Source organism: Cyprinus carpio, chromosome A23 (assembly GCF_018340385.1).
Source record: "Cyprinus carpio isolate SPL01 chromosome A23, ASM1834038v1, whole genome shotgun sequence".
Classification (NCBI taxonomy): domain Eukaryota; kingdom Metazoa; phylum Chordata; class Actinopteri; order Cypriniformes; family Cyprinidae; genus Cyprinus; species Cyprinus carpio.
This window is the reverse complement of record NC_056594.1, coordinates 16,478,849-16,593,138: the sequence shown is the minus strand read 5'-3', so window position 1 is coordinate 16,593,138 and position 114,290 is coordinate 16,478,849. Positions and strand designations below refer to the sequence as shown.

Sequence of the window (114,290 nt, the reverse complement as noted above, 5' to 3'; positions counted from 1 at the left end):
GGAAAATGGGATAATCATGATATTACAAATATAATCTCCTGAAAATTAAGCTAAACTTTCTTAACCAGCAAAAAAAAAATCTATAAAATACTCTAGAGATGAGGTCAATACCAGGCTCTCAAAAACCTGGATCCAGACTAAAAACAGATACTAACATTACAAAAAAAATACATCCTTAAAACAACAAGATTTGTCTTTCACCAATTGTCTTAATAAATTAATTAAGTTTTTATTGTATTTTTTTATTACTTCAAATAAAATTTTTACAAATAGTTTTAGCATAACTTTTTGGTATAAATTATAAAATATTTGTATAAAATTTCCACAGGCTATTCTGTGTCAGCCACACTGCACGGATGCGGTTTTCGTTCAAATCAAAGCGTAAATACACATAGAAAATGTATCCTTGTGTCACGGCTGACACAGAATAGTGTACGCAGTTTGCATTCAGCGGATATTCTCCAAAATGGCACTACGGTAATGAGGAGAGACACAAAGGAGACAATTATTGAATAAAGTCAATATTTTGTTTTCTTTGCATACAAAAAGTATTCTCGTCGCTTCATAACGTTACAGCTGAACCACTGATGGCAGATGGACTATTCTGACGATGTCTTTCATACTTTTCTTGACCTTGACAGTGTAATTTACTTGGAAGTCTATGGGACAGTCACAAGCCTCCCGGTTTTCATCGAAAATATCTTAAATTGTGTTCCGAAGACGAACAAAGCTTTTATGGGTTTGGAACGAAATGGGGGTAAGTGATTAATGACAAAATTTTCATTTTGGGGTGGAGTAACCCTTTAAAGCAACAGAAAAAAAACTGCAGGGTAAAAAAAAATGCTTCAAGACATTCACTGAAAACAAGATTCTCCAATTCCAGTCCTCACAACCCCTCGTTACACATTTTGTACGTATCTCTAATTACTTCAGATGTTTGTTCCAGTTCGAAGGGAGTGTATATGTTCCATTCAAAGGGCAATAAAGCGTGCAATATGTGAATATAAATTGTATTTATTTAAAGAGGTATATTATGTCACATTTGACACATCTCTAGTATAAGTTTTGTCTGTGTGTGAAGATGTCACAGGCCGTCTATGAATGAATGAATGTTCTGAAGTTCAGGGAACAGGGAGCAAGGAAGACTGTGTAGGGACCCTGTCAATCGGAACACAGTTCATGCATGAGGCTCTCTTCTAACCAGCTGGTTATCTGAATCAGGTGTGTTAAATAAGAGAGACCATTTGTTCAACACATAAAAATGCAAGTGTGATGCAAAATAAAGGGTTTACAGACAGGAATCTCTAAGTGTAACTAGACTACAATAAAGCAATGTTTATGTAAGTGACAGGGCTTCAAAAATATGACTCCTACTTTACAAATGACACCATTAACCAAACGATATCAGATGAAAATGCCATGGGTTGTTATACAAATACACTGAATGTTCATCTGTCCATATTCATGTACGACAATATTTCTTCCAAGAATAACATAGCTGACCAAACAAATGGTAATACAATGGGGTTTTTTGTTGACCAGACAGCCATATCGCCTTGCAGCCCAAGACTGGTTGCCCACTGAAGCTAAGCAGGGTTGAGCCTGGTCAGTACCTGGATGGGAGACCTCCAGGGAAAACTAGGTTGTTGTTGGAAGAGGTGTTAGTGAGGCCAGCTGTGGTCTGTGTGGGTCCTAACGCCCCAGTATAGTGATGGGGACACTATACTGCCAAAAAGCACCATCTTTCGGATGAGACGTTAAACCGAGGTCCTGACTCTCTCTGGTCATTAAAAATCCCATGGCACTTCTCGTAAAAGAGTAGGGGTGTAACACCGGTGACCTGGCCAAATTGCCCACCAGGCCTTTGTCAATCATGGCCTCCTAATAATTCCCAACCACTTGATTGGCTCTACGACTCTCTCTCCTCTCCACCTGTAGCTGCTGTGTGGTGAGCGCACTGGCGCCGTTGTCTTGTGGCTGCGGTCGCATCATCCATGTGGATGTCGCACACTGGTGGTGGTTGAGGAGAGACCCCCCACATGATGTAAAGTGCTTTGGGTGTACAACAAAACACAATAAAGCTGCCCCTCTAGAGGTCTGTGCACGCCACTGCCTGGGCTTATCTGTTTTTCTAGTAGAATTTGTTTTTTTTTCTGTGTGTGAGAGTGTGTGACACAAGGAGTCAGAGATTAAACACACACACATCCACACTCCCTCCCAAGTCAGCAGGGTGTTTTCTTTTGTCACCTATGTGAAGGCGTGTGTTGTCGCAGCTGTGAGTTTCGTTGAGTTTTCCCTAGCCTCACTCTGATGGTTAGATAGCCTTGCTGAGGGATGGAGTCGGAGAAGTACAAGAATGTTATGTTTCAACGTTCAAGCAATATCAGCCAAGAGAGGGGAGGTTGGAGTATCCCAGGAGAGTTTATTGTTGTCACAAAGAGAGAAAGGCGAATGAAGGGTGAGAAAGATAGAGGGCGGATGAAGGGTGAAAAGTGCACTTTTGCCTCATTATATTTAAGCTAGAACACTTGAAATGAACATAAATATCACACAGGGGATCCCTGGTTCATGTAAAGCTTCCTGTACTGATTGAAGACCACCTTGCATTTTCACTCTAGCTCTTTAATTGGATTGGTTATGATTTAATATGAGTAATGTTGATAAATAATAATTTAATCAATGTTATTGATAAAAGCTCCCTAATGGATATAATTGTTCTGTAGAGTTGCGGGAATGCTAGAGTCTATCTATTTGAATTATTTATAAATCATTATTTATATGTTTAATATTTTTATGATTGTATTAATTTACACTTATCATATAAATAATAGTAATCATTCATTTTTATATATATTTATACATAATATATAAAATATAAAAGTAACTGTATGCCAGTTTAATGAATAGTGTTTTAATTGTCACTCCTATTTTAATTATTTTTATATTAAATCGTTTTATAAATTGTTTTGGTTATAATATATACTGTACAAACATTGAATTTAATTTAGGGCTGTCGAATCAATTAATCGAGATTAATTGCATTCAAAATAAACGTTTACATGTTTACAAAAAAAAACATTCCATGATTAATGATCCATTAATTTCACTCATCTAAAAAAAGCGTTTGCAGGTAAAGTAGAAGCTGCTGCATTCTAATGAAAGTAAACATGGCTAAATGCCCTGCGTGATCACATGCTTTTATCTACAGAAAGCCATTTCATGTGACCACTATGTCCCCATTATAGAAGATGAACCCTCAGGAGGTTTCTATTAGGAAGAAGTGAGCTTAAGAATGTTTACCAACTTCCTACTTCTTGCAAACATTTCGGCTGCAGTATGGTGACATGGTCCTTATCTCTCAGGAAAGGAAAACATCTGGTCCCCCTTGGTAAATATGATCAAAAAAGGTTCATCTGCATTGTTAATCCTTTTGGTCTTTTATTTAAAAAAATCACACAAATGTATCCTTTCATTGGATAATAAGAATTTAAAATGGGGGGAAATATCATTATGAAATAAATGTTTTTCTCTAATACATATTGGCCATAATTAATAGCCCCCTTTTATTCAATACTTTTTAAAAAACTCCATTTGCCAGTTTAACAGGTCTAAATTTTCTCCTAATAATGCCTGATGATGTTAGAGAACACCTGACAAGAGATCAGAGACCATTCCTTCATCCAGAATCACTCCAGACCCTTTAGATTTCCAGCTCCATGCTGGTGCTTCTCCTCTTCAGTTCACTCCTCTCATTTTTTATAGGGTTCAGGTCAGAGGACTGGAATGGCTATAGCAGAAGCTTGGTTTGAGCTCAGTGACCCATTTCTGTGTTGTTTTTGAGGTTTGTGTTTGGGTTATTGTACGGTTGGAAGATCCAAACATGGTTCATTATAAGATTTCTAACAGTGTCAGACTTACTGACTGACTTACTGAAACACCATCTTGAGTGTTTGCTGCTAAAAAGCTCATTTTTTAGTTTCATCTGATCATAGAAGCCATTCCCATTTAAAGTTCCAGTCATGGCTGAAAACTGAATATGCTTTAGATTGTTTTTGAATGAGCTAGGAGAATTTTTCTTGTAACCCTCCCAAACAACATGTGTTGATGTAGGTTCTGTTTGACAATTTTTTTAGAGATTTTTTTTTAAAGATTTTGTGATTTTTATGCTGTTATTTTTCTGCAATTCTTGGAGAGTCTTTAGCTACTCAAACTCTTCAACTATTTACTGCATTTGTACGGTTTTGACAAAGTTTTGTAACATTTTCTGTTGGTTGGAAATTCTTAATTATTGCCCTGATGGTGGAAATGGTAATTATCACTGCTCTAGCTCTTTTCTTAAAACCACTTCACCAATTTGTGAAGCTCAATTATCTTTTGCTGCACATCAGAAATATATTCTTTGGTTTTTCCCCTCCGTTTTAAATTCTTATTATCCAAGCCAGAAACAGATATTCCAATCAATTTCACCTAAAACACGATTCAGACTCTCAGTGGTTAAATTTTGCCACTAGCAATGTCCAACAGGGAATAAACATGCACCACGCGAGAATTCTGACATTTTTGTCAATAATCTTTTAAGATCATTTCCACCACAGTGTCATTAATAAATCTGAATATTTTTTCTTGTGTTTGATAGCAGTCTGTAGTGGTAATGGGTGTTAAATATGAACATTTCTTGTTGTTTTAAGTAGCATACACAATTAAATAATATGCACACTTTTAATTTGGCATAATTTGATAAAATTACAGTGCGATCGGAAATTACACAAATAAATTATATTTATTTTTATTATTCTTTGTTTTCTTTACACATCACATGTCTCATACAACAAGATATATACCCAAAATATAATTCATAATATTTTTCAAGGGCAAGAAAACATGTTTAAATGCTTTTAAAAATTCATTTTTATTTGTAAAAATATATTGGTAGAATATTTATATATTGACAGCATGAATATGAATTAAAACATACTGTATTTATGTATGACTGTATTCTTTTATTTATTTGTTTGTTTGTTTGGGAGCCAAGTAGAAATTCGTTCATCACAAATGCTGTCAGTTGATCTTAACTTGGACTAAACTCAAAATATTCATTTAAACCATGAAAGAGCAACCTCTGAGCAATAAAATGTTCATTTATGTAAGAACAAACATGACATAAACATACACAAAGACAAAGTGGTGCAAAGGATATCGTCGCTTACGCATGTAAGGCGTGTGCACGTTTCCATCTTTGCGTGAGTTTGACACAGCCATGCTGCTCCTAAGTCTGACCTAAAGGGAGTGTCTATATTACATTTTAAACTACAGACACATAAGCACATACCAAGCCGTCCAAGCCAGAGTGATCTCTCAACAGACATACCCTCTATGACACCTGGTAGCCGCGCCTGGGGGTTTTAATTTCATCATGTGTAAAGTATGATCCTGCTAAGTTTTATTAGCGACACTAACACATGCATGCATATACAAAAACAACACAAACACACTTTGGACAGCCATAGTGTCGAGTTGCCAATGCTGGAAGCCACACTAACACAAGCATTCATTTATTTCTAAGTATACAATCAGCAGCTATAAGTGCCTCGTGAAGTTCCCCCCACCATGCCTGATTGAGATCAGTTCAAGAAGCCTGTGACGAGGGGTTTTTGTGAGCCTGGGTGTGAACAGGCCTGTATAGCCCAGCTATATGACAGTATGACAGTCCTCTGGTTTAAGAATATTACTGGATCATAACATTTTACTGCAGCTCTGAGGGTCAAGCATGCTATCACATTTTCCCACATGTGCAAAGTCTGCACCTGTTGTTTGGAACATGCATGACAGTTCAACACAGCATAATTACATAAGCATATCTATCAAAAGAACTAAATGAGAATGCTTCTGTATTTATGGAACAGCTCAGTATTGATGTACTTATTAAAGTTGATGTTTGTAATAAAAAAAGGTTTCATACATATATTTCAATTTATTAGTCATTTTATTATGTCATTATGTCACAAACTTAATAATCATTTTAAACAAATTATTTAAAAAAAATATGAAACATGCAAAAAAGTAAAAAATTATTTTTCATTTTGGGATGGAGTAACACTTTAACATACTTTCTCTTATTAACATCAAATTAAATGAATTTTATGTTAAGTTTCTGGGTAAAATAATATGCCCCCAAGATACTATCATACTGAATACAAAACATAATCAAAAACATAAAAGGTAAAAAATGTCATCATTGCATATAAAAGTACTGGTTTCATAAGAGGGATTAGGACAGCAGATGAAAATTCAATCAATATGATTATTGTTCTCCGTGGGATGTGTTTACTCTCTTTACAGGACAATCTTCCTTGTCTTTTCAAGGCCACAGTGTCTGATGAAGACCATGCAGAATCGGGAAAACATGTATTTTTCTTTCCAGCATGATGCAATGCACACTTAAGTGATTTCATTTCCTGTTCTCCTAAATGCTCCCAAGTCAAGCGTCATCTCAGCTCAGCTCACAACATTCCAGTCTATTGTAATCATACAACTGTTTGTTTCTCTATGCTGAAACTGGATTCAGTATTAAATGTGTATGGTGTGTCTGTGTATTTATAATGAAGTAGCCTAAACATAATTTAGCTATGGAATTTTTGATAAACTAGCTTGGTCTTAACAACAACTCTGGAGTCATACTAGGCATACAAATGTAATAAAACTGAAATACAGTAAGAGCAACCTATACAAAATAGGTATAGTCTAAAGCTCTTCTCAAGTTGTGTACTAGGTCCAGAATGAAGTTCAAGCCAGCATAGTGTAAACCATCATAACACTTGCAGTTGCATCATGGATTAAGAACGTTAACTCATCCATGTGAGCTTCTTGGATGTTTTTCTTGGAGAAATGTCGCCCTCTGCTGTAATAACAATCACTGTACGCTGTACCTATATTTTGACGTTCTTTTACTAATGTATATTTTAAAAAAAAATCAGCTGGAAAGACAGCGAAGCGTTCGTCTTTTATTTTATTTTATTATTTTATTTTATTTCACATTAAAAGTGTACATGTTCTGTATTTTTATGATAAATTATATTGTCATAGTCCTACGACCCTATTTCTTTCTATCTTAATATTAATCGAAAAATTATAAATGTCAGTGTAGGGATGTTCAGCGCATTGTAGTCATACATTCACTCACATACTATTACGGCTATTTCTTTATCTGACTTAATATCAATAGAACATTTAGAAATGTTAATGTTAAGATGATCAGCCCATGCCTTTAAATAAAAAGGTTAAAATATAAATAAATAAATACACAGACAGTTTTAACACATAGTCATGATGGTCTAAAGGGGCACTCTCTGTTTTGTATTATTTCTGTCAGATGAGAAAAACAATATCAAAATGACCTTTAAATCTGAAAATAAAACGTGTTCACCACGTTTACGCCCAGTGAGACTTTCACCAACAGAGTGGAAACGCCTTTTTCTTGCAGGAAGTATAGTGTGGTCACAATCGATGACAGGACACTTAGATTTGTCGTACGGTTTTTAACGGCACATCTCACACCAAAATGTATCGCAAAGGCATATGCCTCTGCTAACAATCCTAATTGCCCGGCAGTCGCGAAACATGTTAAAACGGCTCTGCGACATGTGATTCGCTCGAGTGTTTGTAAACATGCGTCAAAAGCATGTGATTCTGCTGACGACACACTGCGCTCAAGACAGACAGCCAATCAGAACACGGGGGTGTGTGAGCGGGGCGGGGCCTCGCAGTGGCGCTGTGGAAAATTCGATGCGCTCGGCAACAAGACGCGTTATAATTGAAAAATGAAGTTCAAGCCGGTTGCATCCGTCGTCTGACGTCGCCAGCAGACAGAATAACTCAACGACAAGTTTGTTCAGGTTAGTAGGAGTGTTTTTATATCTAGTAAAGTTTTGAAGTCCTTCACATTGGGCGTTGCATTATTCTAAATAATCCACTGTCAGGAAAAACAGGCTGTTTTATGTGTGATGAACTTTTTATCTCACTGTGTTTGCATTCTAATAAGAGACTGGTGTATTTATACATATTTCCTGTCATGTGTGTTGGTATTGAACCCATTAAGTCAGTCTGTCCTAATGCCCATTTGCTGCATTATAAGGATGCTGTCAGTCATGTTCATTGAGATGCTCTAGAAATGCCTAGACTAGTTTCCCTAAAAATATCATCCTTTGTTAAATATACAGGTGATTCTGAGAAAGGTAAAAAAAAAAAAAAAAATCCGTGAGGATTGCAGGGAGGAGGAGGGTTTTCTGCTGCGACACAGGTGTGCGTGCGCGCGTGAGTGGTTGGCCGAGACTACTCGGCGTGGCAAAGAAAGGATGTTACGCAGTTCTTATTTACAACCTAGTGTGCTTTGCGCTGACCCGTGAAGTTATCTCGATCAGACAGTCAGAATACCATCTAACAGGTGAGCTGCTGAAAGCATATGAAGTTTCCTCACAGACATCGTCAACCAGAGTTGCTGTCCTGAGCATACATATAATCTCTGATTTGCATGAAAGGCTTGTTCAGTCTTAACTGATAATGCCTATTCATTATATTATATGACTGGGTTTATGTAACCTATTGATTCTGTGGACCTTATTTTCATTTCTGAATGTTCCGTGAGGCAAACATGAAGCTTACACCCCGCTATCAGCCTCTTATTTATCAGCTAATGGTATTTTTAGTCAAGTGCGCACCTTTTATTTCTGATGTAAACAAAGCTGACAAGTGTTTTCCTCTGCCATTGGGCGGCACTGTTTTGCGACTGATTGACGAGACTACGTTGCTTCAACCAGTTGTTGTATTGAGTGGAATTTATGTATTATTAAAAAAAAAGTAATAGTTGTATTTATTTTTAATAGAAAACGTTGTTTATTTTAACATTTATTAATTTATTTTAATTCATGTTTATTTAAAATAACAAGATATATTTATTTGTAAACAATTTGATATTTATTTAATTTAAAATGTATTACATTTATTTAGTAATTCACTTACTAGAAAAGCTTGGACTGGTAACTGAATGGTTGCATGTTCAAATCCCACGACATGATTCATTAACTATCACTACCGCGCCACTGAATAAAGGCACTTATCCTCAGATTACTTTATATAGGGAACAAATATATATAACAAATATATAAAATTGGATGATGAATTATATTTATTCGTCAGACAAACTCAAACTTGTCTCAGGAATGCTTGAACTCGCCATTGTTTAAAATGTGCTGTACTGTACAGTCCTGGTGGATATCTGTGAAATGTCTACAATGCAATTAATAAAAGTTTCTCTTATATTTATTTTTGTTTTTCAGTTGAGTCCGGGATGACGAGTGACATCAACACTGCAAAGGTCTGTGTATACATATTAGCATGCATCCTGAGATAATTTTTATATAGGTTATGACAAAGAACGTGCATTCACTTCTTGGGTGTGGCACTATTGTGGCGTTCACAGTGGGAATTTGCGGTTTCATCCATCCAGAGCAAAGTTAGTTGTATTGCCGTTTCCCTTAACCAGATGCAAATTATGGGAATTCACTCTCACCATGTATTACAACCATATACACTTCTTGATGGCATGAGAATCAGCTGCCTTTACTAGCATATATGCCAAGATCTTCATCTCATTTCTCTGTTTTGTCAAGGTTTTATCTGAGCGAACACTTTGGCAGCTATTCACTTTGGCAGTGCGTCATTTAGGGTCATTGTGTAGTCAGTCGGCCAGGCTCCCTTACTGTTAGAGATTAAGCCTACAGGAACAGCTCTACTATGTAGAGATGATGCTGCTAAAATTAACCCACCTGCTGCTTGCTGCTAATATCGACTGCATTAATAGACAGACCGACCAGAAGGATGCTAATTAGCATGCACTGTTGCTTTATATCCTGTGTGAAATGATAGAGACAAAAATGGGTGCTATAGCAGACGTTAAAGGTCGGAAAGATTTCATGTTGAATCGATGAAGAGATAATGTTCTGTCTCGTGTCCAAAGCTTCTTATTAAAAAAGGTCCTTCATTTGATGTGGGTGGCCAATTCTGTCTGAGATTAAACTACATTGTTATACTTCATTGGTTGGACCTTGGGGTAAAATGAAGTTAGAAGAGTTTAAAGAGATGAAAGTAAGTTAAGTAATAAACCTCAAAGGTGATTGGATTGATTATTTTACATTTAAGTCAAAAAAACAGATTGCAAATCTGCAAAATCATCTTCCAAATGCTTAAAATTTTTTATGTCAAATGTTTGTTGCAGTCACGGCCAGTTATAACTTATAACATTATAATTTCATAATGTAACAAAGTTCGTAGATCGGGAAGAAGGAGGTGGGAACCGGTGAACATTTAAACTCAAAACTGTAATAAACAAATGAACTAAAACAAAACGAAAGTTAAAGCGGCAGCCCCTCACGGACAACTGGCGCTTAAAACATAATAAAACAACAACATAAAATCCAGACCTGGTCCTCTCTCGTCCTTTACTGTCGTTACTCCTCCTTTTATCCTTCCGGAGCTCCTCCATGGGACTCAAGACCGGTGAGTGGCGCAGGTGTCGCTCATTTTCATTCACTCCACCGGCCTCACTCCATTCCCATGGCTCTCGGACCAGCCCCACTCGTCACGTATATAATTTATAAATTTAGTATATTTTTTTTTTATTTTATTTTTTGTGTGATGTCGCCATTGGATCCTTGGTATATGACTTCATTTTATAAATACTGCAAACTTCTATTTTCTTCAATGACATATTTATCTCATAATGTCATTTGTAATGTAGGCCTAGTAGGCAAAGTTGTTCTTTTGAGTCGGTTTTCCAAAATACTAACAGGTTCATTTAATGTTTTTATCAGGATTTAGTAATTTATTAATAGGTTTGTCCTCCTGTTATTTTATTTTATTTTATTTTTCATTTTACTTCTATTTTTTCGTAATATATCGTGTGTAATGTTGAATCAGATTTGAAAAGCTATAATTTCTTTTATTGATTCTGACACATTGAAATCTCCCATTTCTGATATTATTTACTGCCTGAACTAAGGCATCTCTGCATTTATTGCATTTATTACATCAGATTGATAAATGTTGAAAAAGTCGTACCAGCCATCAGCTCAACAGATGCCCTCATAAATGTAATGTTACATAATAGCTGTCCTGATAAACCCAGACACAAATAGATTGAAACACAGCTTGGATAAAATTCACCATGCATTTTAATTTGCGTTCAGAAAAGCAATCCAGCATATAGACAGATAAACTTTTATTTCTGTCTCAAATAAGTATTTGTTTCTAGTTCATTATGGAGTCCTTTTTCCATAGGTCTGTATCTTCTTGCATACTTAGCATGCCTTAATCAATACACAGTTGACATTGTTCCGATACCAAATTGTAATGCAATGAGAGTTGGTTCAAAAAGCAATAAGGGAGACAAAGCAACTCCTCCTTAGGAGTTATTAAGGTTTTATCAGAGTAACATCATGCCTCATAGTGTAGCGTGTAGCATTTCATGCTGTGTTCATCTCTCAATCTAACATATAAACTGGAGCAGAGAGGAGGATTATCATTGGCTGGTGGTGTATCATTACACTGCGGGCTGCCGCGCACCCTGCAAGCTGACCTAGCTCACTTCCACACTTAGATTGAGATGTCACACGGAGGAGCATGCTGGGAATTGTGGTCTGTGTTAAAGTGTGTCAGCCTACTCTGAGCATAGAGCGATTTTAGCCATGTCTTGTTATATGTTATCGTTACAATAAGTGTATGCAATGTATGATCGAATTTTTAGAGAGGCAGTACTTCTGTGTCCAGTTTTCCGAAAGAGATTAATTTAATATTTTATTACGATTTAGAAAGTGATGAATCACTTTGACCTCCTGTCTGCTTTATTTTATTTTATTTTAGCTATAAATAAATACATTCATTTATTTATAATATGTATTATTGTATTTTTATTTTTATTTGCTTCGCTTTAATTTATTACATTTTATTTTCTTCTATTTTAATAATGCATTTAATCATTAATTTAATAATTTATTTTTTATTTCGATAATGAAATTATTTTTTTATTTTTTTCAAATGTGATGATCAATGTTTACCCTCCCTTTTTCCTCATCCATCACTTCAGTTTTGAATATGGTGACATAATCCATGTTGTTCTGCTGTCTGTCTCCATGGTTACAGATCTGTAGTCTCAAAACAGGAAGAGGAAGTCTATGAGCTACTGATGTGCCTTCCCATGATTCTACAGTCCCTCTTGTTTTCTTTTAATCATAAAGTCCTTTATCATATCTTACCCTGCTCTAATCTGTCCCAGCGTTGGAATGACGTTACCTTATTAGTCAGTTGTGATGTTCATAGATTCAAGATTCTTTCCTTTCCTGCCCATATTATCTGATTTAGGTGTCCCTCATCAGCCTGGATATTTTAAACAGCCCGAGCAAATAGGCAGAGATTAAAAACACGAGAAACAAAACAGCCCAGTTGTTACATAACTGAAACGGAGCTCTGCGATGTTCCTTTAAAAGCTGCAGGCTGTCAGGTGATCACAGGGGCACCGTCATCTCAGTTCACCGAGACACCAGCGAGTCTCTCAGAGAGGCAGATGAGATGCTGAAGATATAAAAAGGGGGGGGGGGGTCTGATGGGTAGAGAAACAGTTATAGGAGGACAGAGGGGAGAGGAGGACACCAGATAGACAGGAAAAGAAAGAAGCCTACTGTAATCAAAGTGTCTGTGCCTCTCTCACTTTCCCACTCGTTATGTGGATTTTTCGAGACGCTGCATTTGTGTGGTCATAACACAGAGCGAAAAAGACCCAAGAATTAAGTGCTGCGTCACAATGTGCAAGAGATACTAACTGAGGGAGAAGGAGACAGAGGGATTGTGGGAGCGTTTGCGGCAACTATCTGTCTGGGTGATCACAATGAGCATGTTTGTATGCGTCTATTAGCAATCTATTTATGTAGACATGTGTTTGCCTGAAAAAACAGCAGCGATTCTGCTGTTGCAACAAGATGAAAATAGAGCGAGCAGGAGAGGGTGGAGGTCTGGTAGAGAGAGGGAGGGAGGAAGCGAGAGAGAGAGAGAGGGAGAAAGAGATTTTGTATTAGTTGCTACGTCACTTTTTCACGTCGAGAGGAAAACAGCAGCTAGGAGGAGAGGATTCGGACATGTGTGCTTTTCTCCTACCTGTGAGTGTATCCCAGCCCTTTCGTCTGCTCATCCGCCTTTCATCCTCCTCTTCTCCATCTCTTTTTCTCTCCCACTTCCACTCACTCTGATTTCACGTTTTAGTCCGTTTCTCCACAATCGCAGCTCCAACATGGATGCTGAGAACGTGATAGAGTTTCTCGGATCGTGTGCGCAGAGGTTCGGTGTGTGTCGACGTTTGCTGGGCGTGTGACAGCGTCGCGAGGTGGTAAAAAAAAAACGTAACCAAAAAACGATAACAAAACAAATGCTGCTTTCGAAGGTTCTTGTCAGATATCTGAATAGTTCATATAAATACAATTTTTGCCTGTTATTCGAACCACATCAGATACCGCAAGGGTCCGTACCGTAATCGCAATACGCATAATTACGGTTGATACTGATACCGATATACGTTACAACACATCTTTTCTGCCTCCTCTTAACAGGTAAGTCATATACAACTGGCTATTCACTGTCAGTCTGACCTAAGATCAGTCTCTGGATTCTTAAGATATCAGGACAGGCAACTTAGATATTACTTTAAGGCATTAATTATGTCCCATATATTAGGGAGGATGAGTAGAAGAGCAGGTGCCTCAGCTAAATTTGTGATCTTTTGGAAGGGACAAGGGCAGACGTCACACTTTCATCAACAGCATTTGTTTCTGCAGTGTTTCTAGAAACACAAGCAGTGGCGCAGTCATATTTGCTGCACTTTCTTTTTGGTGTGTGACTATTTTCACCTCTCTTTCTGCGTCTTACCTTCAATACAGGAGTTAAATTGCATCCTGAAGGAGGGTTACATTGATGAAAAGGGTCTAAATGTCATGGGAGGGAACCAGAGAAAGGACTAGAATGTGAGGGAGAGAGAGAGAGAGAGAAATTGTTTACCTTGCTCTCTTGGTGACTGTGCACTGGCAGACGTCCAGTTCACATGCGCTAGACTTCCTAATGCAGCCGCATCAGAGAGATGAGTGACAGAGCTCTGCTCCTATCAGGCAGCAGTTGGTGCTTCCGACTTTTTCCCAGCTCCAAAATCCCATTGGATTAGCCCTGGAAAGCAGCTGGAGGGATTAATCCGATTGGCTGCAAGGTAATGTTATCATTTGTGAGTACACTGTTACGGTAGAGTGTTTTAGTGTTGTTTTAGAGAGATTTGGTAGAACCTCACAATGGAAAAATGTGCGAAAGCGTGTTATTTAAAGGGATAATCCACCCAAAAATGAACAATCATTTATCGTTTATTCACTCGCATGTCGTTCCGAACCTCTGTGCCTTTTTTCTTCTGTGGAATGCAAAAGGAGATATTTTGTAGAATGTCTCTGTTGTCCATACACTGAAAGTCAGTGGGGACCAATGTTTTTTGTTCCCCAGTGGTGTTCAAAATATCTTACGACATGAGGGTAAGTAAATGATTTTAATGCAGTTTAAAGGAATAGTTCACATAAAAAAATATATAGTTCCAAAAAGTTTAATTTCCAGTGACTTTCAGTGGTACTTGCTGTTTTGTCATATCAAATGATTATACAATTAGAATTGTCTTCTTCTTCTTTTATTATTTTTTTATTATTATTTTGATTTTAAATTTTTTTTATTTCCCTTCTGATTTGATCAGCTGATCAGATGACTTCTTCCTCTGCTAACTGACAACAAAGCTTCTTGTTTAGATAGACAGTGTCAAAACAGCATCTCTCAAGTTTATGTGCATGCGATTTGTTCTGTTAGTGAGACAGTTCTGTCCTGAAACCTGTTGCGTGTCAAGCGGTGCTGGCCCCAGGTTAGGTCCAAGTGTGTGTCTGTGTGTGTGAGGCAGAGGCCTGCACTGCAGCTGTTAATGCTGCATTAGACGCCACAGACCAGAGCTCTGGCAAACGTTGGTGGCACCAGAGGGCCGGAGGGGATTGCATCCACTTCTACCTCATCCTCCCTATCACGTGGGAGGGGTGTTTTTTATGGTTGAAACTCGCCACGTGATGGAGTTAACCTATGGGTGTCTGGGCCGTGGATCGGGCTGTGACGCAGATTCTAACTTTTGCTATTTTTCACTGATATTCAGCTTGGTATTGTTGCTCCCCATGATACCAATGTCAGTGTAGGCCTTTTCCTTTCAGGAACTTATCCTGATTTTATATACATTAATTAATTTTTGCTGTTATTGTCATGGAGTAAAACAAACCTGGTGAAATATATTTTCAAGTTAATACATAACAGACTGGCCACTAAATTGTAATTGAGCTTTATGTTTTGAAAGCTGTTCTTGTCCTGTTCCAATAGTTTACTTATAAATTGCATATTGAAAGTATACCTGTCTTTTTGTGAGTTTTCTAGGCAATGTATAGAATTGTAAGTATAGAATTCGACATTTTTTTGGGAACACTATTCATTTATTTATTTATGCAATTAAACTAATCATTTTGACATGTACTTTAACTGTCTTCATATTTTGGGGACATATGAGTTTTCTAGGAAAAACATATTTTTTATTAATAATGCTTATTTTATTATTATATATATATAATTTTTTTTTTTATGAACTAATTTGTCTCTTATTTCGATTTTTTTTTTTCATTGTTTATTTGCTTGTTTCCTTTCTCTCTCTATTTATTTTTTTCATCAGAAAAACAAAGCTGCCTCCTTTAAGTCTTTTATAAATATTACACAACAGGCCGAAGGCAAACAAACAGCCAGAAGAAAGTGAGAGGGGCAACTGGATACCTCTAAACAGCAACTGTCGCCATGCTGCTCTCCTCTCGGCTGGGAAACTCCCACGAGTTCTTTCCTATCAGTCAGATAAGTGTTACCGAGCTCCTGGGGCATGTTTCAGCTCTGCAATACGGCTCAAAACAAACACGCAATGCAGTCGTTGAGCAAACTAAAAAAGGCAGAAAAATATTTTCTGCATTTAAAAAGGTAGATAGGATTTACACACACACAAAAAAAAGATTTAGGAGGAAGGTGTAATAAATTGAGGGCTATGTGTCCAGTGAGTGGGATGTTTGTCTGCCAAAGACGCTCTGAGAACACTGATATGTAAAGAACAAAAAGCCTTGGCAAAACGTCAGTCTACAGGGCAGTACCTGCCGCCACACCCTCACAGAGTACTGGCATCAGGAATCTCCCGTCCAGATTTCTCCATTTCCTGCGCACACTTCATTTTGAGAGACTGCGGCGGTGGAGGCAGCAAAACAGAGCAACAACCTAAATGAAACTCTCCTCTTTAGAGACGCTCAACTTTATATGCCGCAGGTCTAGTGAGTAGTTGTTATTGAAATTTGAAAAAAATATATATTTAATTCAATTTTATTTGATATGATTTCTTTCTAGTAGTTGTAAAAGCCAAACGAATGGCATTTTGATATGCTTGGTTGAATGTGCCGAGCTTTGCTCATATATTCTGACCTGGTTTTGCTCTTAAATCCTTCCTGGTTTGCCTGCGTAGGTGCTGCTTCACATTCCCTGCCACTGAGCGACAGATGAAACTGCTCTCAGCATACAGGGTGTTCTCTAGAGCTCTGGTGCTCGACTGGTTTCGCAGCAGGACTTAAGAGTTAGCGTTTACAACCTGTTCATATGAAAGTAAACATATATATATATATATACAGTAGATAGACAGATAGATAGATAGATAGATAGATCTAATAATATGCCAAATTATGACGACTAAATAGGAAAAATCTTTCCTAAGGTTTCTAAAAGTCTCTTGAATTTTTGATTGTATAATATTGATAACTTTAATAATAACGAGTGAAGCAGTTTTTGATGTGGTATGTAGTATTGAGTAGTTTTGTTTATGGCTTGTCATCTGCCTAATTTGACTAGCTTCTACAAGATGGATTTGCACTGAAGTAAAATTAGATTTGACACCCAGTCGTTGTCAGCAACAAAATAATTAATAAATAAATAGCCTGTTTATTATATGAATGTATAGCTTTGTTTTTTTCTATACTTAAGAATTACTGTACTAGAGCATTGAAAGAGAGCTATTTGTAAATGTCATATATTGATATTCAAGTTAGTATTCTCATTTGCTTGGAGGAGTTATAGATTAACACAAGAAATACAGTATGTTTCAGTTTGTAAAGTGGCTGTAGCTATGGAGACGGAGGCGAGGATTGATTTCCTTTGGGTTTGAAACTATACATTATTTCTCTATGCTCGCAGTTTTCCATTTAAAGACCACAAACAGAGGCTGTTCACAGTTTTTTATCCATGCCAAATTTGCTTAGTCAGATTGCAAATCAGCATTGTCTCATGTATAATTATTCACTGGGATTATGCCACTGCATTTGCTTGTTATGGGTGCCGTATCAAGTGCTTACGAAACCACATTATCTTTTATCCTCAAATCAATATTTCTTTAAATTATATTGCTTAACGTTAAACAATGTTTCCTTCTGCACATTTAAAGTTTAAAGTGAGCGACCAAGTGGAAGATGATGTACAAGATGAAAGTAGCCTGTTTGTGCTCTTCTTTGTGTTTAGTAGATTAATAATCTTGCTTATACTCTGTGCAAGATCTCTAGCCGTGTTGGGTTTCCTACCAGAATTGGAGGTGTGGGCTTTCTTGTCTTTTGTTTTCTTTGTGGTCTGAGGTGTGAATCTGTCTGTAAGGATATAGTTTTGAGTTGCTGCTCTTTAATAAAAGTGCAGAATAGATGGAGATTAGCTGGTTAGCATAGGCATTTACTGTAGCTCCTGCTGGTATAGGCTTTAAGAGTGACTACACAGTTCCTTTGGCAGCCATTGAGAAGTAGCTGTAAATTCCAAGGCAAATTGGAAATATTGAATTATATTTTTTTTATATTGTTTTACTATGTATTATAGTTTAATTATAGTATTTTTTTATATTGTGGTGTGTGTTTTAAGGGTTATATATATTTTTTTAAATCTAATCATATTTATTATAAATAGCATTCAAATATTATTACATATTAATGTATTGTTTTGTTAATTATCATTATATCTTTAATAAATGTTGTAAATATTGGAATATAATTTGACATTAAGATACTGTTTTATTAATCATCATTGTATGTTTAATAAATGCATACTGTTAATAATTTAGTCCACAATCCATGTTTAGCTTGTTGTTGCAAGTGAACCTGTAGTTTCGTATGGTTTTGTTTATGGTTTGGCATCTAAATACTATAAATATATTTTAAATATTATTAAAAAATTTATTGCAGCCAGTATTTTATTTGATTAAACATTACATTTATTATAAACATTATTCATATCGTTAATAATATTAATATTTTATTTGGTTAAATATTATTACACTTATTATTATTAATATTATTCATATTTTATTAAATAGTGTTCGGTTTATATATATATATATATATATATATATATATATATATATATATATATATATATATATATATATATAATTAGTGAATATTACTATTTTGGGGGGTTCTTAAACCCCCCAAAATAATGCCTGATGAAGGTCACATGACCAAAACATTGTATAAGAATATGATTCCCAAGCTAAATCAGAGTGCCGGATTCATCTATTCTTGTTTAGCTACTTGCTTTTTATTCTTGTGCACATGCTTATACGATTTACAAGCAGTTAAAGTTCTTAAAACCAAAATATATATATATATTGCCTTGCTTGCTGCCGTTGAGAACACAGCTCGTGTAAGAGCAGGATAGTCAGTAGTGAAGGGCTTGTTCTTGCGGTCCCATCAGTCAGTCAGCGTTGTCAGGATGTTATTTTCGTCCAGCTTCAGAGGGATTCGTCACATAGCATTTAAAGCTCAGAAACCTTAGCATTTTGTTGTTTTGGTTTCCAGGCACATGATCCAATGACAGCTCTACTAAATCCCAAAGCTGTGTTATATTAATGGAAAAGTGGAAGACGTTTCTCTCAACATTGATTTCTGCTGTAAGGTCAAAATGATGAAATGTATATATGTGACTTAATGTTTTGTTTTCTGTCTTTTTGTCTGAAGCCCTGCCATCTGAGGAGTGATGCTAAGTTATGTTTTAGCAGCTGACGTGGAGACTGACCGTGTCTCCTCCTGGAAGCTGGTTTCAAGTGGTGTCTTAGAGTGCTGATGAAATGAATCTAGCACCATTTGAAATCAGTGTTCTTGGGGTGGGAAATGCAGCACTGTCTAACTGGACAACTGACAACAATCATGCTTTATACAGTGTAAACACATCTTCTATTCCACTTCAAGACATGTCCTCTAACCAAGGTTGACCGATTTCTTTTGGTGTTCAGAGTCTTTTGGGGTTTCTAGCACCATTTGAAATCGGTTACAATGAAGGACAAATGACGACGCTGGAGCACTGAAGTCATTTCAGCATCTCTAATACATGTAACAGAAAGTTGAATGAATATAATAATTAAAAACGAATCAAGATTACAATACAAAAAAAACGTTGATTTTATTATACTTGTGCAATTATATATAACACGTGATAAATAAAGTTATCTAACATAAACTTTACAGGTAAACACAAAAAGCTGAGTTGAACATAGCCTCCTTCCCATGTGAAATATATTTTTGTTTAAACACCTGCTGTTTACACTTCATTTTCAAATATGTCACATTCTCATTGCAAGTCAATGAAATATATCAATAAAATAAACTGACTTTAAAAAAAAAAAAATTCTGAGATGCTTCACAAAAACATTTTATAAGATGGTTACTTATATACTTTCCACTAATTCCTTTTGCAAATATTGTAATAATTCAGTGTGAATTATGTATGAACAACGAAAAAATTAAGTTTCTTCAATTCTTTACTTCAGCACAGTTTTAAGGTAGTTTGCCATTTTGCAGCATATTATTATGGTTTACAACAAATCACAGGGGAGCGAATGAATATTCTCAGACCAAAAATAAGATTAGTTGCATCTCTTTAAAAAAAAGGTTCCTAAAGTGGGTTTTCACAGAAATGCCCAAATGTGTGTCTTTCAAGACAGTGTTGTAGTCAGTTGATAGTTCTTTTGGCTTCCCTCATCACTCCCTGACTGTGTCCAGTTGTGTCTTGTCAGCTTGTTACCCCTTGTGACAAAATACTGGACTCTAAAGAAAATGGTGTGTCCTTTAAATTTGTTTTATTTCAGTTTGTCAGTGTATTTGTAGTTTTTTTTTTTTCATGGACCATTGTACCGTTCACCCTCTGTGCCTTGAGCAGGGAGATCGCTCCATTTCTGGGGAGGGTCCTCGAGTGATGTTCACCCCTCTGTTTCACCTCATCACTGGTTGGGCTCCATCTTGGGCCTGCTGGAAGTCCTCGCCTCTTGGACCTGAGGAGCCCGTGGCTCTGCCTCTGGCCTTGCATGGCTCTGTTCCACCTTGTCCTGCCATCCAAACACCTGCGACTGTGCTCCTCCCACCCTCAATTCCAGCGTGGACCATCGGCCATTCGGCCTCACAGGGCTCCCTTGGTCAGTAGGCAAGGTCTGCCCCCGCTCTGCCCTCCCTCTCCCTCCACATTACCGTAGCGACATTTTGGAGAACATCCGCTGAACGCAAACTGTGTACGCTATTCTGTGTCAGTCACGCTGCACGGATATGCTGTTTTCGTTAAAATCAAAGTGTAAATACACGTAGAAAACATATCCCTGTGTCTCAGCTGACACAGAAGAGTGTACACTACTTGCATTCAGCGGATGTTCTCCAAAATGGCTCTACTGTGATGCAGAGAGACACAGAGGAGACGAATTGTTGAATAAAGTTGTTATTTTTGTTTTCTTCCTGTGCAAAAACTATTCATGTCACTTCAAAATATTAAGGTTGAACCACTGATGGCAGGGGGACTATTCTGACGATGTCTTTCATACTTTTCTGGACGTTGACAGTGTAATTTACTTGGCAGTTAATGGGACAGTCACAAGCCTCCCCGCTCTCATCCAAAATATCTCAAATTGTGTTCCGAAGACAAACAAAGCTTTTACGGGTTTGGAACCACATGGGGGTAAGTGATTAATGACAAAATTTTCATTTTGGGGTGGAGTATCCATTTAAAGCTTTAAAAGACATGTTTTCCCATTTCCATTTCATAACACGTCCTATATTAGACATGTTCCAGGCATATTACTTAAATTTTAACTAATGCAGTAGTAAGTAAAGTAACAGGATACGGGACACACCTTCATAATGGAGATTTTACATTATACCCACGTTCTGGTTTAATTTTCAACTTGTTCTTTTGAAATCATGCCTTAAACAATGGAAGACATTTATTACCATCATTCACAAATAAGTAACAAATACATACAAATCAAAAGAGAATGTCACATTTCTGATGTGTTGTTAAGAACTGTAAAAACTAAACAATATTTTAAGGGAAGGCTTATCAAAACAAACTACCAAAAATCAACTGTGTAACTTGACTTTAGGGAAGTCACCTGTTTGAATTCCATCTAATATTTTTCAGATGTACAGAACAGATTCTAGAAGAATCAAATGTAAGTAACATGATGGACTACTGCGTGTTTCCAAATTGCAATTGTTGAAGACTCTGGTTCTTCATATGTTCATATGTAACTTCAAGGGGCACAGTGTGACCAGCTGATGTTGAAGTAGCAGAGTCCATATATCAGTTTTCATTTTTTTCTTCTCACTTTGGGCTTTTTGACTGGCCGAAGATATGGGTTGTCAATCATGTTTTCCTCATTGGCCTTCCCTGTAGGCACAACACCACCAGGCGGCAGCACTACATTCTCCTTATCTGCACTTTGGTCATCCTAGAAATTAAAAAAAAAAAAAAATCATTAAATTAGTAATTACTAAAATAAAATAATAAACAAACAAAAATAAATAGTTGTGTGTGTGTGTGTGTATATATATATATATATATATATATATATATATATATATATATACACACACACACCGATCAGGCATTACATTATGACCACCTTCCTAATATTGTGTTGAACCTCTTTTTGCTGCCAAAACAGTCCATCAAGGCATGGACTCCACTAGACCCCTGAAGGTGTGCTGTAGTATCTGGCACTAAGATGTTTGCAGCAGATCCTTCAAGTCCTGTAAGTTGCGATGTGGGACCTCCATGGATCTGACTTGTTTGTTCAGCACGTCCCACAGATGCTCGATTGGATTGAGATCTGGGGAATTTGGAGGCCAACTCAACACCTCAAATTTGTTGTGCTCCTCAAAACATTCCTGAACCATTTTTGCCTTGTCGCAGGGTGCATTATCCTGCTGAAAGAAGCCACAGGCACCAGAAAACAATACAGTTTCCATGAAAGGGTGCACATGGTCTGCAACAATGCTTATGTATGTGGTGCGTGTCAAAGTAACATCCACATGGATGGCAGGACCCAAGGTTTGCCAGCAGAACATTGCCCAAAGCATCAAACTGCCTCCGTCGGCTTGCCTTCTTCCCACAGTGCATCCTGGTGCCATGTGTTCCCCAGGTAAGCGACGTACATGCACACGGCCATCCACGTGATGTAAAATAAAATTATTCATCAGACCACGCCACCTTTTTCCATTGCTCCGTGGTCCAGTTCTGATGGTCACATGCCCGCTGTTGGTGCTTTGGGTGGTGGACAGGGGTCAGCATGGGCACCCTAACTGGTCTGCGGCTATGAACCCTTATAAGCATCAAGCTGCAAGGCACTGTGTATTCTGACACCTTTCCATCAGAACCAGCATTTACTTCTTGAGCAGTCTGAGCTACAGTAGCTATTCTGTTGGATCATACCACACGGGCCAACCTTTGCTCCTCACAGGCATCACTGAGCCTTGGCCGCCCATGACCCTGTTGACGGTTCACCACTGTTCCTTTCCTGGAGCACTTTTGATAGATACTGACCACTGCAGACCGGGAACCCCCCACAAGAGACCCATTCATCTAGCCATCACAATTTGGCCCTTGTCAAACTCGCTCAAATCCTTACACTTGCCCATTTTTCCTGATTCTAATACATCAGATTTGAGGACAAAATGCTTACATGCTGCCTAATATATCCCACCCACTAACAGATGCAGTGATGAAGAGATAACCAGTGTTATTCACTTCACCTGTAAGTGGTCACAATGTAATGCCTGATCGATGTATGTATATATACGTAACTTTAGGATATATATAATACTTCACAAACTTAAAAAAAAAATAAAAAGAGAGAAAAAATAACAGACAAGCAGGTATGTTCTTCCATAAAAGTTTTGAAAAGAAAAAATGCTTCATGCTTGCCTGAATAATGTGACTGGGGTTGTTCTCTGTGTCTGTCTGGTCATCCTGCTCAGATGAATCCGTCTCCTCCAATGACTGAAGCTCTAGTTCAGAGGGCAGCAGGGCGCTGAGGTAAGGGATGGCGCTCGGCTTTGCTGAGATTACTTATTACACACAGACAGATAAATAAACACTAGAAAGTCAAAAGGGCAGTCAAAGTATAATAAGACACTGGCAGTATTTGGGACAGAAAAACTCACAAGGGAATGCACTGATGTCATCCTTAAAAAGGCTTTGCGTCTCTCCTGTTTTGGCCATGAAGCGTGTGAGCGCGCGCTCCACATCTCTCCTTTGTGATGCCGCCTTCTCTCTCACCACCTGGTAATCTGACACAGGCTCTCGAAAGGTCTAAAACACAGAAATGTGAGATGTTTTAAAGCAGAATGTATGTTCTCAATGTTATTGGTTGTTAGGTTGAAAGTCACACAATAGCAAGGCATCAGGTGAGCAACATGACTCACAGGTGTTTTGATGTATGTGTGAGGATCTGGGAATTCAGGGAAGTGGCCGGGGATGTATGATGGATGAGTGCGCTTCTGTCCGGCCATGAGGGCTTTTGGGACGACTGGAGCATTTGTTACTGGAGCTGTTAAATACAGAAGAGCACATTTAGACAGGAACGATTATAACCGATAATATAAGATAAATAGATATATTAGTGAAATATGGTAAACCTACGTGCAGTTATGACCATCCTTTGAGATCTTTTGGCGTACACTGGAAGAGTATCCACATTAAAACCTGCGATTGTGGAAAAAGTAAACCTCAGCATTAGTTAAAATCTTATTAACATATGAACATGATTCAACCACATTGAGAAGTGGACTCTTTTATACTTCCTAAGATTAAATAAACTGATCAAAGTGCAACCAACCCATTTCGACCAGCGTGACGACCACATCAGAGAGCGTAGGGGTGCTTCTAGCTGTGTGCTCACAGGTCGCTTTCGCACAACGTCCAACCTCAGTTATATCTATCAAAATATAATGACACTCTTAATATTAAAATGCACATACAATAAACTCGTGTTCATTCTAAAATTGAAACAAAACAATTACATAAACCATTATTAAACACATTTATATATAATAAATATTGTGTATTTTTCTGGACAAGCCTCACAGGTGTCTTGCATGAGATAAGAGAAGGACTCACAGCTCTGCATCATCTCGGTGAGTGTCTCCACCGCCACTTTCTCAGCGCTCTCGAAGCCACACTCTGTCAGCAGAGAGCTGACCACCACCTGCAGCGTGCGTCTCCGAGCCAGCTGATAGTTCTCTGTAGGACTCGTGCTGGTCTTACTGCTCCCCGAGCGCTGCAATTATTAATCAAAAGAACAGAGTTTTAAAGATCAGGATGTCCAATTGCAAATGTTTAACTCTCTTAAAACCAAGTGTTGGTTGCTGCTACTTATGGTTCTAATCGAAAAGTTTAAACTAGTATAAGATGTTTTGCTGGTCTTTCAGATTAGGAGACCAGTTTAAATCAGCTAAGACCTTTTCAGAAATAGTGGTGGCTGCCGACTTAGCATTTTTGGCCTTCATAAGTGTGTTTCAACAGCATGTCTGGCCATATGATAGAGTTCAGGTAGGGAAGACCATTCGGTTTGAGACTTTATGCTGACAGACACTGAACTATTACTAGACAGCAGCCTCACTACATTTATTGTAAGGGCTATTTTATATTTACGCATAACATAATAAAAAAGACCGGTGTGTTTGCATATAAAACAACATCTGCTTTTAAATATATGACAGTTCTTCCCTTAAATGTGCCTTATATTTAAACAAACCCATAAAGTAAGTGTTGTTTGGCAAAGCTAGCAGACTGTAGGCAATAACAATGAAAGGAGATATTTACGCTTCCGGAGTTAAAAGATCCGCTGCCCATCACTACAGAGTCTGCCATTTTTCACTTTAGTGTTTTTTCCTCTGGTGTTTAGCACTCGCAAATAAAATAAAACTCATCGTGCGTTCTGCATTCCCTAATAACTGTACTGGCCGTTTATATATTTGGTGAAAATGGCAACCCTATCAAAATTTCCAACAGGGCCACCGGAAGGTTGTTGTGTTCGGCGCGTTTCCAAAATAAAAGTCAAAAAACCTCGCAGACCTATGGAGTGGGGAAAAAAACATTGAAATATAAAGATTAGAATTTGACGTCGTTTATGGGACATGTTGCACTCATGAAAACTGGGGGGGGAACACATTTTTGCAGATATAAACTGCTTCAAAATATTGCATAAATTGTTGTCTGGATGCATAGCCTTTGACTTGAACCACAACATGTGGGAAGCGTTTTTTCTCCATTCATGTTTAAAAAGCCTGATAACTGTTTATGTGAAATATTCTAAAACGTCTTACAGTAATTGAGAAAGATTTGCTAATTTATTTTATTGGTTTGAACAGAAGAGGGCGTTATACACATGAACTACGTTACGAAAAAGCAACCCAAACCAAACCAGACACTTCCTTACAGAAGGATTCTCGTCCTGTTGGATCAGAAAGGAAAACAATAAAACCACCCTTAAGTAGAGAACATCTACTGTATAAACTCTTAGACTTTTACATGCATTAATTATTAAATATAATTTTGTTTAGTTATTAGTTTTTTTGCGGTGGTATATTTTATTACATGCTAGATTTCATTTTTATGTATTTTTCAGCCATAGTTTTAAACACAGTAAATATTTTCCAGATAGTATACAGTATAATATCAAGCTGGTATTCACACACATTATAAATGTAGCTCTGTTCATGAAATATATAACTAACTTTATATTTAATATACTTTATATATCATAAGGGGCTACCTTGCTAGCGGAGAACGCATTTGGGTCCCCTACTCCCCTTACAGTTTGAAAACCCATCTTTCAGTGCAAGGTTTAGTACACGGGCTTTTATTCTGAAAGTTGGTGCAGCAGGCGGCCATCACGCTGGTGTCGCTATTTTCAACTGCCTCACCAGCTAAAGACACACTCATTACGTCTATAATCGCAACGCTAGATTCTTGTCTTGGTTTCCCAGCCTCGATTCCTTACTGATGAGGGACTTTCGGCCCGACTGACACAGGGAGATGGGGGTACACAATATTTCAGACCAGGTGAGAGATATTAAAAAACCCACGAGTGGCGTAAATCACGCAGTTTTGCTGTTCGCTCTCTGCGCTTGTATGCACAGCCTGAAATGTTAGCTAACTTAGCTCCCTGACGATGGATTTTCCCGTTTCCCCCATAGTTCTCGCATCAGAACTTGGGTTTTTGTCATGCATTTAGCTGTAAACCTCACGCTTTTACTGCATAATACGGGTAGTGCTACCAAAGAGGAGTTAAAATTGAAAAATAACCCTTTTAGCACGCCCAGACGTTAGCCAGCCTGCTAGCCTAATGAGCTGGGTGTCAGCCAGCCGCATAGCAAAACATCTATTGTGTGTTTATGTTTTTAAAACGCACACGTTTATTAACCTATTTAACAAATACTCATGCTTTTGTTAAATAATGCCTTTATATAACAACACTGTATGCAAATTTATCCTACCTACGTAGATACAACTGCAGTGTGTCTTGTTGCAGCTGTCTTATGATACTCAACGATCATCGTATTTGATTATAATCATACCTCATAATCGACACTTAAAGTTATACACTGTAATCAGAAGCTGCTCGCGCAAAAGGGTTGAATTTGTTGTCATGTTTCATAGCAGTATCATAACATCCACCCTTTTTTTTCTTCCTCCTCTAGCCGCCTCTGGTCCAGGCCATATTTAATCGAAATGCGGATGAAGTGAAGTTATTTTTGCACAAGAAAGATGAAGTCAATGCACTGGTATGTTCTGAATGGTGTATTTTAGTGTGCGCATGAATTATGTGTCTCATCTGCATATGTGATGTCATAACTATGGACAGATTGTCAGAGTGACTGTACAAATGAGCTGTGTGGGAAATAAAAAATCTGGTAACCTTTTTTTTTTTTCTTTTTTCTACTTTCTTGTGTCAGGACCAAGAGCGCCGCACACCTCTTCATGCTGCTGCCTGGCTGGGGGACGTTCATATAATGGAGCTTCTCATCAGCGCAGGTTTGAAGTTAAACAGCAGTGCTGCCAACACATGCAGTTGTGTTTTTATCTATAAAATAGATAATTCCGGTATCAAAATCTGATTGGTCAATACAGCATTAAAGCCTTGTTAAAATGCACAAAATTGTAACATTAATGGCATGTCACACTGTTTATATCAGGGTTTCCCAAATGGGGGTCCAAGAGTAAATGAAAAGCTCATAATTAACTAAATCAAATGTAACATTAAAATAAGTAAGCAGGCAGCATTATTTAAAGTAAAACTTATATAATGGTCTTATTACATCACAATTATCAAATCAAAGGCTCAATTTCAATGAAACCGGTTACATAGTGTGTTTAAGAGAAGAATGGCACTAAGATCATTTACACACACACACATATGCAGCTAATAATACTATTGTTTCAGCGTGGCCCAATTCAGAGGAAATGCTGCTTCACACAAACTCCATCTCTGCACTAATGTGCAATTAGGAATTGTTTATTAGTATTTGCATAATTTTCAACATTTTTGTGGGCAGATGTTTACAGCATTTTACTAATATAAAATAAATGGTTTTGACATTTTAAAAGCTTTCTGATATGACCGTTTGAAAGTGAAGAATTTAAGACGTTAATGATTGTATTGTAACTTTCCGTTAGCAGTAGAGTCTTTATTCTTTGTGTCTGGATGTCTTGGCAGTAGCAATAGAAGACATTTTCATATGCAGTGAGTCATAGTTCAGATTGCAATAAATGACAGAATAATCACAATTATATATATTTTTTGGCAGATTCGTGCAGCCCAATTTTAAAATAAAACAGTCAAAACATTTATATTTGTTTACTTGTCATATGCCCATTAACTGACATTAGAGAACTGTGAATGTTTTAATGTGTCAGAGCTATTGAAATATTAACTTTTGTATTTATTTATTTTTTACATTTATTTTAGGCAGTACTTCAAGTGAATGTTTAATGTCTAATAGATCTGGTTGACCAAAACAGTAAAGGTTTAGGCACCACTGGTCAATATAACACAGCCGCTGCCAACTGTGTACAAAACCTAAAAATGTGTCCTTTCTGCCCGATCCACTGGAAAATCTCATCTAATGAACCAAATCCAATTCGGTTTAGTTTTAGAGTTTAAGCAAGCAAATATGTAGTGACTACAGTGCTAAGTTCTCAGTAGAATGTCTGCTGGGGAAAAAAAAAGAACATTTAAGAATTACATTTTTACTTAAAATTAAATTCAACCAAGGGTGCGAATTTGACCTGTTTGATAATAATCATTATTTATACAATTTGCTGACGCTAATGATGCAGAAATTACACACTTTACCCCAGATTAATTTAGTAAATGTTTTATTATTTATTACCTGTCATATAAGCGTTATGGTGTGAGAGGCTCTGCTTTATGGTGTATAGTTATGCAGCAGAGTATTGCTTAAGTATTAGTCATTTATTAACTTTAAATTTGTCTTTCTTCCCTTTTGTTATTTTTTGGTTCACCTAACTGCATAGGTGCGAATGTCAATGCAAAGGACCATGTGTGGCTTACTCCATTGCACAGAGCAGCTGCTTCCAGAAATGAGGTAAGCAGCCTGTGTGATTTATATGCCTGAGTGGAGGCTCTGTCTAAGTAACAGCTTACTCATGCCATTGTTTAGCATTTTTAGCAATTTAATATGATTCATGCATTTTGTTGTTTTTGTTTTGTTTTTACCCAGAGGGCTGTGGGGCTGCTGCTAAGGAAGGGAGCTGACGTTACCGTGCGGGATAAATTCTGGCAGACACCACTGCACATTGCGGCGGCCAACCGAGCCATGCGTTGCGTCGAGGCCCTGCTGCCCCATGTGAGCAGCCTGAATATGGCCGACCGCACAGGCAGAGCGCCCCTGCATCACGCTGCTCAGAGTGGGTACCAGGAGGTAGGGTGGAATTACTCATCTAACGCACTCAGGTGAATTAAAAGACAGAGTGGGCCTCTTCAGCTCTCAACATCTTTGTTTTAGCTCCCCACAAGATTGCGAAGGTGCAAAATGCTGAAGAGCCCCGAATACAGATACTTCCATTTTGATGTAGTTTTTTATGTAAACTTCGGTGCATTTAGTCTTTATTTGGAACTGTTTGTATAGTTATCACAATATCAGATGTCAGTAGTAGATGCCAGTACTTTATAATTATAATCTTAAAATGTAGTAATTTAAATATTTTATTATATCTCTATATTTTTAATATTTAATATAAAAAAATGGAGATAACCACACATTTTGTGCAATCACAATCATTTAAATATTTCACAATATTTCTATTTTTTAATATATTAAATATTTGAGAAATCCACAAATTTATTGCACAGTAATTAAAATGTTATAATATTTCTATATTTTTATTTTTCAATATAAAATTGAGACAACAAATGTTTTTGTGCAGAGTCACTAACTTAAATATTTTAAATGTTTTAAATATTGTCAAGATTTGAATATGAATAAATTATTTGTATTAAACTTTCACTGTAGATAAAACTGTTATTAGCAATAATTTTTGTGACGTAAGTATATGTATTCTTTACATATGCTTTAGTACTTGATATGTACTTGATAAATTAAAAAAAAAAAAAATCTGTATTATTACTAGGGATGCACCAATACCACTTTTTTCAGAACAAGACTGATTCTTTTATTTTTGGTTCTTATCGATACAGAGTACCAATACCTGTATTTTCATGCCATTTGTAATTTTTAAAAATACTGGGTACAGAAACCAAAAGAATATGAATAATGTTAGTTGGCTTCGTAAATTTGGCAAATAGATAGAAGTGTGCATGTTCTCTCTCTCTCTCTCTCGCTCTCGCTCTCGCTCTCCTTACCATTAAGTAACTTGTGCATTGTTTAACTTAAGCCCCTTTCACACTGCGATTCCGGAAAATACACGGGTAATGTGTTCCGGTAGTTGTTCCCGGGTCGCTAGATTTTGCCCCTTTCTCACTGCCAGTGATTTCCCGAAAAATGTGCGTGCGTTCACACACAACCCGTAAAGGTCCTGTAAAGACATGTGACATCAGGGTGTGATGTGTAATGTACGAGTCGAAAACGCTAGGCACGTTAACTTTCACTTAAGCTGGCGAACGATCTCAGCTTCAGCGCGGAAAGTGTGGAACTACCTGATCTCTGTTTCATTACAGTTTGCACATATTTGTTTCGTCGCGAACGTTGATCTGCCTTCAAAACACGCTAAAAGAGTCGCGTGATAACGTGCGTCATCACTACGACACGGCATTAGTTCTGGCTTTTGTTCACACAGCGCTTGTTCCGGGACTGAACCCGGCAAGGTTACTAGGTCCCGGACCCGGGATCAATCCCGGGACGTGTTTGCGTTCACACAGAAGGCGCCCCGGAAATGTTCCGGCAATTTTCTGGGTCCAATGTGCAGTGTGAAAGGGGCTATACTTGCTTTTGATATATCCTACCAAACAACAAACTTTCCAGTGATGTCTATGAGAAAGGGATATTTGCTCAAATCTTGCTCAAATGCTCTTCCTGTCAGCTCGCGCACATCAGCTATACAGGAGTGAATATTGAATGTTTAAAATTTATATTAATGACATGCATGTACTTTATAGATATCCTTAATCTCTAAGAATCCATTCTGCTCTCTTTTCTTCTGTTGTCAGTGTTTCTTTCTCTGGGCACAACATTGTTCACATGCTGTGTAACTTGGTACTGAAATACCAGTACTTTTAACTATTTTTTACATCTCAGCCTGTTATGTTAAAACTGTGATGTAAACTGTGCTTTTTAAGTTCTCATGGGCACCTCCAATGCACAGGTGGTTTTAAAAAAAACATACAATGTGACTTTTTGTTTTCACTGCCAACTAGATGGTTAAATTGCTGCTGAACAAGGGAGCCAATCTGAGTGCCAGTGACAAGAAGGACAGGCAGCCCATTCATTGGGCAGCTTACCTTGGTAAGTATATACTAATTTTTTTCTGAAGTGTTGTTGGTGTTTTTTCCTTGTATAAGATTGGTTTCATCATCTTTAGCTACTTAGCTGTGATACCTGGAAGTTGTAGTAAAACCAAAGACTAAAGAATACCCAAGATGTGTCACTCTGAAAAATGCAATGCTCAGTATGGCTGCTCTATTGAACGAAGCCCTGCCTTCTGAGTAAAAGAGCCAATCGTTAATCTGTAAAGTCCTCGTGTCACTGCAGCTGCCGTAAGAAGTCCCAGTTGCTATAGAAACAGGGTTCGGAGACGTGCGCTTAGGACTGCACATGTGCACTTCCTGCTCTAGCCTGAAAAATAGTATTTTTTTTTTTTTAACATTTATGAGACAGTTGTTGTCAGATTTCATTGGTGATTTCAAATATAAAATTTAATCATAAGCTTGGCGAACAGTTTTGGAGAATTTGATGTTTCCCCTTTCAAAGAGATAGGAGCTGTACTTGCATGCTCGAGAGGCGCTTCAAAGATGGCCGCCGAGTGACATGACTTGCCTCAAAGGGACTTTGGTAATACTAACCTGTTTGTTTCTCTCAGGACATCTGGAGGTGGTTAAGCTGCTGGTGTCTCAGGGCTCGGATAAGATCTGTAAGGATAAGCGGGGATACACCCCTCTCCACGCTGCTGCTGCCAGTGGCCACGTCGATGTGGTCAAGTACCTGTTACGCAATGGAGCCGAGGTCAGTGCCAGGCCTTGACATTAAGCTTTTTCCACTTGTCTTTTGGACAAGTAAAAGTATAAGGTGTCTGGTTCCCAAATCATTTTAACAATACATCTTTGTTAGATTAGAAATACTACCAATATGGGATAAGGCATCAGGAATATGAAGTCAACTGTATTCAAACATTATGTGTTTGGACAGCATGACCTTTTTTAACCCAAATAAATTTCCCTAGTGGCTATTCGTCCATAGGACCTGGGTCAAAAATGATTGTAATGGAGAGTGTTTTTACACAAGAATAATTTTTAAAAGAACAAATCTTAGGCCAAAAAGTGAATCAGATGTCCCTGGATTTGGTCTCCTTTAGTCATGATAGTTCATTCACACTGTTGGTTTCTGGAATCCATCTAAAAAAAAAAAAAAATATATATATATATATATATATATATATATATATATATATATATATATATATATATATATATATATATATATATATATATATATATATAAAATAATAATTATTATTATTATTGTCATAATATAATTTTAATGTTTTGGCAGGTATGTGAACAACAGATGGTGGTTAAAAATGTGTAGTGCAGAATGAGTCCTCAATATTTTTGGTCTATTTTCCTGGAAAAGAAAGAATGTTGAGCCTTGGTTTACAGGATATTTTATTTCATGCTGTCTGTTTCTCAGATTGATGAGCCTAATGCCTTTGGAAACACTGCTCTCCATGTGGCCTGCTACACGGGACAGGAGGCCGTAGCCAACGAGCTGGTCAACCGTGGGGCCAATGTCAACCAGCCCAACCACCGTGGCTACACGCCCCTGCACCTGGCTGCCGTGTCCACTAACGGGGCTCTCTGCCTGGAGCTGCTGGTCAACAACGGTGCTGATGTCAACATGCAGGTCTGGATACTAAGACATTGCTCTGATTGAATGATCCAAATATTTGTGTACTTTCTTAATGTTTTTAAGTGTTTGGAAAGACTTTTCTTAGATTATTTTTTCTTCTCCACAGAGTAAAGAAGGGAAAAGCCCTTTGCACATGGCAGCCATTCATGGACGTTTCACTCGCTCTCAGATCCTCATTCAAAACGGTTGGTTACTTTCCTTTTTCACTCAATTTCCAATTCCTTTTGTAGTATTTAACACCTCTTGTTGTCTCCTCAGGTGGGGAGATAGATTGTGTGGACAGATATGGCAATACTCCACTTCATGTTGCTGCAAAGTACGGCCACGAGCTGCTTATCAGCACCTTAATGACAAATGGTGCTGACACAGCCAGGTAAAGAACCATGTGTTTGTTGAGTGAGGCTTAGTTTCTTTTTTGTTTGTTTGTTTTTTTTGTTTTGTAGTGAGTGGAGTAAGGTCATCTCTTAAAATATACCAATTGCATAATGTTTCTATCATACAATCTTAAGCAAATTTTGTGGCAGTGAAGCAGTGTTATTTTAGTATTAATTATATACAATTATTGTATATTCTATTAGTGTTATATCAATTTATCTTTTTTATTTTCAGTTTTCATTTTAATTTTGGTTAAGTGTTTTTTATTTTTTTTTCTATATAGATTATGCAGATTTAATTTTTTCTTCATTTTTAGTAATATTAGTATTGCTACTTGTGCAGCTAGTTGACAAGACAACTCCTAATTTAACATTTATATTGTATTTTAGCTTTGTTTCAATTATCAAAAATGTTTTTTCATATGTTTTAGATAACATTAACACTGGGATAAAGTGTGCAACTGGCTCAGTAAATAGTGATAGCAATAATTACTTTTACAAATAAACTTGTTACAAATTAAAATATTGTTTATTTTGTAATGAATTTGAATTACTCTTTTTCCTTGCTTGTTTATAAGATTGTGAATAATATGCAGTTTACCTATGTACACGAGACCAGGATTTGCATTTACAAGGAAACTGATTCTAATCTCCTCTCAGTTTGCATGTTATCTGGTTGTGGCATGTGTAATGAAATAATTTGCTTATTTGTCCTTTTTGTACAGACAAGGGATTCATGGGATGTTTCCTCTACACTTAGCTGTGCTCTACGGGTCCTCTGACTGTTGTCGTAAACTACTTTCCTCAGGTACACACCCTTTCTCCATAAAAAGTGACCAATTACAGCAAGCGCCAAAGGAAAATGGTTTTGTCTCTAGACTATATTGTATATGTCCTTGTCCCTTAGGGAAGTGCTATGATTGTAATATGTGATACTAAATAGTTTGTCATATTTATCTACGTTACTTCAAAAAAATGTTATGATAATCCCATGGTACTTTATTAGTGATAGATTGAAGTCTTAAAGCAGTCCATTAACTGCTTTTCATATGACTGATTTGCTTTCAGCCAAAGTCACAGTGTATTCCTCTAACTAACATTGACTTTTGCAGGTCAGCTCTACAGCATTGTGTTGTCAATGAGTAAAGAACACGTGCTCTCGGCCGGATTTGACATCAACACCCCAGACAACTTTGGGAGGACCTGTCTACACGCTGCTGCCTCTGGAGGGTGAGACTGCAGCTCTACTTAGAATGGGTTATTTAAAAAGCCACTGGCCCACTTTATATCAAGTGTCCCCAATAACATAAGTGTTATATGTGCACAAATGCCAAGAAGGTCGTTTTGCTGAACTGACTCAACAGCCAGCATCTAAATGTAATTGAAGAAGATGTTTAAAATATTTATGCATATCCTTTATTCTCTTCATTCAGGAATGTTGATTGTCTCAACCTGCTCTTAAGCAGTAGAGCTGACTTGAATAAGAAGGACAAGTTTGGAAGGTACAAATCTTCTTTGATAAAAATGGGATGCCCTCAGTTTCTGTCATGATCATATCTGAAGTGTGCATGATGAAAATATTCCTTATACCGAGTAGTGATGCTCCGCAGTCATTTTTTTAATCGCATTTAATCAACATTTAAATAATTTTTTTTTATTTTTTATTTGAGTTGCATATATAAACATTTACACTGTACAGTACATAAGGCAGTTTTTATATCAACTTTTTAATTATATAATTATTTTTTGGAAAATTTCTTTTGGCTGAATGTTTTTGGTTGCTGAAATTTCAGTGCATTCGGTGCAACTACTTAATTTTTAATATTGGATTTTGGAATTAAATATTATGGACATTTTTATGAGATTTACCAGTATGTTGAGTGTTTAAATTTCTGTATCTCTCCACCAGGACTCCTTTGCACTATGCGGCTGCTAATGGGAGGTATCAGTGTGCGGTGGTTCTGGTAGGAGCGGGGGCGGAGGTCAATGAGCGTGACCGCTCTGGCTGTACACCTCTACACTACTCGGCTGCATCGACTGCGTTCTGCAGGTGAAATGCACTGACACATGCCCACACATATTCTTGCATCAAATAAATATTATAGTGCATGGTGTACAAAGCATTACTGATGTCTGGTGTCTTTCTCAGAACGGACCGACCCCATGCCAGCACCCATCAGAACCAAGAGGATGGGGAGAAGGAATCCTTCCTGTAAGTCTACAACAAATATTTGTTTCTTAAAATAATTTGATGCCTGCTTCGTTTTGTATAATTACAGTTTTGTACCTCATGCTAGTAGCTTGTAATTATTTGAAATATGTTTGTGTGTGTGTGTATGTATGTATATATATTGTTTTTTATTTAGATTATCTATGCTCACGCTGTTATGTTACATATGTGTCCAGTGACTGTCTGGAGTAGAATCATAAGTATGATTCCACTCCAGATGTTAATGATGATAATGTCAGTAGTTCCGATGAATCTTGTTTAGTTCTAGTGCTAGGTTCATTAAGGTATTGCATGATGTTTCAAACTAAGGTCTGGGAGAAAAGATTTGACAGTATTACAAGATATTAGTAAAAATGAAAAATAATAATAATATTAAGCAGCACAACTGTTTTCAATATTGATAATAAATATAATTTTTTTTTTTTCTTGAGCAGCAAATAGGCATATTAGAATGATTTCTGAAGGATCGTGTGACACTGAAGACTGGAGTAATAATAAATTTTATATTAAAATAGAAAACAGTTATTTTAAATTATATTTCAGATTACTGTTTTTAAATGCTGACTAGGTGAGCATAAGAGTAAAGTTTTTTTTTTTTTTTTTTACATTTAAAAAAATCTTACAGACCCCAAACTTTTGAATCTTATGCCGCTTTTCCACTGCGTGGTACAACTCGGCTCGGTTTACGTTTCCACTGCAGTTCAGTACTGCTTTAGAGTGGGTGGGATTATTCACATTTCGTTATAGTTGCCCCGCCTCTACTGCTGTGACTTCTGAAAAAGTTTTTTTAATCTGCGTCGCCCCATCAAGCTCTCGCTGGATCCGCTCCTCTGCTATCAATGAGAGGAACGTCTGTACTTCCTCAACAGACAACAAAACAGGCACTTTTTGGTTGTTAAAAAAAAAGTGTGCTCATTCAAAACAGTTGCGTTCGATCCTTCACTGGCTGTGCTGATTTAAATCTAGCGGTTCTATTGTGTTTCTGTCGCAAGTTCAGTGACGCAGGTAGTGACGATTCTCTCGGACCAACCCGTGATAGGCAGAGTTTACACGTCACATTTTGGTAACGGTACCATGCCATACCATGCAGTGGAAAAGCGCCATTAGGGAAACTGTGAAGAAAGATGTTTTGATTTTATTACAGCTTATCATTTCAGTCTTTGAATCCCATGTGTTTTGATACTTTCAGGTGTGTGGAGCATTTGTTGGATAATGGTGCTGATCCATCTCTGTGCAACACTAAAGGATACAGTGCTGTGCATTATGCTGCGGCTCATGGCAACAAACAAAACCTGGAGCTGGTGAGATTGACCTTTCACTCTAACATCATCCACTGTGATGTTTAACCTCATTCTATTACAGTAAAACACTTGATGCATGCTTCATATACATATTTTGTTCTTGATTCTGTAGCTTTTAGAGATGTGCTTCAACACACTAGGAGATAAGGAGAACAACGGGTCCATCAGCCCACTACACTTGGCAGTATGTACAAAACGTCAAAAAATCAAACATCAGCAGATATTCTGTAATTCTACATAGATAATGAGCTAATATTAATGGAAATGACTTTTGCTGTCAGGTGGAGTCTGGTCACTGGGAATGTGTCGCCGTGTTAATTGAGTCTGGAGGGTATGTGGATGCCTGTGACCCGGTGGGGCGCTCTGTGCTGTACGTAGCCTCTCAAAGAGGACATGCCCGCTGCGTAGAGCTGCTGCTCTGCCAATCAGCATCTTGCCTGCTCACAGAGCATCGCAGCAAATGGGGCCCTCTTCATGTTGCAGGTACATAGAGCATGGTTGTGCAAATTGGCTTGTGAATCTGAACTTTCTGTGGGAGTTTGACAAGTTGCTGTGTGTTCTTTGTTGACAGCTGCCAACAGCCACTCAGAATGTCTGCGGATGCTGCTCTGTAGCGAGGGGGGAGACGATCTCGTTAATGTTACAGACGCGGAGGGACAGTATGTATGAGCTGATGGCTCTTCTACTTTCTTTTTTGATGCATATGAAATATTATTTTGATACAATTGTATTTTTATATTTATATTGATATAGATATAATATTAAAAATATAACTATTAAATTTTTTGGATTTTCATCTCACAGTTGTTGATCTCATTCTCACTGTTTCTCTCTCTCTTGATAGAACTCCACTAATGCTGGCAGTGCTGGGGGGACACACTGACTGTGTGCATCTGCTGCTGGAAAGAGGAGCTTGCCCTGATATGAGAGACAGGAGAGGAAGAACAGCCTTACACAGAGGGGTGAGATTCTGAAATCATTAGTAATGTTTTTACTGTAAACCCCTATTAATGGGAGGTTTCTAACCAGGTCTGTCTTTGTAGGCGGTGATGGGTCGGGAGGACTGTATAACCGCCCTGCTGTCCCACAACGTTTCAGTCCTCAGCAAAGATTTTCAGGGGCGAACTGCGGTCCATCTGGCTGCCTCTTGCGGCCATGCTGACATTCTCTCCAATCTACTTTCTGCTGCTGACCACTCCCACCCCCACGACCCAATCACAGACCGCCACGGCTTCACACCCACACACTGGGCAGCCTATCACGGTAAGAGCTCAGACCTTTTGACCCTCAATGGCTTGTTCACATTGATAAAACTGTCATAAGTTAAATAGGTAACTTGCGCTTTTTTGAAACAGGTCATGAAGACTGTTTGGAAGTTTTACTTGAACTTAAACCATGTAGTATCCAGGAGGGAAACCCCTTCACCCCACTGCACTGTGCTCTGTGAGTGTTGGTTTTGTTTTCTTTTTAGATTCAAGGGTGATGTAATTATGTTTGTTGAAATAATTCCTGAGAAAGTAGCAACTGAACTGAAGAAGTCAGAAAAATTAATAAAATGTCAAAGTCATGGAAATTTCTCTTATAAATAACTCTAGTTATTATCCACACTTATTTTTTGGTCATTATATACTTAAGATTAGGGATGTAACAGTTAACCCCCGAGACGGTCGAAAATTTATTAAAATATGTGATGATTCAAATCGGTTGAGATGCCAAACAAATCACGATATAGTTGGTGTAGGAGTTTATATGAATGTATCTCTGAGGAGAACTGAGAAAAGTTTGTGGTATTTTCTTTTCATCTTGCCTCTGAACAATGCATATTAAAGTAGTGTTCATAAGTGCAGCTCTGCTTTGTTTAAAGCGGTAACCCAGGAAACACTGTTTCATTGCTGTTCATAAGCGCCATCTGCTGTCAGAGAGTGAATCTGTGTCTCATTCAGCCCATCTGTTCTTTCGTTCAGATGTTTTATTTAGTATAGTTTCACAATCTAAAGTCAGACCATTCTGTTTTTGCTTCAAATTTCGAAATTATACAGTTTAATTTAGATTTGCTCTTGCTACATGTATGCTGCATCTTTTTTTGTATCATGATTAAAATCCAGTGGTTGCCTCTAATTTTAAATGGAAAGAGCACAGACAAAGCCTTAGTTTGTTCGTATTAAGAGATTTCTTTTGTGTAACTTGTTTGATTTGGGGTTTGTTTTAAACTTTCAGTTTAGTTTTGTTATTTCAATTTCAAAGAAACATGCAGCAATAGCCTAATAAAACAACACCTTTTCATTTTGTTAAAAAAAAATTGTGAGAAAATAGAATCGTGAAATCAAAATTGTGAATTGAATTGAATCATGAGTTGAGTGAATCTTTACATCCCTACTTAAGATTGAAATCAGTAATAGCAATAATGGTGTAAAAAATGCTCACTTTTTTTTAAATCAGTTCTACCCCAATGTGCACAATCAAGTGTGGGGACAGTAAGAAAAAAACAAACAAAAAAAAAACAGGTAATACTTGTATGTGGTAAGGATGCATTAAAATTGACAACAAAGGTTTTTACATTGTTAAAAAAAATATATATAAAAGAAAAATGCGGTTCTTTTGAACTTCCTGTTTATCAAAAGAATCCCGAAAAAAGTATTTCTGTTTCCACAAAAATATTACCCAGCACTGTTTTCAACATTGATAATAATAAATGTTTCTTGAGCATCAAAGCAGTATATTAGAATTAGCAGTTTAAAATATATTAGCATTTTATTATGATTTTATTAATTTTATTATATTAATATTTTTAAATAATAAAATAAAAATAAAAAATGTACTTTTTTTTTTTTTTTACATCAAAAAAATGCACCCTTGGTGACTATTTTCAAAAACCATTTAAAAATCTTACCAACCCCATACTTTTGAACAGTAGTGTACTTGGATACTTGTTGGAATAAATGTATTTTTACAGCCACCAAAGTTAGCCATTGCATCATATTGTATCTTTTCTGCATAGTAAACACGTGAAGTTTTTGTTATGTGAAAGGTATTTAAATAAAACTATATTGAATAGTTCATGGCATATGTTTCCTAATCGCCATGCTGCATGTTTTTGACATCCCATTGCAGCATTAATGGCCATAGTGGTTCTGCAGAGCTGCTGTTGGAATCCAGTGTTTGTAATTCGCTGGTAAACATCAGGGATGCCAAAGGAAGGTTGGTGCAAGTAGTTATTAAAATACAATTGCTGTGTATTAGCTGTAAAATGGTTACAAATTGAAAAGCAGTACATCATTTATCTACTAACTAGATGACTTTGTTCTGATATCTTGCACTCAGGACCCCACTTCACGCGGCCGCAGTTGCCGAGGACGTGGCTGGGCTGCAGCTGGTTCTGCGGCATGGAGCTGACATCAACGCCGTGGACCACTCAGGGCGTTCTGCACTGATGGTGGCCGCCGACAATGGCCAAAGTGGTGCTGTGGGTAAGAGTTGCACCATGTGTGATATGAGTGATCTGAGACTGAAACCCTCAGACATTGTAAAATGTGACTCTATAGAGTGTTTAATAGTAATTTTAGATTTTTTGTTATTGTTGTATGCAGCCCTGCTGCTGCACAGAGCCAAAGCTGACCTGTCCCTCCTGGATGTGAACAAGAACACTGCCCTGCACCTGGCCTGCAGCAAGGTAACAGACAGCGCTTTATTTAAACTTAATTCCGATTACCTCTAGATCAGAATTATCAAATGTTGTGCATATTGCTTACTGTGTTTGTCTGTGTTTGAAGCTAATGAAATGTGTGCCATGCTGATCTTAAAGGAGATCCACAACCCTATCCTCATAAATGCAACCAACAGTATGCTTCAGATGTGAGTTTCTTTGTCCTAGTTTGCACATACCACTATAAATAAGCCATTATTCATGGCTCTGCAGCAATATCATAACATTGCTCTTTTTTGAGCATCCTGACTAGCTTGAAACGTGCTTGATTCATCTTTGTGGCACAGAAGCTACACACTCTAATCAGAATAAACTTAACAAACATTTTAAAATCATTCTCGACTTCTTTTTCTTCATATTTCAGGCCCCTCCACATTGCCGCCAGAAATGGTTTGGCCACCGTGGTTCAGGCCTTGCTGAACCGTGGAGCCACAGTGCTGGCAGTGGATGAGGAAGGTAAGACAGGCGTTGATGCAGTTTTTCCTAAGAGAATTTGCAATACAATACAGACAAATACATGTTTTGCATTTTTGGGCAAAGTTGGTTTTGAGTTGCTCACAACAGAAATGACAACATGGATGGGTACAAGGACTGATATTAGGGGTTAAAAGTGAACTGTGCAATTTTTTCCATGGAATAATTATTGGAAATGCTATATTAATACTGATGAAGTTAGAATACTAGTAACAAACTTTACACATGAAATTTACTGTTCTGAACATGGCAAATCTGTCGATTATTGCCAGTTTAGATTGGCCAGATTAGCCTGGTAGTGATAATATATATACCGTATTTTCCATAAATATTTTCTGCACCTGTTTGACTGGGTGAAAATTGCATTGAGACAAAAAAAAAATCATATCAGTTGTTTTGGCGTATAAATTACATTTTATTATTACATTAAGAAATAATGGTTAAAAAAGGGGGTAAATAAAACGAATACAAAACAAACAAAATATAAACACTACAGTTGTATTTTAGTTCCCTTTACACCACAGTACGGTAAACAGAACAACAACAAAAAATTTAAGTTATGATGGCATTCATTATAAACAACATTTATTATAATCACCAAGCCTAAACCTATTTAAAATGAAACTGAATTAACAGCATGTGGGAAATAAACTTGATGTGCTTACCTATCAAGTACAAATGATGTTAAAGTTGAAACCTGGGAAAGAAAAAAACCCAAGAGGTAAAACATTTATAATTCGGCAACAACTGACAACAATTTACCCTCATTTACTGCGAGAAAGGCACTGGGTGAGACGTGTGAGGCTTGGTTGACTGCATTTTAGTTTGATGAGTAGGCAGTGATGTCAAGTTAGCCGTGTGAGAACTGATATGTTGTGTGTGCTTTGTGTACTTGATGTTATTTGCATGAAATAAATCACTTTGGAATGTGAATCGTAGCATGTTTCAGATGTTACAAAAAAAAAAGGAACTTCTATTCGGGAAGATACAGTACATTAGCATAGTGTCCCATCTTAACACCTGCTCCATAAATCATGTACCTGATGTATGTGAATGTTTCTCCCTGGCTAAGATGTCTCAGTTGTGTTTTTGTCATGTCACAGGTCATACGCCAGCCCTGGCTTGCGCATCCAATAAAGCTGTTGCCGACTGCCTAGCTCTCATTCTGTCAACCATGAAGCCTTCCTCCTCCACGCCCTCTTCGTCTTCACCATCTTCTCCCGCTTCAACCTGCTCAAGCACTGTGGCATCACCGCCGCCTGTCCCCCCCTGCCCAATGGAGGCCTTCGCCATGGTTACGGCAAAGATCGCCATGGTGCTACTATCGGCTTGGATGGCTACTTGACCGAGTGAGGCGTTCTTACTCGCTAAAAAAAAAAAAAATGCGTGGTCACTTGGTTTGGTCCTCTCTACACATCTAGATAAACCTATATGCAATTACAGCCACACATCCCTCCTGTGCCAGTATCAAAGCTTTTCTTCACATTTCAGTAGAGAGCGAACACAAGAGGACGAATTTAGCTATTTATTTCTATTTATTTTCCCCCACTTTCCTTTTCCTCCCACCCACTGACTCCCATTTTAGATGCTGTCCATTCAGTATGAGTCTAAAATCTAAGCCATCTATTCGAACCAGTATGAATCACTGGCGAGTCAGTCCTTTATTTCTTCTCCATTTGCAGTCGATTCGACTCGGTTCATGTTAGAATTATGCAGCTGTGTGTCTCCATGGTAACAGTGATAATGGATGGGTTTCCATATCATGCCTCCTATTTGCGTGACGCTGTGGCCTTGCATAGGAATTTACAGCCTGCCCTGAGGAACAATTTAAACGGGTTACACTAGATTTGCATGAATTTGCGGGACCATGTATTTGATAGTGGTCTTGTGTGTGTGTGTGTTTGTGTGCGTGCGTGCGTGCGTGCACGTGTATGTGTGACATCCACTTTTGCTCAAAGTTTTTTTCATCCCATACTTGATTATTACGTTTTGAGGTTTTTATGTGAGGTGCAATCTGATTTAGCACAGATCAGGAAAATAAACAAACAACCTAACAGAATCATATTGACAGAAGGGAAACCATACTACCTTAAGCCAAGAGACCAATGTCCTCCTGATAGAGGGGTCTGATATGTAATGCTTGTTTACTTGTTAGAGAGAAAAGGTATAGTGTTTGGATGGGTGGGTTTTGAGGTTGAAAATTCATATTAGGTTTACAATGGTGGTATTAGGTAGTCCAGATCACTGTTTGTAGGTGGACAAGTTAAAAGTGTCATGATTTTGGCCGTTTAAACAACATTATGAAGATGCTACACTAAGGAAGTATAGAAAGCACAAACGTCATACATAGTACTTGCTCCTTGGGACCTTTGGGTTTTTTTTATTTTTATTTTGGTTGGTTTTATTTTTTGTTTTTGGGCCTCATAAAATATCTTCAATTAAATCTACTGCTTTGCTATAATATTTAGTGTGGAGTTGCTTTCACAGTGCCTACTGAATTTAGTTTTGTCTACCTACTATCCAATCAGTTAACCACCATATACACTCCCTTAAAGTCATTGTGAAACAAGGGTTAAGTATTTCACTAAATCCGTCATGAATTGACCTGAATTGTTGAACGTATGATTCATATAGACTTTGGGGAGTGTATATGTGAAGTTTGCAAAACTGAAGTGTTCAGGCTGATTGGAGCTTTTTTACATATGTTTATGGTGTTTATGGGGAGCAGTCATGGGTATGACCAAAGCTGAGCGATTTCTGAATACCATTTTAATAGGAACCAATAGATATCCAAAAAAATCCTTTCAATTGAAGTACTGAAATAACATTCACCCCTGCTCTTTTTAAAATGCTTCCTTATTGCCAAAGGTAGATTAATTAACAAAGTTAAGATTGTGCTTCCATTAGGTTTTTAGCACCTAAACACAAAATAAGAACATTGTGAATGAGTGTTTGAAACATCCCTTGGTTTGTTTGTGCACCACAAACAGGCAATATATGAGACAATCAGTTGAAAGGGCTTTTAATTTTGCCATAGATTTCGTCAACACATTTTTCCCAATTAGGAAGAGCTATATAAATCTATATCCCTTAATTAATACATACTTCAGGCGTGAAATATGGATTTGTTCTCAATTATACCAATACTGTTGCTTTCAATACTGTATATCAGGATTTTAGTGATGTAGATAGAGCAGCTTTGAAGTGTTGTAACATTAACTGATATTTTATTGGTGAATGACGGTGTGTGTAGACAAATGAAACGGTAACATTAGATGTTTAAAGGCTGTGTGGAGATCATATTTATACTGATTTATGAAATGACCTCTTTGTCTTTTGTAATGACAAGTTTTGGCTGCTTAAACAAGTTTCTCCACTCCACGCAGACCTGATATAAAGCACTTGCTTGTTCAGTAACAAAAAAAGGATGAAAAATATGCTTTTGCATCTATCATAAGCTGTAAATGGGCAAATATCTGACCTCTACTTGCAGGAGTGCAAATGTGCATGTGTGCAAATCAGTTTAGTCAAGTTATATCGTAGTGTTTTGCCTTGGGAAAAATTCTAAATGGGCTACATGACTAAGAGGAAGTCCCTCGTGGGAGTTTAATTCAAGCTTATTTACCTGTACTTGAGATTGACTTTATTACGTATGATAACTTTTGCTGCGGTTTGGTGGAGGGAATTGGCGAGTGTCTAGACAGCACAGGGTACGATAATAAAGTGCAAGTTGATGAGCTTGAAGTTATTTGCACTGCCAGTTATACTGCTTGTAGTTGTACAAAAAAAAATATTTATACATTTTGTCTAGCTAGTCATACCACAAGTAGTTCGAAAAACAACTGCCCGTGGAGCCTGTGATTAGTAATACATTTCATTATGGTGCAAGAAAAAGTGCTGCTTTCGATTGTATCTTGGAGCTAATTTTTTAGAGGAGATCTTTGTCTATTTATTAGCAAAAATAATTCTTATCCAGCCAAAACAAACTAAAAAGTTTTTGTTTTAATTCCTCAAATTTCTAATTGTCTTATTGGCGTTGCACTAAAATTGTTGGATTGTTTTGTCGAATGTATGCCACGATGGTAGCAGCTTGCTTCGATGTTGGTGAAAATCTTGAATGCAGTAGTTAGCGATTAAATGATTAGTTTGGCAAGAGGAACTGAACCCTTTCAGAACTTTTAATAGACTGAATTTGTGCATTAGGTGTTCTGTGTACGAACAATAAGGGAACCGGTCACAAACTGGCTTTTTTTTTTTTTTTTTTTTATATATAGAGTAGAATACAACTGGTAAGGGGAGTTTTCTCCCTAAAATCATTTAGTGCCATAACTTTTTTTATTTTCTTTTTCCTTTCTCATTTTGATATGTTTGTAAAAATGTGAATGAATGATTCCTTGGGTTCAGTTTTTGAGTGTGCGTCAAGACCATTACCAAAAAAAAGACGAACGAAGTTTAAGCTAACATAAGCTACTGTGCCCATTATATTTTTTGGAGATCCACATAGTGTGTTAATTATTGTAAAATGCCAGTACTTTCACAATCAGACTGTCTAAAAATGCCAGTATATTCGTAACTAAGCTACTGATGGGCTGTTTAGCCCATGGTGGAGCTCACTTCCATCTGAAAGCTTTCATGGCTAAGCCATAACTTAGCATTTACCATTATAAATTGAGTAGCAGGATTTGAGTCATTCAGTCAACGCCTCCTTCAGAAACAATATTTTGTAAATCTTCCATTGTAATCAATAGTTCCCACAAACCACTGATAATTTGAGGTTTATTTCAAAGCAATGGAATTATGAAACGCCTTAATTTCATCATTAACCGAAGGGCAAATTTGACATTTACCAAAATGACACATTTACATAACTTTTATTGTTTTATTCTGGATCAGCAATTTGTGCAGTTTAAAGAGCTCGTTTTTGTTTGTTTTTATGTAATTTTGCTATGAAGGGCCAGCTTTTATTGCCTGTTGACCAAGCTATAATGGTTGCAGTTACATGCAGGCAGTTGGAAACTAGAGTTGTCTAATAATTGTAACCATTTTGTTGGAAAGCAGACTAATTGTAGCTAACTCAGTGTCCTTATTGTATGTCCATCCTTGCATTTTTGTATCGTTTTTTTTTTTTTTTTTCTCGCAAAGGTATTAATGGCTGATAGAATGTCTGATTTACCTCAGTGGACCTCAGCGTCCTTACTACTTGAAGACACATACATTTAAGGCAATACTCAAAACACCCGTTTCGTTTAACCTATGTCTATCTCCCAACTTTTTGCCTTAAGAGGAAACGGTATAGTTCAGCAATCGCAGCACTTGAGAGATTTTGTCGTTAACCTGGGATCTCCTTCCAATGAGATGCATAAGAAGCACACTGTTCTATAGGTTGTTTTGCTGAAAGATGTACCATAATGGCTTCTGGCCTCAATTTATTAGGAGTTTTGCACTAGAAAAATAATTGTGTCTTTTTGTTTAATACATATGTGTCAAATATTTAGCTGTAAAATTTATTTGGAATCACTAATATTTGACCAACTTTACTCATTCTCCTAAATAAAACATCAAAAGTACTGGTTTTCACTATTGAATATGACTTATAAAAACATCAATTTGCAGAATAAAAAAAATCAGTATGGGTAGGAAATGGTAAAAGATTTGGGAATACATCTAAGAAAAAAGTATGTATTATCCAATTATAAATTCTTTTATACAAGGCAGAGTAGATACATTTTCTCAGCATTTTTCGACGTCTTCGTTAAAGCATTTAGGTAGTAAATACTTGTGTGATGTTATAAATGCAAATATTTCTAACAACGTAAATAACAAGAGCACAAGATGATGTGCTGTACATAATTCTTCAAGAAGTGTGGTCAGAATTGCCTTGACGTGGCAATCTTACCTCATAAACTAGCTATCTCGTGCTATATGTACTGGTACATGAAATTTGGGTGGGCTTTTAGCTACGCATGCTCCGTGCAACTGGAATCCTAAGGTCACGGTCCGAGGCCTTGAAATGGAAAACATTGGAGTTTTCAAGGGGTGCTCTTGAACTTAATGATGTCCTTCACCCTGGCTTAGTGTTACTTCATGTTTCTACTCAGTGAGCGCTAATAGTTCAAATTGTAAATCTGCAAGCGAATGATCTAATCAAAAATAGCTGCTTTTTGTTGTTCTTGCCAGCAGCTTGTTTTCATAAGGCTAATTAGAAGACCACCGGAGCCTGACTGAATGGCTGATCTGACAAGGCACGTAGGGATCCCTTTAAAAAGCATTTTCATATTTATAAAAAAAAACAAACAAAAACAAAAAAAGCTATGCAGGAATACTTTCTTTTGTCTCGCAGAGTTGCATAGTGCCACCATAGATATCCCAAGAGCTTCATTGACTGATCACGGACCTTCAGAAGTTCATCTGTAAATCTAACACTGACCTTACTTGCTTGTTGGCTTTGGTTGAGAAAATGACTGCTTAGCGTGGCATGCTGCTATTTCTTTGGAGTCTGTAAGCATCTTCATCTCTTTAAAGTACTACACTTTGTGACGAGTATGTGAGATTGTGCCTTTTGTTATCAAGTACATGCCACAGGGTATGGTCTTCCATTAACACCTTTAGTGAGCCTTATGAATGAACAACTGTTGTAAGTTTCAAAAATTACCACCATCCATGTGGTTGCGTTTTGAGCCGTCAAAAATCGCGATCAAATTTCTCACAACACCGCAGATGAATAAATAACCTTTGTAAATTGAATTTAACCATAACGGCGAAAATTTTGATCGGTTCTAGCTAGTGACCTGTTCAAACTCTGTATGGAAAAAAACGTGTTTAGTTTTACAACGTGTGAACTCTTTAGTGAAGTAGATGTGTGCCGTGTCGTTTTTTGTGTGGTAATGCATTGGAGATTAGTTGTAACCCAGTGTCTTGTAGAATGTTGGCATGACTCCTTTTCTCTATGTTGTATTGACGTCAACGTATCCACCTGAAATGGACTGAAGTGCAATAACTTTTTTTGTGCGCCATAGTATCCTTAATGGAGGAAAATGCCCTCTTACATCATCCATCGTGTTTTTTTTTTTGTTGTTGTTGTTTTTTTTATGCAGGGTATTTTATTTCAATTATTTTATTTGCCTCCATAAGTGGCACTTTCTTGTGGAATGTACAATGGACTTGGTGGAAACTGTGATGGGTGTCAAAGCCTTATCAATACTTATTGCTTACTGGAAAGATGGCATTTCTGTTTGCTCATCGGTTGATTGGTCAGAGAGTGCTGTTTTTCATGTTACTTCTCCAGTGCCACGTAAAGTCAGTGTCTGCTTTCGTGGCATGTTAAGCATTTGTGTGTGTGTGTGTGTGTTGGGGGGTGTTTAGACCTGTTCATTTACCTCTAATCAATTGATTTAATACCAAAAGCGAAGTGCATTACCAAGAATTATTTTTTTTTGTTTTGTTTTTTTGCATTAGAGACGTGATAGTTCTATTTGGGGATGGTAACTTGAATGTTGTTGTTGTTGTCACCAGGGAAATATGCAGGGTTTGCTTTCTCCCCTCACAACATTTGAACTTTGGGCCATATGTTATGCGGTACCAAAGAATGTTTCAATGATTATTAGATAATTTCTTTTTTCTTTTTTCTTTTTTGGTCTGACATCAAGATCCCAAAATTTGTCATTTAATGTCTTCATAAGTTTTAGAAAATAAAATAAAAAATGGAACCTGTACCATAAAGAAACATTCCTTTGAATTTCATTGTACAAAACAGAAGTACAGTTGACAACCAATACCAGAAGTCATATAATAATCTTCAGAATACCTTAAGTTGTAACTTACTTCAAGGTCCTTTTGGCTTCAAGCAATCAATGATTTCATATTTGATATCACAGGGAGCACACTGAGTAAACTAATCTAGTGTTTCACAACATAGGACCAATGTATGTCTCTGTAGAGATGGCCACTTGATTTCATTCAAGAACAAGCAATACAAGTATCAAGAGACAATTGTATATTTCTAAAGATTTGTTGGCTCTGGCTGCTTTTGGCCTGGCTATGTAATCTGTGGCACCTTAGGTTAACACCCTCTTCTTGTAACTGAATCCAACATAAGAGATTTCAGTGCTGAGAGAGCCTTATTTCAGTCAAACTGAATGTGAATTGGATGTGTGCAGGATTTGGCCATTTTGAAGCGACTGGCTTTAATCAAGTGGACCTCCTGCGTCCCGTGTTTGAATCCAGTTTCACTAGGACCCGCCGTCTTTAAGACTTTCCAAAAGATTGCTGTTACAAAAAAAGCAAAAATACTACACAGTGGCTATGTTTCCATCGCCAAAACGCTGAAATACAGGGTTACTGTCACTGCTTCCAAGCTCTGCTTGAACATGCCAAGTATTTGAAATGCATTACAATGTGAAAGAAATGTGACCCTGACTTTAAAAAAAAGCCACAAAACTGCACTGTTTACTTGAGTATTGAACTCCAAGCCGTTCTCTGCTAATTGTTTTGACAATGGAAACATAGTGACTGATCGTGTAGGGCAGCACCCAGTGTGTATGTGTTGTATGTGCGAGTGCGACGAACAGGGGTCATATCAACCCTGTGTATACCTCATCAACATATCTGCAAATATTCTTATCCTGTCTTTAAGTTGAACGTGTAAGAGATACCATCACCAGCAGAAGCCTGAGACCATTGCAGGGTCTACGACATCACACCAATTCCGTATCGACCAATAAGATCACCACTTGCTTGCGTAAAAAACCTACCGCTCCGCTTCAAGCCTGACCCATCGCTGACACAATGGTTTAGATTTAGCGAAACGTGAGGCATTTTAAGTAGCATTATCCTACCTCTGTGTTACAGCATGTTGCATCGAAAACTCCACCAATTGTTGACAAATGGAAATATATATGTATATGGAACAGATATATAACTTATAACCAACAATCGGGTGATATAAGACAACAGTTAGCGTACTTGACTGTGTGTCTGTCTGTGTGTAACATGATATTTGTTAGTGTATACACAACAAAGTACCACTGGAATGTGAAGCCAGACTGTATTATGATTTTCTTTTTTCTATTTTATTCAAATCCAACTTTCTCCCCATTATATTTCAAATGATGTCATATGTGTCTTGCCTCTATCGCTTCTTTAATTTTTTTATTTTTTATTTTGCTTAATTTTGAAAAAACAGGGGAAAATATCAGCCTATACTTGCTGGCGTTTACATTCGTGCTCGTTTTTTCCTCCGTTTCTTTGTCTGTTTCACTTTCTCTCACTTCTAAATGTTCACTGTGAGCGCTCTGAACTCAAGTTTACAGCTCTTCGTGGTATGTCCGTGTATCTGGTCGAGTTCAGTAGAGTGCGTGGATGGTTGTATGACTTTGGTACTGAAGCAACAACTCAATTTTCTACTGGTGGTGGGGGTTTGAAAGGGGGTTGGTTGGTTTGAGTTATGCACATTCATTCTGTACTAAAATATGGGGTATGTAGAGTTCCCTAGCCTTACGCCCTTCCAAAAACACTACGCCGGTCACTGGCTAATTTGCGTTAGCTATCCACCACCCTGCCAACTTTGTACCTTTGTACATATCCATTTTGGACCTGGGGCACGGGGCGAATTCGGTGGATTCTGCCTGAATCTGTCAGGATGGTCACGTGACCCCTCCTAAACCTGAGGAAGGAGAACCCTCACCCTTTCAACCCCACAAAAAGACCTCAAGCCATTCATTTCCTTATGTGACAATGCAATCCTGAAAGCACTTTGCCTTGTTAATTCATAGTATGAGCTTGTGAATGGTTACTTGTTACTAACAGATGTGAAACTCTGTACGTGTATTTAAGTAAGAAAGAACATAATCATTTTTAATTTGAGCTCATTAAAAATGAATTGGTCTCTCTGACTTTAAAGACAAAAAAAAATCCCATATGTTTTTGTTAGTCAGGTTCATGAACTGCTGCAGCCAGTAGGTCTTGTCATTCAGTATCGTGGCTTAGAATTGGTAATGTTGAAATAAAATGCTATTGCTACATATAAGTTGTTGTTGTGTGTCTTTTGTTGCACTGAACACTACAGAATGTCAGCATGTTGTAACAGACTAAATATTACATGATATCACATCATATAGGAATTTTAACTTCTTTTTTTTTTTACCGCTCTGGTGGCAGAAATAAGTATCCATATATGACTGTCAGGAAGAGATACATTTTTCATTTAACATTAGTTTTTTTATTTAGAACAATTAGATTAAAAAAAATGAAATTATAACTAATATAACATTACAGTCAACAGCCATAATGTCACGGTGGCTATAAATTCATAGCCACCTTTTTGCTAGAAACAATGAAAAATAAATTATTTTTATTGTAAAGATTTTTTTTATTTTTTTTTTATCATTTTAACAACAGCCATGTTTAATACATCATTAAAAAGCAAGTTGCGAAACAGAAACATTTATATGATACATGAAAGGCATACTGGCAACACGGCATTCAACTCAAAAGGGCAGGAATGCTTTCATCAGACCATTCTTATAGCTGAGCCCTGGAATTTTCTATAGATGTCATCATCTTTTTTTTATATATATATATAAAATTCAGAAATTCAGCTTAGGTTCTTCAGAATATCCACACAGTGTCTACACAGTAGTTCATTATGGGATGAGATATGTACATAATACTGCTTGGATAGAAATTCTGGTGTGGCATCCTGAGGATCTCATTTGGATAGTTTTCATTTCCTTAGACTTCTCCCAGGCTAAAAGCAATTTGGTCCTCAAAGAGGGCGATGCAAAGCATGATTGCCCCCCCTATCAGCAGGCCCAGACTCTGCAGGAGGAAGCGCTTCAGAAGGCTCAGAGATCCAGCATCTCCATGAAGCATTTCAGGCATCTATAGAAACAGAATCACAACTTTAACTTATATAAAGGCATTGTATTCAATAAGACTGTTTTGGATTATATTAGTTTTTCAAGATAAAAATGAAGTCATAGATTAACATGTATTAACTGTATTTTGCCAAACAAAATTATTACCATGTCAGCAAGAGCAACATAAAGGAAGACCCCAGCGGTGATGGTGAAAAGTTTTTCAAGATAACCACTGGTTTAGTGCAGTTTGTTAAAACACCAACAAAGCCCAGCAGAGCAGAGATGACGCTAAACACAGTCAGTCTGCGTACAGGCCAGCCTGCAGCCAACAGCACCGCCAAATCACCTGCAGACACAAGCAAAGAAATATATATAAATCAAATGAAGACAAGAGGAGAGGAGTATATAGGTAAAATATTTAAAAGAGCGTTAATCTGAGTCCTGCCACGCACCACAAGCAACTGGTTTCCCATTTTATTTTACAGTCTCGTGGAACAAATAAAACACAGGAAGCAATAGCCCAGGAGAGATAAGGCCCAAAATAATAAACAAAAATATAATCTAACTGGAGTAGTTTTTACCTCTAACTAAACTAACAAAGAACAGTCAGAAAATAACAGGATTGTACCCTAACTCCCTTCCTGGCCCCCAAAACAGGAGAAAACAGTAAACAAAAATGGCACCCACCTCCCTACAGCTTCCAAAATAGAACAGCAAAAACCAAATAGGCAAACCTTAAAGTAGCTGCTAAGAGGGACATTAATCACCTGCAAGACAAACTAACAAGTACAGAAGATATAAATCTCTATAACTAAAACAACAGAAGTAAGGGTTGGAAATATCACAATAAACAAATAAACGAAAATACTACAATACCAAAGTAGAACACTAAACAGCTCAACCACCACCAGTTGTAACTGCAGCAACAAGCTGGGCAGGACAAAGACCAACGCTCTGGAGAAAGCTCTTGGGGAACGTTTTTCTCCCAGTCTGGTAGCTGGAGCTCTGCTTTTATGCTGGCTCACTCTTAATTGGTAAGCAGTTACAGCTGGGAGCAATCAACTACCTGCCAGGCAGATTGAGTAGGAGGAGTCAAGAAGAAACAAGGAAAGAAAAAAAAAAAAACACATTAAAGAAAGTATAAATCAATAAAGACTTCGTCTCTGGACGTATATATTTAAAATATATATATATATAATGAACATAAATAACAGAAATGACTCGAAATAAATATAGTGTTGGTGCTCATGACATATATTTAAATCGAACACACCTAACTCATGGTGAGGCTCTTGGAAGATGAAACTGGTGGAGAACGAGAAAATGTTTAAGTTAAATTTATTAAGATTAAAAAAAAAGCTTTTATTTCTAAATGAAACTTTAATCAGTAATAACGTTTAAGTACCAATGGCTAGTCCATCTGTGAGGTTATGTATCCCATCTCCCATGACCACCATCCATGCCATGCTTCTGATGTCCATCTTCCCTGGTCCAGGCTGCCCATGAGAATGGCCATGCCCTGCACTCTCATTCTGATTGGCTGTTGAGGTACCTATGACAGAGTCCAGATTAATTTATACGTTCCATAATCATTAATGATTTTCTTTCTGGTTTGCTCTTCCTCATGTCTGAAAATAAACATACCCTGCAGTGTGTCCAGCTCCCTTCCAGACTCTGCATCATGTTTCCTTTTCTTTTAATTATGTTTGAAGAAGGGGCCAAATAGGAAAATGAATCCATAAATGGGAAAACCTCTCCACATCTCTTTTACTTAAGTCAGCAAGTCATGATTAAAGTCCCACTGGATGAAACTTACCTTGAAATGTTGTTTAAGTCCCAGAAGGCTCTCAAAGGCAAATAGAAGGTAAAGTCCTCCCAACACGCTCAGACCCTTGAAAACAGCATCCTGATGTTGAATGTGTTGACTGAAGATGGCCTGAAATCACAAACAATATTCATCTATAGAACTTGAATTATTACAGAATAATACTTTCTTGAAATTATGCTTTATATTGTATCACTTACATGGGGCAGGAGGTGCAGGAGGGCATCTCCACATAATGTGCCCACTGCCATGCCAGCCATCGGGCACAGGAATATTTGAAGGATGGAAGGTTGAAGCAGAGGTGCCAGTCCCAGGGCAAACAGGGACGGCAAACTGATAACAAAGAGTGCCAAGGAGGCCCATCCTAGTGCTGAGACACAATGAATATGTTTAACCTGCACTATCATGAAAACAAAATTGATTCTGATATCACACTTTACACACACACCTCTCAGGAAACTCTCACTGGTTTTGCTTCCCTGCAACTGCACCTCTGTGTGCCGCAGACACACTCCACTGTCAATCTGGAACAGGAGGGCAGGGCACAGGAAGGTGAAATGGGCAGGAGTGATATGGGATGCTTGGCCCAGGCCGAAGTTCCACAGGAGCTGGGTCACATTTAGACACTGCAGTAAGGGAGTAAGAAATATGAGGTCTCTGAAATACTCCATTATGATCGGTCATTCAAAGCTTGCGCTGCTTCAATGTCTCTCGTATCACACTGCAGACTCACTTTCTCTTGTTTTCTATGAACACAACTGATGCCATGTTGTGTATCAGTTATCAGCTGTAGTGAAAATGACCTCAGAGGACTTTAAGTGATAATATTACTGTAACGTTGCAATGGTAATGTCACTATAGGCCCATGGTTTTGTGCATTGTAATGGACTTTTTACTTCCTTATTGAGCATTTTAGGATAAAACACAGGCAAAAATAGGTTTTTTTTTTTTTATTTATTTTTTTTGCTATAATGAAGCCTGACAAAAAACTGAAATTATGGTGTAAAAAGTTTAAATTATGGTATACATAATTATTTGATTAAATGATGACTTTTATCTTATCATTTTGAGTTTTGTCATAATTATGACTTTTCATTTCATGGTTTCAAACTTGTTAATTGTTTTTCTCATAATTTCGACTTTTTGTCACAATTCCAGATACTTATGTAATATTTCTGACTTTTAACTTTTGACATTTCATAGCATTACTTTTTTTGGGGTTTTTTTGTCATAATTGTGACTTTATATTAATAATAATATAATAATTACTACATTTTAGCTCATAATTTAGATTTTATCTCATAACTGTGTTATGTAATAAACACAATGTCACAATTATTAGATATTTATTTTGTATTTTTTATTTTTTTTTTTTTTTGAAGTAGTATTCTTTAATTATTTATTTTTTTTTTTATTGTTGATATTGTTGTGTTGTTGCTAATCCACAGTTGGTGATATTGGTGTGCTGGTAGTCCAGGAAGTCTTCCCCGGTAGTTAGACCAGCAAGATCTGATCAACCAGCATCACCAGAAGATTCATGATGGACAATCAGCTTTGTGAGCTTTTTGCCAGAGTTTTTTTGCTTTTTGTCATATTATGGCTCATCTGCGGTATTATATAATATTCTGTAACAAGCTTAAACCAGTCTTCTCAGCAGAGACCTCTTATATGATTATAATCTCTCTCCAAAATAGTTTGTGTACCTCACACAGAATAGGAAAAGACAATAGATTGAATTTTACTGTCTAAAGATATCAACAGACCTTTGGTCATGTGATAGTGAAGAGAATTCAGTGGTAGACTTTGTCCATTCGTAACACTCTAACAGGAAGTTTAGGAGTAAATACTCACATTCCCATGAAGGTGTTTCTCTGTCGGATGGTCTGACAGTGGTGACACACTTTCTTCCAGTTTGTGTCTTAGACCAGGGTGTGGAAAATAGTCAGAGTGACCCCGTTCTGCAGGAGATCCACTGATCACTGATTTAATGTGAGGTCTAGGACTGAATATTTTAATGATAAGTCCTGCGCAAACAATAACCAGATCATCAAATACAGTGAAATTGATCTCTGGTTTTGTGGGGATAATAAAAGGTTACATATTAAAAAGTTAACTTTATAGGCACAAACCACAGTCAGTGTAAAGAAGATTGTAGAATGAAAGTGTAGGGAAGATTACAACGTGTTAGCCATCTTACCTTTCTTTGAGTGGAGGTGAGTTTGTGGTTCTTTGAGGATGATGATGGTCTTCATGTGAGTGGGAATGGGATTGGGGTTGAGAAGAATGCTTCACTTCACCTAGTCGGATCTCCAGGACATTGACCTCCCCGAGACCTAAACTGCCAAGCAACTTCTGCAGACCCTCATAGCTCAAAGTCCCATTGTCCCCATACTGAAGGAACAGGCGTTGCAAGTAGTAGCCCTTTAGAGAAGATCAAATCTGAATGACTTTTTACCGACAGACATCATTTTCAAGGTCCACAAATGTCAGTGTCTTTATGATAGTGCTTTCAACATATGTACTGAAACTACAACTCTAACCTAGTTAAATTTGATTGATTGCATCAGAGTCACTGTTGATCAGAGTTTTGCACTCAGTGTAAACCTCAAGCAAAAAGCACTTGATCTCTTTATGTTCTGAAGAACACCTTTAAGGAATGTGGTAGATCTACTTTACCAGACATGTAGGGACGAGTAAACTGTTGATTCTCAAAGACAAGCAACAAAAACAATCACTGGTTACTTAAACGTTATGTTTTGACACAATCATCCAAATGTACCTGCTCTTCAAAAGCTTCCTCTAAGTGTTCCTGTGTAGATTTGACTTGTGTGCTCTCTTTCTTGTTGACCTGGACATGCATTGCCAGTACGAGGATGGCTGGTATCATCACAGAAATCATACAGTGGTAGAGCAGAAGCTTGAAGCTCAGAGTTGTCCTTAAAATGCCAATAAATATGAATAATTTTTGCATGTGGGCCTCAGCATTCAATGTTACACAATTTTAATTAAACAAGCATAATTCAATAGGCATTTCTAAATCAATCCCAAATACAGTCGGTAAAAACAAATTAGGATCCGTACTGTAAAAATCATGAGTGAGAGCCCTGGAATACCTCACATGTTCCTTCTAGATGGAATGAGGTTTAAGGGAGACAAAACTGAGACTTGCTTAAGTTTGCTTCTGCTTCTCAGATGATTCCTCTGAGAAAATAATCCTAATACTCTCAAGTGTTTCCCCCCACAGTTTAGAAGAAATCTTACCAATGTCTCAAATTTCCCAAGATACTTTATTGTTTTTAGAAAATAATTTTAGTAGTATTATTTGTTTTTTCCCACATTTGCATTGATAAGTAAGTTTTATCTAATTACATTATTTCCTAGAAACATACGAAACATTCAGAGCTATGAAAGAGCAACATCTGCAAAGTATTTAAAGATGCCAAGATTGTATTTTAGGCCATGATTTTTGCAGTCTCTTAAGCCCGTTACATGATCTCCAGTATCCTCTCTGTATCCTAGTGTTTAAGCATGAAGCATGGCTCATTGTTTTATGAAAAGGAGGTTAATGTTTCACCAGCAGACAGGTTAAGCCTATCGGAGATCACATGACTGAAGAGGCATTGATCAACTTGGTTTACCTCAAGTTTGATGTAAATTCAACACATTCTCACTCTCATCCTGTCAAATATATTGAAGTACTGGCCCACTGCAACCCTACTTTGGCATGTCCAAGTAACTTTAATGCATCTGTATGTAAAGATGACAGACAGACAGACAGACAGACAGACAGATAGACAGATACTGTAGATAGATAGATAGATAGATAGATAGATAGATAGATAGATAGATAGATAGATAGATAGATAGATAGATCCTGCATAGGTCACATAAATATACGCTCTTAGATTAGTATGCATGTAATATGTTTAAGAGTACATCAGGTAGGCTATTGCTCCTCCACACACACTCTGTCCTGTAGGCGCAGCAGCAGATTCAGTCAGACTTCATCCGCTCGGCTCAGGAAGAGCAATCAGCCATCTAACAGATTACTGCAAATATCACGCGCTCGAAATCCAGGAATCACATTAAGCTTTGGAGGAATACCGCGATCTACGGGAACAGGTATCACTGTCCTGCTGGGTGATTTTCAACGCTTTATTTATGTCGACTTGTACAATTACCGGATAGTAGCACAACACAAACTGGAGGCAAATACAGTGACGAATCATGAACACAAGACGTTATTTGATCAGAACAGTATTTAAATGACATTTACAGGTTTTTTTTTAGTGGTGGCTAGAATTTGTAATGTGACATTTATGGACGTGTGGTGTAATGTTTAGACCAAAGCTGCTCTTTAGGCATGCCTCAGCTAACGTTAATGTTAGTTGGATTTCGTGCTAGTTAGCCACGCTAGCTTCTCAACATCGACGCATACACTTTAAGTGGAATTTTACAGTGAATAAAATACATTTAACGCATTCATTCATTTTTATGTGCAAAAAACTCGAACTCAGTAAGTAAGGCCCGTGGCTGTGATGATTATGTTGGTTGTTTTTGTACAGCACCGTTAGCGAGCTGGCTAATGCTAAGCGCATATTCGCTGTAACACACCAGCAGACGCGTGTTTCAGGCTGGCATAAGCTTCTTTTTTTTACATCGCCAGGAGGTTTAATAGCCGTACAGATGTTTGCAGCTGTTCTGTCATGTCCTCTCAGGTCCATTACTGTATGTATTTTGGCAGAAGTACAGTTAGCTTGTCTGTCTGAACCCAGCGTAACATTGTATTCATATTCATGGCTGACTGTCTGTAATGTATCAATATGCATCTTGTTTAAATAGCTACATCTGTACGTTTAACATTAACCCCTAACATTATTCCATATTATATGCTGCTGAGAGACAGGACTGTCCTGTCATGTTTGTAGACATTTTTGGTGCAGAAACACACATACATACACACACACACACACACACACACACACACACACACACACACATATATGTATGCATGTATGTATGTGTGTGTGTATAGAGAGAGAGAGAGAGAGAGAGAGAGAGCGATAAACAGCCACCATTTTGCAGCATCAAAACTGATATTTTAATATATTATGGTCTTATACTTATTTAGGGGTTTGTCAGACCTGTCATCCAATACATGGTCCAAAATTGAATGGAACAAAGCGCTTTGGACACTGTTAAACGTGTGCCAGCACAGCTGTGCTCTTGGTGATCATGCATCCGTGCCACTAAAACCAGATCTTTACTGAATGAAAGTGAGGAACGCTATCTCTAAAATGGGGGTTGAGGGGAGACATGCTATTCCACCCACACTCTCCCCCATCTTCTGCTTAGACAAGCTAAAATTAGGTCACCACGAGCCTACAGGGACACAACACCACCCCTCACAGAACTGGTATGAATCTGAAGAGATGCTGTGTCTACATAACGCAGCCCCTTTTTTTGCTTTGGATTTTAAATTCAGATTTAGAGCATTGATCTGTGTACTAACTCCAGCATTCCCCTTCTTGTTTTTTATGACTTATTAGATTCCAAAGAAACAGTTTAGTGCTGCTGGATAAAAGCGCTTTATATCACACGTCTAATCCTTGCTGACTACATCTGCTTTGTTTCAATAGGCTGTGGAAATGTCTCCGGTTCACACACACCAAACTGAAAACACAAGTTATTGTGATTCTACTGAGTGAAAACTCATTGCAATGCTAGGGTGTGATGGATGGTTTCTAGGGAGTTGCTATGTGGTAGCTAGGGTGTACTGGGTGGTTGCTTACTGTCTGCCCAGCCACAAGCCTCTATGATGATTTGGTCCCTATGGCTCAATGTAATTCTGTAGTTTTTTTTTTTTTTTTTTTCGCCTGGCAGGCAAACTAGTGATTGGATAAGCCACATTTGAGTCATTGTTTCTTAATTACTCTCAAAGCTCTGCCTACTGATGGCCACCCAAATATATATTGCAAAATTCTCATTTCATTACACGTCATACTATCCAGCCCTGTAATGGCGTGTGCATGTGTAGCTTCCACCCATACATCACCAGGCTCTTAAATGAGTCCGCTCTTAATTCGATTACAATGCATCGAGGCATTAATGGTTTTGGATTTCCACTCAAGAGACAAAGTGGGAGGAAAAAGCATCCGTAAGCTTAAATGATGATGGCCATAGTGTTCAAAACATCTTGAAATGGGAACAGACTAATTGACAGTAAATACGCCAAACTTGTCTGAAGCTTCCCGGAAGGTTTCAAACAGGATTTTTAAAACTTAATTAAATTGCTTTGAAATAAACAGCAGTGTATTGATTGCATCATAATGGATGTCTTGTTTTCTCTTTCTTAAGGGGGATGTTCAGTCTTGCATCGTAAGGAAGATCGCCTTGTCCACCTGACACATGAGGACGACTCATTGTACAGGGATCATGAGGGCTGTGCTTTCGTGAGGTATGAATGCACATTTCTTTTGACTGTTTTACATAATATAGTAGCAGAGATAATGTGCTGTACTCCTTTAATGCTACTGTGTGTTATATAATCACTCAGATCATGCATATTTCATAGAAGTTAATGCATTTTAGTATGGTTTAAATCTTTTGTGCTCTGTGGTACTAAAAGGTCTGCTTTCTGTCTGTTCTAACACAGATGTAATTCTCTATAGGCATTAATATCTTAATGATTTCCACCATAAAATCCAGTCCACTTTGGAGCTTATTCTGGCTAAGAACTGTTCTTATTTGTAGTCCAGGAATGAGTTTATCCTAAATCGCTGATACCGAAATAGTAAATTGGCACTGAAAACACTCAAATATGAGAAAGGTATGTCGATTTTGTGATAAGTCTTTAAGTAGTGATTATTGTGAATATCTACTTCCATTATACGTTTACTTGCAACAAAGTGGTAAGTGATACAGTCACAAGCTATCATGGTGCATTTAATTTTAAATATACAGCTAAATGGAAGTTGATTTTGATCATTATGGAAAAATGGAAACTGACTGACAAAATGTCTTGATGCTTGTCACAGCTGGTTAGGACAAAAAACAATTGTAAGTGATGTTTTTTATTACTTCTCGTTTTTATCGTATCACACCTCCTTTTGAACACTTAACTGTTTAATGACCGCCTTTCTAGTTTGCAGTTTCTCAAAATGAAGTCAGGAAAGAAGTGAAATTTCAATCCTCGCATTATTAATCTTAATGCAATCTCTAGGCCACTCAAAATTGTTTCCCATTATGCTGGGGTTCTAAGTGGGCCGCCACACTTCAGAGTGGACCCATATTTCTTTGATGGCACATTAGTAGTCTCAGCATACACACAAACACACACACACACACTTTTCACTTGAGAGAGATGTGTTGACCAAGTGTCTCTACAAAGAACAAAAAGAAGGTCACCTTTGTACAGGAAATGCGATCACGTTACTTCCGTATTGTAGTGGGACATTGAGTGCCTCCATGGTCAGCTCAAAATGCCATATTCATTAAACCTCTATCAGATTACCTTTAGTGCTTCTAAGGAGTTTTGTTCTGAAACCTGCATTTTAAAGCATCATCGACACGCTCCTGGCACAAAGACTGTCCTACAAGCAAAATGAAAGCTGTGCTTTGGTTTGGCCAAATTTTAAGGCTGCGTCACCAGTGTCCATAGAATTGAAGTATTGTTAAAAAGTTCAATCTGATTAATTAACTCAATGTTCAATGACTCGTTTCCCAATATTTGTGTGAACTGTGTTAGGTTTATTAGACTACTGCATTGTTAGGTTTTAGAATAGTCATGTTGCAATGAATAGCACAATTTGTAATTAAATTCAGTTAGTACATGAATTCAATCAAGTCATATACTGCTCTTAATCGTGTAGTGCATTTATGATTTTGATTATCCAGAAGATGTGTATCTTAATATTTTATCATTTGGCAAATTTGATTGTCCTTCTTTCATTTTCATACCAGCTGTTAAATCTTGAAATTGAGAGAAAAAAAAAAAAAAAAAAAGAAACTCAGATAATACATTGGTTGAAATCCCTTTGAGGACTGCTTTCACAGTTCTTCTGTTCCTGTGCTGGTTTTAGTGTTCAGTTAAAAATGGCCAGCAAAGGCTATAAGTCTTCAGTTTCATTCTGTTGTCCATCCAGTTCTTCTCATGCATCTCTGTCTCAGAGGCGATTGGCAGGGATTTGATTGTACCGGTCTCACAACACATTCTTCCTGCTTGCTTCGTTTCAGATATCAAAGGATTCTGGTAATGTGCCATGGGGTACGACGTCACCAGGTTCCAAGGAGAGGTGGACGAGGATCTGTTATGTCCCATCTGCAGTGGGGTGCTGGAGGAGCCAGTGCAGGTCGATATTTATTTTCCATTCAGCTGCAACATTCTAGAACACCCTGAGAAAGTGACAGAGGCTCAGCCTGTGTCACGACATTATGAGTTTGCGGTTATTCGATATCATTGCTTCAAGATCATTGTGTGAATGTGTCTCACAAAGGTCCAAAATGGATTTTTATTAAAAAAAGTAAAATGGTTAGGGAATCGAGGAAATTTACAGGCTATATATTTCTTATAATAAAGAGTATACACACAATGTTAAATAAAAAATAAAAAAAAAAGATACAAATATTAATACAGTTATTAATAAAATTATTATTATTTCTTAAAATCAATGAAAATATAATAATAAAATAAGAAAAATAATACTTTATTATTCAGTTAGTTATTTTATTAATTAATAAAATAGTAGAATTATTATTATTATTATTATTATTATTATTATTATTATTGGTAAATTAGTTATTTAATTAATTATTAATAAACACAAAACAATTTGATTATTATTATTGGTAAAGTTAGTTTTTTTTTTTTTTTTAGAAATTACTGTCTTTGCCAATGGGTTTATTTTGCTCTTTCTTTCCCTTTTTTAAGATCAAAACAAATACACAGTGCAAAATGTCTGAAAAATGCACTTCAGCAAGAAAAGTCAATAGGCATTGAGTTCAGGTTACACCCTGATCAATCTGTCTGTTCTCTCAGGCCCCGCATTGTGAGCATGCATTCTGTAACGCCTGCATCACACAGTGGTTTGCACAGCAGCAGAGCTGCCCTGTGGACCGCACTGTGGTGACTCTTGCCCATCTTCGACCCGTTCCCCGCATCATGCGTAACATGCTTTCCAAGCTGCAGATCTCCTGTGATAACGCCGGCTTCGGATGCACGGCCACCCTTCGGCTCGACCAGCTGCAGTCACACCTCAAGGGCTGCGAGCACAACCCCAAACGACCCGTCACGTGTGAAGAAGGCTGCGGGTATCTACCATATTCATCTAGCTCTCACTTAGCCCATGTGCTGTATGGATGTGTTTGACATTAGTGCCATGGTTTACTGCTTTTTCAGTGTCTTTTTCAGCTCTGCATTAAGCTGTTTTTTAATGCAGGAATGCACCCTGTGTGAACAGCCCTTAATTGTCTTCAATGTTTGTTTGACATTTTAATCACATTTGCTTTTTTACTCTGCAGGCTAGAAATGCCCAAAGATGAGATGCCCAATCACAACTGTATTAAGCACCTACGCAGTGTGGTGCAGCAACAGCAGACCAAGATTGCAGATCTAGAGAAGACTGCAGCTGAGCACAAGCACCAGCTTGCAGAGCAGGTCAGACCTGTGTGTTTTTCATGCTTTATCATGAGGCTACGTAAATATCCCTGTCGCAGTGAATTTATTTGAATTTAACATCTATGGATTCTCTGCCCTGATCATCACACAGCACACTGGTTGTTAATATTCTCATGATTTCTGTTATTCAGAAACGTGACATCCAGCTCCTGAAAGCTTACATGCGAGCAATACGCAGCGCTAACCCTAACTTACAGAACCTGGAGGAGAGCATAGAGTACAATGAGATCCTAGAGTGAGTGATATGTTCTTTTCCTGAATCTTTTTAAGTCCATATGATTTCAAGATAGACTTTTTTTTATATATTTATTTATGTTTTTATATATATATATATATATATATATATATATATATATATATATATATATATATATATTACAACCATATTAATACCGTTTAAATTAAAACCGTTGTGCTGCTTAATATTTTTGTGGAAATCTTGATATCTTGAATATCAGTCTACTGTGTAAACAATGAGTATGTAAATTGCTCTTGAATACTGATAAATTACTGTTGTGTAAGTAATAATGCTAATCCCATAATTAATAATAAGATGACTTTCTAACTAACTACTTTTGTTTGGCCACAGGTGGGTGAACTCTCTCCAGCCCGCTCGCGTGACCCGCTGGGGAGGAATGATCTCCACACCCGACGCCGTCCTCCAGGCCGTCATCAAACGATCGCTCATAGACAGTGGATGCCCGTTGTCAATCGTTAATGACCTCATCGAGAACGCCCACGAGCGTAACTGGCCCCAAGGCTTGGCCACGCTGGAGACACGGCAGATGAACCGCCGATATTACGAAAACTATGTGGCTAAGCGCATCCCGGGCAAGCAGGCCGTGGTGGTGATGGCCTGTGAGAACCAGCACATGGGTGAAGATATGATTCTGGAGCCGGGTTTGGTTATGATCTTCGCTCATGGCGTTGAGGAGATCTTATAGTCTGTACATAGGTGCGTGCCAGAGACTGAATTGATTCTCCCCTCTAAAAAATTCTCAGTTCATCCCACTAAAAATATCAAGACCTCTTTGGCAGTCGTTACCTCAAATTTTAAGGACGGACACAGGCAGAGAAAGTTCTCCGCTCGTGGACTTCCAGCATTCCCTGTTCTCTTTGCCTTAAATGGACATTTTTCAAAAAGTGGACACTAATGACAAAAACCAACTTGAAACATTATCAGGGACGATGGTACACTTATGTTTTAACATTAACATTGAAATCAAAAAGATTTGAAGTGATGTCTAATTTCCCCTTTAACATTTATTTCCCTCTTGAGAGCAAATATATGTCACTCACAGCTTAAGACAAGTTAAGACTCTTGTAAATACAGATGATAAAGAAATATAGACAAATATATGTTCTTGTTCTACTAGAGTAGTGGACATTTTTGCTGTTTTCATCTCAGTTTGCTATTTAGAGTAGAGTGTTTTAACTACCATGGATCTCAGTGATTTTTTTTTGTTTCTTTTTTTTTGATAGAGCTATGATGAAAGTTTGGTAGATAAAGAACTCTGCTCGGTGTTTGCACTGTGTGGTGATTGGAAAAACAAGATGTCATGAATCTCATTTTGTGAAGATGTTTGTGGAAAGAGTAATGGAGAGGAAGTATATGATGGAAATCAACGGCTGATTTGATACCTTTTATTCTACTCTTAAATTTTCAATTAAATTTCCTCCAGAAATAATGTTTTTATTACTTGTATCTTCATTATTTTCTACTGGCATCACTGGCTATTACACTTATTATTAATCAGAACCAGATTTTTCTTCTTTGATACAGTCTTAGTGACCTCAAAGTTTTTTTTTTTTCTTAAAGATTTACCATATGCGAAACCAGAAATGATGGATGAAAAGCTTGTGACTCGAATATGAAGTATAGAAACATTGTGAAAAATGACCAAACTACAGCTGATGTAAAACATGATGTCTGTGTGATCTCCTGCAGATGCTCAACCATATCTGGACCCGTTTACTGTGGCTTACATCAGAACCGTTTTTTATCCATCATTTGCCACAGCACCTCTTGATGAATTTCAAAGAATAAAGAGAGATGGAACGGTTGAATGTTTGTGTATATTGTGCAGTTGACTCCTGGATAAGTGGTTTAAGAATTTATTTTGCATATTTTACGTACCTTATTTGTACATAGTTGATTTTAGAATCAGTTAACTTTTTGTTGTGCGATAGTTGTCTCTGCAACCAAAGTTTTATTGTGTTGTATGCACATCGTGCTTGCTTTTTTGTTGTTATCGTTGCATGGACGCCGAAAATGTAAGTGCAGCCAATAGCAGCTATTCTCAAATATATCTTCGGAGCTATTGTGTGTCATCTCCTTCAGTGTTACATTGACCTGAATGCTCATTGCGATGTTTACAGTAGCTTATTTGCAAATGTTGTTTAATAAGAGCTGAAAACTATTGACCCAGAATGTTTTACTCAGCAATATTCATCCAGGTCTATGTGAATTAGGGAGAAATGTCTGTGAACTTTGCCTTATCACACTTCATCCGATACTTCACTGCATAATCGCAGTGTAATGTGTCACATGGCTTCTCTGCGCATCGTCTCGCAATCACACCCTGAAGCTGGAGAGATTAAACATGACCCAGTGTTTCACTTCTTGGTTCTGATGGATTTGATCACCTTCCATATTATAAATGAAATGAAAGTTCACTTTTTTGTGTTCAATTTAATAAAACGGATGCGTTATCTCTTATTCGACACGCAAGACTTACTTGACTCTCAGGTTTTATCATCTGATGTCAGGGATGAAATGTTCAAAGAGCTCATGTTTCCGCTGCAGCATTGTCCGTGGATGTGGCATTCTTCTGTTTGTTTGTTTTTGTCTTTTATTCTTGCTTTTGTGTTGTGGGTTACTGACAGAATATGAATAAATATAATTGATTTTGCAATATGACACCAGTGTCTTTGTCTTTATTATCAACACGGTAGCAGGAACCTCTTGTAGGTTGTGTTGTTTACATCAGCTGTTTTAAAAAATGGCCAGAGAAAGAGCTTACTTCCTCATGTTTTTAATGTTTTTCCTCTTTTCTACCACACAATGTCACTAAAGTGCAATTTAACTGTTAAACTGAGCAGTCCATGGAGTTTTAAAGGATTTCTGTTGCCATATACCATCATTTGCAGCTAAATTAACTCTTATTACTGTTATTTGGTGACTATGTGGTCACTTCTATCTGCTGATCTCTGTTCAGTGTTTTGAGGCCAAACACATATATTCATGTGCATGCAGGATTAATCCTCCTGTTGTTGGTATTTTCTTTGACCATCCCATAGCCACTAATGCAGCAAGTCATTTTAATCCAGCCCATTATAATACTAGTGAGGATCGGAATGTCACTTTGTTCAAACATTACCAGCTTCTGCTCAACACGAAATACACTGACTAATCTCTTTTTTGGTAATAATATTATTTTATGGATTTGTGCATTGCATGTACAGTATATATAAACAATATCTATCCATCCATCTATTTGTCTGTCTGCCTGTTGTTCTACCTCTATCTATGTATTGTCACTCCGTCCATCCAACAATCTAGTTAGGATTTCATTTTGATAAAAAACAGTTAAACAGTTTTCTTTCATGTCTCTCTAATAGATGAAATGGTCTGTAATCCCTTTGAAAAAGGTAAGGATTTGATTGGAGCTTTTACAATCTGGGACCACAAATTCCTGTATCAGTTAATCAAGCATTTGGCAATCAAATATATTGCAGCTTAATTATGTGATAACTGTTAAAGCAATTGCATAGTCTAAAAGTACCGATATAAATACAATCACTCAGATGCCAAACACCATACTGAAATGTCATTTGATGCTGACACTTTCAATAGTTTAAATGTCACACCACCCTGTTGATTGTCAATGTGTAACCAAAAATTCTACGGGTTTCAGTTGATTAATCATCTATCTATCTATCTATCTATCTATCTATCTATCTATCTATCTATCTATCTATCTATCTATCTATCTATCTATCTATCTATCTATCTATCTATCTATCTATCTATCTATCACTATTAGTGTGCTCGATAAGATGCAGTCCATACACACGCACAGCATCTGATCAAAGTGCATCACTCAGCTCAGACACATAAGTGCGGGCGGTGCTGTGACTCTATGGGAGAGTCACTCACAGTTAGGCGTGTTCACTTCACTGTCAGTTCTCCACCGGACAAACACAGCTAAACGCTTTCTCACAGACGAAGCTGGCTCTGCCTCCGTCGCCACTTCTTTATTAATTTTCTAAGCGCTGAAGCAGTTTTCAAAGTGCATCTGACACTGGCGGTTTTACTCTTGGCGTCAGATAGAACCACTAACCGGGTGCTGCAGACCTCAAGATATTAAGGTAACGCCAGTGTTTATTTATTTTTGTGGTGAAACGAGTGAGTTTTAGAGAAGTGACAACCAATAACCAGTAACAGTGATTTTGTACTGTGTTGCGTGTAGTTTTTATGCATGATTTCATTTGGTAGCGACTCATAAGGTTGTGTATTAAACCTCTGACTCTCCAAACAGTGTGTTCGAACCGTTTGTATCGATGCCCAGAATGCTGTCTAGTTAACGATGGGAATCGTAAGGAATTTAATGATTCTAAAATCGATTCATCTCGGCGAGTTCGGTTCCATTTAGAATTCCTTTCTTTTAGTACTTTGACGAACAAATAGCTATCTAACATCCTTGTCAGATTTACTGCTCTCAACAGTTGTTGGCCAATGATAAGATAATTTCAGGTTTCAAAACATATTTAACAAATATATTTCCACAAAAATAAATTTAATACAAATTTCTTGCGAAAAGTATTGTTTACATGACTTTTTAATGGCTTTTCACAGACTTTTCTAGAGGCAGCACAAGTGCAGTCCGATAAATGACTCTAAATCTTAAATACAAATACTAAACCAACAAAATGTGATAACGTATTTCATTCATAATTTTATAAAACAGATTCAGTGTGTATCTCAGATTACGTTGTCATATGAACAGTCAATAACTCATGATGTTAACATAACATGCTGATGAAATTATTAAGTTGCGGTTCAGTAAATGGATAATGTATAAGTGGTTGCTCCTGTTTCGTAAGTGTTTTTGTTTTACTAAAAGAATCGGCTCATAAGATTCATTCTTTCGACAGTCAGTCAGCACTGGTCGCGCTGTATGTTTATGATTCATTAAAAAGAACCGGCTCTTCTGAGTCATTTGGTAAGGAATCGGACTACTGTTTGCAGTACGTTTTGGACAGCAAATTCAGTAGTAGTATTGCGGTGAATAGTGCAGGAAACATCGTCATAGTTTTTTAGCACGCCGTTCTATATAAATGCATGTTAACTCAACCGAACGTAATGAAAATTATTCGGTTTAAGCAACGTTAGGCCTATAATGAGCTAAAGATAGACAGCTCACTAGATTTTGAGACACAGCCTAGCTGTGCGTTTCTCTGTCAAGTTTTGTAATGCACAGACCAGTCTATTTTTAATTGTACTACTTAACTGCATTTTGGTGGTTTTCCTCTTTGCTTCGTCGGGTTGTTTTGTTAGATGTGTTGTTATTCTCTTTCACTGAAATATTTGCATAGACTGTGGATCCTGAGTCATACTGTTATGTGATATGCTTGGAAATATAAAAATCACTTAAAAGAAGTAAAAGTTCTTCTTATGTATAATTGTTTTATTTGACACATTTCTCTCACCTGATTAAATGCTTGTTGCATATATATTTTCGTTTGTTATTTTTCTTTATAATGAAGCTGTCTATATTTATTAGATTGTATGTAACATACAAAAGAGTGATGATCAGGTCAACACACATTAAGGTATAGAAATTCTACAATGATTTAAAAAAAAACTGCACTGGTATCGGATTGATATCGGTATCGGCAGATACTCAGAGTTTTTGGTATCAGATCGGGATCGGTTCTGAAAAAGTGGTATCGAGCCAGCCCTAATATTTATAACAGACTGGATGCCTTTTGTCACATTTCGGGTCACAACATGAGTCAAGACAGTTGAAGCAAAGGGTTTTGAAGTGCTCTTTCGGTTCCCCTGCATTTACACATTTTTGCCGATATACTTACAAATTCATTCATTCTTGTTTTTCCACTCGTTTCTTCTGTTGTGACCAAAACTTATCCGTCTCAGTGCAACATGCTTATATTTTAGTTTGCGGTTTTGTATCTGTGACTCATTTGAAAGCCTATGCTAAATTTGTGGATGTCCCTGAAGAAATTAAACATCCTAATTTAGTCCCACATTCTCTCCAGAGCTCTTGGCTTAACTTACCTGATAATGGTAACTTGTTCTCTGAGGAAGCTTATGGGCTTGGCTAGAAAATCACAGGGTTGGTTTACTTTTTTTCCAGTAATCACCTGCTTTTATAACTCATGAGCCAAGCAGTGAAAAACTGTACTCAGGAATAGCCCATCTTTACTTAAGCTCAATCATGATCTAACCACGTTTATGCAACAGAACCAGATGAAAGCTTTTGAATGAAATGTGGGTCAATATTCATTTTACCACAGATTTCCTCGTTTTTAACAAGTGGTATATACTTAATAATCTCTAAAAAGTGAGGGAACAAAAACTGGATATTGCTGATCCAAACAGCTTGTGTATTCCCATATTTAGGGGAAAGTCGTGGCCTAATGGTTAGATAGTTTAACTCCTAACCCTAAGGTTGTGGGTTTGAGTCTTGGGCCGGCAATACCACGACTGAGGTGCCCTTGAGCAAGGCACCGAACCCCCAACTGCGCCCCGGGCGCCGCAGCATAAATGGCTGCCCACTGCTCCGGGTGTGTGTTCACGGTGTGTGTGTGTTCACTGCTGTGTGTGTGCACTTTGGATGGGTTAAATGCAGAGCACTAAATCTGAGTATGGGTTACCATACTTGGCTGTATATCACATCACTTTCACTTTTCACTTTCACATTTGCATAAAGTGGTCAGTAAAAGACCACCATCTTCTTTGGCTTTTATAGAATAGTTGTAAATCACGATGGTGCAGATAAGAGTATCAGGCACTGCAGACAAAAAAAAAAAAAAGATGAGGACATGAAACATTTAGCAGCCAAATGAAGTCTCACAAATGTACTGATACAACAAAGACATTACAGTAATAGTTCCTGTTTCTGAATAAAGAATCACTTTTTCTTTTACCGTAACAAAAACTGATTCATTGTTAAGTCAGGGAGTCATTCATGAATTTTTGACCTTTCATGGAGTGTGTATGTGAATGTAAACAGTCCGCAAAGCTGTAAAGTTGAAAGTGCTTTATAAATAAAGTTATTGTCTCTCAAAGAAAGAGCCACACTCTCAATCGCTTAAACATGTTATTTAAAATTCGGATCCCATTTCCATTAAGTTCACGCATTTCGTTTGCAAGTTGCCTGCTTACATTGTGTGTGGACATCCAGTGAAAACTTGAACCTCCCTCAAACACTGTAGCTTGTTGGTGTGGATAACACAATGTCAAGAAGATGTTATGCTCTGCACTGTGAGAATTTTGTTTTTATTTTCACTTCCAAAGAATCAGAGCTTGAAAAGCTTGCTCAACTTGTAAGTATGATTAATAATTGTTTGTCAAGTGCCCAAAATATGTAGTTTTGTGTGTTGTGTATACAGTCAGTGCAGTTATAAGTCTAAGAATAATTTTCTGCTAATCAGCTGAGGGCCTGCTATTGTCTAGAAATGTTTCGATTAATATAGAATATTTGTCATTCTTATTACTTGGATTCACAATTAAGGATGGAGCAATACATTGGTTTAGATACTGAAGTGATTTATCAGTACTCCATATTTGTGTTCAGCTAACGCATATGCCATTATTGTTTGGGTCTTATGTTTAATTTCTGACATATGCTGTATGCAGTAGACCAATCACAACAGACTGGATAATCTGACCAATCAGAGCAGAGTAGCCTCATGCAAAGTAGGGGTTTGGAAAGATTAATTGTTTGAGAGTCATTGAGAAATAAGGTAAATTGAAATGCATATTATGAGAAAATGAAAGTGTTTTTTGACCTTGCTTGCATGTAAACTTACTCAGTTGCTGTTGCTGTTTTTTGAATCTTTTGACTGACTCATTAAAAAAGAAAAAAATTAACTAATTAGACTTAAATCTTGTTACTGTATTTGTTTTGTTATGAAACTGGCACTGGCAAATGTGAACATATATGATGAAGTGTCAAATTTTTATTGTTTGAAGCAAAAAAATGGCCATAAATGTTAGTATTATCATTTTTCAACTGGACTTTGAAATAAAATTATTATATTATATTTCACCAAATTTTTAATTTTATGTGTAATATTATTATAATAATATTAATTATTTTGTTTAATATTTCAAGATTTTATTTAATATTTTATTAAACAAAATATTCAAATAAGAAATATTTATTTTTAAGTCATACTGATGTATAATCACAATATTCTTGGCCACACCATTTTTATTTTTTTTCAGTTGGATTTTAAATGGCAATTGCAATTTTGATCAGAAAAATCTAAACTTTCAGCCCTGAGTATGTTCTTGAACACTGAAACCTTGTGGAGATAATTGTTTTCAAGTGGTTGTTTTTATTGAGGAGTGTTTTGGTGTAGTTTAGACTGCATAAATGTAGTAATTATATGCATAAATGATATAATTACATGTCCTCAAATTTTACAGTTGAGTCAGTCTTAGCTGCAGAATTTCTGTGAATTCTCATGCCCTCTCTTGTACACGGCAATGAAATATAAATGGCTTTGACTCTTGATATTGCTCTGTGTAGGAAGGATAGTGCAACAGTTGCTGCGTGTCTGCTGTCTGTAGTGCTCTCTCCATGTGGGCGTAAGTACGTTTCTAACATGTATCTCCTCAAGCTTGTGCCTTTGCACAGACCGCGCGGCAGGCTTTTCTGGAGGAGGACAGCGTGCACGGCTGCTGTGCAAGCTCAGACGTGCCTGTGGGTAGAGAGTGACTTTGAAAGGGTTTCCTGCACACCTCTGAGGCCCCTTTGCTTTTACAAAAAACTCGTCCTGCCACAACTTACATATACAGTGACACTTTTTCCATTGAAATGCAACTTGTAGAACACAAGAAATGAGCTGCGGGAGGCAAAGCACAGCAGCTGTTCACAGGTGAGGTGTGACTTATGCTGCTAGTTTCCGGCCTGTTTTATGGCATGTCTTGAACTTTGCCTGCCATTTGTTCTGCAAGCTGAGTGTTTAAAGCTAAATCTAGTTCATTTAGTGAACAAAAACAATCTTGAGCCACTCAGGCGGAGAGGGAACCAAATATTTCCACTTTTCCAGTTGTTTACAGTATGTCATGCTTGGTATGTACTAGCTGGATAAACACACGTTACACTGCACCAAAGAGACAAAAATCATCTGCTTCTGTTGAGGTGAATGATTCACCCTTACATCAGCAGGTGCAATGCAAAGCAGTCTGTTTGAAGGTTGTGTGCACTGAGAAGCACGCGTAGGTGGAGCAGGCCAGCAGGGGAAGACCCACGACTGCTGCCTGGGTTTCCTCCCCCTCATCCGTCTTTCCCCTCCTCCCTTCCTCATTCTCGTCCTGTCAGTCACCCTTGGCAACGGTCTGAGGCAGCACAGCTGATGGGGAAACTCTTTCCAGAGCCACCAGGATTGGCAATCCTTCTTACCGACCAGATGTACTTAGTGATTCCTTGAAAAAGCTGAAATGACTTGATTTGATTTGACTTAATCTAATAAAGAGCAGCTCATCAGCAGTAAAACAAACATTTTTCATCAGAGACAGAAGGGGAACCCATGATGGAAAAATATTTTTTGGTCACAACCAGTGCACAGCTGTAACCCTTTTTTTTTTTTTTTTTTTTTTTTTGGATTGTCTTATTATTAAACTGCGGAACAGATTTTTCTATTTCCTTTCTAATATTTCTATTATAACAATAAAATCTATTATGAATACATCAGAAAAAAAACAACAATAGTAAGAATAATAATATTTATTTATTTATTTATTTATTTATTATTATTATTATCATCATTATTATTATTTATGCCATTATATATGAGCCAAATTTAATCTAATCAGTCTAAATGCTTGCAAATTGATCTTTCAAGTTTCTCACATGAAAACAATCTCTAATCACAATTGGAATCTCCTTAGAGATCGCTATAATATTTTATACATTTTTGCAATACAGAAATACATTTTTCTGTTAAGATATTTTTAAAGAACAGTGACTGGAAAAGTGTAAAGAATTCAAAAACGTGAAGTGTTTGTCATGTTCTGACAGTAGTTTAAAACCACCATTAACTTTGTGGTTTTTTCAACTTTCACCTAGGAGCAAAAATCTGCCTTTAAAGATTTGAAATTTATCACAATAATTATCGATATCGACTGATATGAAAAATCTTATTGTGATATACGTACACACACACACACACACACACACACACACACACACATATATATAAACATGTAAAACAAAGAAAGAAAACTCCATTACATCTTCTGAGTTATGAAAGAGCAACCTTTGAACAATCAGATATTACACTGGGAAAGGAAGGGGAAAACACTTGAATATATAAACTCTTGCAGACAAAAAGCAGCAGTTTGACTTGACACAAGGCGACAGCTTGTACAAACAGCACAAAGCTTCAGAAAATACTGTTCCTAAATTTAGTTTTAAAAGGCATTTTAAAGGCAAATAATATGTGAACAGCTAATATTAGATCACTAGAACAGGCTTGTGACCTCAGGTTTGTCAATGTTGTGTTCTAAGTCCAGCTTTTCTGGTAAAGTGGTTGGAAATGCAAATGAATAGGCGAGATAGTGAGAGGGGCTGGGGAGTCATTTACATTGTTACATGCTTTCTCTTAATAGTTTAGTATTTTTTGTGACCTCATATTTTAAAAAAAATGTACATGGAATATTTAAACATTGTCACACTGCAGGACTGTTTAAGTGCACTGTTGAATTAAAAAAAAACATCAGCTAGCAAGTTACAAATACAGGAAGAGAGAAGCATGCCACAATGAACAATACACGGGAATCTCTCTGCAACATGAAACTAACTACTACAAACACAAACACCCACTACTTCCTTACTGTTACTGACATTTCTGTAATTCTGCTGACATTTTTACCTGCATGAGTCGGGATGACATAAAGATTATGATCTAAAGATAAACATGACCCTCTTGCACTTGTGGGGGCTGCCAAGTGTAATATTGAATTTGTAAAGCAAACAGTAACACACAGCTTCAAACATATTTATTTTGTGATAAGGCAGTAATTAATAACGGACATAAAGTCTATATTTTTAATTTGTTGATATGTTTTATAATGACTAAAGCAGTAATTTTAAAATTGACCTGAGAGCGTTGTAATCAATAATGATGTCCAATTGAATTATCCACCAGGGTTAATGGACATATTGGCTTGAATGAATGTGCATCTTTATTGTATACATTACTGGCAGCTGTTTCTGAATCAATGAAAACAATTTACTGTCCAAAAGAGTGATGTTATGGTTTATGCCTTGTTTTTGCGGGTGGTCTCAAAAACAGAGTACTCTGATCTGAGCCACAAAGAGCCCTCAGCGCTGTTTTACTGGACTAAGTGTTTGGTGAAGCAGAGATTTGTCTCCCTTTATAAAACAGAGAGCTATGCATGCAAATAAGTGATGCAGTTGCCCAGAATCACATTACCACGCTTCTGTGCTCAACCCAAACAATTAGAGATTCAGAAAGATAGAGAGAGTCCAAGACCTGAAGCCATCAGTTGTAAACTGCAGTCAAATGACTGTTAAATCTGGTGTGAAACAAGACCATTAATATCAAATATGACCATTTTGTTGGTGTTATGCTTATTGTCTATATCAATTGTGAATATCACTGAATATCATAATTCACACCGAATGCATAATACTAAAAAAACATGATAAATAAGAAATGTTAAAAAAGTGTTTTGCGTAATTTCATGATATTTGTGTGATTAATTACAATTAATCAAACAAAAAGTGTGTGATTAATTGCAATTACAATTTTTAATCAATTGACAGCCCTATTAAAAATACAGTTACATTTCTTATAAAGAAAATGAAGCCTGTTTTTAGGGCCAGTAGAGTTTTTTTATTGTGACGATATTTTTTTATGACTGTTAAACCCCTCTCCTAATTGTATGTAGCATATTGAAATGCAAAAATTCTCATTATCATTACAGCAATGTAAAAAAATAATTATATATGTGTGTGGGGGGGGTGTACTTATTTGTTATAAAAATAATGCAAAAAAAAAGTTTATGCAAATTATAATTGATGTTTTCTTTTGATTTCAGGAGAAAATATAAATGACTGACATTTCTCCATGAGCGGTGTCTATATAAAAGTAAATCTGCAACTTAGAGCAGAAAAATGTGATTTGAAAATGTGTAGTTTCATTTCACATGTGACTCATTGGATGGAAAACATGATCTGATAGAACCACTATGTATTGTGTGTGTGTGTGTGTGTGTGTGTGTGTGTGTGTGTGTGTGTGTGTGTGTGTGTGTGTATTATGTATGTGTGTGTGTGTGTATATATATATATATATATATATAATATATATATATATAATATATATAAATTAACCTTGACTTGATTTAAAAATACATAAATAAGTGTGTCATTTAAAACAAAAACATGTTTTTCTGTCTTTCCAAAACAATTGATAAGACTGCAGTGTGTATGTAAAATAGTTTGTCCTGACATTTTATCCTACCCCTCAGATTTTCCTACCAGGGTTTACTGCACATGCGCACATCAACACTGCGTCCTTTTTCTCATGCTGAACAACAATATTTAATGTATCCTCATTACTGTAAGGGTAGGCTTAGGGTTGGGGTGGGTGTAGACTTTAATAAATCACAATCTAATAGGTAGAAAAAAATATTTATTGGTTGCCTCTAGCTGTATCCCTTCTAGCTACAACCGCAAATATAACACATAATTACTGTATTTGCATTACTGTTAGGGTAGGTTTAGGGTTGTGGTAGGTGTAGATGTTAATAAACCATAACTTTAAAGAGTAGCATTTTTCTTGTCAAATTGTACTACCCGCTGTTTTAATGGGAGGTAGCAAAGTATGAAAGGGTAGCACAAATCGACAGAACACCGGCTAGCTTGTGCTGTTGACAAAAAAGTATTGCTTCTGTTTTCCCAACTTTCTCTCTCTCTCTCTCTCACACACACACACACATAAACACCCACCCACATATACAAGGAATAGGCCACACAAGTTCCTAGGCAACGACACTAACCTTTTGAGGGAATTAACTGAGAATGGTGTGACCCTTTGTTAGCTCACATCACATGAGAGGAGTGGGTGTACGTGCTTCATTCTCTCTGCCTTTTCTGTCCTATCAGTATTTTGAGCTCTTTCATTCGAGGAATAACATAAACTGTCTTTAAAGTGGATTGTATATCATTCTCATGCTGAAAAACTTTCATGAGTGGTTAGGTTAAGGTACTCCTCCTGTTGTTTAGACTAGAGCTTTGCATATGTTTGTTTGTTGGCTTTAAATATGTGGCTAGTTTTCTGTGTTCACAGACACGCACTGCATCACTGTTATGAAACTTTTACTCCTGCTACTATTATTAGTTGCTAAAAACAGATCTCTAGACGTGGACTTGCTTTAAATAGGTCACCCATTTATTCTCCATCAAAGCTTTTTTGCTTGTGTTTAAAAAGTTTGAAGACACCATAATGAATGTGCACAGGAAGAAAAACTTTAGCTTGGGACTAGCATACTGATATCCCTAGACTGTCTTTTTCCTTAATGAGTGTGCTGATCCATTTTCCATCACAGATGAGACCCAGAAACATGATGTTTCTGTATAATGCACACACAAAAAGTGAAGTCTCACTTAGCCTCAGGTTCTTGAATCAATTCTATATACACACAGACAATTTTTAGTCTCGTCAGCTGACATTAAATAAGTTTTGAATGTTGTGCATTCTTTATTCTTTTAACAAATAAATGGTTGAAACATAAATAATAAATAAACAAATAAATGGTGAATCTCAAACTCTTTTCTGTCAGTTTTCCATGGTGTCATACACAGAAACACAAGATGAATCTTTTAATTGGGAACACAACCTTTTATAGTCATGTGACCTACAGTTTTGTTTCTTGAGCATGTCGCAGTGACTTCACTATGTAAATGGTTGATTGATGTGAAATGCTGCTTTACATAGCCAGGCTGGTATGGAGATAGATTTGTTGCATGATTCCATATAAATAGATTATGATCCACAAATAAATGTAAAGAGATTAAACACATTGATAAACAGAATGAGATCCACAAATACATAACGTGAATTAAATAAAAAAAAAAAATATAATGAAATTTTCAAATAAAAAACATTCACAAATTCACAAAATCTTTATGCCAAAAACCTGGCATTCATTTGTGGATCGCTGCGCACATTTGTGGATTTTGAAACATTTCTAGCATCAAGACGCTGACAATCCACAAATGTGTGGACTCCACCCACTCTCTGCTCAAGCCAATCAGATAACCGCCACACTCTGCTGACCAATCATAGCACCTTCTTGCTATAAAGCAAAATGTGATTGGTTATAGCCAGAATGTGTTACAATTGGTCAGTGTAGTGTGGTTGTTATCTGATTGGCTTGAGCAGACAGTAGGCAGAGTCCACGCATTTGTGGATTGTCAGCGTCTTGATGCTAGAAATGTTTCAAAATATATTTTATTTTTGTTTATTTGTGGATCATAATCTATTTATATGGAATTATGCATACGATATAGTTTCTAAAACATAATATTGCAACAAAAATTTTATTTTACATAAATTATTTATTTATTATGCTGTAAGATTCTTAATGTTTTTGAAAGAAGTCTCTTATGCTCACCCAGGCTTTGTTTGATCAAAATACAGTAAAAACAGTAAAATTGTGAATATATTATATGAATATTTATAATATATAATTATATTATAACATATTATATAATATAATATGTTTTCTGTTTGAGTGCATTTTAAAATGTAATTTATTCTTGGGATGCAAAGCTGAATTTTCAGCATCATTACTCCAGTCTTCAGTGTCACATGATCTTTCAGAAATTATTCTTATATGTATTCTAAGAAACATTTGTTATTATTCAATTTTGAAAGTAGTTGTGGAAACCATGATACATCTTTTTCGTATTTCTTTGATGAATAAAAAACTCAAAAGTACAACATTTATTTGAAATTGATTATATTATTAATATTATGTAACAACTGTAATGTAATAATTTCCTGATAAATAAAAGTGTTTCTTTCCAATATGCTGTCATTTCAATCTTATTTTATTATTTTATTACCTTTTTTATTTATAATATCCAGAATTCTTGTATGGTATGACTATATGAGACACATGCATGAATAGCAAATTATTCAGACACATTTTTTGCTCAGCCTGAAAGAATAAATAACATTTTAGACATCAGAAGGGCAAGAAGTGAACACTGAATTGTTACTTTCTTTTATAAAATGGTTCTCCATTATCACACAGTATTAGGATTTATGGTATGTGCCGCAGGCAATGTTGACAGCAATGTGCATGCTTTGTATTTGCATAATTGTGTCTAGGCCTGAAGCTTTTCTTTCATCAACAACATCTTAATGACATTTGATAATAATGTGGATTTTATGCTTGTTTTAAGTGCACGAAAACATCTTAATGCATAAAAAGTTAAGATGGACATGGCTTTCATCTGTGTTTTCCTCTCACCAACCTTTCTCTTTCACTCTTTCAGTGTTATTCAGAGGCTCTGGCGTGATGTCAGACCCGGGTGAGTCGGATGACAGAGAGCTGAGGCCGGTAGACTTCATCCAGCTTCAGCAGTACATTGACTGTAAGTCTGTGATGCCCACACATCCCTCCCACTCTCACTGAACACTCGGCCTCATTACAAACCATGACTCACTCTGAGTCCTTAAGTGCGAAATGACACTTTATTCTCAGGGTTGAAAAAACATGCCAGTCGTGTGCATCCAACACATCTGTGAGCCCACTTTACTTACAATTTTTACATGGATGGATTTGCTTAAGTATTTTATACATAGACAACCATTGGTGGGAAAGACTGACTGATTGACACCATTTAGATATTGATAATGTCATTTAAAATGAAGGGATTAGGGAAAAAAATACATTGATAAAAATGGAAATTCATTTTCTTTCTTTACACTTTATTTTAAGGCATTCTTGTTACTGTGTAATTATACAATAAGGTACTGAGTAATATTAATTAACAGCATGTGCTTAATATATGGTTAGGGTTAGCAATAGGGTTTGGTTTAAGGTTACTTGCATGTAATTATGCTTACTAAAATTTAACTGGTATTACTATAGTAAGTATATGCAACATGTATAACAATTTCTGAGTGAAAATCATTTCTACACAATTTTTTTTATCAGTTTACACAGTACATTTCCTCAGCATATAGTTCTTAATATATTGGATAAAATATTAAAATCACTAATATTTTTCACATTAAGCGATGTTACAAGCTTCTAAAATGAAAAAATGTGCCATTATTAAAAAATAAAAGTGTTTCTGTATTTCATTTGATAGAGTGTTGAAATATAGCAGTGCCAAGATCATGGTTTAAATTCCCAGAGAACACACAAATTGTCATAATGTGTGTGTGTGTGTGTATGTGTATATATATATATATTATAGACATGTGTACTTTACTGATTTATATAAAGCATCTGATAAATGCATGAGTGTAAATGTAAATAAAATATTCCAGGTGTTTCATCATGCATATTGATCCATTTCATTCTTTAAAAGCCTTTCAAAATGAATTGTGCACTGGTAAAGCAAGCACTGTAATATCTTTAGGATTTAAACTTAACACAATTTAAATTGTAAATTTTATTTGCAATTAAAAAAATATTTGACAAAAATATTTTACAAAATATATAGGGTTATCATACGTCCATGTCCTGGCTGGGATTTTTAAATTGCTTAAAATGTCATTCTTGCCAAAAATAATGACTGAAAAGAACTTTGACCAATAGCATGCAGGCATTATACATAATCAACCAATCATGGCATGCAAGAAAGTGGGATTTACAGAGAACAGTCAAAACAGTGCAAAAATGCATTCATATAATATATGAGGACTGTAGAGAGCACATCAGAAGGAAAACAAAGCCAAAACCTGGACATTTTAGGCAATTCAGAAATCCCAACCAGGACATATATGGTCGTCAGTGAAGAAAGACAATTTGCATATTGTGTAGTTGCAGTATCTAACCAGCAGTGGCTGATAGGTTCATGCTAAGCAGCAAAACTTTGACCCTTTGGTTGATTCATTCATGTTTCTCACGCATAAGTGAAGGATTTCTATACAGTACGGTGTTGTAGATACTTGCCCTAAGTATGAGTTTCTGCTTAGCCTGTTTTTCATGCAGATTTGATGCAGATACAGTTCATTATAATGTGTGATGTCTGTGGTTCTTTGTGCCAAAATGTCATCATGTGGTTTTTTTTTTTCTCTTTCTCTCTTTCTTTGCTCCCTCCCACTCGCTCTGTCTATCTTTTTACAGACTGCAGTCTAAAAGTAAAAGATGTGTTAAAGGAATTCAATGCAGATGGCAGGTTAGCCAAGTACAGACACGGAGAGGTGAGTGAACAGGCTGCCAGGGGCCAACTGTCAGCACTCTGCTTTTACAGCATCTTAGTCCAATTACCCTTGAACAGATCCATCCATCTCTGTAATGTGAATCTCTTCACGTCTGGTTAAGCATATCTGAGCTCATCCTGGGGACAATTCATGTAACATGTACCTACTTAGTCAGTGAGTGCCATGTGTACCTCAGTACTGATTTTAGTGGCGTGTCCCACACAAAATTCACTGCCATTATGTGAAACTGTAGTGGGTGGTTGCCAGAATTTTTTTTACTGCAGTTTCTATTCTCAGTGATTTTCAGCATGTTGCTACACATTTACTAAGGTATTCTGGTAACCCAAGCCAAAAGTTTCTGTAAAGTTGCTTTTTTGCAATGATTTGTATTGTAAAAAGCGCTGTACAAATAAACTTGAATTAAAGAATTGAAGAAAAAAGTGCTGATCCCCAAGTAGTTATATAGTGCTTTATTAAATACAGATTTATATTGTAATATTTCAAGATGAACATTTACTGGACTGAAGCGACTTCTATCCATACATTTATTTTAGAAAAATAATGTTAAAATGTAAATATTTATCATGTTTAGATTTTTACAATATTTAATACTATTTTAAATATTTACAAATAAAACAGACTTTTGAAGAATGTTTATTTATACATAAGTAAAATTTTCTCTCAGTCTTCATTGTTTTGCATTGCATATGTTTTGCCCTCCCCATCTGATATCTATATGCATTTTATGTATGTAGTTTGATATACTGTTATAAAGATCTTATTGGTTTACATCACAAGCTATCAGAATTTGATCACAAAAGCTTGATGTATCAAATATAATACAAAACATAAAATACATATAAAAATTACATGCATATTAAAATCTAAAATTATATATATATTAGATTTTAGAAACCTTTGATATACTGTTCCATTAAAAACACATTTCTGAGTATTTTCCTTTACGAGGTTAACTTATCGTCCATGTCTGTAGTACAGTCAGTGCAGGACGAGCTACACACCTTAACCCTAAGCCTAATGCTTCCGATCACAATTATAATATTTAAACCACAGGATGTTTAGTGTAAAATGGAAAGAGATTGCTCTGAATTGGAGGGATTATAGCTCTTAAAGATTTGCTGTTCAGTCATACTCATGTTGCAAAGATTTAGTCTGTATACCTGATATGTGCACTAGTTTTTCAGCTGAATGTGTGCTGACTTGGCTCTCAAACACTGCACTGCATGTTGCAGGTGTTTTGTTTCAGTAATTGTTGTGTTCGTCACACTCTAAGCTTTACATGTTGCTTGTGTTGGGCAACTAAAACAAAATAAACAATGAATTATGTCATGTAAGTATGTATGTCAGAATGGGAGGAGTATCTGACTGTAACAAAGCCTATATCTTGGTTTTCCTCTTTTTACTCCAGATAGAACAGCAGTATCCTCAGGCCTTTGAAGTTTGAATACAACTTGCTAGGATTTTTTTTCTCTTATTAACTCTATTGAAATCTAGGACAGGTACAGCAGGCACTTAGTAGAACTAGGAGTAGGCTTGTAGTGCAGAATCGAATTGGATCTCAATTACTCCTCTGTGAGAAGGTTCCAAATAATTTTATGACTTATTTGTTTCCAATAATGTTTAGTTTCTGAATGATTACCTAAATAGATGCTATTAAAAAGCCCAGTGATATATTCCAAAAACTAAGTGTCAGTGGTTTGTGTTTGTGTGTGTATTTTGTGTTCCTTAAATGCGTAGCCGCCTTTAATGAGGCACACTCATCCTTAATTGTACAAAATGATTGGTCTTTAGTGCATTGACGAGGAAGGTTTCCGCCTCTTCCTGAAAACGTATTTGGAGGTGGAGGACTTCCCAACAGATCTGTGCCAGCGGCTGTTCAGATCCTTCCAGAACTCACAGTCAGCAAAATCAGATGAAAACAGTGGGTCATGCATATGCTTGTATATATATATATATGTGCCTACACACACATACACATTTTTGAATGAAATTAATGCTTGTATTCATAAAAGACACATTAAAGTAATTAAAAGTGACAGTAAATAAATTTTTGATTTTATAATGTTAAGATTTCTCTGTCAAATAAATGCTGTTGTTTTGATTCATTAAAGAATCCTGAAATTAAGTATCACAGTTTCAACAAAAATATTCAACATTGTTTTCAACATTGATAATAATCAGAAATAATTCTTGAGCAGCAAGAATCACAGGGGAATAAATAACATTTTAAAATATGTTGAAATAGAAAAACAGTTATTTTAAATTGTAGAAATATTGCACAATATTACTGAATAAAGGATTTCTTGTATTCTGAATATAAGTCTGTCTTTGCTTTCTCTCTTAGGGGAAGTCTTTCTGAAGGATGTGTCCTGTTATTTCTCTCTCTTGGAAGACGGGCAGCCCAGGGACAAACTTGAATGTAAATCTCTTTTTTTTTTTGCCACGTCCAATATCTATAATGTTTGTTGGCATCTTTGCAATACGTCTTCATGTTTTTCCCTTCACAGTTGCCTTTAGACTCTATGACAGAGATGGCAACGGTGTCCTGGACAGTTCGGTGGGTGTTAGCATGAAATATAATCTACTTTCAATTCCTCATTATGTAACAAAACTGAATCATAATGCTCAAATTACATCTTTCGGTAATATCTGTAACCAGTCATGTTTCTGAAAAACAGGAAGTGGACCGCATTATTGCCCAGATGATGCATGCAGCAGATTACCTCAGTTGGGATGTGTCTGAACTGAGGCCTGTGAGTTGTGTTTTGTTTGTGTGTGTGTGTGTGTGTGTGTGTGTAAGATTTGCTGGGAAGAAGTGAAATGCCTGTGTGCACAACAAGATATTTTCCATCTTAACCACACCTTGCTGAACTGACATTCCTCTTAATTTTGGCATGAATCAACTTGTCATGGAGCAAAATAAGGATGGGAAAAAAATGAATCTGACAAGATTGTTGCGTAATGTTGCTCCTTATAATTCAAATGATTATAAGTGATGATTTAGTTACATCATTTACAGGTTAGAACAGAAATGCACAGATATATTAATACAAAAGCATATACTTTCTCAATGCACTTTGTGCTTGTTCTCAGGTTCTGAAGGATATGATGACAGCAATTGACGCAGATAGCAGTGGAACGGTGTCATTACAGGAATGGGTGGAGGGGGGAATGAATAATGTCCCGCTACTGGTTTTACTGGGACTGAAGGTAGGAAAACACTGTTTCAGATGCAGTGTCAGAGACCTGGATTTGTTAGAGTGTACAAGACTGTACCTCAGATTACACTGCTCAGAAGCAAAAAGAAAACAATGTAAATTTAATAGATGTATGTATTTATTACGCTCTGTCCTTCTGAGGACACTTTAGGTTCTGTTGTCTGGCTCACCCTCATTATAGCATGACAAAATCCTGCTGACTTTGCACTAGTGCAAGCAACAGTGACACTTCTAACACAAGCTTGCATGCACGCACATACTTTACTGAACAACAAAAAGCATACTAGCATTTGTATTTTATGCCTAATTATATATATATATTATCTTATAAGAATGATTTCCAAATAATAGTGTGAAATACTACTGGAGTAAAGGCTGCAGAAAATTTAACTTTGGCGTCGAAGGAATATTTTATTTTTAATAAAAACAAATTATTTTATGTTGTGATCATTTTTCACAATACTACTGTTACTAAAAAAATTAAAGAAATTTAAAATTAATTTTTTTGGTAATCTTTGTTCTCTGTTGTCATAAAAAGACAATACAAATATTGATAAAAAATGTAAAGAAACTTTTTAAAAATTGTTTTAAAAAAAACCTTACCAACTATTTGGTTACATTACTGGGAATTGTGTTGAATTCATTTATTTAAACCCTGGCGCAAGCAACAGTATCATTTCCAGCACATGCTCACATACCCACACACACTTATATGCACAGCCAAATGCACATTAGCATTATTTTTACTTATTTTTTAAATGTATTGTTTAATTGTTTTTTTATTTTTAAATGTAATTTTATTTACATTTTATTTTTATTTGTTTAATTTTATTATTATTTACATTTTTATTTTTATCAAGCACATATGGATGTGATGCTCAAGTGACCCATAAGCATTTGTCAGTGGTAAACCCATATAAATTTTCGATTAATTCAAATTTTACAGCACATGTCTGTGGTGGTTCACAACCAGGAGGTATATACATAGCAGCAGTGAAATGCATATAGACTTCATGCAAACCAGAAATCCCTTGTATCTCATTGGCACGTCATCCATAAGGTCTACTTTACATGACAAGTCATTCAAATAAGCATGAAGAAGGCATGCATTCAGAATATCTCTATCATGCATCTTTTCACACAACCTGCTTGGCAGCTTCAAAATGCAAGCTCAAGCTAGCTTCCAGCAAGTAACACTAGAGCAGTAGCTGGTTTCCTACTCCTCTGGTGGGGGAACATAAGCCATTCAACACTCAAGACTCTTGTATATATCCATACTGTGCTAGTGCATGACCTGGAGACAAGCCACAAAGTTAACAGCTATTTTTTCCATGACTAAATACATCCAAATATAATGAAAACTTCAACTTTTAAATGCTAAGCCAGTGTCACTTTCATGCTAGAAATGTGCATTTAGTACTAATAAGTATGGTTCACAGTTAAACCACATAGGCACAGTCAGTACGGAAGTTACAACTGCTAGACATTTGTTGTTACCACCAGTGGTCACAGTTCGTTACAGTAAATGTAGTTTGTCCTGTCACATAGATTATATTAATCACATGAATTTAGTCAGCCTAAATATATATTCCCAACTGTCTTGCGTTTTGGAGCCAGAGCTTTATATCATGGTCATGCTTAACCATGTATCAAAGCCAGGGACTTCCCCGTGTGCTATTTCTTCCTGCCCAAGTGGCACATGGGGGGTTATACTGAGCCATCAAGCCCAGTTACAGCATGGCTGTGTGGGCTACAGTTTCTGACCTCCTGTTAGGCCGCCTGAAGTTCCTGCCTGAGTCATCCAAACCAATAATATTCTGAATTATTACTAATTCTCTGATGTGACTGCGTGATTCAATGTCCTTAGCTCACCCTAATCATCTCCAGCCAGCTGCTGAATTCCTAAAGAATTGCCAGTAGGTGTAAGTTAAGGAAGCAATGTGAAATAAACAAGAAAATGACACTCTTGTGAGTCTGAGAGTGGTTCAAAAACACTTTCCATTGATTAGCCTTTTTTAATGGTTATGTTGTCATCAGTTTCTTAAACAGATGAAAACATTGCATCTTATTTATTACAGGTGTATGTCTGAAACTAAAAATTATCTCATTATTTATCCACCCTAATGTTGTTCCAAACCTGTTTGCTGTTATTTTTTGTGTGAAACACAGGAGGAGAATTTCTGGTGAATCCTCACTCATGTTTTTCCCCTATGACAACAAGGTCATAGAGGTTTTTTATGCTTCAAAAATGGCAAAGAAAACCCCAAAAAGTATTATCAGAGTAGTTAATGTGACTCATCTGCTATATTTCAAGTCTTCTGAGGTCATACAATAGCATTGTGTGATGATTCACAGCTAAACTTTCCCTCCAGTAAGCTGCAGCTGGAGTTGAACTTAAGAACCAAATCCATGAATGAAAGAGCTGATTCTTTTAACTGAACAGATTGATCCAGTTCAGAAATCAAACTTGATTTGTTCATGAATCACAATTTGTTTATGGATCATGGTGCAGTCGCATTACTGGATTTTTTTGTGCAGATTCCTGTTGGTCAATAAAGCAAATTTACTTAACTATCTTGAACTTGTCGCAAAATCAGTGTGGGGAAATCTTTGACCCTAATGCGAAATTCCCAATTGTGTATATATTTAGCCTGTGAGAATTTGCTGAACATCAGTGAATGTGACCAGACCTTTTATAGTTTGAAATAACATGAGAGTGAGTGAATTATGATAAATGTTATTTTGTCATCAGGCTACATATTTCATAGCTACACTTACACTCTGGTTATAGACAGATTAAACATCTGTATATAAAACATATATATTGAATGACATGTTACATTTGACAGAATTAGATTATAAAGAAAAACATAACCTGTTCTCTAACATGATGATTTTCTGCTTTCCAAAGATGACCCAAAGAGACGGCCAGCATCTGTGGAGGATGAAACATTTCAACAAGCCTGTGTACTGCAACGTCTGTCAGAATATGCTGCTGGGGCTGCGCAAACAGGGTCTCTGCTGCACCTGTGAGTGGAATTCTGGGAAATTTACAAGAAAACAGGCTTACAGTCTGTTTTGAAAATGTGAACAATATTTCTGGACTGCCAATAAAATGTTTTATTTTAGCAATTAAAATTCTAACATTTTCAAGATATATTCCTGAAATCCAGTGTGCCAGTGTGTATTGTGGTTTATCTACCTAGCTCAAAATGAAGTTATGCATAAGCTTGCAAATTCATATGGGTTCTGATCAGTTTGGTATCACAACCGTTTGCTATCATACACAGGCTGCAAATACACGGTCCATGGCCGGTGTGCAAATAAAAACCCAGCTCCGTGCACCCGCACATATGTGAAGTCAAAGAAAGAGACAGGGGTAAGAACACCTTTATTTATGTTCTTATGCTTTTTTAAATTAAATATAAAGCCAATACTATTAAACATTTCAGGATTTAATGACATCACTGCAAATAACTTTTCAGCGATGTGCATAAAGCTTAAAAACTTAATGCTATATGTTAGTATATAAAATTGTATATTAAAAAGCAAAAACTAAAATAGGAATAAAATAAAAGAACACATTTTAATAAGTACACATCCTTGTGTATTAAAGGGATACTCCATCCCAAAATGAAAATTTTGTCATTATTCACTTACCCTCATGTCGTTCCAAACCCGTTAAAGCTTCATTCATCTTCGGAACACAATTTAAGATATTTTGGATGAAAATCGGGAGGCTTGAGACTGTCCCATAGACTGCCAAATAAATAACAGTGTCAAGGTCCAGGAAAGTAGGAAAAGCATTGTCAGAATACTCCATCTGCCATTATTCTCGTCGCTTTATAATGTTACGGTTGAAGCACTGATGGCAGATGGACTATTCTGACGATGTCTTTCATACTTTCCTGGACCTTGACACTGTTATTTATTTGGCAGTCTATGGGACAGTCTCAGAACATTGTCCCAGGTCCTTGGATGAGGGTGTCTCACCAAGGTCCTCTATTGTAGATCTTACTTGTTTGGCCCATGGCAGATAGAGCCCACTTTAAGCATTTTCTGTAAGCTATTTTTTTTTTTTTTATACTGCCATCAAGTAGACACTGGAAATGTAAATAGTATATGTGCATCTAATTTGTTTGCATGCAGATTGCGGCCCATGACTGGGTGAGTGGAAACTGTGATTCTGGGAAGTGTGACCGGTGTCAGAAGAAGATAAAGAGTTTGCACGGCCTCACTGGAAAACGCTGTGTCTGGTGTCACACTATGGTGAGATTGGGACTACAGTACAAAATACTGTTGCTGAAAATCATTATATAATAAGATTAAAGGGTTAGTTCACCCAAAAATGAAAATTCTGTCATTAATTACTCACCCTCATGTCGTTTCAAACCTGTAAGAGCTTTTGATAAATATTGATAAAATATCACAAATGAAGCAGGTCGATTTGTCATGTTCACTCTGACATTTGTCATATTTTAGAGACATGATGAATGTGCAACCCAGGAACCCTTTGAATGTGATTGTGGGCCTTTTAGAGACCATATCTTACCACCTTGGGCCATTTATCCCATCATCAAGGTAATGCAAATTTAAAGTCTGTCTGGAAGACCTACTTAATTCCACGGATTTGCTTAAGTCTCAGGATTTTCAACTGTAGTATACAGCAAAATACACTCAAATGCTTAAATAGAAGACAAAAGCACAGATTAATTGTGATTCCATTACACCTTCTGTTCTTTGTTTTCTCACTTAGGAGAGGCAGAACTCCGTGAAGAACGGTTGTGCATTTGTAAGTGATGACAGTGACCACAACACTACACCTGACGGACAGGTTCTACAGGTAAGACACAGCCAGGACAGTCTTCTATGTTTCAGCTTTCCCAGGCAGATATAAGAGATGCTGAATGATGGCGGTGAAACTAACACACAACTTCCCATCCCCAAACAGATAAACCCAATTCCTAACACTCATCCTCTTTTGGTGTTTGTGAATCCTAAAAGTGGCGGTAAACAGGGAGAGAGGTCAGAACACTTCCATCCATCAGTTATTGTCTAATTTCCTGTGTGTCTTTGATATGTGTTTTTTAAATCCTAATTTTTACTCACAAAATGTGTGTTTTTACAGAATCCTTCGGAAATTCCAATACTTGTTGAATCCTCGGCAGGTTTATAACCTTTCCAATGGTGGACCAGGACCAGGGTAAGGGTTTCACGAATATTTCAGCATATGTATGTCTTTATTTGTGCCCTGGATCCACTTGGTTGAACTTGTGGACAACAAAACTATTAAAAACCAACTAAGATTGAAAAACGCATGCTTTATGATCCACATTTTGCATTTCATAGTTGATATATAGGTAAAGTAGCTTGTAAAAAATGAGGTTGTAATCTACATGATCTTTCGTTTCCAAACCAGGTTATGTTTCTTCAGAGATCTGCCGGACTATAGAATATTAGTTTGTGGAGGTGACGGCACAGTTGGCTGGATCCTTGACGCTATAGGTCGGAAACTAAATCAAACATACATTGTGTAACACTTAATATGTTTGTTTAGATCTCATTTGACTGTTCTGTCCAATTCCTCATAAAGATAAAGCCAACCTGCCAATGCGCCCCCCGGTGGCTGTGCTTCCTCTTGGCACAGGAAATGATCTTGCGCGCTGTCTTCGATGGGGAGGAGGTGAGGGTGAAATCTGAACTTGAAACTTGAACATGTGCTATACATATATTGAAACTTGAACATGTGTTATAATGTTGTAGGTTATGATGGAATGGATCTGGGCCGAATCCTGAAGGACATTGAGGGCAGTTCTGTGGTTCAGATGGATCGCTGGAGCATACAGGTGACCCTGGAGGACAGTCAGGAAAGAGGTGACCCCGTGCCCTACGAAATCATCAACAACTACTTCTCCATTGGAGTGGTATGATGCATGCAGTACAGCATTTTATTCGCTTTTATGTACTTTCAATCATCTCATTTTCTTTCTGTGTTTCTCTGGGAAAATAATGTGTTATCTGTAAAAAAAACTAAAACTTTTGTTATTTAACTCATAGTAAATTTATCATTCTCACTGTTGATTGTTTGTGAAACAGGATGCCTCCATTGCTCACCGCTTCCACACCATGAGGGAGAAACACCCACAGAAGTTTAACAGCAGGTGGGGATGTTGCACACTAGGATCCCACTAGAGTCCACAGATCTACTCATCATTATATATTTCTTCAAAAAATAAAAATAATGTACATAAAAAAACATCACCTTATTCTAATATTCTTATATTTATCATATAAGAAGATAAATAAATAAATTAAATATATATATTTAATATTTTTTTTGTTTATTTTTTGCGGTTTTTTTATTGTTTTTTTGTTTTTTTATTGTTGGGAGGTAAAAATAAATTATAACTGTAATAAAGATAATTATAACTGTAAACTAAATATTACTTTTATTATTATTATTTATTTATTTTATGAGATAGAAATTAATTCCGGAAGGGTGAATTAAAATATATTTAAAGTACAGTAAAAATTCACATTATTATAAAAGATATCACATTCAAATAAATACTGTTCTTTTGGTCTTTCTATTTATCAAGAATCCTGTAAAAAAAAGTATCACAGTTTCCACAAAAGTATGAAGCACCACAATTGTTTTTAACATTGATAATAATAATAAGAAGTGTTATTAGAACATCAAATCATCATATTAGTATGATTTCTGAAGGATCATGTGACACTAAGACTGGAGTATTGGCTGCAGAAAATTCAGCTTTGGTTCACAGGAATAATTACATATTAAAACATATACAAATAAAAAACAGTTATTTTAAATTGTAATGATATTTTACAATATAACTGTTTTTAATGTATTTTTTGATCAAATATTTGCAGCCTTGGTGAGCATAAGAGACATCTTTCAAAAACATTTAAAAATCTTACTGACTCCAAACTTTTAGCTATAGTGTATATACAGTATGTATTTATGTTTTTTTTGTTTTTTGTTTTTTTGAAAAGCAGTTTGACTTGGTAACGTCCAATTTAATTATTAAAAAGCATATATAATAAAAACCACCAAATAAAATTATCTGTAATGGGTATCACACATTTATGGCTTCCTTTTCATGCATATGTACCTTTCTTACAGGATGAAGAACAAACTGTGGTATTTTGAATTTGCCACATCTGAGACGATCTCAGCATCTTGTAAAAAACTCAAGGAGTGTCTCACCATTGAGGTGAGAAAAAATGCCTTATAAATAAAGGATCACACTCCTATCTAAGTTCAAAGAGGTTATTGATCATTCCAGCTCCCCTTCTTCCCTTGTGTTGAAAGCTCATCAAAAAGCATCAACTAAAAAGCATGAGCACAGTGAGGGCATTAGAGTACTAACACCTGTCATTAACCTGCTTCTGGTATTAGTCGTCTGTCAGAGCTCAAGCCAGGAACATTTCAGTCTACCATATCAGGGGCATTAATTCAGAACATGAAGCAAATGCAATTCATTACTTAAAAATCTGCTTTCGCATGTTAGAAGTATTCGGCTAGAAATCATTTTGAATATGAAAAACATTACGGAACTGACCCCAGCGCCTCTCTCTGGCCTCATCCAGTGTTGCGGGACCCAGCTGGCTCTCAGTAGTCTTTCTCTGGAGGGCATCGCCGTCCTCAACATTCCCAGCATGCACGGCGGCTCTAACCTGTGGGGTGAAGCCAAAAAAAGTGACAGAACAGACCAGAACATGCCTGAGGTCATAGTAGACCCTGAAGTCTTAAAAGTGAGCCCGCAAGGTACGCTTCCTTCAATGCAGGGACAAAACTTTAAATATGAAGATCATCCTAAACACTGAACAGACTGTCTCCGAACAGACATGAGCGACAAGCGCATGGAGGTGGTGGGATTGGAAGGAGCCATTGAGATGGGACAGATATACACAGGGCTGAAGAGCGCAGTCCGACTTGCCAAAACATCTCAGATTACCATCAGGTGAGACATAACCTTACCAGCAAATGTCAGCAGTTGTCCTTAAACAAGCTCATACTGGCACAAACATGTCATGCTCAGACATGACTATCTGTCTAATTTACATTCCCTGCATTTGCATAATTTTGTAAATTACAGTACATTAATTAATTTGTCATTAAATGGGGATGGTCAGTTTATTCTGTAACACTGTGTCAACCACTATTGAGTCATATGTGAATGTGTGCTTAGTCACCCAAGCAATTGCCCATCATATGATTCACTGGTTATTTTGGTTTCTATAAATGTATCTTAATTGTTTTATTCAAAAATGTACACTCATTTAAAGGACAAAGAAGCCTTTGCCCATGCAGATTGATGGAGAACCGTGGATGCAGCCACCTTGTACCGTAAGTGTCCACCATACTGCCTTTCTAAGCATTTGATTCATCCAGGTGACTCTTTTGAATCTATTCACTAAAAAGATGTATTCAGATTCATACACTGATTTGTTTAGTGACCCTTTTTGCTTGATACACTGTAGTAATAGTAATAAGCGAATGTCTTTTTGTGTGTTGTGAACACTTTGTGTCTACAAATCTAGTAAGAAACTCCATAAACAGTGTTTAGATAAGTGGTTTCTAATAAAAAATACAACTAATTTAAGCTTTTAGTGAATTATTATGATTTGTTAACAAAAATCATTCAAGTATGAACTATCACTAAATGTAAGTTTTATGTTCTCATCATCTTATGTTATTTCACCTTTTAAAGGAATAGTTCATCCAAAAATTCTAATTTGAAAATGTACTCACCCTCAAGCCATCCGAGATTTAGAGTTTGTTTCCTTATTGGAACAGATTTGGAGAAAATTTTCATTATGGGTGAATGGGTGCCGCCAGAATGAGAGTTCAAACAGCTGATAAAAACAATGCTAAATTTCTCCAAATCTGTTATGAAACAAACTCATCTACATCTTGAATGTACATTTTCAGGGTGAATTCATTTTGAGCTTATTTTTATTTTCAATTTGAGTGAACTATTCCTTTAATTTCAGTTTAAACCAATAGAAACAGCATTAAATGAGATTTAACTTATTGTGTTGTTTTATTTGTCTTTCTATTTTTCTTCCTCAGATTCACATCACACACAAAAACCAAGCCAGTATGCTGATGGGCCCTCAAGCCAAATCTGGCTTTTTCAACCTGAAATAGAGTTTACCTGCACTTGAAGATGTTTAAGTACGCTTCAAAGCTCTGTGAAACTCTGTGTGCATTAACAAGGACTCTGTCAATTTTGCAGCAAATGCTTAATAAGGTTTTAGCTCTTACACAAATCCTTGTGTGTTTTTAGGAGATTATCCTTACATGAGGTACAAACTCTTCACTAGACCATCTTAACCTCAAATATGCTCTCTTTAATGAAATGTAGTGCTCTTAAACAGTAGCTCATGCATTTTTTGCTGTGATATACAGTACATACCGTGCACAGGTCATTCCAAGTAAATAGGCTGGATATTTGTTTTAAGGTTATGTAGATATACATAAAAAAAATGCATCACTCCAAAGCATCCAGTGTATGAATCAAGGTTTGATGCACAGTGACTTTGCTGTATAGGTGGTTTAAATATTAGAAATAGATCTGTGCTAACTCTGCATACTGCTTTTAGTTATTCCTTTAGATTTTTTTTCTCAGCTACTTTTACTAATTTACTAATCATGAATGTCAGATTACTACATGCTAAACAAGTTACCAGTGTGATCTTTACCAGAACAATGACTAGGTTTAGCAAAATAAAATCTGAAGAGCTTTATGAGACATCTAATTTATTTGCTGTTAAAATGTAAACACCTGAAGTAGTAGGTGTAATGTTTAGATAAAATACAGAAACTAAATCAATAAATATGTTAACTGATTTTATTAGGTTATAATAGTTTCAAGAATGTCTCTAGTCAAGTTGTGTAAAACTGATTTTGCAACATTTCATACATTTACACAGTTATCAGTCAATCTATTGAATTTCCTTCAGAATACTCAACGGGCAACATCCTAAAGGTTTTAGATTACACATTTCTGGCACTCTGGTTTTACGGCTTTGTCATTGTACGTTGCTCCTGAGAATGTAGAGGGTCTCTTAATTTTGTACATTTGTCTGAATAAACATTTCAATGTTAATTGATTCGCAGTGTATCTCTTTGGTTTTTAATACAAGTTTCATAATGTCATAATTTGCCTCAACACTCATAAGGTGTTTACAGCATATGAGCACTAGAGGGCGCCATCAGTTTAACTAATTTTACACCAGCCTGATCGGCCATTGGGTTCAAGTGCCAAGTTTCATTTTCTCATGTACCATTTCTACGCTACTGAAAGTAAGTTAATAATTGTATTTTATTATATATATATATATATATATATATATATAATATATATATATATATATATATATATATATATATATATATATATATATATATAACATATACGGCAATTAATTTTATATAAAAAAAATAGCATGTGATAACTAATGATAATTAAAAAATATTAATAATACATATCCATTTTCTTTTCTTTTTTTCTTTTTTTACTAAAATGTTGCTATTATTGCTTAATTATGTATGGTTTAATCTCAAGGTTCAGTATACTTTGACCGACGTACGCTAACAAATTTTGATTTGTGGATTAATTGTTCTTTTGAGTCGATACAGAAAAATTCCGAAAGATTCGGTAAAGAAAACAAGCACAAAACGTATTGGAATGGTTCTTGAGTCAACAACTTAATGATTTACCGAGTCAGTGAAACACTGAGTTGAATGGTGTGGCTAAAAGTAAATTTCTTTCATATCCAAACAACAGAAATATTACGAATGCACTAGTTTAAAAAACTCGCATTCAAAAACCTCCGAGTTGGTATAAATAATAATAATAATAATGTTTACAAGCGTACATCATGACGTGTAAGAATCGCGTTTTGAAATGGTTTATTAACGAACTTTTCTAAAAAAAAAAAAAACCGATGTGTAAGTCACCCTTGATAACATCGCCTATTAAATGCCTTAAATGTAATCATAAATAATACTAATTATACTTGCAGTGTACAGTTTCAAAACATCGCTTCTGTGCATGACAACCAATCACCGCGCACAATTGTGTGGCCCCGCCCCCTTGAAGATTTCAGCATTTCTCCGAGCGCTTGTTCCCGCCCCCTTTTCAAGTATTTCCTTTACATGTGCGTTTCTAAACCCGACGAGTCTGTCCGCAGATGCTGCTGCTGATACTGGGTTAGAGCTGGGGAGTGTTGCACAAGACAGAGCTGGCTGCTGGAGAGTGGGTGGCTTTTCACCCACACTCACTACTTTTCATCTCTCACTCTTCTTTCATCTACTGTTGCTTTCTTATTGAGTGACACAGGGATTATGAAAAATATGACTTTCCGACGGGTAAAAAAGCTGAACTCAAACGAACCGGACAGCGGGTCGTTGTGTCATGACAGTGGGGAGATCCACTTAACGTCCTCCAAATCGGACAGCTGTGGGACTGTGGATCGTGGACCCTCAAACTCCACTGAGCTTTATAATTACAAGACCCTCGCTTACTCTGGAGGGACCCTACCGAGGAACTTTAAAAAGGTTAGAACATTCCATTCGAACCTCAAGATTCAATTTACTGTATCTGACTCCTTAGTGTTTACATGCATCATGGCGAAATATTAATGAAAATATTTAGCTATGTGTTCAGTACATGTGATTATATTTATCTACTTTTGATTCCCTTCTGGAGAAAAAAAAAAATAACTTTTTAGTCCAGCCTAAGATGATTTGCTGGTCTTAGTCACCCAACCTATGATCAAAAAGGTGTTTTGAAAGGTTTTAAAGGCAATTTTTAGATGGTCAGGTAGGGAGACCATCTTAAACCAGATAAGACCAACAAACCAGGCTGGTTTTAGATCAATATTGGCATTATTTTAGCCAGATAGCCATTTAAAGATGGTTTTCGCTGGTCTCAGAGGCTTGCCGGACTTGGAGACCAGCTAAAACCAGCAAGCCAGTTTTTTTTTCTTCTGCAAGGTTGAGCTGTAGTTTCCACACCGTGTTACTGAGTTAAAACTGAACTCATACTTCATAACTCACGCTAATAACAGCTACTGGAGTCAAAGCTTGAGAAGTAATATAACGTGTTTGCCTCCTTTTTATCTGCCCTCTATGTATGAACATCTTGAATACATTGTTTGGTTTTGTCTGGACTTAATTAAGCACAGAAACAACAGTGCTGTGATGAGTTTGCTTTGATTAGAACCAGCGCTCAAGTTTGATTAGTCTGAAGGCACACAAGTTGAGCTCCTACTCTCTTAATAACTTTTATATGGATGACACATTATAGAAGGACAGTGTTTCTCAAACCTGGTCTTGGAGTAGCCTTGAACTGGACATTTTGGATGTTTCTTTTAATTACACACCTGATTTATATCATAGCTCGTTTGATGCTATGAACTGGATATGAGACATTCAAAATATGCAATACTCGAGTACTCCAGTATTAAGAATCACAGTCGTATGGGGCTAGTTAAGGTAGTTAGACTCAATTAGACTATAATGTCCCTGTTTGAGTTTTGTCCTGAATGGCTCAGGCAGTTGTCATCCTTTGCTTGGCATGTACAAAATTTCTTGACCTGTGCTCATTCACACCTGTCCATCAATGTGCATCTGTGACCATCAGTATGTGACGGTTCCTCTAAAGAACCTCATTTGAATGTGTACGTGTGAGCACTCATGCAGAACTTTAGAAGTGGCTGCACTCGTTCATGTCTGCATGACTCTGAATCATTATTTTTCATGCAACACATGCAATAATTCATATCATGGCACTGAAAGTAGAGATTGACCAGTATTCATGTAACTTTTACTAGATAGCACCCAGAAATGGCTTAATAACAATAATAATAAAAAGAAAATAAATTTTCATATAAATTATAAAAATATATTATTATAAACAAAAATGCTAATTAGATTTCAATTTACATATCTGAAAATGTTTTGATCTTAATAATAATAATAATAATGAAAATGTAATATTTACATATCTGATTATTATTATTATTTTTTTTTTTTTTTTTTTTTTTTTTTAGCTGGATAGATGCATACATAGATAGTATTGGCAATGTCTAGTACAAAGTCTCCAACACTTCCTTCCAAATCCAAAGAGAGACATTAATCTACTGGTCAGTTCTACAATGTGCTCTTGCTTTGGCAAAAGCAGTTGCTCTCTTGGGTTTTGACCGTACAGATGTGAGTATGCTTGATTCTGGCCCTTGGGTTTAGACACATTGAAGTGTGTGGTCACTCATGGTGTAAAGTGTTTCCTGGTGTCTTTGGACCACCCACACGCCGGTCTGACTCCACTGACTGTAAACGTCCCTGATGAATTCTGGGCCTGCTCTTTTACAGTCTGCCTCCTGTGTGGCCAGCCGGGCCATTTTATGGATCCTGGCCAAGTGTCCGGGGCAGTGAAGCCCCCTCCGGATTGTCTGTGACCTTTGTGGTGTGGAACTGAATTTACTGCAGAATTTAAAAACCCTGAGTGGCCAGGGGTCAGTGTGGTTGTGTTGTTGACAGTGTAATGAAATTGCTTTTGAAATTCAAATAGGTCTGATAGGATCTCAGTATTTCCTGGTAGGTGTCTGGTGTTTATATTAAAACTACATCTATAATCTAGTATGTGTTATGGCTCTGATATTCTTAAAGGGATAGTTCACCCAGAAATGACAATACTGTTATTTATTTAGCCCATCATTCCAAACCTGTATGGAATATCTGTATGGTCTCAGTGTTTTATTTTAGTGTTTTTTTTTTTTTTCTTTTTTCTTTTTTTTTTGTGTGTGTGTGTTTTAGTTCTCTGTTTTTGTTTAATGTTTTTATCCATATATTTTAAAGTCAGTGACATCCTAAGTTTTGTCATTGAGGGAGAGTAAATGATGACAGAGTTTTCATTTTTGGGTGAACTATCACTTTAAGACAATTTTGCTGTTTACAAATAGGGAGTCTTTTAGATGTGGGGTAAAAATATTTAAATGATTTGAATTAGGTCAGAATGAACACAATTTTTGCCATTTTAAGGCCAAACACAATGGCTCCTTGACTGCTGCAGCAGCATTCAAATGTTGTATTTTAATTTGCGGAAATTAGTCTTAAAGCTTACTCACATTGGAGTACTACATGACAAGTTTTGGATTGTAGGGCAGGTTTATGAACAGCTCTTTGTGTCTGGACTCCTACACTTTGCGTCAACGCCGGGCCACAACAGGGTATTGTGCGGCCGAGAGCTTTGCTACCCCATCCAACTGCCCCCGAGGGACCCTCTTAGTTACATGGAAATAAATGAAGTCATTGAGGAGGACACTACGACAATTCTCAAAATGTATGAAAATAAAGAAAGGCAACATTTTACTAGCTTTGGAGGGGTCGTGCACAAAGTGCACTTTATGGGAAGTTGTAAGGGTTGAGGTACAGCCCGATTGAATGGGTGTCTGTAAGAGCGGGCGTAATATGAGTGAATTCTTATGTCCTTCACGCAGTTTGGGTTGGGTTTTCAACATTATCAGCCAGAACATCAGTACAGTTGTTAGCACATGACAGAACTTGTATTCACCAACCTGACTGCATCTTAGATCTCCTTGTGATTAATTTCAGAGACGCTTACAGCGATAAGTGTACCTAGTTTGGAGATAAAATAAGATCAGAGACCAAACCAAAGAAAGCTGTGACAGAAACGGTTAAGTGAAAGCGGCAGACAAACATGCATTTCAGGTTATATCTGCAATGTCATCCAAGCTGTCAAACAGCATATGTGTAATGAACATATTGCAGAACCTACAGCTCAGACTTTGGGAAAAGACCTGTTAAACGGGGGATTACTAAGTGGACAAGGGCAGATATTCCAAAGGTCACAGACACTCATTCTCTTTCTCTCTTGTTGTCTTTCTATTTTTCTCTTCATCATATCTCTATCTTGCTAAACAGAATGGTGGGCTGCAAAAATGGAAACCCCTTTCACACTCTCCAGAACCACAAAGGTAAGATTGGCATTGTTCAACAGATTTGTTTGGTGTGAACATGCATGCATCATTGTTACTTCCTTAAAATACACTCTATTTATTGCGACAGTTATGAAAACGTCAGACCCTTGTCTTTCACACTTTTTCCAAGGTGTCATGGAATAAAAATATCCGCCCTTAAACATTCTTTTATTCAGTAATATATGCGTATGCATAATTCATAATTGCCTAATGATGTGTGAGTGCATGTCATGGTATATTTGACACATTTGAATCCCGAGATACTATTATCCCAACAGAAGTCATCTTTGGTTTAAAATGCACCTGTGCCGTAGTCATTCATACCCTGAGGCTGTTGTTATTGAGAATTGTAAAAACACAGACTGTATAACAGTATGAAACCGAAAGCGCACTGAAAACATAGTTTGAAAATGAGCTGTTCAGATGTCACACCCAGAATTTTTTAATTTTAACTTTTTGTTCTTTTTCAAACGTTTCCCATTACGCCACGTAGACGTATCCTCCAAAACAGCAGCATCATGCGGTTGATTATGCATTTCCTCTGTGTGTCTTTCATCATGCATGTTCCTGTAAGCACTGACCATCAGTCAAGGTCATAGATTGAGACAAAACCGCTTAGAACGACACTACTAAGACTGTCTCTGTACAGCAGCCCCTTTTTTGCTCATATTAATAGAATACCCACTTTTTTGACTTCCTTCCAGGAAAACAGTGATCCTAATGAAGAAAGAGGAGGAGGCCTTTGGCTTTGAAATCCAGGTAAGAGGGATTTAAAACTTTTTGAATTCATTCAAGGTGTCTGAAATGGTGGCAAATAACATAAAACCTTTCTAAGATGACTGAGTTTGCTCATGTGGGTGGGCTGCTCAAAATGAAAGAAAAGTAAGACCTTGGATAAAGGATATATTCATGGTTAAATAGCTGTAATGTTTATATTGACCTCATTTTGACAGAAACAAGTATTAGCTAAGGTTTATCCATGTGTAATCTAGTTGTAGTTGTGACAGAATCAAAAATCCCTCTTGGTGTGAGAACCTGCTTGTTTTCAATGTTCACTTTATCAAAAGCCAGTTCCTCAATGTGGAACCGATTATGAAGTCTGCATTAGTAATTATTTATCCTGCTTCAAAGCTGTATGTCATTTGTTTTGACACATGTACCAGATAGCTAGTTTATATTTAGGAATGAATAATAGTTCAGATGCAGGACGGAGGACCCCTCCTTTCCTGCCATGTCCTCTGTCTGTTACAGGATATGACATCAAGTTTCTGTCACATGAGAGGCGACATATCAAGAAATGAATTGTTTTCTAGGATGGCGCGCTGTAGACCACATTGTTTTTGGAGTCTCTTAGCAGCGGGGATACGGTTGGCCGTTTTTGCTATGTAAATATGTCTGTACTTTGCATCTCCCGAGGCGCTCAGTGTCTTAGAGATTCGCATAAGCGGTTGGAGTGTGTGGGAAGAGGAAGGAAACAGACGATTCCAAACATTTGAAAACAATTTGCAAATGATTCATGTTTCAGAGATGTTTGTAAATTTGCATGCATTTTTCTTGTAAATGCATGAGTGTTTATTGGGAGTCCAGGCCATACATATTGCAATGGGTTTTTAACACTAAAGAAGTGTTTCTTAAAGGGACAGTTCAAAATGTACTCACCCTCATAATATTCAAAGCCATATGACTTTTTCTTTAATTTTAATTTAATTGAAATTTAATTAAATTTTTTAATTTAATGAGAATATCAGAGCTGATATTTTTCCATACAATGAAAGTGAATGGCGACTCATTGTCAAGCAAGATTTTCATTGAATATCAGCTGAAATTGCTCAATGTTGATTGAGTGAATGGTTTTAGAAGACTTAAAATATAGCACACAAGTCATATTTACTTCTTTTTGGTGCTTTTTTTGGCAGTTGACAGCCCCAGTCCTGAAATAATTTTCACTGTAATGGTAAAGAGCAGCATTAGCATTCTTCGAAACATCTTTTTTTGTGCTCTACTGAATGAAGTCAGTCATTGGGGTTTGTAACAACACAAGGGTGAGAAAATGATGACAGAACGTTAATTTTTGAGTAAACTCTCCATTTAAGGCCACCTTTATGAAGAGTCACCCAGAGTTTAGTCAGATTGACCTTTTCTTTGAATGAGGAATGAGGTTTAACAGCATCCTCAGTGCACGAAGCTGTTAACCTCAACAACAGCCTTGGGTTTCAGTATGGGCAATAAGCAGCTACACATCACTTATCCTCAAAGCTATTGAAATAAGGTGTTTTGCGCATGTTACACTGAAGAAATTCTCATTCATTGTGAAAGTGAATATCGTGAGAGTGTCTTAGAGCCACAGCGTGTTTCTGTGGTGACTGATGAAAACATTGTGTGCCACAGCAAACATTTGGGTTCCACTCACGTCAGGAAACTGACAACAAAGTGAGACACTCATTTGTATCTGCACACATCCATGAACCAAAGTACCACTGATAACAAAGGCACCAGCATGCAAATGGCTTCAGTATATCAGCATGTGCGTTTCACCTTGAGCTACTGATTACAGTTATAATGGAAGCAGAAGCTGATGTTTTGCATATCGACAGAACACGAAGAGACTTTTTTTAAACTTCTCTCACTGTGTAGAAGTGCATGGTGTTCTCAACTCATAGGATGAAAACTCTAAAATATGTCACACCACTTTGATATGTTATAGCCACTTTACATCTTTAATAGTTTACACAGAGATCCAGTTGCTAGTCCACTAAAGCACTGCACAGGATTGTACTGGTGCAGGCTACATTTTATTGTTACTTTTAAAAAATTACTTGTATTTATAGTCTATTATAAGTTTTTTCTAAATCGCTTGGCCTATGAGGGGTCATGGATATATTATGTTATAACTGAAAATATTCAATGCAACTGTAAATTTAAAAGTTTCGTTTTTGACTGAATATCATTAAATATCAATTTCATTAAGAAATATGCCACATTACAGAAAGAAAATGGGTTTTGACACCAAGTAAACTGCCTGCATCTATTGCTAACTCTCAGAAATGGTGCTAAAATGTAAACTGCTGATTAGCCAAACATTTTTGTAAGCCTCAGCCAGATGCATGTACAGTTGAGACGACAACAAAACTCAGGCATTTCAAATGGCGTGGCTTGTTTATCAAGGATGTTTGCATGTGCGTAAACCACCTGGAGCCATCCGTCACGTTCAGCCTCCTTTACGCCATTGAGTCTGTCAGTCAGTCTTTATGAAGCCGTGCAGGTCAACATTCTAGTCATTGAGCATTTTATGGCGTCAATCAGACCTGATTTAGCAATGCTACCTCGAACAATAAACCACGGCTTTCAAGAAAACGGCACACCTTTGCTGCCTAGCGTATGACTCATTTTGTAGAGACAGCTTTATTTACAGTCTGTTTTTATTTTTATTTTTTTGTGTCTACAGACCTATGGGCTGCATCACCAGAGTGAGAACTCATTAGAGATGTGCACCTTTGTTTGCAGAGTCCACGAAGACAGTCCTGCCCAATTTGCAGGCCTTAAAGTCGGTAAGTGTGCTCATATTAACACCACCCTTTATGTTTGCTCAGTTTCCCGCTCTAAACCGGCATTTGACACAGAGGCTAGAATATTCAGAGTGATCCTTGGGGTCATAGGGAGTGTGTTTTAAAGCATAACAAGGATAGGTTTCTTTCATCTACTTCTTGAAAATCCTGTTTTGTAGTAAAATGAGTCTGTGTGAATAGGAGTAATATTTCAGAAGGCTTGCAGACGTCTTGCTTTCTCACTTGGAGATGTCGTCAGTCTGTCAACACCATGACAGTTGAGTGGCAGCCCTGCTGTTTTAGCAAGAGCAAATATCAAAGAGCAGCACCCACGTAGACTGTATGTGGATTTTTACTCTTTCAAACTGTAAAACCGGATACTGCCAAGTCACTCTGTGGCTTTTTTTTTTTTTTAGTTGTTTTTGAAGTTGTTGTTTTTTTGAACATTGTTTCCTTTTTGTTTTAGAAAGCTCTTACTGTACTTGCCGTAAATCTTTTACTTGGCATACAAATTTTATTTTTATTTTTTGAAAGAAGTCTCTTATGCTCACTAAGGCTGCATTTATTTGTTTTCATTTATTTTAAAATGTAACTTTTTCTTTTTTTTCAATCTTTGTTTTTATTAAACTTGCTCTATAAAATTTTCTTTCAAAAACATGATGAAACTTGCCAGAGACTTCTGAATTAGCATTTATGTATTATTTTCAGTCCTTTTAGAAACTTGTTAGCAACTTTATTTAGAGTTTAGAGAACAGGTTGTAAAACTGTAGAACAAGTTTTTTCTAAGAATGCATCTGTGCCACTGTCCTATGATGCCCTATTCAGGCTTTTATGAATTGTTACCACTTGCTAGAACTTTTATATGTAAAATCTGCATTCTTAAAGAGAACAAACAGTTCTGCATCTAAAATACCCGCTTGCTCTGTTCCGGGATCAGCTGATCTTCTCCAGAGTCTGAAATGTAACAATTAGGACTCGTAGATAAACTGATGTCAGATCAGAGGTAAAGAGGAACTCCTACTCAGTGTTGCTGTGCGTGAGTGATGGTTTCGCTTCCTGCATTCCCTGCATGCTTTGCACAATTGTCATCTTTGGCCTCTCAAAAGCACATGACCTCATCGTTCTTAGCTAGACAAGAAAACCCAAAACTCTCCAAGGAGAAAAGGAATTATTTCATTATATATTGATGCGAACAATCCAGCCCCTCTTTGGCAGATGTGTCCCAAAACACTTTAGTGAATTGTCTTCCCAAAATCCTTCAGGTTGAGTTTTGTAAAGGAGAAAAAAAGCTAAATTATTTTTGCTAATAATTATTTTTGTCATGTGAAGAGAATAAAAAACACACAAGACGAGTCTAAATTATGACAGAATTTTTATATTCATGCAAATGTTGTTTGAAACTTGTATGACTTCTTTTTCAGAACAGAAAAGATGTCTAGTAGAGTGTTCATGCTGCACTTTTCCATACAATGAAAGTGGATGGTGACCATGCATGTCAAGCTCTAAAGCACCATAAAAGTAGTCAATGCAACTTGTGCATTACATTTCAAATGTTCAAAAGCCATTAAACAAACTGAAACTGAATGCGCTCTCTGAAAATGTTTCCTGTGAACTCTTGTTTTGCAGCCATGGTCACCGTTCATTTTCAGTGTGTGGAAATGGGATTCCACAAGTGTCTCCTTTTGTGTTACTTAGAGTAAAGAAAGCCATGTTTCAAAGTAGAGAAAATAGTGATGAAAGAATTAAAATGAACTGTGTCCAGTCAGATCTGTTCTCAGTTTAACATTCTTCTCTTGGGTTTGTAGGAGACACAATCGCCAGTGTGAACGACACTTCTGTTGAAGGCTTTCGCCATAAAGAAATCGTCCAGCTCATTAAATCATCAGGAAACAACATTAGGTATGTAGATATTCAGTGTTATATCATGTCTAATTTTTTTTTTTAAATTAGCAAAATTGACTCTTTCTCAAAGTAGATTGGAGGTTTTAAAAGTTTGAATTAAAACTAAGTTGTTCCGAGTTGATTAGCATGAAAAATTAGATCTACTTTAGATTACTTGATTGGAACCACACTCTCCTTGCCCCTTTTATTTCCTGTTTAATAAAAGATGAAAGGCCAGTGAAAATGAACCTCCGTTTATAAAGTGTGGAAACCAGTGATGTGAACCACATGAATGCGTAGAAGTTCATGCTTTCCCTCTTCACGGCATTTAACCCAATTATTTCCACTTTTAAACATGGGGTTATGCTGTAAATGAGAAAGTTTACAGCAGCCCAGTAAAGAGAGGTTCCTGCTTCATATCATATCACCAGTGCTGGTCCTGAAATTATATACATTTGGGGGAAGGGGAGTTTTGTATTACCTCTAAGCTGATATTCAGACACGTTGTGGTCTGTTTTAAAGACCTTTTTGACTTGGAGTGTTCAATAGACTGAGGCTTTGAAGTGTAATACCGCACAATATAGGAAGTGACTTTGTCATGCAATGCTGTGTTATTTTGTTCCCGTGTCTAGGCTAGAAACCGTCTACAGCGACTCTATACGAAAAGCAGAATTGGAAGCACGACTGCAGTATCTAAGGGTAAGTTTCTCAAACAACATGTAAACCGACATGCTCGTATCAAGCAGCGAGTTGTCTCATATACAGAGATGTTTACAAGCATGTAATGTAAGCCCAGCTTTAACACAGCTGCCCTGGTTTGGCACCGAACACTAGCGCTGACCACACCTGTTTCCTCTCACACCCCACCTGTTCCAGAGACAGGCCAGTCTTAATCCTCACATACCACAGTACAGCTGACACAGCGCCGTCCCAAACAAAGCAAGGCACATTTTTACATTCCTTAGGACATTCTCATCTGTGAAAGAAAATGCCTAGGCCATAAAGTTTAAATACAACTATAATACGGTTCATTTTGGTTGTCACTTCTGTGGTATTTGAGAGACATGTTTTGGCATTTTGTCAGGGTTGAAGTTATTTAAATAGCCTACAAACTAAAACTGATTTAAAAATCAAGTAAATCTAGATGTCAGACGATGTTTGAGGGTCTCATAACAATGACAAAATAATTTTGTTCATTAAAAGCTGAAACTAAATAAGCCATAAATATTAAACATAAAACTTACACTTTTTTTATTTTATTTGAATTCATTTAAAATATTAAAATTATTCAAACTAAAATAAAAATAGAACTATTAAAAAAACTAAAAATGACAAAAGCACACAATTTCTGTAACTTGGACTAAAATGGAAACTGAAAAACTAATTCAAAGTATTATTAAAATCTGTTATAATTTGTAAATATTACTAAAATAACCCTGGCCCACTGAAAGTTAATCTTTAAAGACACTAATAATTTTAATAACAGTGTTCAGTTTAATCTTTTGCAAACTATAAAATTAATATCCATTTTTCATACTGTACATTGTTGTGAGGTCTAAAATTACTTGTAGCATTTAAAGTAACTGATTTTAGTTTTTAATGCTTTAATTTATTTTATAGAATTGTAATATCCATTTAACAGTTTTCTGCCATAACATAAAAATAGGTATTTGCTCTTTGCTATCGATCATATAGGTGCATCCCTGGAAAATAACTCCTAATGAATGTAGTTGTTTCTTTTTATTACATCAAATTCAGGAAAATAACAGATATAAACAGTCAAAACCACAATAAACACACAAATTTGATTGACATATGTACAAGCCAACTTTTCATTTTTTTTATTATTTTTTATTATTCGGTATTGAATTAATTAAAAAATGCGCTACAAAGAACTCTGCAGTGGCTTGTGATGTGAGAAGTAGCGACAGAGAACTGAAAGCTGTCCGACCTCACTGACCACGAACTTCCCTGTTCTATGTGATGATGATAGGGAAATACATCAAATGAACAGACCAGCTGAATGACACGTGACAGGACTCTTACTGTGTCTTTTTGTCTCTCCAGCAAAACCTGCATGAGAAATGGGATGAATTCAGATCTCTCATGGTGCAAGAGCAGCGGCTTGTGCATGGTGAGTTTTTAGTACATGATAACGATCTTACTAAACCAGGCCTTTGAATGACACATCCCCAACTGCTCATGAGCTTGTTTCAATAGTGTATAAAGGTTGGACACCTGACATTTCAGCACTTCTGCATGTATTTGTATCACACAAAATACTTCCTGTTAGCAAAATGCTGTGATAGAAGACTTAAGAGTGTTGTAAATGAAAAGAAACATATTTAATAGCATATGTTAGTTTTTTCCAGTGTGATTAAAGATCAAACTAAATGCCTTAACATAGCAGCATAATACTTTACGATCTCTTAAAGACTTATTTTAAAATGTAAAGAACCTTAAAACAGGGAGTAATTTTAATTGAAAACATTTCAGAGGTTAATTTAGCTATCCGTTTTCACTCTAACAGGCATCGTCATGAGTGATGTGGCTATGTACGAGTCTCTGGAGTCAGCTGGTGTGTACGGTAGTCTGGGAGCTCCAAGCCCCGCAACCATGCGCGCGTTATGTGGCACTGGGAGCACGAGCAGCAGCGCCAGCCATCTTAGTGCCACCACATCTGAGGATGACCCACTCTACCAAACCTGCTTCTTCCAGGGGGAGCATTCCAACAACGCCAGCAACGACGAGCTTGATGCAAACCAAGAGAAGACACAAAGCGGCCGTCCACGTCTCATCCGACCTGCCAGCGAGCTCTTTGCTACAACAAAGACCACCGTGACCCGTAGCGCCAGCACACGCAGTTACCTGAGGGGCCCGCCGTCATCATCATCATCCTCTGTGCCTAACGGAGAAAAGCAGCAGTGCGGAGGGTTCAGCACACTGCAGCGCAAACCCAAACCCAAACAGAAGAGCATCAGGCGGAGGCTGTTGAAGTACATTCCCGGACTACACCGACCCCTGGAAGAGGAGGAAAGCAAACTGTGAGAAACAAAGCAAACTGAGATTCAAAGACTCACTTAGCCAAAGACTAAATGTTTAAAAGGAGTGAAAAGGAAACTGAAGACCAAAAGTTGAGGCCAAGATCAACCAAAGAATCCAGTGATGATAAAATAGTGTTTTCATCTTGTTTTCTCAGAAAGCTTGAGAGCCTGTTTGTTCAGGTTGATGGTAATATTGAGTGGGCCAAAAGTTTCAAAGCCTTTTCTTTTGAAATCTGAATGCAAAACATTCGCAAACGATTGGTTGGGCAACTTTAATATTAGTTATAGACTTGAAGTATTCAGATTCGTCTAAAATGCTGAGAGTAGATGTGAATGCATGTCTTTTTGTCGCTGGAATATTGTTTAAAATTCTGTAACAAATAATGTAACTGTTAACAAGGCCCAAAAATGTGGACCAGTTTGTCTTAATCACTTTGTGAACTCATTTAGCTAGTTTATTAACATTGTCTAACTTTATTTCCTGGTGCACATTTTGCACCTAAATCAAGAAGCAAATATTTGTACATATTTTGTTGATGTTTAAGTTATTTATTTAATGTTTTTTTTTCTGTGGTTGTTTTATTTTTAGTGTTTTTGCCTTTTCTTTTTGTAATTTTGTTCAATGAAGATGTACAAAATGAAGGATTTTTTTTATTATTCGATCATATTTGAAAATACTTTGGTCCTGAAGGATATTTAATAAGTGCCTTTTTGCCATGTATGTGTAAATAACTTTTTAAAATTGTTTTGTAAAAATTTAGATTGAAAATAAAAGGATGGTATTTTCCCCTTATTTCTCTAGTACGTTTTTTTGTTCTTTTGTATGTTGAATTAAAATTACCATTGCTCAGGTTATTTTCCAAGAAGTCCACACTAAACTCCCTGCCTTTTGAGCACAAGTGTTTGTTATTGTGCAGATGTCTTTGATTTCTTTACAAAATATTTTTCTTTGCACTTACGATACCGGCAGCGCATACAAAAGACTACACTCTAATGTGCTTTCCTAACCTCAAAAACAACATCTTCCTATGGGGCAGAGACTGTGTGTATTGTAGTATAAAGGGGTTGGTTACATTCCTCTGAGAGACTTTCAGTGATGTCAAATTAATTCATTGTATGGAATGTGCGGATTGCTGTCAGGAATATGCATTGGAATGTGCATCTAAAGAGTGACCCCAGGATTCCAGGCCACAAGACTCAATTCTCTTCCTTTAGGTCAGAGCTGAACCCTTGCCCTCTGCCTGCACACACAAACACATTCCCCCATGGTGCTTTGACAAGACACAAACCGCAGCATCACCCCAGTGTCCTGCTTGACCTTCCAGGTCACAAAATACTCCCCCTTCTAATTTCTTTTGCTCTCTTTACGTCATTTCCCTTTTGTCTGCCTTCACAGCCGGTGCCCGTTATGTCAGAATCTATTTGGATGGTCGCTGGTGTCAGTGCTGCATAGTTCCCTGTCTTGATTAGCAATTGTTTTGTCTTTGGTTACAGAAACGGGTGTGTGTCACTTGTCAGCTGAAGACGTAATTGGGTTTTTAAGCAGATTTCGAAGGCTGAAGTCATTTTATGTCATGATGATTGTTTAAAAAAAGTCTGAATGCATAATTAGTTAGCAGACAAAGGGCTCCAAAGCAAAGCCTTGAATGGGCCTTTTAATAATTGGGCAAAACAATAGGCTGACAGTGGGTTGTGTGCAATAAGCACAGCAGGAGAGATGGGAGCTTGGTAGAGATGGGACACTCAAGTGTGTTCATATGCATATTTATCGTTATGCATGAAAAAGTTCCCCACACAGATTTCGCTCATTTTCAAGTTGGTCACATTAATTTGATGTGTGGACTAACTGAAAGCTGCTCGGTTTGATAGTGACTTCTGTGTAAGCTATGATTTATATATTGCTACCCTACTGGCAATAACCAATGGACCTTTTTAAGCTTGTGAAATTTTTGCAGTTTTGCTCATGTGGATGTTTACTGTGGTTTGATCTAGTCCACTCTATCTAAGTGTTAAAAGTTTAAAGCATGTAATTTGTTCCATACCATTTGTGATAAGGACTGATACTTCGAATTCACGTTGGCCTAGCAGATTGTAACTCACATGGGGTATTTGCATCAAAGAAGCAACATTATAGTTATATCTGTTGGCCAGAATACCAGTTTCAAAGACTTGAGAGTGGACTCCTTTACTAAGGCCATTTATGTGCGAACCTTTTTTTATAACTAATTTGCATATGCACCTGTTGTGATTCCTGTGGCAATTTTGCACAAAAACTTAAGTATTTGCACACAAATACGCAATTTATATGAGAAAATCTATCTTCAGAAAATCTATTTTACACCACAGAGCGGTGTTTGTAGAGTGTTGCTAAGATGGAAAATGAAGTCAGTAAACAGTAGGCTACCAAATGTAATTTCGGCTTAGGCCTGCACCAACAGTAAAAACAACATATATTTGACTCAACAATGAGAACGTTTAGTAGAAAACAAGTTTAGTTCATGCACAACGGCTTTTGTCCCCTGACGTTACAACTGACATGCAAAACTCGAGAGACTTTGCCAGTGACGATGTTTCAGTTTTCTGAGCTCTGACTGCATGACTGCATCCTATTCTGTGTTTCCAAACCCCACACAAAACAGCATGTGTCTATGTGCATGCTTTTCATTAGAATTTGTTATATAGTAACTTGAGGAAGAGGAGGCCAGAATGAATCGAACTTCTTCAATGCATTATATTATTCTGGTGAAAATAACTTAGTATGTCACTGGAATATTTTGAAATAGTTTGTACTTAAACCACATAATATATAGACTTTACATTCATTAAGAATGTTTAACTGATGACAGATGTATTTGGAAAAGGAACACAACTATTGGCCCTGATTTTTAAAGCATAAAACTGCTATTAGAAATGAGAATGGTTCTGTTTGCCAACATCACTATGTATGCAGCCATGTTTTGCCATTACTATTTTGTAGTCTTAGCAACTTCTCACTTATGTGAGTTTGAATGTAACAAGTTATTTTTCACTGTGCAACGGATCTTGGTGCTTCCGCTAGCCTTTACCCACCCATCTGAGAGTCAAGCTTAAGTAGGCATAAGCAAAACTGACCCATGATCAGTGTGAGATGTTGGTTTAGTGTCCGTTATGACAGGAAGTGAATGAGGTGTGAGTGTCTCGTTAAAATCTATTTTAGAGCTTCTTGGTTCGGAGTAAGTGTCCTAAGGGTTTAGGCTGCAGATACGTAGCAATGTGTAGCAACGTCCCTCCAAACCTCTAATCGCATGACTGACATCAGAACTGGTCCATGCTCTGCATATCTATATATATATATATCTAAATATATATATATATATATATTATATATATTAATTATATGTATATATATATTATATATCTATATATATGTATATATTGTATATATGTATGTATATATGGAATAGCATAAATAATCTTATTAGTTACTGTATGTATATATATATATATATATAGAATGTCAGTGTTTTATGAATAATGTTAAATATTAATAAAGAAACAGTGACAATCATAAAATCTTTTTTGCTGACAGTATATGCAAAAGAATATTGTAGCAATCCATAAGTGTATTTTGGTGCACGTTGCTAAAGAAGTTAAATGGATTGTATTTGGCATCTTGGCATGATCACAGAGAGTGAGCATGTGTGTGAGAGAGATACTCAAGTCACATGTGCAGACAGGATGTGGTAGAGAGATTGCTCAGGAAATGCATCACAATGCAATTCTGCCTGGTAAAAAAAGAGTGTACAACTCTTTCCAGAGAAAAAAAAGTTTTGTGTTATCTTTTAGTCCCATTTGAAGGGGATTCACAGGACATTATTTACATGTTTCGAGATTGAAATCAAAGTAAAATCTCTGTTCCACCTGAAAAGTTCCCTGAATGAAACCAGACGTGTTAATACATCACTTGATTATTTTTCTACCACAATAATTACCAGCAATGTCGTGGGAATTTTTATTTAGTTTACTTGAGTTAAGCTGCGTTGATCCTTTAGTTAAATATGTTGTGTTAAGATCAATAGTGAAATTAAATCTAATTTAATTAAGTTAAATACACTGTAAAAAAGGTGAATTTACAAAGATAAAGAAAATAATCAACACTTATATCATTGGGGCCAGTTTGGCAAAGGCAAGCATCATGTGCATTTTATTTAAAATATATAAAAATGTAATTGCTAACTATAATAGTGAATGAAACATTATCAGTATAAATTGAACATTATAAGTATAAATATAAAGCAATATCAGTCTGCAAAAGTGAGTGTGTGTATGTCTGTGAAATGCATTGAGTTTATTAATCTGTAAAGGAAGTGTTGAAGGCCTCTGTCATGCTTGACAGACTCAGTAACAACAAAAAGCACTTTCCTAACTACTATCCAAGTTCTGCACCGACTCACTATTTCCATACACGCACAGTGGAGGTAGTACTTCCAGCTTATTGCCTAGTTGAGACAATATTCCCTCTGTTTACAGGGTTTAATATGACGTTGCCTGCCATGGCAGGTGAGTAAATAATGGCCTCAAGTGCACACATTCAAAACAAGCATCTGTGTGGCTTTGTTTTTTTGTGCCAATAAAGAATCCCTGTGTTTTTGTTGACTAATGGATAATGATGTGGTGATTTAGAAATTTTAGGTGAATTATTTCATGGCTGATAATAGTTCTCATACACTTTGCAAACTATTATTCAGTTCCCCACATATACAGTACACATGCATTTCAGTGACTGTACCAGCTGTAACAGGTGCGTTAATGTTCGTTAATGAACGTTACTCCTTCCCTCCCCCCTCCAGCTTTTCTTTCCTCATGGAAAAGTGAAAGAAAAGGGTCAGTCAGACTATAACGTGTCTGCTGATAGCAGAGATTAAGAACTGGAGTAGTGTAGACAGCTGCGATTCAGCTGAACTCAATGGAGTAAGTTAAAAGCAACCAGCTAACAAAATGGGAATCTCTTCAATTCATATTAAACCCTGCGGTTGTGAGCCAATACACTTATTAGCATTCTGTGTGTGTGTGCAGTTGAAATATCTTAAACCAGGATATGGAGGCCATTGTGGGGCATTTAAACAGAAGACTATCTAACTTACACTCCATCCTGTATTTCAGCCACAGAGGTAGTTCCTCATTTTCAGCGGTTTTATGATGACAGAACCTCTGATAGTGGTTATCAGAATAGATGTCAGTTCTCAAGTGGACACCATCTGCCTGCCATTACGACTGTTTTTCCTCTCATCTTGCGACTAATGTTTGTCTGTTGCTGGAAAATCGGTGTGAACCTGGTTAAAAGATTATATTGATTCCCAGGGCACTTTCAAGGTCTATTTCCATGACAGACTTTGAGACAGGAAATCCATCTGACCAGAAGTTATATAATAATTATCTGGCCTATTATGTGGAAAAAATGTGTATCAATACTTGGGTTACATAGAATGTAAAAGGGAATTTTGCTACAATTCCTGAAGTTTTTTATAAAAAGTCCCAAAAGAAATGGCAGGAAGAGAAAGCAGGTTGTTGCAGGAAGCTGGTGAGGCTATTTACCATAACCAGCACTGATAAGTAAGTTCATTTTTAAAAAATGACTAAACGTTTCCTCACTGAATGCACAAAAGTACATTTTGCTGATGTTTTTCTTTTGGAGCTAGAGGTCAATTTGCAAACTAAAAGGAGCTGCAAATTTAGTTGTTAGAATTATTTTAGTGTAAACTGAAGTTTTTGGGGTCATTTTGACAAGGCTGATGGCACCAATTTGGAATGGGACAAGCGTATTACTTCTTTCTGGTAATATAGCACACTATATTACTAAAATACTACTTTTGACAGAAACTGTACGAGTAGTACGCTAGTATGCTATTTCTAATTCTGCAAAACAGCCAAACTCCTTTACTAGCGACTGTCATGGTCTGGAAAAATTACCAATTAAGATGATTTCAGTAACCATGAAAATGTGAATCGCGAGTTACTGGAAATGTGCTATTAAATACACATGTTCCGTTTGCCTAAGTAACTATATAGCAACACTGAACCGCTTGAGCACTTTTTTTTTCAATAATGGTGTATTATTGGTGTATGTACAAAACGTGCTATTGTCATTATTTATGACTCTATTATACATTTATATACCACAAATTGCTTGCAAAAACTTTATTTTATTTTTATTTAAAAAGCCTTTAAGTTAGTAGACAGTTAGCCAAGTGCAAGATGGGTCAAAAACATGCAAAAAGAGTTGCACAAGATGAACCCTGACTGATTGCACACTGAAATGAAATACTATAGAAAGGCCTCAAAAGTCATTATATAATTCTCATACTGGTATCATTTGAGCATGA

At 36.7% G+C, this 114,290-nt stretch overlaps 6 protein-coding genes across 7 annotated transcripts; 4 read left to right on the top strand and 2 right to left on the bottom strand.

Annotated features, from left to right (window-relative positions):
* Window positions 1-21,320: 21,320 nt before the first annotated feature.
* LOC109058883 (transcription initiation factor TFIID subunit 8) lies at window positions 21,321-25,491 on the bottom strand. The gene is made up of 8 exons (XM_042713469.1): window positions 25,291-25,491; window positions 24,586-24,745; window positions 24,305-24,403; window positions 24,109-24,171; window positions 23,892-24,016; window positions 23,631-23,778; window positions 23,392-23,534; window positions 21,321-21,916 (listed from the first exon to the last, which is right to left on the bottom strand). Exons 1-8 carry the CDS (start codon window positions 25,336-25,338, stop codon window positions 21,776-21,778), a joined length of 927 nt encoding a protein of 308 aa, XP_042569403.1. The 5' UTR covers window positions 25,339-25,491; the 3' UTR covers window positions 21,321-21,775.
* Window positions 25,492-26,331: 840 nt separating this feature from the next.
* LOC109048340 (serine/threonine-protein phosphatase 6 regulatory ankyrin repeat subunit C-like) lies at window positions 26,332-51,180 on the top strand. The gene is given in 29 exon segments (XM_042713406.1): window positions 26,332-26,532; window positions 27,171-27,254; window positions 27,426-27,504; window positions 29,008-29,078; window positions 29,214-29,414; window positions 31,367-31,454; window positions 32,029-32,171; window positions 32,856-33,068; window positions 33,181-33,259; window positions 33,333-33,447; window positions 34,174-34,256; window positions 34,561-34,678; window positions 34,882-34,950; window positions 35,358-35,498; window positions 35,598-35,660; window positions 36,868-36,979; window positions 37,092-37,163; window positions 37,261-37,462; window positions 37,551-37,638; window positions 37,824-37,941; window positions 38,023-38,242; window positions 38,335-38,422; window positions 40,091-40,177; window positions 40,301-40,446; window positions 40,567-40,649; window positions 40,749-40,831; window positions 41,047-41,138; window positions 42,260-42,372; window positions 42,375-51,180. Coding segments are annotated over 29 exon segments (3,213 nt in total). The 5' UTR covers window positions 26,332-26,505; the 3' UTR covers window positions 42,510-51,180.
* Window positions 51,181-51,532: 352 nt separating this feature from the next.
* On the bottom strand, window positions 51,533-58,666 carry LOC109048523 (zinc transporter ZIP10). Its single transcript, XM_042713981.1, is given in 16 exon segments — window positions 51,533-51,953; window positions 51,956-52,034; window positions 52,178-52,251; window positions 52,254-52,358; window positions 53,286-53,564; window positions 53,657-53,705; window positions 53,829-53,948; window positions 54,038-54,207; window positions 54,286-54,463; window positions 55,689-55,839; window positions 56,035-56,258; window positions 56,617-56,773; window positions 57,099-57,122; window positions 57,227-57,239; window positions 58,452-58,491; window positions 58,493-58,666. Coding segments are annotated over 16 exon segments (1,872 nt in total). The 3' UTR covers window positions 51,533-51,918.
* LOC109047965 (E3 ubiquitin-protein ligase NRDP1-like) lies at window positions 57,796-66,433 on the top strand. 2 transcript variants are annotated; one of them, XM_042713450.1, is made up of 7 exons: window positions 57,796-57,959; window positions 60,195-60,294; window positions 62,073-62,188; window positions 62,875-63,146; window positions 63,357-63,492; window positions 63,645-63,748; window positions 64,103-66,433. In XM_042713450.1, exons 3-7 carry the CDS (start codon window positions 62,099-62,101, stop codon window positions 64,455-64,457), a joined length of 957 nt encoding a protein of 318 aa, XP_042569384.1. In that variant the 5' UTR covers window positions 57,796-57,959; window positions 60,195-60,294; window positions 62,073-62,098; the 3' UTR covers window positions 64,458-66,433. The 2 variants fall into 2 exon arrangements, with proteins under 2 accessions (XP_042569384.1, XP_042569385.1); XM_042713451.1 differs by lacking the exons at window positions 57,796-57,959; window positions 60,195-60,294 and having other exon boundaries at window positions 62,767-63,146.
* Window positions 66,434-67,648: 1,215 nt separating this feature from the next.
* Window positions 67,649-94,565, top strand: dgkaa (diacylglycerol kinase, alpha a). Its single transcript, XM_019065764.2, has 24 exons — window positions 67,649-67,884; window positions 79,302-79,400; window positions 81,107-81,183; window positions 82,996-83,125; window positions 83,549-83,623; window positions 83,712-83,761; window positions 83,883-83,957; window positions 84,298-84,414; window positions 87,334-87,451; window positions 87,713-87,801; window positions 88,572-88,691; window positions 88,905-89,003; window positions 89,179-89,265; window positions 89,374-89,447; window positions 89,551-89,625; window positions 89,842-89,927; window positions 90,016-90,105; window positions 90,186-90,346; window positions 90,519-90,583; window positions 91,570-91,660; window positions 92,037-92,214; window positions 92,293-92,410; window positions 92,736-92,796; window positions 93,523-94,565. Exons 2-24 carry the CDS (start codon window positions 79,325-79,327, stop codon window positions 93,598-93,600), a joined length of 2,190 nt encoding a protein of 729 aa, XP_018921309.2. The 5' UTR covers window positions 67,649-67,884; window positions 79,302-79,324; the 3' UTR covers window positions 93,601-94,565.
* A 1,033-nt stretch (window positions 94,566-95,598) lies between these two features.
* On the top strand, window positions 95,599-108,721 carry LOC109048077 (general receptor for phosphoinositides 1-associated scaffold protein-like). The gene is made up of 8 exons (XM_019065766.2): window positions 95,599-96,015; window positions 99,403-99,455; window positions 100,163-100,217; window positions 102,904-103,006; window positions 104,809-104,902; window positions 105,517-105,583; window positions 106,952-107,018; window positions 107,415-108,721. Exons 1-8 carry the CDS (start codon window positions 95,803-95,805, stop codon window positions 107,930-107,932), a joined length of 1,170 nt encoding a protein of 389 aa, XP_018921311.1. The 5' UTR covers window positions 95,599-95,802; the 3' UTR covers window positions 107,933-108,721.
* The last annotated feature ends 5,569 nt before the right edge of the window (window positions 108,722-114,290 follow it).

Bases quoted from the DNA above. Each gene is read 5' to 3' on its own strand.
- dgkaa (XM_019065764.2), top strand. From the start codon at position 79,325: ATGTCAGACCCGGGTGAGTCGGATGACAGAGAGCTGAGGCCGGTAGAC. The intron at 90,347-90,518 runs GTATGATGCATG...TTTGTGAAACAG, and splicing joins ACTACTTCTCCATTGGAGTG to GATGCCTCCATTGCTCACCG. The intron at 92,215-92,292 runs GTACGCTTCCTT...GTCTCCGAACAG, and splicing joins CTTAAAAGTGAGCCCGCAAG to ACATGAGCGACAAGCGCATG.
- LOC109048077 (XM_019065766.2), top strand. From the start codon at position 95,803: ATGAAAAATATGACTTTCCGACGGGTAAAAAAGCTGAACTCAAACGAA. The intron at 104,903-105,516 runs GTATGTAGATAT...TCCCGTGTCTAG, and splicing joins TCATCAGGAAACAACATTAG to GCTAGAAACCGTCTACAGCG. The intron at 105,584-106,951 runs GTAAGTTTCTCA...TTGTCTCTCCAG, and splicing joins CACGACTGCAGTATCTAAGG to CAAAACCTGCATGAGAAATG.
- LOC109047965 (XM_042713450.1), top strand. From the start codon at position 62,099: ATGGGGTACGACGTCACCAGGTTCCAAGGAGAGGTGGACGAGGATCTG. The intron at 63,147-63,356 runs GTATCTACCATA...TTTACTCTGCAG, and splicing joins ACGTGTGAAGAAGGCTGCGG to GCTAGAAATGCCCAAAGATG. The intron at 63,493-63,644 runs GTCAGACCTGTG...TCTGTTATTCAG, and splicing joins AGCACCAGCTTGCAGAGCAG to AAACGTGACATCCAGCTCCT.
- LOC109058883 (XM_042713469.1), bottom strand. From the start codon at position 25,338: ATGGCAGACTCTGTAGTGATGGGCAGCGGATCTTTTAACTCCGGAAGC. The intron at 24,172-24,304 runs GTTGGTTGCACT...CCACAATCGCAG, and splicing joins CGTCACGCTGGTCGAAATGG to GTTTTAATGTGGATACTCTT. The intron at 24,017-24,108 runs GTAGGTTTACCA...TGTATTTAACAG, and splicing joins AAGGATGGTCATAACTGCAC to CTCCAGTAACAAATGCTCCA.